The sequence below is a fragment of the Spermophilus citellus genome (assembly GCF_964194105.1).
Source record: "Spermophilus citellus genome assembly, chromosome: 5".
In the NCBI taxonomy this organism is placed as follows: domain Eukaryota; kingdom Metazoa; phylum Chordata; class Mammalia; order Rodentia; family Sciuridae; genus Spermophilus; species Spermophilus citellus.
This window is the reverse complement of record NC_138186.1, coordinates 48,230,206-48,374,384: the sequence shown is the minus strand read 5'-3', so window position 1 is coordinate 48,374,384 and position 144,179 is coordinate 48,230,206. Positions and strand designations below refer to the sequence as shown.

The 144,179-nt window shown below is 42.4% G+C and overlaps 1 protein-coding gene and 4 pseudogenes across 5 annotated transcripts; 1 reads left to right on the top strand and 4 right to left on the bottom strand.

Annotated features, from left to right (window-relative positions):
* Positions 1-14,122: 14,122 nt before the first annotated feature.
* Positions 14,123-16,361, bottom strand: LOC308648970 (protein tyrosine phosphatase type IVA 2-like). Its single transcript, XM_081294216.1, has one exon. It carries the CDS (start codon positions 15,440-15,442, stop codon positions 14,939-14,941), a length of 504 nt encoding a protein of 167 aa, XP_081150342.1. The 5' UTR covers positions 15,443-16,361; the 3' UTR covers positions 14,123-14,938.
* An 18,180-nt stretch (positions 16,362-34,541) lies between these two features.
* On the bottom strand, positions 34,542-106,164 carry LOC308649378 (MHC class I polypeptide-related sequence B-like; annotated as a pseudogene). The gene is made up of 6 exons: positions 106,095-106,164; positions 89,042-89,308; positions 88,489-88,800; positions 87,790-88,068; positions 35,785-35,919; positions 34,542-34,665 (listed from the first exon to the last, which is right to left on the bottom strand). The product of its transcript is annotated as an MHC class I polypeptide-related sequence B-like (transcript).
* On the bottom strand, positions 35,984-41,461 carry LOC308650387 (MHC class I polypeptide-related sequence B-like; annotated as a pseudogene). The gene is made up of 4 exons: positions 41,457-41,461; positions 37,246-37,559; positions 36,712-37,023; positions 35,984-36,309 (listed from the first exon to the last, which is right to left on the bottom strand). The product of its transcript is annotated as an MHC class I polypeptide-related sequence B-like (transcript).
* On the top strand, positions 44,256-45,331 carry LOC308650385 (trimeric intracellular cation channel type B-like; annotated as a pseudogene). Its single transcript has 2 exons — positions 44,256-44,264; positions 44,541-45,331. The product of its transcript is annotated as a trimeric intracellular cation channel type B-like (transcript).
* An 8,928-nt stretch (positions 106,165-115,092) lies between the features above and the next one.
* On the bottom strand, positions 115,093-135,277 carry LOC308648941 (MHC class I polypeptide-related sequence B-like; annotated as a pseudogene). The gene is made up of 6 exons (XR_014024423.1): positions 134,270-135,277; positions 119,198-119,456; positions 118,676-118,987; positions 117,987-118,265; positions 117,744-117,872; positions 115,093-115,699 (listed from the first exon to the last, which is right to left on the bottom strand). The product of XR_014024423.1 is annotated as an MHC class I polypeptide-related sequence B-like (transcript).
* Between the last annotated feature and the right edge of the window lie 8,902 nt (positions 135,278-144,179).

The window sequence follows — 144,179 nt, the reverse complement described above, 5'->3', positions numbered from 1 at the left end:
CCTGATGGACTGGAGCTGGGGTATCTGTTATAAGGGGTGCACCACTAAGGGGTGTACCCCTTACAACAGACTGCATAAGGAGAAGGAAGGGGTAGCCCTCAGTGGACAGCAGAGGACTCTGGAAAGGGCATATGAGAGAAGGGACATGGCAGGCACTCAGCGTAAACACTGAACTGAGACATATCCTGGAAATGCAGATGAGGTCGTCACATTGGCAGTGGGAGAGAATGGAGAAGTGGATTAAAGCCTTGAGCACAGGTGAGGGCATCAAGGGAGTGATGGCCACAGAAAAGAAAGGGATAGGCACTGAGCGCTGGAGCTCAGTGAGCTCCCCGAGTTTGCCATCTGATCAGACCACACGTCCAAGAAGAGTGCACGGTTCTGCTACCTCACACAGAAGGCACATGGATTGGAGAGTCCTAGGTTTCCTGTTGATCTGGACATCAACCTGAGATGCAGAGTGTGGAGTTAACCAGTAGATTCTGGGTCCATGTCAAGGTGGTACTAATGCTGCCAGTGTATAGTTCATACTTTCAAGAGCTCAAAAAATGACCAGGATTCCAGACTGTGCACCAGCTTCTCTTCAAGACTTTTTCAGTGACTTCTCTGTCTGGAGCCTACTAGTCTGGGGTATTTGGTGAGTGGACAGGACCAAGTGTATTGTACAAGCCCACCAGCCATCCTGGTGCTCAGCCAGATAGGAACCACTGAGGTCAGTGATCAGTGTCCAGAGTGGGAGGGGTCTTAAATCCACATTTAAATGAGTTTTTCTCTTGAGAAAAAAAGGGACCTATATTGTCAATGGTGAGACATGATGTTGAAAGGTCATATTGTTCTCTCTCCCACAGGTACAGCCAGGCGGAAAATGCAGAAGGGAATCATAGTTTAATAGAATGAGTATTTCTCTGCTGCTCTGAAACTGTGCCCCAGACCCATTTCTCACTTCTTGGAACAAACATTGGGATTCAAATTTTTATGACTTTACATGTAAGTTTTATGTAGAATGAGGAAATAGAGATGGCAGAGTAGAGGAAGGCTGCACTTACTCCACAGCTCAGAATTGAAGCAGCAGGAGGACTGCTTCTCACTGAGGTGGTGCCGGAGGGAATTCACTAAAGATCAATATTGAACACTAAGAGACCCAGAACTGCAGGTAATTTTAGTAGAGCACAAGAGAGAGTTCATTGGAGCCAAGGTAGTGACAGCTGTGGGCTCAGCTCACCGCAGAGGGAAGGGGAGTACAAAGAGAGAGAGAAACACAAGAGAAAAATTTGGCACAAGAACTTTGTGATCTGGGAGGCTGAGGCAAGAAGATCACAACTTTGAGGCCATTCTGAAGAACTTAGTAAGACAATGTCTCAAAAGAAAGAATAAAATGGTAAATAGGACTAGCTACTATCATATCTGACCAAGTAGACATCAAGCCAAAATTACTCAGAAGGTAAAATCTATACTGGAAAAGAGAACAATCCAAAAACAAGAGAAGTTAGAGTAAATATTTCTATCCTAAATGTCAGTTCACCTAATTACATCAAACAAGTTCTACTTGACTTAAAGCCTCAGCTAGACCCTAGTACAATAACACTAGGTGATTTCAACACTTTCACCATAGATAAGTCTTAGCAAATAAAGGAAATGACATAATTTTTTATTATAAGAAAAAGTATAGAAAAAATATAACCACACCAAGATTGAGCAATGCACTTTGGAACAATTAACTAGGGATACGAATGTCAGCAGAGAAGATTTTAAAATAATTAAACTAACTGAGAAAAGAAATACAACATGTCACAATCTCTGTGACACTAAGAAGGCAGCTATTGGAGGAAAGTTTATAGCTATGAGTATCTACATTAAAAAGATCCCAAAGAAGAAACCTCTGCATTGAAAATCATAGAACACTGAGGGAAAAAAATTGAAAAGACAGTGGAAAGGCCCTCCATGTTCATGGATTCACAAAATTAATATAGTTAAAATGGCCATATTGCCAAAAGCAATCTACTCATTCAATGCAGTCCCTGTTAAATTCAATGACATTAATCACAGAAAAAAAGTCCCAAAACTATTCTAAGAGGAAAAAAATGCAGGAAGTATCACAATATCTGTCTTCAAATTATACTCTAGCAATATAGTAACCAAAACTGCATGCTACTGAAATAAGAACAAATGCATAGATCAATGCAACAGAATAGAAGGCAGAGAGACAAATCCAGACAGATGCAATCATCTGATCCTAAGACCCAGAAATCACACCAAAATATTTGCAATAGCTAGAAGAAAACAGAGTGTCAAACTCTTCCATATAAGCATAGGGTATGACGTCCTCTATTGACTCCAAAAACTCAGGAAATAATACCAAGAATTAATAAAAATCTATGGCATCAAAGTAAGAAGGTTTTGCACAGTGAAGGTAACTATTTAGACCATGAAGAGAGAGCCTACAGAATGAGAGAAAATATTTGCCAGATACTCTTCCAACAAGATAAATATTTAAAATATAAACAGAAATTTAAAAACTCTAACACCAAAAAGCAAAAAATCCCATCAATGAATAGATAAATGAGCCAGGAATGGTGATATAAGACTGTAATCCTAGTGGCTCACAAGAATGAAGCAGGAGGATCATGAGTTCAAAGCCTGTCTCCACAACTTATCAAGGCCTTAAGTAACAGTGAGATCCTGCCTTTAAATAAAATACTTTCATAAGAGCTGTGGATGGGGCTCTGTTATTAAGTGCCCCTGGGTTTAATCCAGGTAGAAAACAAACAAACAAAAAACCCCAAACAGTAAATGATCCAAATAGATACTTCTCAAAAGAAGAAATTCAATGGCTAGCAAATATATGAAAACTGTTCAACATCTTTTGGTACAGGGATTTTCCATTTAGGGAAATGAAAATCAAAACTATACTGAAATTTCATCTTAAACCAGTAAGAATGGTAGTCATCTAGAATATAAATAATAATAATAAGTACTGATGAGGTTGTGGGGGGAAAAAGACCTTTATACAGTGTCAGTGTGACTGTAAATTAGTACAACCACTATGGAAAGTAGTAAGGTGGCTCCTCAAAACTCCAGGAATGGCATTCTAGTGTCTGATGTATTCTGCTGTCTATCCTATTCTCTACTATCCCCCCTCAATGGAAGTGTAACTGATGTGATACAGCAATCTGTATACGGGGTAAAAATGGGAGTTCATAACCCACTTGAATCAAACTGTGAAATATGATATATTAAGAACTATGTAATGTTTTGAATGACCAACAATAAAAAAAAAACTCCAGGAATGGAACCACCATGTGGCTCAGTTATGCCACTCCTATTTATCAGAAAGAAATAAAGGCAACATACTATAGTGACACATGCATATCAGTTTTTATTACAGCCCAATTCACAATAGACAAATTATGCAACCAACCTAGATGCCTGTCAGAGATGAATGGATACAGAAAATGTGGTATATGTACACAATGCAGTTTTATACAGCCACAAAGAAGAATAAAATTATGCCATTTGCAGGCAAATGAATGGAACTTGGGAAGATTATGTTAAGTGAAAATGCCATACTCAGAAAGTCAAAAGTTGAATATTTTCTTTCATATGGAGGGAAAGGGATAGGAAAGTAATGAAATTAGAATGGAGAGTAGTACAGGAAATGGACCAGTGGGAGGGTGGAGGTGAGAGAATGGGGAGTGACTAGAGAATGAATTTGACCAAATTATGTTGTGCATATGTGTGAATATTTAATAAGGAATCCCACTCTTTGTTTAATTATATTTTTTAAAATAGCATTTAAATAAAAATTTAAAAGAAACATTAAATAAATATTGCATTCAGGAAAATGCAAATTAAAACTGTATATGAAAAAAGGTAAAAAGCTGTATATGTATATTTATACAAGTGTAAATGCCTAATGGTAAAAGCTATTTTCATTTTGGGGAGGGCCACAGGGATTACTGCTCTCCAGACATGTTGCCCTTATTCCATTGGGGAATAGTGGTCCAATTTCCTCTCAGTAGTCAGAATCCATCATCTCAGCCAGCACAGCAGCTCTGTTGATTGGCTGTTGGTTTAGCCTACCTTTCACTTCAATGTGTCTTGTGGTGGCAGCATTCCTGCCTCTTGATGTTAGAATTCAAGCCAGCAAAACACCAAGTTATTGGCACAAGAAGAATAAATTTTGCCCTTGAGGCACTAGAGGGAAGATGGCATGCTGCTACTTGCATTTTCATTTGATTCCTGACCTGGGAGAAACCAGGACAATGAAATCATGGTCAATGATTTCAAGCATAGTCAGTCTCTGGAGAACCTTGTCCTTGCCCTGCAATGGTAGTGTCACTTGTTAGCATTGTAACTATCTCTTCAAAAGCCCTTCCACCATTCTACCAAGACACCTGCTTCAGGATGATGGGGAGCATTCATGAGCTCTGAACCACTGCCTCACTTCTTTGGATGTAAAATAACTTCCTTGATCAGAAGCAAAGCTGTGTGGAACATCACAATGATGCAGAATGTATTCTGAGACTCACAGACAAAACTTTGGCAACAGCATTGTGTATAGGGAAGATACCATAGAAAGTAATTGTCCATTCCAACAAGAAGAGAACCTTGCTCTGTCAGTGATGGTAGCGGTCTACTGCAATTGACGTGACCTCAGATAGCTGCTTATCACCAAAGGAAATGGTGAAGTACTGGGCAGAGTTGTCACTGCTGCTGGAAGATTGACCACAGCCAAATTGACTTTGGCAGGGGAATGTCCTTGTGGCTGTGCTCATGCCAAACCAACCATGGCACCATGACCATGTATATCAGCAGCTCATTGGGAAATAGGAGGAGTGAATGGGGAAAGAAATTGTCTGAAATCAACAAAATGATTGACCCTATCCATTTCACTGTTAAATTCTTCCTCTGCTGGATTCACCCTTTTCTGCAAAGTTCCTTGTCACTAAATTACTATAATGTTCCAAGTCCTTGACATCCTGCCAATCCATTGGTCACAAGAATTGATATACAATTCCACATTTGGAGTTTTTCCACTTGAAGAAAAGTTAGCAGCCAGGTCTACTGCTTCAACTTCTGCCCACTGGGAGGGGGCCATCCATCAGGGTCATTCAGGAATATCCCAGGAACAGGATGTAGTGTGGCAGCTGAACACTTATGCATGCTGCCTGCACACCATGAAGAACCATCTGTCAATCAGGCCCAGGATTTCTTTCTCTGTCGCCTAGTCATAAGGATATGAGACCAAAGATACAGACTGGAAGAGGAGGTAGTAGGGCAGCAATGATAGGATATTTGGGCCACCTCTTCATGTATTTGACTTCTGCCTTCAGAGCCTGCTCAGGCCTGATCTCATATACACCACTAGATTTTAACACTGAGTGCTCCTATGTACACACAGCTTTATATCTTGATGAGTCAGATAAACATAGCTTATGATGGACAGCTTAGATCATATGGCACTTGTTGTCCAAGGTTAACTGTTCAGTCTCAGTGGCAGAGACTGCTAAGATTCAGTGGAAAGCCAACATCAATTTCTCAAATGGAAAAAAGTTACCTGTGGAGACAGGCGGGCTTTGATTCAAAATCTTAAGGGGCCTGTGCATCAATTCAACTAGTAGGACAGATACAAATAACATCCCTACCTGCCATAAGCACAGCAGCCTGTATCTGTTATAGTTTTCTATTATTCTGGGCAAAACTCAAAACCAGGAGCTTTTCAAGTCACTCAGTAAATGGCCCAGAGTAGCATTGCCAAATGAGGAATGTTCTGCCTCTAAATTCCAGATGCCCACTAGGCACTGTGCTTCTTGGTTTTTATAGGAGGGGCCAGATGCAATGACTTCTCTCTCACTTTAGAAGGAATATTTTGCCTTATACATAATTTTGGACTTCTATTTTCATCAGGTAGAAGACCCCCAATTTTTTCCAAATACATTTGTCCCTTGTAAGATACAAATGTCATACTATTTCTCACTTACTAGGTCCAGTCAGCATAGTGTCATCAATATAATGGAAAATCCTGACTTGTTCTAAAACGGAGAGCAATCATTACCCTTAGGGGACAGGTGATGTAGTGTGTGCCTGTAATCCCACCAATACAGGAAGTTAAGGCACTAAGATCACAGGTTCAGGTAAGACTGGACAACAGAGCAAAACTTGATTTCAAGATAGAAAAAAAGATTCCTATGATCTAAATTATGACATGGGTTTGAGGAGTTGATATGTTCTGGAATGAGACAGTGAATATGTCCTTTTCACCAAAGTGTCTCTGAAAGCAAAGAAGAAAGCTCCTCTTCTTTCCAAATCCAAAGCCAAGGTTTTGAAGCCTAAGAAAGCAATGCTGAAAGGCATCCAGAGCCACAAAACAAAACAAATACCAAGTTAGGGGTGTGGCTCAGTGGTAGAGTACAGGCTTAGCCTATATGAGACCTGGGTTTAATCCTTGGCACCAAGAAAGAAAGATGCATCCACAATCCACCCACCAGTGGACCCCACATTGTTGCTCTAAAGGCAGATCAGATATCCTGAGAAGGGCATCACCAGGGATAGGGATGGACCTCAGAGGTAGAACATTTGCTAGTAAGTGCAAGGCCTTTGGCCCAATCCCCAGCACTGGTTAAAAAAATTCCCCCAGGGAAACAACTTCACTGTCGCGACCCCCTTGCCCGCAAGGAAGACGCAACAACAGGAATCTTCTTTCAGCCGTTTATTCAGGTCCTTGATATTTCTTCTTCTCTCTCCCGGATGCCTCTCCCAGCCTTAATAAAGCATCTCAAGCCCCAATGCAAAGCTGCCACGTGGAGCTTTCTCATAGGGTGTTAAAAAACCATGCGCCAACTCTCCCAAATAAGGAGTTGTTTGTTACAGACCACAGCGGAGCCAGCGCCATCTTGTAATGGCGACCACAGTCCGCAGAAACGGCTCACCACAGTTCCCCCTTTTGTTTTCTAAAAACAATACAGGCGAGAGTAGAGGTCCTATCCCACTGTGCAGAAGTGGCTGCATAGTATGGCTCAGCCCCAAGGAGGGCCCTTCCCCAGATCTGAGGCCATATCAGCCGACGCCTTTTTTCGTGGGACGGGGCGTGGACGCGTCTAACCCGCATGCAATAGGACATGCTCTCCTTGAGGTCCACTTCAAGGATCACTCAAGTGCAGTGCCTTGCCTCGCATCCTGTATCGTGATGATGGTGGACGAAGGGGGATGGCTGAGGCTGAACTGTGGCTGTATAGAAATACGACGACAAACAAGTTGGCAACACCCTAAAAGAAAGGCACGGGTCTTAAGGCGATAGAAAAGCACTAGTGTGGAAACCCATCTGCGTGCAATGGCAGTAAAGCCGGCAGAGTGCAAGGGCTTTCCAACACTAAGAGAATAACAAAGAAAGACATGTCGATCCCAGTGCAATGTTCATAAAACTTGGGGTGCAACGACCATGTCAAAGATTTACTGTTTAATCTGCGCAAGCCAGACTTGAGGTGAGATGCCATTTTCTAAAGCTGCAAGAGCTTGTATGATCATAGCTCTATCTGGACCAATTTCCGGCCAAATATTCGCCAATGATACGGGAGGCATTCCTGGAATCATTAAATCATGAACCGGCATCGGCATTGGCCAAGCCCGTGCCACTGCCCACCACTGCATTGGTGTCGTCCATGTCATCGGCACCAGCACCAGAGCCAGAGCACTCAGCAGAATGAAGATCCTCATCACGGGATTGCTGTGGTATTTCTTGTTGCTGGGTAGCTGGCGTCAAGACTCTTCTTGTCAGGCGTTCAGGGACCCACAATGGTTCCGTGCGATCCTGGGGAAAAACACATACAGATCCTCATGCCCATGTCAGCACGGGGTCGGGGCCGTTCCATTGGCCCGTAAGAACATCTTTCCACTTAACATAGCCAATCACAGAGGGCTGAGGGGACACATGTCTATCGGCCGCAGAGCGACCGTGAATATCCAAATTCAAAAAATTAATGGTAAAGAGAGCTAAGGACAGGCATTCTTTAGGAGTATGTTCAGCTCCTATTCCCCCCTTTTGTTTTTGTAAAGTTTCCTTTAAGGTGCGATGAGCACGCTCAACAATGCCTTGCCCTTGAGGATTGTAAGGCAAACCATGAGTAAGTTGCACTCCCATAGTAGAACAAAAAGATGTGAATTGTCTGCCAGTATAAGCAGGTCCATTATCAGTCTTAAGGGACGTAGGTGCACCCCACGCCGCCCAGGCCTCCAGGCAATGAGTAATGACATTACGTGCCTTTTCTCCTGATAAAGCAGAAGCATGAATAATTCCAGAGTACGTATCAACAGAAACATGGACATACTTGAGGTTACCAAAGTCAGGTATGTGTGTCACATCCATTTGCCAGACAACCAATGGCTTCAATCCCCGTGGGTTCACTCCATAAGTAGGGGGATGAAGAAATGTGACACAATGGGGACAGTGTAATACTATCTGCCGAGCATCTGCTCTAGAAATGGAAAAACGCCTACGGAGTGTTAAAGCATTAACATGGAAATTTTGGTGAAACAATTTAGCCTCCTCTAAGGAGGAAGCCAAACAGATCAACTGACCTCTAGTGGCTGAGTCCGCACAGGCATTACCCTGTGATAACGGACCAGGAAGAGAGGTGTGAGCCCGGATGTGCATTGGATAAAAAGGAGCAGTGCGGCTACAGATAAGCTGTTGAAGCTGATTAAAGTAAGCAGATACATTACGGGCATCACTAATAGCTCCCACAGCCTCCAGGATTTTTAATGCTTGCACCACATAGATGGAGTCCGAAATGAGATTAAAAGGAAAAGAACATTGTTTAAAAACCTCAATAACAATTTGTAGTTCTACCCATTGTGGATTTCCAGGAGCAAATTGATGCTGGACAGGGGGAGAATCATTAATTACATAAGCTCCCATTCCAGACTTGGAACCATCAGTAAAAATGTTAACAGCCCCCGGAATTGGACTAGATGAAGTTACTTTAGGGAAAATGATAGGATGTTCTTTAACAAAATGGAGTAACGGATGAGAAGGGTAATGATTATCAATATCCCCTTGAAACGAGCAGCATAGAATAGCCCAGTTATCTAGAGTAGCACTTAAAACACTAAGTTGAACTTTAGAATAGGGTATAATAAGAGAAGAAGGAAATTGTCCGAAAAATTGAATGCTTTGTTGAATCCCTTTAAGTGCTAATGCTGCAACAGCATCAGGATAATATTCTAAGGATTTTCCTGGGGATACATGTGGGTGGATCCATAGCAAAGGTCCATCTTGCCATAGTACTCCAGTAGGCTGCCGCATAGTGGCAAGCACACATAATTGGAAAGGTTTATCACTCTGGAGCCTGCATAAAGTAGCATGTTGTATAGCTTCTTCTACTGTCATAAGGGCCGCTCTAGCCTCTTTAGTGAGGCTACGAGGGGAAGTAAGATCTGGATCACCCCTAAGAGTAGCATACAAAGGCTGTAGCATAACATTAGAAATATGTAAATATCCTCGTATCCAATTAATATCTCCCAGCAGTTTTTGATAATCATTTAGAGTTTGGAGATCCTGAGTTCGTATGGTGATTTTTTGTGGTCGTAATTTGCCATACCCAATTGTTGCTCCCAAATACTTAATAGAATCCCCTGTTTGAACCTTTTCAGGTGCAATATGCAGTCCATATTGAGCTAACAACTTCACTAGGTCTTTATAGGCCTCATGAATTGTCTGCTCTAATTTAGCAGCCAATAATACATCATCCATATAATGAATGATCTTGATGGAGGAATACTTTTGTCTGAGAGGTGCGAGTGTCTTCCCCACATACATCTGACACATCGTGGGACTATTAGCCATTCCCTGCGGCAACACTACCCACTCAAACCTTTGATCTGGTTCCTCGTGGTTACACGATGGAAGGGTGAAGGCAAAACGCTGCGAGTCTTTAGGATGCAAAGGAATAGAAAAGAAACAGTCTTTAATGTCAATAACAATAATGTGCCAGCCTTGAGGAACAGAGGAGAGCAGAGGCAGCCCTCTTTGAATGGGCCCCATAAGTTGCATTTGAGCATTAACTGCTCGTAGATCATGCAGTAGGCGCCACTTCCCTGATTTTTTCTTAATGACAAATATGGGAGTATTCCATGGAGAAGTAGAAGGTTGGATGTGACCCAAGTCAAGTTGTTCTTTAACTAGAGCATGGGCTGCTGCCAATTTAACCGAGGGAAGAGGCCACTGAGGCACCCAAACAGGCTCCTCGGTGAGCCATGTTATGGGTATTTGAGCCCCAGCGGCCCCTAGGAAAAACCCAGACCAAATCTGTCAAGCTTTTCATGACCTTGTACAGGATGCTTACGTCCCTGTAAATGTTTTCCTAGTCCCAAACCTGGCCTATACCCCATACTTTGCATAATTTGTTGAGACACCGGGGAATAATCATTACTAAGAGTGAACCCCATGTCTTTCATCAGATACAGGCCATCTAGGGCCAGGAGAAGCGGACTTGAAGATGCGGCACCCATGACACAACAACAAAAGAAACACAGAAAACAAAAGACACAGACAACAAAAGAAACACAGAAAACAAAAGTGAAAGTACACATTGCAGCTGCAATAAAATATGAGGCTCTCTCTTTCTTTGTAGAGGAGCTGACCCCGCTTTGGTCACGGATCCCACTTACTGGGACTATCCCCGCTTTGGTCGCGGGTCCCACTTACCTGGGACTATCCGGTGCACCACCCCTGACGACTGAAAGTTCTGGTTCCCGGGTCTCGGCACCACTTGTCGCGACTCCCTTGCCCGCAAGGAAGACGCAACAACAGGAATCTTCTTTCAGCCGTTTATTCAGGTCCTTGATATTTCTTCTTCTCTCTCCCGGATGCCTCTCCCAGCCTTAATAAAGCATCTCAAGCCCCAATGCGAAGCTGCCACGTGGAGCTTTCTCATAGGGTGTTAAAAAACCATGCGCCAACTCTCCCAAATAAGGAGTTGTTTGTTACAGACCACAGCGGAGCCAGCGCCATCTTGTAATGGCGACCACAGTCCGCAGAAACGGCTCACCACACTTCACCACAATGTCATGAACTTCCCCTGACCACTGAGTCTGCTGTGAGAAAAACAGAAGACCACAACACAACTTGTGTTCCTTGTGATTGTCAAGGCCAACAAGTACCAGATCAGACTCTGAAGCAGCTCTATGCCACTGACACAGGTCATCCCAGAGACTCAGGAGGTTTGAGGCCAGCCTCAACAACTTAGTGAGATCCTGTGTCAAAATAAAAAATAAAGAGGACTGGACATGTAGCTCATTGGTGAACAGTCCGTGGGTTGAATATCTAGTACTCCTGCCCCATACAAAAGGTGTTTTCTAGGTTAATAGTTGCATATCAGGTACCAGGGGATGTGTTATTTTGCTCATGCAATAAAAACTTATCTGACACAGAAGTTGCAGTTGGAGGCGCCCCTGGTTAAGTTTGCAACAATCCACTGGGATTCTCAATCCCTCTCTTTCTAGCACAGGTCAAACATGTGAGTTGAATGGGTTTGGGGTAGCAATCACAACCCCTGTATCTTTTAGGTCCTTGTTGGTGACACTAATCTCTGCAGTCCATCCAGGAGTACAGTATTATGTGCCTAGATAAAGGCATTTCTAGCAGCTTCTACTTGGCCTTCCCACTACAACAGCCCCCACTCCAACATCAATATGTCAATCCAGAGACACTGCTTGTTTCTGAAAACATTTATTGCATTATGCATTTAGGAACTGTGGGAATAACCACAGAATGGGTTTGTTAAACACTCTGGTCCACTTTGAAAGGAAACTGAGCTAAAAATCCCTTGATTTCCTAACCTCTATAAATTGCTGTTTGGACTGGGGAGCCATAGTGATATTTGGTGTCTCTGGGACTTAGTGTCAATTTAGAGTCAGTGTCCAATAGGAAAAAAATATTTGAATATATCCTTTCCCCCAATGCACATTTTCCCTATTAATAGCAGATAAAGTCCTTTGATGAAGGCTGGGAATAAGATGAACTGTAGAAATTTTCAATAGTGCACTAGGATTCTTCCTCAAGGAAGCTGAACTTTCTATATTCCAGGGGTTCTGTGTCTGTAAACTGGCTCAAGTCTGGCAAATGATGGAGGGACTGTGTCTGTGTTCTTATGATTCAAGGCAGATGTGTGTTCCTTTGTCCCAGAAATGTTTAGTTTAGACACATGAAGTAAGAAGTGAGTAGGCTTTCTGTTTCACTCCTAGGAATATCAGGAGGAGTGAGCAGATGCCATCAGGGCACCAGCCACACTACTCTGTTACTGAGGCTGGTGTCCATTAAAGAAGCCACACCTACCTCAAGGCCTTTGGCTACTGAGTGTTACCACTTCTCCATCTTAGAAACCAATTATGCTCATTATATTAAAGTTTTCACATTCAGAGACTGCAGTTTGTACTCTGAACTCCTAGCCTCATGGAAGCAGAGGAGGTAACAAATTCTTCAAGATTTCTCTTATAAAGTGTCTAAAGCAGTCACATTCTGAGAACCTGTAAACAGAATGCTGGTTGCCAGGGGTCAAGGGGGTGAGACAGTTTTGTTCAAAGGACATAGAATTTCCATTTTTCTTTTTCTTTTTTTTTTAACGTGTACAATATGTTTTATTTTTCTTTAAAAGGGTTCAGGGTTTGGTTTTAAATCAGGCTGCATACCCTTCATCAGTCTGACATCTCTCTCACCATGTCAAACTGGCTTCAGCTAGCAATACTTCATTAAATCCAAAGGAAAAAAATGTTTTGATGGGAAAAAATCCAGTTCTGAGAACAATTAACATTAGTCTGTAATTTAAAATAAAATGAGGGCTAATGTTTCACTTTGTTTTATATACCCTTCTTCTCGCTTAGAACCAGGAATGTAGTTCTCCTAACTCGGGCAGGCACTGGTACTGATGGAGGCTGCATGCATGTGAATGCACATACCTATACTTCCCCCTCCCCCAAACAACATTCAGAGCATGTCAAATGGAAAAGGTTTCTGATGGCATTGATCCAAAGAGTTGAAAGTATATCTGAACTTAGAGGCTATGATATTTTGATTTGATCTCGAGTCTGTGTTAAAGGAATCTATTGTCATGTTCAGAAATAAAAAAGAATTTTGGATAGTACCATCATTTTTTTTACTTGAAAATTCTAGAAACAATGTCAAAAAGCATTATTTTGCTTTGTTTGCTGGGATGAGGGAAAGGAGAATCTACAGATTTGTATTTAGTTAAAAATCGAAAACAACTCCGGCAATAGGAAATAGGCAGTTCACATAGCCGGCCAACGTCTGAGGTATCATCAGTGAGAGACGAGGTCCTGTGCCATTCCTACTGGCCTAGCTGACACTAACAAAATGGAAAGCTTATGGCTCTGCACAGCAAACTCCAGCAAGACAAGATGACTCTAAGCCTGTATTCAGAGCCTTAGAAGCAGGGCACTATTATTTAATATTTAGGTGAAAAGAGTGCAAGAACCCCTGATGGTGCCCTTCTACTTGCTTTGTCAATACAGCCTGGTCATAACTGCCTTCTGCAAATGAGGGGAAAAACAGCTTTTCTTTCTAAATCAGCACATTGAACCCAGCAGAGATTTGCAAAAATGCTACTATACCACTTCATAAGCAACACAGTCCCTTTGCTTCTCATTGGGTTGCCTGGTATCTTCTACCCTGTTTATAGCATTGCTGGTTCTGAACCAGTGACTTTTTTTTTTAAATCTCAAAAAGAACCTAGAAAGAAAATAACAAGGCAATCAGTGGCTCAACTGAACTATACATATAGGGAATAGTTTGAAAAATGATCACCACAGGCATTTCTCAAGACCTAAATATTGTGAATTTGCTGTTGCTCCTCTGACCATTTCCGAAAATTCAGAGTACAATTAAGTCCTGAAGTAAAAGTTTTAAGCTACCAATATTCCCTGACATCATTAGACAGAAAATCAGAGTAGTGCTATGGTCCACAATTCTACTGTTTGTAGAGTGTGCTAATTCTCTGCCTGAACATATTTTTAGTAATGAACTAGAGCTGTCCTCTTCAGAAAACAAATTTCTGGGATACTCACTTAGCATCATTGGTTGGAAAAGAGAAGAATTCGACTCTCAGCTAAGTTCTTTGAGAATAAAGATTCCTCTTCAAATGCTACTTCCCCACTAATTTACCAAAACAAAAGTTTCTTGGCTACTTTGCCTAATGTTAGATCAAGGCTTTGAGGAAAAGAAATGAAGATGAACACTCCATCATCAGTAAAGACTAAAACCACCTGCATGCCTTTTTTTTTTTTTTTGGTGTTTTTTAACATTTTTTTGTTTGTTTGTTTGTTTGTTTTTCCTCTAAAAGTGCCCAGATGGGCTTAAGGCTGCCAGACTGCACGCAAATCTACAGCAATAAGGGCTTCTCCTAGTCCATCTACAATGTGTATCAGGGGAAAGGAGGGGACAAGAGAAAACAAAGAAGAGGGGGAAAATGCACCTCTTTCCTCCTCCCAAATATCCCACCACAGGGAAATCTATGTGCCAAGCATAATGAAAGATGTGCTCCCCAAACAGGTGGTTCTGCACAGGCTAATTTTCTGCTGGTTTTCCTTAAGAGACCTATTCTGAAAAAGTTAAAAAAGACAGGAGATATTAAAATAATTCGATCCTGGCAGAAATTAAAACTCCAAAACCAGGAGAAAATCATCCTTCACTGAATTAATCCCTTTTTTCTTTCTTTTTTTTTTCTTTTTTCTTTTCTTAAACATTTTATTCACGTTATAGAGGGATTTCTTATTTGTTTACTTTTTCCTAATTGTTAAGAAGAGTGGTTGAGGAGTACTGAATCCAATACTATTTCGATGACACAGGTAAATTCCAGATTCACATTTCCAGGTACCAAGAGTTCCCTCTAAATGCCACAATCACATAAGCCTTCGTTTGTATTTCTTTCTACTGAATACAGCAATGCCCATTGGTATCTCTGAAGCGTAATCGCATCTTAGGTCGATATTTCTCCAAGTAAAGCAGCTGTTTGGAATTGAATGCTCCCCTTCTTTTTTGTCTTATAAACTGAACTGCATCTTCATACTTCATTCCACATTCAATCAAAGCAAGTGCAACCAGCACAGGTGCCCTTCCCAATCCTGCAACACAATGCACTGCAACACAGCAACCTGGCTCTTCACGGAATTTGGTTTTTAACAAGTTCAGCCAATCATCTACTATCTGATTAGGGGGTGGAGCTCCATCATCAAATGGCCAATCTAGAACGTAGTTTCCTTCTTTTTCAACTGGAGCTTTATCATATGTAGCATCACAAACTCGAACCAAAGTTGTCACTCCATACTTCTTAAGTTCCTCTGTGAACTTGTTGAGAGTTGCATTGGTAGGGTTGTGAGTTATCAGAAAACGCATGTTCTCATAGGAGATCTCCACAGGGGCTGGACTGTTCATTATGGCAAATAAAAAGTGTGAGCGTGCGTGTGTGTGAGTATGATGGGGAAAATTGGGGGAAAGAAATCAATAAATCTTGAAATGTTTCACAGCAGAAAACATTAAAAAAGACCACTAAAATGCCTATCATCAATCAGTATTCTCTATTCAACTTGTTTATTCTTTATGAAGCTTTTCTCTTCAAGATAAGCAGAAGTATTTAGAATCCACACCAATCCAAATTCAATTTGGGCCTCAATGTCTGCAGATGGATTCCTTCGGAGTCCAAAAAAATCCAACTACATACAAAACATAAGCAGCCTTTACTACATTTAGGCACTAGTGAGACACATTAAAAGTGTAGGTCGTTTTTCCACTTTTGTTTACTTGATGCTTAATTTACTGGAGTCATTAAAAGAAATATACTTGCAATTAAAAAAAAAAGTCAACTATTTCTGAGGCCAGTCTCGGTGTCCAGAGTCTTCAAGGCAATGTTAATTATGGCACATAGAACCCCCAAGCTCACTTGTCAGCGAAAACGCTGTGCTGAGCCTGGCAGAAGTCTGCCCTCACGCTCAGAATCGCCATAAATGTGCAACGTATATTCCAACGAAAAACGCTGGCGAGCTGGGGACTGGGCATTGAAGTCCGGCGGCGGCGGGAGCGAGGAGGCGCCTCTCTCCTCAGTCACCTCGGCGGCGGCGGCGGCGGCGGTAGCGGTGGCGGCGGCGGCGACGACTCCCCCCCAGCCTTGGCGAGCGACACCCGGCCCGGCCCGGCCCGGCGGCGGCGGCGGCGGCGGCGGCGCGTGTCCACGAGTCCGTCTTGCTGCTGCTGCTGCGGCCGCCGCTGCGTCTCCTGCTGCCGCCGCTGCCGCGGCTGCCCTGTGGTGTTGCCTCGCGCGGTGCCCGACCGCCGCTGCCGCTCTAGTCGCTCCCTGACGGACGACGGTTACGCCGGGCCGATCGCGCCGCCGCCACCACCGCTGCGCGCGCAGCCGGCGAATTTCCATTTTTCAAGATAGAAAAGTACTAAAAATCTCTTGCACACCATGTACTTATAGTTGAACAGTATGATATTATATATTTAAATATGATTTTAATGATGAGTACAGTGGTGCCCACATGAAATTCCAGTGACTTGGGACACTATGGCAGGAGGATTGCAAATTCAAAGACCACCTCAACATCTTAAGGAGACTCTGTCTGAAAACAAAAACAAAAACAAATTCAAAATTACTACAGATATAGCTTAGTGGTAAGTTGCCCCTGAGTTGAATTCCCAGTACCCAGTATCCCCAGCAAAATCATTTGAATGGTTAATTTGAAGTATTTTTGCTACAATAAAATGTTAACCCTGTCTTATCTCTTTATTGTCGAACCAACCTACATGCCCTTCAATAGATGAATGGATATACTCTGGTTTATACACACAATGGACTATTATTCAGCATTAAAAAAGAATAAAATTAGGCCTTTGCAGATAAATGGATGAAGTTGGGGAATATCATGCTAAGTGAAATAAGCCAATACAAAAAAAACAAAGGCCAAATGTTTTCTCTTGTATGTGGACACTGATCCATAATGGGGCTGGTGAGCAGGGGAAAAATAAAGGAACTTTGGATTGGGCACAGGGGAGTGAGCGGAGGGAGGGATCATGGGACTAGGAAAGATGATGGAATGAGATGTACATCATTACCCTAGGTGCATGTATGATTGCATGAATGGTGTGATTCACATCGTGTACAGAGAAATGAAAAGTTGCGCTCCATTTGTGTATAATAAATCAAAATGCATTCAGTTGTCATGTGTAACTAATTATTACAACAAATGAAAGAAAGTTAATCCTATTACTAATTTAGTTGTTTGTGTGTGTATGTGTATGTGTGCATGTGTGTGCAGAGGTGAACTCATGCTTGCTTCTGCCGATGGCACCCTAGGATGTTCTTACTGATTGTATCCCCAGCCTATGTCACTCCAGTTTTTGAGACAGAATTGCACAAAATTTCCCAGCCTGGCCTCAAAATTGTGATCTTCCTGCCCCAGCCTCCCAAGTAGCTGGGATGGTGGTTCTGCCTCAGATACAGAAGCCCAGTCAAGATGCAAGTATGTCAGAAGGGCCCAGAACATATATTTATTTTGAAGAAATAAAAAGTAAAAATAAAATAAATTAAAATCAACAAAGTCAGAACTTCTTGAATCTTACAAATAGCAACATTACCCAAGTTAAATTAATAAGTGCTCCACAGAAAATTATCAAAAGAAAATCAAAGGAGATTATTAACTCCAAGGAATGCTATACCAGGAACGAAATGGTATACTGGAAGTGGAAACTATGGAACTTTATATATTAGAATAATTGTCATGGATACAGAAACAGAATGACTGAGCTGAACATAATTTATGTATGAAAACATTGGAAGATGGGGGAAGGGCAGGAGTGACAGAGAACAATTCCTACTGACTTCTGTGTCAGCCATGGAGCACTGCAACAGAGCCTGCAAAGGAAAAGGCCAGCAGCCTTAACAAAGGCCTTGCATTTAGAGTTACAGAGGCAAAAGTTGAGGGCTGGGTGTGCAGCTCAGTGGTAGAGCACTTGCCCAGCTTGTGTGAGCCCAGAATTCCATCTCCAGCACCAACAGAAACCACAAAGATGAAAAGTAAAACTGAAAAGAATCAGCTATAACACTCAAAGTGGTAGCACCTAAGAAAATAGAAAATCAAGAGGAGACAAAGAGGATCCTGCCTTTTCATGAAATAACTAATGTAAATATTTGACTCTTTCTGTTACAAAAAATAACTTGAATTAAAAATAGAAAGTTTATGTAAAATGAAAACTCAGTATAACAAATAATTCTTCAGGATAACCCAAATACTTAAATACTTAAATGTATAATATGCTTAAGTGAAAACATGAAAGATGATGGCAATAAATACATGTCTGGATGTATTTATTGAGTGTCTGGCTGCAGTACACACACCTGCAATCCCAGCTGCTCATGAGGCTGAGGCAGGATTGAAAGTGTGAGGCTAATCTGGGCAATTTATTGAGATCTTGATTGTCAAAAAGGGAAAAGGGCTGAGGATGTAGCTCGTGGTAGAGTGGGTTCAATCCTCAGAACAACCAAATAAAAAAAATGCATGAGTGAATTCCCTACCTAGCTTCCCTAATACCAGCAGGAGGGATCAGGACCCAAGCAAGGTCCCTCATCAGGCTTTTGCTTCCAGGTGGAACCTGTACCCACTCTTGCAGCAGACAGAGTGTGCACACCCCTGGTAAGTCTCTGGGCTAGATGCCTCTGGAGTCTCCAAGACCAGCAGTCAGGAAGGACCAAGATGCAGGGTAGAGGTCTACCTTCCCACCACTCTGCCCACTTCAGTCTGCAGATTCTGGTCACTTACTCTCATCATCTCAGTCCATAAGCACCTTCTAGTCACTATTTTCCTTAAGCACACTGACCCCTATTGCTCAGCACCAGGATACCCCCCAAAGCTCCAACCCTGTCCCATCAACCAATGTGACATTCCAGTTCTTCATCACATGAGGGCTCCAACTCTTCAGGGCAGATGTGCCTCACAGCATCACCCTGAAAGGTTGGCCCCAGCTGCAAGGTGCTGTTATGGTTCCTCATCACCATCTACTGATGATTCAGGACTTGTGAGCTCCTGAGCTATGGGAGAAGGGAAGAGTCAGTGTTCAATTCGCGGCAGAATATGACCTTTATCCCTCAGAACCCCTGTCTTCTCAATCCCTCCAAATCAGATTCAGAGTTTCTGTGAGAAGAAAATGCCCCCACTAGTTTTCCTCACCAGCTTCCTCTCCTAAATCTGCCAGCAGCCTCACCTGCCTCAGTTTCCACCATGCATCACTCAAGGGAATGAAAGACCAAAGAAGTAAACAACAAGATCCCAAAGTGAAGCCCAGTGCCTGCTCCTCTGCCCAACCATTCCTGACAGAACAGGGACCTGCCAGAGAAGGCAGTTCCTTCTGCCAATCCTGGGCACAGGGTTCACACACAGGCCTTTACCCCCTTAATATCCAGGTGTCCTCTGCTGCAGGGGCAGGTGCTCACCCAGCAGGGTCTGCTCCAGCAGCAGCTCAGCATCCTTTCCTCTCAGCCCTGAGCCAGCAGCTCCTAACTGGAAAGCCCACCAGGAAGCCCAGGGGCACCAGCAGGCCCAGCCAGGAAAAACATGCTGCCACCTGGTCTACTGCTCACCTGACCTGAAGTAGCCCACACAGAGCAGATGCAGAATCCCTGACCCCTAACACTTGCTCAGGTCCTTAATCTGTACTTTACCCTCCTAAGGCCTACTTGGCCCATCTGCCCCAGGAAATCAGCTACTCCCCAAAGGCTCCTGCTTCCTGAGACTTCCTCACCTGCTTTCCCTCAGGTGCATAGGGACTCACACGGGCCACAAGCCTGGAGGTGTAGCTCAGTGGTAGAGCACCCCTGGGCAAATCCCCAGTACTACTAAAAGAAGAAGAAGGAAAAAAAGATGAGCTGTAATTAGGTGTCAACCTTTAGAGCAGAAATTTGGAGATATGAGGCACCTGACTTTCACTCTTCCCAGCAAATGCTCCAGGGAAATTGTAGGCAACTATTTTTCCCTACAGAGAACCAGAACTAGCATTCATGTACCAGAGGCTGCAGGTGAGAGCTGCAGAGAGCACTGAACCGTCAGCCCTGGCAGGAGAGTCACCTGGACAACTCCTGCTGTGAGCAGTCTTCCTAGGCCCAAGGGGCCAACCAACGCTGAAACTAGGTTCAAGGATGAAAAACTATCCAGCACCCCCACTGCTGACCACACAGAAGGGGCAGAAACAAAAGAAATCCTCTACATGAGTAATTGTTCATTCTTCAACTTGGTTTCCTGCTGAAACACCAACTTGCTGTTTTCTCTTTTCCTGACCCCTCAAGCAACGTGACTGGTGATAGCATATGGTTTTGACCATCCCTTACTCCAAATGCACAGGGGAGTGGCCATCTTAAAAAGGAGGATGGCCCAGGATTGGCAGGGTGATAGGAGGTCACAGGGCACAGACCCAACACCCAAAACACACAGCCCTTGGGGACTGTGCCCCCTGAAGGTGGACAGGAAAACCTCAAGTGTCACAGTCAGCTTTCACTGCTCTGACAAAATACCTGAGGTAAAACATGTAGGAGGAAAGATTTACATTGGCTCAAGTTTCACCACTTTCAGCCCAGAGTCACTTGGCCCCATTGCTGTGGGCTAGTGATAGGGCAAAAAATAATGGTGGGCAGCACATGACAAGGTGCCACTCCTCACCTCATGGTGGCCTGGAGGCAGAGAAAGAGAGAGCCAGGAGCCTGGGTCAAGATGCCCCCTTCAAGGAATGCCTCTTCCAACTAGGCCCACCTGCTAAAGCTTGCACACCTTCCAGTAGGACCAACACCTGGGGCCAAGCCTGCAACTCATGAGCCTTTGGGAGATATTCCACATGGAAACTCTAACACCAGGTAGGACAAAAACAGGGACCACAGCTTCCTCACAATGGCTGGTCTCTTTTCCCAGATGTCTGAAGCATCTGCTTTTTCATTTTTCCATAACATCTGTGAAGCCACTCCTGATGGACGACCACTGTGGTGGGGCTAGTGACCTAGTGGACACACACAGGAGAGACCCCTGAGGAGAAAGGAGAGATTCAGAGAAGACAGAAGAGAACTACATATGCTGAATACCCCCGGGCAGGCTCTACATGGGCTCTCCAGGGGCAGGCACTGTTTGCACAGGCTGAATGGGTCTTTTTGTTGCTTTGCTCATGACAGGTGGAGAGACCATAAAAAGTGAGGCAGACAGGAAGGAACCAGAGACATTAGCCTTTGTGGGATTCCTCTAGAGTTTCTAAAGAACACAAATCACAGATCCTTTTACTCTGTGTCTGCCTGAGTCTGTGATAATCTAACCCACACCAATCAGCCCACCATTCCCCTGGTTAAGCCCCCAATGCCTGAGACAGAGAAGGGGACAAGGACAGAGCAGGAGTAAAACCACACTGAAGCTCACTCCTAACTCAGTGACAAGAATACAGTGCAGCTGGACCTTTGAGGATGTTCACAGCCCTGGATTCTGACAGGACTAAGGGGAGTAGCTGGAGACCTGGCTGGCCAGCCCCTCACAAATAATGGCACTTCTATCCCTGTTCCAGAAGGCTGGTCACCTCCACTGCTCTCTGTGCAGTGGGAGTCAAGAGGGACCCTACAACCCAAAAACGTGCCATCTCCATCCACTGCTCACATTTCTCACCTGAACCCTTTGCAGCAGATGTTTCCCTCCTCTTCTTGCACCAAAGAACATGAAGAAGAATAACAGCATCAACAGTAGCATTCACAGCCATAAAGGCACTCCATCAGCTGTGAAATGGAAGGGCCAATCCTGAAAGCATACATATTACCATCTGGGTTCCAGAGCCTCTAGATTTCTTCCCTCTCACCACCCTGGTCACTGACCTACCCACTGGGAACCCCTGCTGGGACACCCAGGCTCACCACAGGACACAGTGCCAGTGCTGTCTTTCCTGCTGGGTCCCACGGGGCAGCTGAATCTCTCCTCCTGTCCTTGAGGAATCCTGGTGGACATCTAGGTCTGGTAGGTCCCATTCCCATAGAGAAAGAAACTCCCAGATTGCTGTGTCTCCTGGCTCAGTGGTTCCCCATCCTGGTGTCAGGTCAGAGATAATCTTGGGATAGAAGCCAAAAGTCCAACCTGTCACATTGATGGTATTCTCCAAGGCCTCACCACAGGTCACAGTCACTGTGGGGGACACTAGAGAAGAAAAAGCAGAACCAGTCAAGCATGGGATCAAACCTCACTCCCCTCTAAAAGAGGCAGAGGGAACAGGGATGGTTCTCTCTACTCTTCTCTTTCTGGCCAAAGTCCTCATTGACACCAGGCCTGCTGCAAATCTGTTCTCAGCAGAGGGCCTCAGTTCTCTGACTAGCAGAAGGATTGGACTTTGGTTTGTTGATGTTGAGAAGGGGGTGTTACAGAGACTCCTTGTTTGTGAGGCCATAAGGGAGCTCTGCATGATAATAGGGTTGGCTGGCAGGTGGGCAGAAGAGGCCTCAACTCCTCCCTTAACCCAGTCTCCTGAGGCTCAGGGTGCTTCCTGGTTATGGCCCAGACAGTGCATATGTAGCCCTAACCTCCTTTCTTTATCCAGTGGTTTAACAGGACAGGGAACTCAGAATACATCACACCAACAGAAAACACTAGCATCCCATACTACCAAGGAGGTCCTCTAGATCAAGGCACAGAGGAATGGGAGCGATTATCTCATTGAAGGCTATTCAGGAGTTCAGATATCTCTGGAATCTTCCGCAAACTTTTCCCAGCCTGAGGGCCCAGTAAGCCTTGCTTGGACTATCATCTGATTTCCATGGCATCTTGACTTCCATAGCCAAAGTCTGAGTGGAGGAAGGGTACATCATCCAGCTTTGAGTGTCTGGGTAATAGGAGAGAAAGGGCTCCTCATCATAGAAATCCCAGAAGCCCCTGGTGCCGTTGTTCTTTTGCATCTCACAGCCCCAAGTCTCCTGGAGGGAATGAGACCCTGCCCCCACCCACCAGTCACTTCTACATCCACTGACCTCTCTGCCTCCCTGCCCACCAGGCAGAAACTCCAGCCCACAGAGGACCACAACATGGCTCTCTCTCTTCAATGTCCTTTATATTGAGCTCCACAGACCCCATTGCTTGCCCTTCTCAGACAAATGCAGTGAGAAGAGAGGTCCCTGATCTCTGCAACCAGCCTTCCTGCAGAAAGCCTCACATCATGCTTGCCTCCACTCATCCCCACCTTCTTACTGTTTCTGCAGGGCATTGATATCAGCCAGGGTCATTCTGAGGTACTTCCCACTTCCTGCCAGGACTATCTCTGCCTACAGTGCCCGAGGGTCTGCCCCGCCTCTCTCACTGTCCTAGTGCAGGAAGGGCTGATGATCCAAAAGAACCTTGGGTGCGCTAAGTAGTCTAGAGACCTCATTTTTAGGTTATAATGAAGACTGTGTGCTCCTCTGCAGGAAGATACCACAGATGACATTTCTTCCTGGAATCAAGAGCTCAGGAACGTTCACCACTTATTTTGCCTCCTAGGCCACACTGAGAGAATGAACAGGGACAAAGGCCCTTGAATATGGATTTCCAATACAAGGAAAACAGGATAGGAGGAAAGAAGACATAGGACCTGAAGAACAGAGGAAGGGAACATGGAAACAGGCTGACATGTAGTTTGGAACCAAGACAGAGGCACAGGCTCACTAAAAGTACTGGTGGAGAGTGGAAGGGGGAGCCGGGCCTGTAGCGGAGGCCTGCACAAAGGTGAGAGGCTGCAGACTGGGCTTGTCAGAGGGCCAGAGGTCAGGAGGAGTCCAGGGTAGGAGGACCCATGGCCAGAAGGTTTGGAAACACAGGCAGGTCAGGGGACAGAGAGGAAGGTGCAGCCCCTGTGCAAGCTCCTTAAAAAAAAAAAACAGGGCAAGGAGGGCATGTTAGAGGGGCAGGAGGGGCTGCAGGTCACAATCCAAAAGGAGTTTAGAGTGGGGTGGTTTTGAAGTATAGGGCTGGGTGCAAAGCAGAAGAGAGGCTATTTGTGGCCAGAGGTGGGATGATAAGTGGTCCTGTCAGTATCCCCTAAGGACAACTAGGCAGCAGTGTTCCCAGAGAGCTGCTGTATATTTTCTACACATGGTGCTGTGAAAACTGGAGATTCCCATAAAAATAAGTGAGGGTGGAGCTTTTTCTTACACATACACAAAAATGAATTCAGTGCTGGAGATAATGCTCAGTGGCAGAGCTCTTGCCTACCATGTGCATGTGCTTGATCCCAGCACCACAAAAACAAAGAGACAAAGAAGAATCCCTATGGCCCTCTATCCTAGCTGGTGACCTAATGCTGGGTCCGCAAAATCTGACTATTCCAACAACGTAAGCAAATGACAAAGAAAGCTTGCAAATACACAGAAGTACCTTTTGAATTATCTGGGGACGGCTCTATGAATTTATGGGTCCCTGGAAAGAGAGAGAGAGAGACACTGGAATTCTTTACTCTTATAAAGGGGTGGTTCCAAGGAACATTCTATTCTGAAAAGACCAAAAGGGTAGGATTACAAAGGAACAGGTGAGTGTAACTTAACCCTAGCCGGTGACACCTACACCTGTAGCCACACCTTGTTGCCTGAGCCAGGGAATGCCCAAGTTACTACAGAAGTCAATAATTGTTCAGTGCCTGGGGGCATCAGGACTTAAAGGTGTGTCCATCCAGGGCAGCTCCTGACAAATCCCTATAAATCAAAAGGGACAAAGCATTCAACCTATTTGAAGCTGAGCAAAGGATCCCTACAGACAGTTCCTGGAAGAGATATACAAATGGTGCCCTTCCTAGGAGGGGCAGCAGAATACAACAGACACTAGTATGGCAGTATGTAAAAAAGTGGATGTGTAACCGATGTGAATCTGCAATATGTATACGGGGTAAAAATGGGAGTTCATAATCTGCTTGAATCAAATGTATGAAATATGATATGTCAAGAGCTTTGTAATGTTTTGAACAACTAATAATAAAAAAGAGATATACAAATGGCCAATGAAAACAGGAAAAGAGAGTTAACATTAGTAGTCATTAGGGAAATACAAACCAAAAGCACAAGATACTACTTTGCCACATCAGGATGGCTACTGTTTTAAAAAAGCATGCAGAAATAACAAGTTTGCAAATATGCAGAGAAAATGTCTCTGGGAAAACCAAATATCCACATACAGAAGAATGAAAATGAACACTCATCTCACCTTTCATCCAAGAATCAACTCAAAATGGATTAAAGACATGAATGGAAGAACTGAAGTTGAGTGTGTTAGGGAGAATTATAGTCCCAGCTACTCTAGAGGCTGAGGCAGGAGGATCACTAGAGCCCATAAGAGTAAGACCAGTCTGAGCTTACTAGAAAAACCCTTTACAAAAAAAAAAAAAAAAGCAAGACCTAAAACTATTAAATTACAAGAAGAAAACATAGGGGAAATGCTTTCTTATTTGGTTCACACAGAGTTTTCTTAGATAAGATCCCCAAAACAAAGTCAAAATAGACTGTTGTGATAGCATTCACCTACAATACTTCTGCCTGGAAAAAAAAAAGAGACAACCCATAAATTGTGGGAAAAATTACAAATCATATGTTAGAAAAGGGCTTAATACACAAAATATATGAATAACCTTATATTTAACATGGGCAAATAAGTTGAAGAGACATTTCTCAAAATAAGACATATAAATGGCCAACAGATATGGGAATTAAAGCAAATCAAAATTAAAACCACAGGTGATATCATGTCATACCTATTACACTGGTCATTGTGAAAATATAGAGTAAGGAATATTGACAAGGATGTGGAGAAAAGGGAACATAGCTGATGCTGTAATTTAGTAGAATCATTCTGGAAAACAGTATGGAGGTTCCTCCCAAAACTAAAAATACAATTCCTATGTGATCGAGCAATCCCACTAACTCATTCACACCAAAGGAATGGGAGTCAGGAGGCTGAAGGGAGACCTGTACTGCATGTCCATGGTGGTATCAGTCCCGACAGTCAAGATACAGAAACAACCTAAGTGGCCACCAATAGATGAATGGATTTAAAATTCCCCTTTAAGACAGGGGAGGCATTAGTAAAGGACTACAAAGTTTCATTTGGGTAAGAGGAAGAGTCTGGTGTTCAGTAGCACAGCAAGGCGACCCCACTTAATGCTACAGAATATATTTCAAAATAACTAAGAAAAGATTTTAAATTTATTTGAATATTTAAACAACAAATATTTGAGGTGATGTATATGTTAATCCCCCCCAAAATTGATTATCCTAAAATGTATCCATGTACCCAAATGTGATATTGCATCCCATAAATAGATACAACTATTAAATTTTTTGATGAAAAAAACCAAACTAACAATCATTTTTTTCTTTTAATAAAAAGATTGGGTCTCTTGCAAGTTGGGGAATGGACAGTGGCAGCAGTGGATAAAGCTCCTTGTAAGCAGTGGCCCCTAAGAACAGGAAGGTAGAGGATCAAGTGTGCAGAGAGCCTAGAAATGGATCAGAGAACCTCACACAGCAGAGGAGAGCAGAGGGAGAGGGGAGGCCAACAGGGCTGGGGAACAATGAGATTGCAGGGGATCAGGCATGGAAAGATCTGGGGAGATTACAGGTATATTAGAAAATTAGTGATCATATTTGGGTGAGAGGAGTACAAGAGGGGCAGGACCCTCAGGGAAGCAGGAGCCGAAGGGACAATGTGGGTAGAAATGAGAAGTCATAAGAAGAACCTCTTGGCCCAGCTGTCTTCTGCTGCTCACCTCCCTCAGTCTCACAGTCTCCCCACAGCGACAGGAAGGGCCATGGGGGAGCTGGGATGCCCCTACCAGCTCAGGGCAGGAAGAAAGACCCCTAACTCCTGGTAATGAGGACTCCAGTGAGCTCATCAGAAAACACACCTATGACTCCGAGGAAAAGATAGGGCTTCAGGAGCTCTAACTGTCCCCAACACTGGTGGGAAATGGTTCCAAAAAAGCACCTTTGATTACAGATTCACCAGGTGGGTTAGATGCACAGGTGAGCCCAGCTGGATGAAAGCAGGAGGAAAGGATTTTCAACAGCTGGCCCCACCTACTCTTAGAAGCACACCTCAAATCACTGCCAACTAGATTGACTCCCTTTCTAAGGAGCAGTGTGGGTCTCCTCAAGTTTTAGTAGTCAGACTCCCTAAGTGGCCCTCCGTAGCTCAATTGTTTCTTCCAGGACACGCCTGAAGAAGAGCCAATACATTGTGATTTTCCCAGCACACAGTTTACAACCAAGCACAGCCTTCCTGGCAATGTCACCACTAAACATTTAAAGACCTCTTTTCAGCCACCTCTGCCTTTTAGAAGCAGCTTGCACATTCAAATCACCCAGGATCCAAACTCTCTTAGTACAGCCATTCCAATCTCCTTCTCCCTCTGGCTCTGAGAGCAAGTTAGTTCTCTGTTCTTCTGGCTACATCTAAGTACCTGAGATTTCCCAGAGCAGCTAACAAGCCCCGGGAGGACTACTCTCTCAATAGTTCTCCCTCCAGTTTACCTCTCCTACATCAAGCACAGCCCCTTTTCCAACTCCCCTTAGGACACCTGTATCTCTATCCCTCAAATCAGGCAGGTTACAAGGCCACTATAACTCCCCACCACAGCAGCCTCCCCACTTCTCTAATTTTCTTAACAACTTCATCCTTGGTCCCTTCCACTAGGCCTTTCCCCTTGACTCTTAGGACTCAGAGACTTTTTCAGTCCCATGGTTGTTACTTTGGTCTAGACGTCATCTCTCTTCATCTTAGAATACTGCAAAGGCCTATTCCTAAACACTGTGCCTGGGATATTCCCAGTTGCCACCATAATGTCCCAAGCCATCCATAGCTGCCCCATTTGCTGACTTAAACACAGGATGCCTCTATTCTCCCATCAAAGTCCACAGTTGCCACAACCTGCTGTCTAGCATCACCCCCCTCCCCCCATTTCTCTGGTGACATCTCTGCTGGGCTGAGGTCAAAGAAAACTCCTCTGGTTTCTTCTCCCTGTCTCAACAGGATGTTACTACTAAGTCTCCCTCCTGGGAATTGCTCCTGCCTCTGCCTTCCAACCATCCAAACTCTTAATATCCTCAAAATCATCCCATGAAGATAGTAGTGAAGGTGGTACAACCTCATGATTATGTTATAAACTACTGAATTGCACATAGAAGGACATTTCTGGTAAGCATGATTATTACTACTATTATCAAGATAGAATTCATATATCATGTGTGACTTATGATATATGAATTCTATCTTGATAATAGTAGTAATAATCATGCTTACCAGAAATGTTCTTCTACTGTAAACCTCCTTTGTCCCAAACATATATCCCTTGGTCTTTGGAATGTGCAGGGAATCATCCTCAAACTTGGCTGCTTAGTAGAATCACTTGGAGAGTAGTTACTATCCATGACCGGGCCACAGCCAAAACCACTTGAGTAGTAAAGCTAGGTTTGAACTAGGCCTTAGCATCCATTAAAATCCCCTAGGTGATCACAATGTTCAGGCAAGTTTAAGAAGCCCAGGTCCAGCCCATGTTTTTGATCTCCATGATGGTAATAATTGCCTACCATGGATGACATTGTCCTGTGGACCACAAACAACTCTAGGGTCAGGAACTGTATTCATTTCAACTTGTCTTCCCTAAAAATGCCATTTCACAAGTGAACAATACCCAATACAAGTGAACTATTCTCTAAGGCCTATTTTACACTTTTTCTGTGAGTGGAAATAGCATGAATCACAAAGTTTTGGGAAGTTTTTGTGTCTTTGTGTGTATTCCTGTTGTGAGACAAATCATGTGAGAGAGCCCTCACTCTATGGGGCTTCCCCAATTTCTTTTTTGCTGGCTTGACACAAGTGATTCCATACACCCTTATTTTACTTGAACTTGTTTGTTTTTGGTGAGATCATCCATTTTTTTTTTTTTTTGCTACAACAATAGTTCATTAAGTTTTATATCTGTAAAACTCTATTCTCCAATATTATATTTCTCTACCAGTGGAATCTGATGAAAGTCCCATTGTTTTTCTCAGGCTCCCAGCTACCACTATGAACTTGACAAATACTTTGAAACAGAGTATGGCCAAATATAGCGCTCACATTCCTAGGATTTCCCTCCATCTGAACTCTGGTCTCATAGAGTCTTCAGTGCCATCTTGTGTCTCCAGCACCTTCACATGGATTTTCTTACCTACTGACCAATTCATTATTGTTCCTGGGGGTAGGGAGGGATTGAAACAGGCTGGTCTGCCATCTTTGGAAGTGGATCCTGTCTAATAGACTAAGAATGTCTAAATCTTTACACTCTAGTTACCTTGAATGATTTCTGAGCTGAGAGGAGGAAACATGCATGAATTAACAAAGAGATTCAATTCAGAAAGAAAGGAAGGATCTCCCAGAAGACCAAAATTGACCACAAATGTAGGTCCTTCTCCTTACAGATGAACAAGACACAAGACTGGAAAATTTGTTTTAATTTCTAGCTTAGAACAGCTACAAGTTAATGAATTTGCTCTGTCTTGGTGTCAATGACCTAAAAATGAAACACACACACTGGCCATAGATAGTAAGTATAAACTTAGTATAAACTTAGTATAAACTTACTTTTATAAGTTGTTTGTTTGTTTATTTATTTATTTATTTATTTATTTATGGAGTTTCCTCTCAGTTTTCAAGAGGAATGCTATGTACCCTTAAGGAAGTCTTGATTTTAATTGCTACTCATTTTAGATGGAGGGAGATATTATTTCACTCTGGTGTGCATTTGTGCATATTGACATTGGTAGTGATATGAGTCGACAATGTACAACTATTCAAGTTTAAGGCACATATGCATTGCAGTGCAAATCATAGTTGTGCTTGTTCTTATTAAAGCAAGTGAACCTTATACATACATATACATAGTGATTTATGTAATGAGAATATATATATATATATATCAGTTTGTCTATATTGAAGTGTATTCTTTGTAATTTTTAGTGCTAGGAGTTTTGATAAATGCATGGAATCCTGTCTACATTACTCCATGTGTTAGTCATCTTTCCAACTTGTGAAAAAACATCTGACATAAACAACTTCATAGGTGAAAGATTTGTTTTTACTCATGGTTTTAGAAGTTTCAGACCATGGATGCTTGACTCCATCCCTGTGGGCTTGCAATGAGGCAGAACATCATGGTGGGGAGCATGTTATAGGGAAAACTGCTCACTTTACAGAAAGGGGCAGGGGAGACAGAGGAAGAGAGAGAGAGAAGAGAGAGCATGCAACAGGTGCTGGGGACAATATCTACCCTTCAATGGTTCACCCCTCCCCCCCCTCCCCGCAATGCACTTAACTACATTCTTCAACTAGGTCCTATATCCTAGAATTTCCACCACCTCCCCAAAGTGCTGTCAGTTGGCAATCAATCAAGCCTTTAACATATGAGCTTTTGGAGGATATTTAATATCCAAACCATAACAACCTAGAACTGTGTAGAACAAGTCCTTCATACTGAAATTTTCTCTTGAAACCTGTTTATCACTCTCATCCAACTGTTGATAACAACCTCAATCTGTTTTTCTTTTCCCAGAATGACATATTAAAATAGTCAGATAACATACAATTCTCAAACCTATCCTCACTTTAAGTCATCTGGGATAGCTTCAAATAGCCCCAGACCAGGATCACACATTAAACCCTTCAATCTGATTCATCAAAAGAGCAATTCAGGTACTAATCATGTCTGTGAAACTCGCCAGGGGATTTCAATGAGCAGCTAAGAGAAGAAGCAGTGGCTCAGAGCAGAGGGTTTCAGTATTAGATGTGAATCAAAACCAGCCAGGAATTGAAGCAAACTCTGGATCCCGGAAATATCCTTGTCTGCTGTGTAGAGAATTTTTTTTTTATTGGTTGTTCAAAATATTACAAAGCTCATGACATATCATCTTGTGAAAACCACCAGCAAATACCAATAAAGATGTATCACAGGTATGTAACTCAGATAAATCCTAGAGGAAGGTGTCCACAGCAGCTCAGAGATGGGAATGTGAGAGGCAAAGATTATGTAACTCCTGTCTCCTAAGAGAATACAGTCCTATGTTCGTCTTGATTAAATTTGCCTTGGCTAATATTCATGTATATTTCCATATAAGGCTTAGAATCAGCTAACCTAGTGTTTCAAAATGTCTAGTGGCTAATTGCTTGAGATTTATTAGAATTCTTGGAACCTTTTCAGAAATTAATGCCATTGTGATATTGAACCACAAGCCAGATTTTTGGCAATTCTCTTCAGTTAATTAATTGTCTTCTCTACTGAATAAGGTTGATAAAATGTTCCATTTGCTATTTGGAGGAAAATTTGCAGGTCTCATTCTAAAAGTGTGTAAAAGTGTATTTTTACTATTTCAATAATTTTTTGTTAAATTCACATTCTTTTTGCTTCTGGAATATAAAACACTGAAACAAACATATTTATCTAGCAACCACAGGAAACTGTTATTTTTTAATTTTTTTATTAGTTGTTGATGGATCTTTATTTTATTTATTTATATGTGGTGCTGAGAATCAAACCCAGTGCCTTACACATGCCAGGCAGGTGCGCTACCACCGAGCCATAGTCCCAGCCTGAAACTTATTAATTCCAAGGATTTGAAATGATTTGGGACTTTATAAATTCAACATATTATAATTTGCAATTTGTGAGAATTCTGTATCTCTCTTCAAACTCTTCTAAATTTATTTTCTCTTTTGTCTACATTGACGAGGTCTTCAATTATAATGCTTAATAAGAGTATCTGAATATAGCACCTTAATGCACATTTTTTTATTCAGATTTTCGGATCATGTATATTAAAGTAGAGCTGTAACCCACAGGAGAACTGGCTGACTGATTCTAAAGGGACAGCCTTTGGGGCCCATTTCAACACAAGGGATCCCTGGTGTCCCACATATGCCCTTTGCAGCTTTACCCTCCAGCCCTGAGAGGCTTCCAGTCACTGTCCCAGCCAGAGACACACCCAGGACAAAAGCACAGTGTACTTAACTTCTTATTCTGGATTTCTGCCTCTTTTTTATAGCAAGATTCCAGGCCTAGTAAACCTTCAATGCTTTTTCCACCTGTCTGCCCTTCAGCATATTTTTTAAGTATGTGCTTTTCCCCTCAGTTTTCCAGTTGTATTCCATGGGAGGAATGGTCCAAATTAATTGGCCATTGTGAGAAACCAATGAACAGAGTACAATTTTATATGTTAGCATCAAAAATCAAGGAAGAAAACCATAAGCACCAATAATGTCCATTTAAGCAAGTGTAACTTGGATGTAATGAAAACAAAACGCTCCATAGCATCTCTATATGCCATAATTAAAATACATATCAATAATGATGACTTAAAAATTATAATTTAGCATGTGACTATGATCCTGATTGACAAACATGGAAGTAAAGGAAACATATTTGAACACTAAATTGAAAAACACATGCACAGTAAACATTTGGAAGTTGGAACAGTGAGTGGCAGTGTGAGTTGGGCATGTGCCAAGGGTCCAGGGACAGCAGCAATGGCCTATGTTACACAAGGGCATGAAGACTGTGTGGGCATTCTGGAGAGGTGTCTCTGGCATTCTGGAGAGGCCCTTGCATATTGAAGCTTCAACACCCAAATGACGATCTTGCTAATAAAAGGAAGAAGTAATCTGATCACAGCAGGGTTTACCAGCCCCGTCATTGTACAATGTAAACCACACAAGGGAGCTCTGGATTTGTGCATGCCATTCACATGAGGAAAAGGTCTTCCTTGGAGGCTGTAGTTGAAGTTTTGTGCCTTTGCCATCTTCAAATTCTTGCTAAGCAATCCCTGAGAAAAGGAAGTTATGCATGTTCAGGACGCCCCATGAGAAATCCTCCTGGATGGCTCATCTCTGGCAGGCTATAGAGCAGCTGTCTTGCAAAGGACTAGCACCAACACCTCAGCTGTTATAAAGACACTGCGAAATTCCTCAGAATTTGAAGCCAGCACATTCATTCAACATCATCTGCAAAATGCCAGACTCTAGATATGAAAAATTGTGCTCTGTATCTGTAATAAGAATTATAATGCATTCCACTGCCATGTATTTAAAAAATAAAATCAATTAAAATATTTTTTAAAAATGCCACAGACTCTGGCTCTCTTCACTGTCTATGTTAAACATATGTTTAACTCTCTGTAAAACATGGAGACAAACATGTTATTTTTGCTGACCCTTTCACATGGTGCCTTCCCAGAACATGAACACAGACCAGATATGTTTCATATTTAAAAATATTTAAACATTTATAATGTAAAATGATACAGACAAGAGGTAAGACAGAGAGTCAGAGAGGGTTTGAAGTTCCCTCAACACTGAAGGAGAGTATTTTAGGTTTCTTGGGAGGAGGCAGAATAAGGACACTTACAAAAAATCTCATTTATTAAAATACAATTATTATATGTAATATGCTAAAATACAGTAAAATAATAAGGATACTAGTACAGAACAGGTGCATAAGTTATCAAACATAGTTTTCACATTGTAGAGATGAGGAAACCAAGGCACCAAGACATAAAGTGCTTGTCACAGTAGGGCTGCCCAGTGCAAGCTCCCCCCGAAGCCCCAGGAGCTCTCAGCAAAGGTTGACACCCCAACTCTGTGGATCCAGTGTAGTCACTTGGTGTCCTCTGCTGCTGATCTGGGTCATATAGGCTCAGGGGCTCTGGGGAAAAAGAGGAACCAGTCAGTGTTCAATTGGTCGCAGAATACTGCTGTTTACTCCCTTGGGATTTCTCTCTCCCCAGTACCTCAAAAATCAGATTTGGCCAATCTCTGAGGGAAGTAAATGCCCTGACTTTTTCTCCCTCCCATCCAATTTTTCTGCCCTCATCAGGCTCCTCTGCGTCTCCATCAGCAGTGTCACCTGTCTCTGTTTCCACCACGGAAGGGAGTGAAAGGGCTGCAGGATTCAAGGTCAAGATCTGGAAGTAAAGTCCAGTGCTCCCTCCTCCAGAGGTAAATCATTCCCTACAGAGTGGGGGCCTCCAAGAGAAGGCATCTCCTGCTCCTGCCAGGCTGGGCATGGGCCTCACACAGAGCCCTTCTCCTGCTTAGTTCACAGGCCTCCTCCCAGCAGAGGCAGGTGCTCACCCAGCAGGGCCTGCCCCACTTGCAGCTCAGCATCCCTCCCTCCCAGCCCTGAGCCAGCAGCTCCTAACTGGACAGTCCACCAGGAAGCCCAGGGGCACCAGCAGGCCTAGCTGGAAAACCATGCCTGCCACATGATCTGCTGCTCCCTTGCCTACAACAGCCCATGCAGAGGAGACTCAGAATCACTGAGCCTCTGTACCTGCCCAGGCTCTCAGTCTGCACTTTTGCTTTCCCTACCTGTGTGGTTTACCTACTGCTGGGAACCCAGCTCTTCCCCAAGGGTGTCTTTTTCCTGAGGCTTCCCTGGACTCCCTACCTCCATTCCTAGCAGGAACTTCTGCTGGCCACAATCCTCACAGTCCTCAGAGGTCTTCTTCCCAAGGAAAACTAGGGTTTCACTTAGATTCTCCAGTGTGAACTGTAGGCCCATCTTCTGTGCCTTTGCATTATTGTGGTCACAATCCAGGTCTCTCACAGGATGCACTCCTGTAGAAGGATCTCCAAGGGTGACATTTAGTGCACATTAGTACGTGAGTGCTGGAGAACTGCTTATTCACATGATACAGTTGGAACTGGGAACATCCTTACTGAGATTCAACATTCAAAGTAGAAATTTGCAAAAATAAGCAACAGGCTTTCCCAGTCTTTTCTTGGGCACTGCCCTAGTCACATTCCAGGCAACCATTTCTGACCACAAGAAAGTAGAACTAGCATTGCCCTTGTTCCCCCTCTTGGGAGGCCATAGATGGGGGCAGCAGAGACCACAGAGCTGCCTACCCTACTTGTAGAGTCACCTGAATGGGCCCCTGCTATGGGACTGTGTGCCCTAGCCTGTGGGGACCGACACCCCTAGGGGCTACACTGGAAAATTCCAGACATAAGAGAAAAACAGTGACCACAGCTGCCCTAAATTAGGTTGGTCTCTCTCCCCAGATGGCCAAGAACATAAGCCATTCTCCTGTCCATGTCATCTGCAAGGCCACTCCAGGAGGAAGAGCTGTATAATGGGGACAGGATGGTGACTGGCATGCCCAAGGTTCCCAGAGGAGACACTCAGGAGACAGCTCCTAGGAGGGTCTGCTCTACACAGGCCTCCCAGGGGCTGCATTGACAGGGCTCTGGCCCTATGCATCTTTTTCCTGGTTTGCTCCTGACAGCCAGAGAGTGGGGGAGATGAGAGGAGGGACCAGTGGCATCACCATTCATGAAATTCCTCTCCAGTTTCTAAGCACCCAAAGTTCACAACTCATTCATTCTGTGTCCCCCTGAGGACAAGATAATCTAGCCAGCACCAATCAGCCCTCCATTCCCAACACAGTCCTCTGGTCAACCCAGGAAAGCCTGAGAGACAGACGAGGACAGCAGAAGCCACAGCCCCACTGCTGCTCACTCCTCACCCTGCAGCCACAGAGGCTGCATCTGGACCTTCATAAATGTTGACAGCCCTGGCTTTTGGCAAGACTAAGGGGTGTGGCTGGAGACAGAACTCCATCCTCTGTTCCAGAAAGCTGGTCACCTCCACTGCTGTCTGTGCAGTGGGAGGCACAAGAGACTCTACATTCCAAATAGGCCCTGCAATCCCCAGCCACTGAACGCTTCTCTCACCTGAACCTTCTGAAGTAGATTTTGTCTTCCTTTTCTTGCAGGAGCAGACACAAACAATAATCATAATCACAGCAACAGCAGCAGCAGCCACACCCAGGAAGGCAGCCCATTGGCTCGGAAGCAGCAGTGCAGTCCCTGAAAGCAGGATTGTTACATCTGGGTACTGGAGCCTCAAGGCTTCTCCCTCTCACCACCCTGGTCACTGACTCACCTGGTTGGGAACCACTGCTGGGACCCCCAGGCTCACCACAGGACACAAGGCCAGTGCTGTTGTCCCACTACGTCCCACATGGCAGCTGAAACCCTGCTCCTGTCCTTGGGGAATCCTGGTAGACACCCAGGTCTGGTAGGTCCCATTCTCATAGGAAAAGATACCACCAGACTGCTGGGTGCCCTGGCTCAGTGGTTCCCCATCCTGAAGCCAGGTCACAGAGATATTCTGGGGATAGAAGCCAAAAGCCCAACATGTGACATTGATGGTATCCTCCAGCGCCTCAGCACACGTCACATTCATTGCTGGAAACACTGGAAGGAAATAAAGGCAAAAACAGTCAGGCATGTGACCAAGCCTCACTCTCCTTCTCCACTCTTCTGACTCTGGCCTAAGACCTCATTGAACTGAGGTCCACAAATCTGCTTTCAACCTGGAGCCCAAGTCCTCTGACTGGCAGGAGGATGGTCACTGGGCTTGTGGCCTCACATTCTCACTTCAACGTGTTATGTTAAATAGGGGGTGTTATAGGAATTCTGGTTTGTGAGGTGATGAGGGGTATTTTGGGGGGTCCAGGGTTGTGGGGCCAGGTGGGAGCTCTCTATGATAGCAGGCAGGCAGGGGGGTGAGGGATCACTAGTGTCTGGGCACATACACCCTCCTGTCTCTATCTAGTGTTGTGACAGGACAGGCAAACCACAACATGATAAACTCACACAAGGTCCTCTGGGCAGAGGCTCCAGGGGAGTAGGAAGAGCCCTTCCGGAAGACTAGATATCTCCTGAGCCTTCCACAAAGCTCTCCCTGCACATGGGCCCAGTAATCCTTGCTTTGTATGCCATCTGCATCCCAGGAATTCTTGACTTCCAGAGCCAAGTTCTGAGCTGAGGATGGCTCCACTGTCCAGCTGCGTGTCTCTGGATGATAGGAGAGGAAGGGCTCCCCATCATAGTAGAAATTTCAGAAGGCCCTGGTGTGGTTGTCCTTGTGAATCTTGCAGCCCCAAGTCTCCTGGAGGAAATGAGACCCTGCCCCCACCCACCAGTCACTTCTCCATCCCCTGGGCCCTCCGCCTCCCTGCCCACCAAGGGAAAAATACTAGCCCACAGGGCACCCCAACCTGGCTCTCCTCCAAGTCCACTGTGCTGATCTGTATAAACCCCATTTCTTGCCCTCCCCAGTCAATTGCAATGAGAAGACACAGGTCCTGGAGAAAGCCTCACATCACACTTGTCCCTGCCCACACTCACCTCCTTTCTGCTCTTGCCAGGCATTAATATCTGCCAGGGTTGCTTTTAGATTCTTGCTGTGCTCTGCCAACTCCTGGATCTCTGTGTCCCAGCTTTCAGTTCCCAAAGGTTTTTCTGACCATGGCCCCTGGGGCTTTGCACTCTCTTTTTTGTCACTATCGAAGTGAAGGAAGAGCTGACGGTCCCAATAACCATTGGCAAAGGACCTTGATTGCACTGATCCACCTTGGGACCTCACTGTGAGGTTATAGTGAAGACTGTGGGTCCCTGTGGAAGAGGAAGCAACAGATGACACCTCTTCCAGGAAACAAGTGCTCACCAATGCTCACCACAAAGGCTCTGCTGTCCTGAGCACCTGAGGAGGCAGCAAACACACAGACAAAGGGACAGAAGAAAGGTTCCCAATGCAATGAAGACAGGAAAGTAGAGAGGAAGGAGAGGGGAAGTGAGGAATGGACAAAGGGGAAATGGAGAGGGGCAGGCAAGTTGGCCAAGGCCCAACACATAGGCATGGGTTCTTAAGGGTACAGGTGGGTGTTCAAAGGGAGAGGTTGGCCTACAGAGGCAAGGGAGGTGTGGGAGGGGCAGAGGTGCATGGCAGGGCTTGTCAGAGGGCAGAGAGGGCACAGGAAGGGCAGAGGGTGGGTGGGCCTATGGTCACTGAAGTGAAGCCCAGGCAAGGCAGGTCCCCAGATGGTGTGTGTGTGCTGTCTATGTGCAGACTTCTCATGGATAAGGTGAGGCAAACAGAGGGTCAAAGTAAGTGTGAGGGTTATGGCCCCAAAGTGTTGAGTGGGGTTGTACCCTAAAGGGAAGTGAAGCAGTGGGCTTGGTCCAAAGTAAATGATAAGCATCTGGAAGCCTCAGGTGAGGGACTTAAATTGTCCTAGTAGCATCCCCTGGGAAAAAGCAGGTAGCAGTGTTTCCAAAGACCTGATGTAGCTTTTCTTTTTTCTTTATGTATGTATTTATTTATTTTATTTGTTCTAATTAGTTATATGTGACAGTAGAATGCATTTTGGCCCATCATATATAGATGGAGTATATATAGCTTCTCATTGCTTTGGTTGTATATGATGTAAAGTTACACTGGTCATGTAATCATATATGCACATGGGTAATAATATCCGATTCAGTCTACTATCATTCTTACTCCATACCCCCTCCTCTCCTTTCACTTCCCTCTATCTAATCCAAAGTAACTCTATTTTTCCATAGCCCCCCACAAACACATTGTATCTTTCCAATAGATGTGCTAGAAAATTTGGATTTTCACAAACAATGAAGTTGGATCCTTTAGTTACTCATGTATAAAAATTAACTCAGGTCTGGGGATGTAGCTCAATGATAGAGTTCTTGCCTAGCTTCTGCAAATGCCTGGATTCAATACTCAGAGTGTGTGCCCTCGTGTATGTGTGCACACACACACATATACACACACCACACACACAAACTCAAAGTGAAAAAAAATGCAGACTATAAAAGCAAACATTCTTAGAAGAAAACACACTGACTGGTACATATTGTGATATGTGCCTGTAATCCCAGAAACTCAGGAAACTGAGGCAGATGAGTGGAAGTTAAAAGCCAACCTGGACAACTTAGCAGGACCCTTTCTCAAAATAAAAATTTACTGGGAGTAGCTCAGTGGGGACCACATACTAGAATGTGAGAGAACCTGGATTCAACTCATAGTACAAAAATAAAACAAATAAAAAGTATATATAATATATTACAATGTATTGGCAGTAATCTTCAAAACAAAGGATTTAACCACATTTTCCATATGGTGCCAAAAGCACACAGTAGAGAAAAAAATTGATAAATTGGACTCATCAAAATTAAAAACATCTATACACCAGAGGTCACCCACAGAAATGGTGACGTGTGAAATGGGAGAAAATATCTGCAAGTCACATATCTAATAAGAGATGAACATTCAAATATATCTATATATCTTGGGCTGGGGTTAGCTCAGCTATAGAACACCTGCCTAGCATGTGCAAGGGCCTAAGATTGTCCTAGCTCCATAAAACAAGCAAACAAAAAAGAATCTCAAAAATTCTAAAATAAGAAAAATGTTGAATTTATTCAGAATTGGGCAAAGTATCACTACAGCCAGGTGTCTGATAGATATACAAATAGCCAATAAGCACACAAAGAGACACTCAATATCAGCAGTCATTAGGGAAATGAAAATAAAAGCACAGTGACATTCTACTTTGTACCCATGAGGATGACTACTGTTTAGAAAAAAGAATGCAGAATGAACAAGTTCATAACCACAGAGAAAACTGCAGCACAGTGCATTGCTTGCCTATATATACAATGGAGCAGCTGCTATGAAAATGGTATGGTGGTTCCTCCAAATATGGAAAAGATACTTTCTATATACTCCAGTAATTGTATTTCTGGACATAAACACAAAAGTTGTGAAGACAGGGAAATCCAGAGGTTTGTGTACACCCACATTCATAGCAGCATTGTTCCAAAAATCCAAAAGGTACAAGTAACCTCAGTATTTATCAACTGATGAAAACCTAATCACAATATGTCTTATATGTGAAATGAATATTATTTAGCATTGAAAAGGAAAGAAATTCTGACAATTGCTACACCATGGATGATCTTGAGGACATGAGCTAAGTGGAAAAGCCAGTCATGAAAGGACAAATTCTGTATGATTGTACTTGTATGGAATCTAGGGAGTTAAATCCATAGAGACAGAATGTAGAATGCTGGCAGAGAGACAACAGGGACTAGGGTGGGGGGATGGATGCTTAGTGTTTAATGGGTACAGAGTTTCAGTTTCCTCAAAAATGTGAACACACTTAATGGCACTGAATTGTACACTCAAAATGGTTAAAATAGGAAGCTGTACATTATGTCTATTTAACCACAATTAAACACCAAACAGAAACCAGGGCAGTGTACTACAGATTAATGCAGAATCAGAGAGAAGAAGGAAGTAGAGGCCTGGGAAGAGAGGATCAAGGCAGGTGGACAAGTTGTACCACCTGGGGGAGGCCCTTCAGAGTGGGAGGGGGTGTGATAGGAAGAGTTGATGTGAAGATAAAAGAGCCAAACAATTAAAAGAAAAAGAGAAAAGACTGAAATTAATAAAATTAGAAATAAAAAAGGAAATCACTACAGATATCCCAGAAATCCAGAGAATTATTAGGGACAGTATTGAAAACCTATATTCCAATACTTGGAAAACCTAGAAGAAATGGATATATTTCTAGATACATATGACCTTCCAAAATTAAATCAATAAGACAGAGAAAACTTATACAGACCAATAAATTGAAATGAGATAGAAGCAGTAATAAAAGCCATCTGTTATGCTTTAAATATGAAGAGTCCCAAAAGCTCATGTATGAGACAATGCAAGGATTTCTAGAGATGAAGTGATTAGAGAGGCAGTGGATTAATCCAGAGGTAACTTTAGGTGGGTAGGTTTGGCTACCTGGTTTAAGTCACTGCAGACGTGCCTTAGGGTTTATATTGTATAAATGAAGCTCTCTCTCTCTGCTTCTTGATTGCTATGTCCTAAGCTGCTATTCTACTCCATGCGATTCCACCATGATGTTCTGCCTCACTTAGGGCCCAACATAGTTAGCCATCTATGGATTGAGATCTCTAAAATCATGAGTACCAAATAAACTTTTCCTCCTCTAAAACTGTTCTTGTCAGAACTTTTGGTCACAGTAACAAAAAGGCTGACTAAAAGACCATTCAACAGAGAAAACCCCAGGAACACAATGATTCTCAGCTGAATTCTACCAGAACTTTAAAAGAGAACTCATGCCAAATCATTTAAATTATTCAAATTATTTAAAAAATCGTATGCGGAAAAAAAAACACTTCAAATTCATTCTATGAAGACAGTATCACCATCAGACCAAAGCAAGTATCACAACAGATCAATATCTCTGATGAACTTAGATTAAAAAAATTCTTAATAAAATATTAGCAAACTGTATTCAACAACATATTAAGATGATTATGCATCATGACTAAGAAGAATTTATCCCAGTGATGCAGTGATGGTTTAATGTTCACAAAACAATACATGTAATATACCACATGAATTGAATTAAGGAGAAAAAATCATACTCATTATAATAGATGCAGAGAAAGCCTTCAACAAAATTTGGCATTCATTCATGATACAGACACCAAGGAAACTAGGCATAGAAGGAACTTACCTCATCATAAAATCTATATTCAACTAAGCCAAAGCCAGCATCATAGTGAATGGGAAAAAACTAAAAGCATTTCCATGAAAATTTAGAACAAGAAAAGGATGTCTACACTCATCACTCCTATTCAATATACTACTAGAAATTCTAGACAGAGCAAATAGGCAAGAGAAGGACATCAATGGGATAAAAATAGAAAAAGAAGAAGTTGAATCATCAATGATTGCAAATTTAACAATTATATACTTAGAAGATCCAATACCCCAATAATAAATCACCTGAGAAAGAAATCAGAAAATCAACACCATTCATGATAACCTTGAAAAAGAAAATACCTTGCAGTAAATCAAATCAAGGAGGTAAAAGACCTCTACAATGTAAATCATAGAACATTGAAGAAAGAAACTGAAGAAGACACAAGATGGAGAGACCTCCCACGTTTTGAGATAAGCAGAATGAATATTGCTAAAATGAACATAAAACCAAAAGTAATACACAGATTCAATGTAATCCCCATCAAAATACCCCAATGAGATTTTTTTTCACAGAACTACATAAAATAGTTCTAAAGTGCCTTTGGAAGAATGAAAGACCCAGAAAAACCAAAGCAATTCCAACCCTAAAAATCAATGTTGGAAGGATCACAAGACCTGACTTCAAATTATACTACAGAGCAAAAGTAACAAAAAGTGCAATAGTAACAAAATTGTAACAACAGTAACAAAAAGTAATATATATATATATATATATATATATATATATATATATATATATATATATATATACATCAAGAGTATATATACTCTTTTTTTTATACTCTTGATATATACATATACAATCATATATAGAGAGAGACATATATGTATATATATAAAGAGATATATACATATATATAATTTATATATATATATATATATATATATAATGACACATAATGACACAGAGACAAACTCACACAGATTATAGTCATCTGATCCTTAATAAAGTTGCTAAAACACACATTGGAGAAAAACAGCCTTTTCAACAAATGGTGCTGCAAAACAGGCTGTTCTTATGTGAAAAAAATGAGGCATGATTTTTATTTCTCACCCTGTACAAGTCAACTCAAAATGGATTAAAGTCCTAGGAATTAGGCCAGAAATTATTCAACTCCTAGAAGAGAAAGGAGGTTCAACACTCTAACATACAGGTACAGATGATGACTTTCTCAAGAGGATCCTTAAAGCTCACAAAATGATGCCAAGAGTTAATAAATGGGATGGCATCAGATGAAAAAGATTCTTCTATATCAACAAAATAGTTCAGAGTATGAAGAGAGAATTTACAGAATGAAAGAAAATCATGGCTAGGTACTCCTCTGTCAGAGAATTAATATCCAGAATATATAAAGAATTCAAAAAACTTAATAACATAAAATAATAATCCAATTATTAAATGGGCAAATGAACTAAACTTCTCAAAAATACAAATGGCCAACAAATACATGAAAGCATTTTAGAAATTATGGAAATGCAAATCAAAACTACAATTAGATTTTGTCCCACTATAATTTGACTGACAGTCATCATGAGTACAAACCATACTAAATGCTGGACAGAATGTGGAGAAAGAACAACACTTTTATACTACTGGTGGGATTGTAAATAGTACAACCACTGTGGAAATCAATATAGAGGTTCCTCAGTAGACTAGGAATGAAATCACCACCCAGTTGTACCACTCCTCAGTATTTATTCTACAGAATTAAACTCATCATACTATAGTGATACATACATACTCATACATACATACTCATACATACATGCAGCACAATTCACAATACACAGTAGGGTACCAGCTTAGTTTTCCATCAACAGATGAATGGAAAAAGAAAATATGGTATACATAAGCAATAGAATTTGACTTAGCCATAAGGAAACATGAATTTTCCCATTTTCAGGAAAATAGATGGAACTTGACAACATTATATGAAGCGAAATAAGCCAGACTCAGAAAGTGAAGGGTAACATGTTTTCTCTTTTATGTGGAAGCAAGAGAGGAAAACTAAAGAAAGGTGGGGAGGGTCTCATGAAAACTGAAGAAAGATCAGTAGAGTAGAGGAAAGGAACCAGGGGAGGGAAGAGGAGATGGAATGGGAGAAATACTGGGGAATGACATTAGACAATGACATTGTTATATTGTGTACATGTATGAGTATGTAACAACAAATTCCACCATTATATACAACTATCATGCACAATAAGAAAATATAGAAAACAAAAAGTGGACAAAGAGCCAGGCACTGTGGCGCATGCCTGCTACTTGGGAGGCTGAGGCAGGAGCATTCCTTGAGATAAGGAGTTTAAGGCCAGCCTGGTCAACATAGCAGACCCACCTCCAATATCAAACAAAACAAAAGAACAATACACTGTGGAAAACACACAGGAAGATTACTAATCAATTTTAACAACAACAACAACAACAAAAAGGTCATTAGAGCTGAGGATGAAGCTCAGGGGTAGAGGGATTGTCTACTAGACATAAGATCCTTAGATTAATCACCAGTATTTTTATTATAAAAAAAAGGTACCCTCAAACCAGGAAATTGTGTCGTTTGTGGTGATATGGATAAACCTAGAGGAGACAATGAGAGAATAAAACAGACACACAAATGATCCCACTTATAAGTGGAGATTGGGGCAGGCAGGAGGGGTGCTGGTTAGCACAGGTATAGAGCAGATAGAAGAGGGGAGACACTGATCAAAGCACACAAAGTTTCAATTAGATAGGAGGAATAATCTCTGTGCCATACTATAGCACATCAAGATGACCACAGTAAATATTAATATAGTGTATGTTGTAAAATAGCTAAGAGGATTTTAAATGATCTGATCACAAGTAAATGAAAAATATTTGAGGTGAGGTATGAGGTTTGTGCTAATTACTCATTTGATCATTATAAAATGTATACATGTATGAAAACACTGTACTGCATAATTTAAATTTATTTAACTATGTGTTAACAAAAAGAAAATAAAACTTGAGCTCCTGTAGTTGTCCCCTCCTGCACTCCCACTTTGCCAGAGGGAACCCCTAGCAGAGGCTGCTTAGGCAGCTTTGGTAGGTTGTAACTTGGACTCTCCCTGGGAGGAGCTGATGCTGGCCTTTTCCCACATCACCATGCTCCCCTTTTTGACATCACCCACTATCTGGTATCTGTGATGGCACTGAAGCATCAGCTGGTAGGAGTGGAAGGGGCATGGAAGAATCCTGTTTCAAGCTGGTCTACTGCTATGCTCCACTGCTTTGGTGGAGGATTTTTATCATGTGTACTGCTTACAGAGCTTCCAGAGCTTCCACTGAGGTTTCTTGCAAACCACACTAATATTTTACTGGCATCTTCAATCTGCTATACAATATTTTTTTGCCCATGGGATCTAATTTCCTAGGGCTATTCATTCTTAATATGCTCAACTTCTGGCTGGGGAATGAAGGAGTGATCAGAACTTGGAAAATAGAAGGTGGAGTCACACATGCTAATAGCTATTACAAAAATGGCTGGCTAGTCATGATAGCTATTGGATGGGCCCAAGGTGCAGGTGGTATCATTATCATGAATTTTGAATAGTTGGTAAAAGGAGATTGGAAACCAGAAGATGAGGAATGACTGAAGATGTCCTATCTTTCCAAGATAATCCTGCTGGGGTCCCTTTATCTTCTTCACATTTCAGCACACCAAGTATCTGACCATATCAAAGCATAATCTTATGTTCCTTTATACCATCTTTCTTGTGGCCACAAAGATAACCATAATGGTTACAGAGACTTCTGTGACTCTTGCTCCTTTTGAGCATATATTGAGTTGGCTGCTCTTTGGCTGGCAGCAACAGTTTTCATTGTAGGGTAAGAAATGTGAAGCAAAATCATCTTCCAATGGCACTAGTTCATCAGTCCCCAAACCTATGACCAATGGTTCAGATATTGTTAAAAGGAAACATACGAAGAACACTGAGTAAATTTGCTTGGGCTCTAGAAGGCAAAAAATAAAGAACCTTTTCTACCTATCAGATTGTGAAAAATATTTCTATGTAGATGAATTGAAATAAAGACTATATATAAGGTAACAAAAGAAATTTTGTTTTAGTGTAATTATTGTTTCTTGATTGTAATTTTTGAGTATCATTTGTACATCATGGGATTTTTTCTGATATAAAGTATCTCTTGTGAATATTTGATATTTACATTGATAAAAATTATAAAAATTTAAAACTTTTTTAAAAATGAGTATTTTCATGCATTTCAAAAATCTGAATCTATTTGAGATTTAGTTCAGCAGAATTAAACTTTTATTTTACATTACCATAATAGATCCTAGATATGGAAAGTTAACTGGTTAAACAATTAAAATTTCTTCTTATTTTTGTGCACTGAGGACAGTAAACTTTTCTTTAAAAATTATATTATAAATGAATATAAATTATTAGTTTATATTTGCTATATAAACATTGTAATTTTGCCCACATTAAATGGAAAGTACCTGAAATTTAACTTAATTTTTATCTCTAATAGTATTTTTCAGTAAAAACACATTATTGTTAGAATGATTTTCAATTTGAAGTCTGTTTCATTCCTTTCAAAAACTGTTTTTATTTTTCCCTCAAAAGAAAATCAGGGGTGGGTACAATTTTTGATAAATTACTAATTCCATGTTTGGTACTTTTTGAAAGTTTGTAGTTTTTCAAAATTATAATTTGCATGTTCTCTATCCCCTTCTCTCTCCTTAAAACACATTTATTTCACCTGTAGAGAAAATTTTCACATTTCATATGTTCTTTCTGACCTTAGTTGTTCTGAAACATTGGTAGCAGTTGTCTCAGTGATTTAAAAAAATGTATAATCTCTATTTAATTTTTTTCTTCCATGTCTCCTTTCTAGTGGCTTTCTCAGTTTTCTTGTTGTTGTTGTTGTTCAAATGTTCCATGTTAGATTACAAATGGTTATGTTTAGTTTTAATCTACATGTACATGTATCATTAATTTTATTTTAAGCAAAAACTGATTAGCTTCATGTGAAAATGCTCAGCTCTGATAAGAATTGTCTGAGCACATTTGACAGTAATCCATTAAGAAACAGATTAACAGAAATCTTATGGTCGTCTTATTTGATTGAAGAATGATAACATTAAATCTAATTTCTTATTGGCAAATAAAAAACATACAAAAAAGGTACTAAATGGCGTTAGAGTTTCTTTATCTTGTGGTTTAAAAGTACACTTCCAACATTCAAACTCTGTGACATGATTTCAGATGCCAAGACTATGAGCCTACTCCCTGTATCAGGTAGAACTTTTAGATGGCTTAAGTACTCAAATCATATTCAAGCTGAAAGGGTCTCTGCTTTTAACTTTTAACAACTGTAAACACCAGCAGGTACTATACTTGCTTAAGAGAAATGATTTGTGTGTGTGTGTGTGTGTTAGAGGAGCAATTTGATACTCTTGGAATGCTAAGAAGTTTATTTGAATGTTGCAATAGCACTGAATTAAGTTCTGTATTATATTTGATATCCTTATAGTTAAAAACTTAAAAATTAACTTGTTATTAAATATTAGTCAGTTTTAAAATTTAGATTTAACTGTAATTAAAATGGTAGAATTTTTTTTTACAATTGTATTAAAAAAAGACAAATTCATTAAAATAAGTTGTTCAACCCCAAATGAGGAAGAGGAGGAGGAAGAGGAGGAGGAGGAGAAAACTTGAGAAAAACAGTCCAATTAAAAGTTTTTTGTTCTAAAAAGCAAAGGTTGGGTCCCGGAAGGAGGGGGGCAGGTTTTTACAGCAGCATTGCTCCTTGTGGTCAATGAATGACTCACAGGGAAGGAGGAAGGGCCTGCCTGGTGAGGAGAGAAGTCCAGCTCAGATATCTCTTAGAAAATGAATCAGAGAACTACTGTCTGAAGGGGAGAGCAGGGAGGGGGAGGGCAACCGGACTGGGTGACAGGTGTGAGACAGGCAGCTGAGGAGGCACGGAGAGATGTGGTGGAACAATGGAGTTCATATTAGGGTAAAGCAGGGTGCAGGAGGGAGAAAACCCCGCCTCCCCCCCCCCCCCCGCCCCAGGCTGCTGCAGGAGAGCAGGGGACCTTGAGGGTGGAGATGAGAGAAGTCACAGGAAGAATCTCTTGGCCCAGAAGTCCTCAGCTTCTAACCTCCCTCAGTCTGACTAGAGAAACCACAGTGTCCACAGCAACAGAAAGGAGAGAGGAAGACCCCTAACTCCAGATACTGAGCGCTCCTCGGGAGCACGCTGCTGACTCCAGGAAGAGGACAGGGCTTGGGGGTGGGGGGCTAGAAATTGTCTCAAAATCTATTAATTTTGATAAAGTGGTCCCCTGAAAGGCAGACCTCTAAGGGAGTTGAATCTCTCTCAAAGATCAAAGCAGGAGGCAGAGCTGGGACTCAGGGGCATCGGAAGAACCGGGCTGTTCGAAAGGAAGGGCAAGGCAGTGAGGGGAGGGAGGGAAGCAAGGTGCAGCAGGGATGCAGATGCGGGAGGAGGTGGTGGGGTATGCCCTGAAAAGAGGAGCTGAGATTTTGTGGCAAAGGAGCTGCGTCCCGCCCGCACTTCTCCCCCCAATTCCAGAGCCCGCCAAGTCGGGTAGAGGCTCCTTGGATTCGCCTGGCATCTCCCGCTTTGAAGAACCACCATGAGCCCACTCACCAACCGCGGAACCCAGAGGTGCACAAAGAGCAGTGCCGACCAGGAGCAGCAGGGCGCCCAGTCTCGTAGGGTCTGCCATTCTCCTAGGTGATCAGCAGAGAGAGGCTGCCTGATAGTTGCCAGGAAGGGAGCCACACTGGTGGCATGCACAGGGCAGGTGTCTCAATAAACACTCACTACAAGGATTGATGCCTGACAAGACCAATCAGGAGCCTAGAGGGAGGAGCTACGCTTAAATGAGAACTTCCCTTCAAGCACAAGATGAAGGCTAAACTACTCCAAAGACATGGGGAAATATCCACTATGTCACACTTGCCTTAACCTCCAAAAAAGTGCCTCTGATTTAGGATTCCCCAGGTAAGATAGAATAAGGGCAGCTAGGTGAATGCTGTAGGGTCAGATTCTGAGCAACTGCCATGGCTCAACCTTAGAAACACTGCCGCATCTCTGGGAACCTAGTGGAATCCCGCCCACAGAGAAGCATGGGTCTCCCCAAGCTCCTGTAGCACATCACCCCATGTGACCGGTTCTGGCTTGTTCCTTGCTTGGCACACTTCTGGAAGAGCCAAGCCTTTTTACTCTCCCAACACACTGCCCTCAATCAAGTACAACCTTGCTGGCAAAGGAGCTGCATCTGGCCCTGCACTTCTCCCCCCAATTCAGGAGCCCTGAATTACAAAGAGATTACAAGAGCTCTTTGCAGATTTCAGCCACCTCTGCTCTCAGAAGCACCTTTCACACAAAAATCCATCAGGCTCCAAACACCCTTAGACATTTCAGCCATTCTAATCTGCTCTTTCTCCTGCCATTGACTCCAAGATCCAGCCAGGTTTAGTTTCCTCTGCCCACATCCTGTCACTGCCCTAGCTCTCCCAGGCACTTCATGAGCCCCATCAGACTGCTCCTTATGGGCCAGTCCAACACCGACCAGTCTCACTTAGTGCATCTGCATTTCTGGGCCCATTTGGCCCTCAAATCAAACAGATCAAGAAGCCCACTCTACACTTCTCCAACCACTACAAAACCCCACCTTCTACCTACTTCTCTTAAAAGCATCCCCTTGGTAACTTCTAATTGACCCTTTCCCCTGCTTCTCTAGCTCCTGAAACCCTTTTACATCTCCACAGTCACTACCTTAGTCCAAACTTTCAACTACCTTCATCCAAGAATACTGCAAATGCTTCTCATAAATACTGTGTCTGTCTCCAATTGTCACCATAATGCCCCAAGCCATTACACAGCTGCTGCATCTGCTCATTTTAACACAGGATACCTCTACTCTCCCATTAAACCCTGCAGATGCCACAATCTGCTGTCTAGCATCACCCTTTCCCCCACATTTCTCTGGTCACATCTCTCCTAGGCTGAGGTCAAATCAAGCTGTCCTGATCTCCTTACCCTGCCTCAACAGGATGCTATTGCAAAACAGGGGACTGCTCCTGCCTTTGCCTTCTAACCATCAGACCTCTCCACATCCTTAAAATAATCGCATGAACACAGTGGTGATGGTGGCATAACTTCATGATTATACTAAAACCCACTGAGTTGCACTATTTCAAAGTCTGACTTCTGGTAAATGAATTATATCTCAGTAGTAATAGTAATAACCATGCTATGGAAACCTCCTTGTGCTGGAAGTTTGCCTTGTCCCCAACATACATCTCTAGGTCTTTCCAACATGGAGTTAGATGTTCTCTACCTTGATTGCTTAGGAGAACCACCTGCAGAGTCCTTAGCATCCATGTGCCCAGGTCACAGCCAAAACCTATTCAATAGGTAAAGCTAGGTGGGAACTAGGCTGCAGTGTCTTTTAAAGTTCCCTAGGTGTTGTGAGTATGTAGGTAAGTTTCAGAACCAGAGTTCCAGCACATGATGGTCCTAACTGTGCCTTCTCCTAAACCCTTCTTACCATCCATGATATTCCCCGGTGGAATGCAAAACCACCCCAAGATTGGAAATTGTTCATTTTCTTTGTCTCCCCTAAAAATGCCTTTATAAAAATGAGCCCTAACTATTCCCTAAGGCTGTCGACTAGACCTTTTCTGTGGGTGGAAAGCTCATTGATGGAGATGTTTTGAGCTCTTAGACTTACTTTCCTTTTTATTGACTGTGATAATAATTTTTAGCACAGGATGGATTAAAGGATTAGGGTTCAGTCTCCTTTCTGAGAGGCTATTTTCATTAATGAAGGTCACAAGGATGGTGGTGATGCAGAGTAGGAGAGGAAACACAGCTCTCTTGACAGCTGGTCCCAAGCCCTTTCCTCCTTGTCATCTTCCCTCCTTCCAGGACTTCTTAGGTGGGCAGCTCCAAATATTATTCTGATCATTCCTCCAAAAGACTTACTACATAATAGTTACATGCTAGGTTTGCTCCAGGGCATTTACATATGACTGCAAGGAAACAGGCCTGTAGGTCTTGGGCTCTGAGAGGACCTAGTCCTGGCTGCTCCTTCCTCACCAAGACTCTCAGGTAGTCTTTTGTGCAAAGCACTTCTGCACCTCCCCTTCCCCAAACCCCCTTCTTCTCTGCATCATTAAACACCCTTTCTCCCTCCACTTTCCCCTTTGCACCCCTGGACTCACAAGAATATGTGGGGCTTTCTCTGCACTAACCTTGGGCGCCACAGCTGAGTTCCTGAATAGAAACTGAAACCACCCAGCTCTGACTTACATAAGCCAGGGCTGTCTCTTGCCCAGTTTGGCAGGGTTTGAAGTTTGTGACGCCAAACTTTACTGGGATCGCTGAAAATCACATGTCATTCCCTCTTTGACCCAAGACAATAAAAACTGTTGTTTGATATAAAAGCAAATTGAAAGTGCTTATAGGTGCCTGGAGGGAGGCTGGTGGGCTGCATCTGGGTTTCAGGTTCTTGATCTGCAGGGCAGTTACTCCTGCCTGCTGTGAGAATGCAGAGCCTGAAGCTGTGGGACACCCAGGGTCCAGCATCCACTGGGATTGTGGCAGGTGGGTACAGAAAAGCTTCCTCTAACCCTTCCCCCTGGAGGGGGCGGGGACTCACCTTTGGGTTCTAAGATTAGAAGCCACTTTCTAGGGCTCAGTTCCCTGCCATGCATGGAATTCCTTCCTCAGGGCAGTACTGATTGAAACCCCCCCAGAGAAAAACAAAGATTAATTCCAAGAAAGATCCTCTCAAAGTTCAGACCCTTCAGTGAGTCTCCTAATTCGGACCCAGAGTGTGATCTCCAGGGAAGACTGAGGTGACTTTCACTGAACCCACCTGGGAACAGCGGGAACAGAGGGCTCAGACAGCACCTCAGGACTTACAACAGCCTGGAGAGGAGCCCTGCCTTGTGTCCTCCCCTTACCTTGGCCTGTCCCAGGTGGATGCAGTCCCTAGTGTTGGCCACCAGGCTTCCATAAAGATGAAATGGAAGGGAGAGTGTGGAAAAAAGAGGGCTGTGGAGAGAATGGTTGAAATACTGAAGAAAGAAGAGAGGAAGATATGGGGGGGCGGGATAAGAATTTTAAAAACTAGGATAGCAGAAAGGGGAAAAAAATGCAGAGCTTGGAATGTCTGCAAGTCTGTGGCTCTGCTGTCCACATCACCCCCTTAAGATTCCAGAGCAGGATGAGCCTTAGAGACCCCACAACCTCCACTACAGAAAGAACTACAAACTTCCTCCGTTTATCATATTTAAAATGAAAACCAGCAGGCAGTGATGGCACAAGCCTATAATACCAGTGATGTGGGAGGCTGAGGCAGGAGGATCACCAAATTCAAGGCCAGACTCAGCAACTTGAGAGGCCTTAAGCAACTTAGTAAGACACTGTCTCAAAAATAATAAAGGTCTGGGAGGTGTACTGAGTGGTAAAGTGCCTCAGGGTTAATCCCCAGTACCCAAAAGAGAAAAAAATATATTGATAGATATAGATATATATCAAGCCAAAAAGAAATGTAAGGAAGGGTAACAGAACTTTGATTATGATTCCAAGAACTTTGTAAAACATCATATTTAAAATGTATTTATTTCAGGGTTGAGTCCAGAGCTCAATGGTAGATTACCGCCATAGCCTGAACCAGGCCCTGAGTTCAATCAAATCCCCCCAAATCCAGAAAGTTTGTGTTTCAGGCATGCAGACTTTCCCTACCCTGAAGAACAAGCATAGAGGGCTGAGAATGTAACCAAGTGTAATGTGTTTGCCTAGTATGTATGAGCTCCGCCCTCCCCTGCCCAATCCCCAGCACCACAAAAACAAGTATCTCCAAAAGTTCTTTATCTTTTTAAAAACAAAGTTAAATTCTAATATGAAATCCAAATAAACATTGAGTCTCGATTTAGAATCTGATTGTACCCAAATGTAATAAATAAATAAAATATCATAAATGATTGAAAATACTAAAATATCTTGTTAAATAAATTTCTTGACACATTAAATAGCCAGACCTGGAAGCAGGTCTCACTAATACCAATGATATCACAGCAACAAAGAGTATAAAGGATGTGTTGAGCTCCCTGCTACACTGCAATGAGAGATGCAAACATCAGTGAATTTAGTGATCAAAGTAGGAGATATGGCTCCTCCTATCCTGGAAGAATATGCTGATTCTCAGATAGAAAGCAAACATGTATTTTATTATTTCTAGCTTTTATTTTTACCCTTAATCTAGGGACATCTTTTGTAAACATTTTGTCACCATTGTTCTCTTTCCCCCACCCCTAAATAAACAGATGGCTTTTCTTAAGATTGCTGTGATTTTGGACAATAAGGTGAGACACCATAACATACTCTCTCACTTTCTCTCTCTCTCTCTCTTGTTGTTGTTATGGGGGATTGAACCCAAGTGCTTAACCACTGAGCCAAATTTCCAGTCCTTTTTAAATTGTTTTTTGGGGGTGTGGTACCTGGGATTGAACTCAAGGGGCAGTAAACCCCTGAGCCACATCCCCAGTCCTATTTTCTATTTTATTTAGAGACAGGGTCTCACTGAGTTGCATAGTGCCTCACTGTTGCTGAGGTTGGCTTTCTACTCATGATCTTCCTGACCCAGTCTCCTGAGCTGCTGCAATTAGAGGTGTGTGCCACCATGCTTTTTTGTTGAATATTTTTATTTGGAGCATGGTCTTACTACATTGCTTAGGGCTTGCTAAATTGCTGAGGCTGGCTTCCAACCTGCAGTCCTCCTGCCTCAGCTTTGTGAGCTGCTGGGATTGTTCACGTGTTTGCCACCAGGCCCAGTCCACCATCTCTTTACCTCCAGAGATGTCTGGGTCTATCTCTTAAAAACATGGGTTTCTTTTATTTTCTTTTTGCAGAATAAAAATACAAATTTCAAAGAGGTACCATCCTTCTTAGACCAACTCTACTAATCCATAGTTTACATACAATAAAATGCATATTTAGAAATGTACAGCTTCTTGCGTTTGGGTATTCACACGTTTGTGTCACCACCAGTGAGTGAAGATGAAGGACATTCCCATCATCCCCCAAAGTAAATCTATGCAATAGAATTCTAGGTAGCCATTAAAATTAGGAAAATACATTTAAATGTATTGCTGTGAATAGAACTGCCCAACATATTTTGGCATTTAAATGTATTGCTGTGAATAGAACTGCCCAACATATTTTGGGATTTTTAAAAAGGTTAGGAAAATACTGGAATGCCACCACTTACATAGTATGTATTTATAATAGAGGGAAAAACTAGATGATTGCCTTGAACAGTCTGACAGTGGTTTCTCCAGGGACTGGGAAAACAGTGCCTTTCATGTTCTGTGAGTTGCTAGAATTGTATTGAAATGAAAATAAACATTGAGTCTTGATTTAGAATCTGATTGTATCCAAATATAATAAATAAATAAAATACAATAAATGGGGACTGGGGATGTGGCTCAGTGGTTTAGTATAAACTGGGATTTGTACAAGATGTCAGGGAGAATATTTTTGGTTTAAAATACAATAAACTAAGTGCCAGACTCAAGAGAATACTGTTTTTAAAAAGCAAAATATTAATTATAATCCAACACCAGAAGCTCTGTCTTAGAATAAGTCTTCATATTTTCATAGCATTGGATCTTCCCTCAATTGCTTTTGAAAATGAGACTTTTATTTATGTATTTATTTCAGTTTTATTCTTTTGAGTTTTACATGACAGTGGAATGTATTTTGACATATTATACAAACATAGCATATAACTTATCACATTCTTGTGATTATACGTGTTGTGGAGTTATACTGGTCATATATTCATATATGAACCCAGGAAATTAATGTCTGATTCATTCTGATTGATACTTTTATTTTTAAAATTTCATTTCTGTGGCATTGGGGATGAAACCCTGTGCCTCAGGCTGCTAGGAAAGTGCTTTACCCTGAGCTACACTCCAGACCCCAAAAGGATACGTTTTTAGTAGACAGACATGTAATAAATATGACTAAAAATGCAAAATAGAGTGTGAAGGTCCACATCCCACCAGCAGAGGGTGGGGGGAAAGAAAAACTGAGTGGAGGCACAAGGGACCCTGTTACATTTTACTCAAAACATGTTCAAAACCTGCATTGCCATATTGTCCACAGGTCATGGGAAAAGGCCAAGCATATCTCCTTCTTTGGGCCTCAGTTTTCCCTTGTCAATTGCCAAAGGAGCAAGTGTAAAGAATGAGATTGAATTTATGATATAAGGAGTTTCAAGACTATTTGGGCAATGCCAGGATCCTAGAGAGAACCCAGCCAACGTGGGTGATGCCTTCGGGCTTCACACAGTGGCAGTCACCAGGGAGGACAGCTGTCTTGGAATTGCCTCCCAGGTCTCAAATGGAGAGTGGATTCCACATATTGAACCTTCTGTGCTTAGCTCTAGGGGGATTGTGGTTGCAGTGGAGGGAGGAAGCTCAGGCAACAACTGGTAGAGGAAGGATTGGGGGGTGAGAGCTGAAGCCTGCGGACCCCTCCATCTTTTGCCTGTGGTTGACCTTCTGGGGAAGCAAAGAGTCCTGGGAGGGGTGATGGGTGCAGACAGGGCTTACCTGGAGATGTCTCTTGGTGTCCCCCACTGTACCTTGCTCCCTTATCCTAGGGATTACAGATTAGTGCACACTGGGAGCAGACTATGTGAAGCTGACAAATGCTGATACACCCTCAACTGAGGCATTCTCAAAACACAGACTTTTTTCTTTCTTTTCTTTTTCTTCTTTTCTTTCTTTCTTATTTTTATACTAACACTTAAACCCAGTAGTGCTGTACCACAGAGCTACACTGTCTTTTAAATTTCAATTTTGAGACAGTGTCTGACTAAGTTGCCCAGGTTGGCCTTGAACTTGCCATCCTCCTGCCTCAGCCTGCAGAGTAGCTGGGTTTACAGCTGTACACCACCATTCAGGCTCACACAGTATACACTTGAAACTTCATTTCTGTTCAGCATTATATTGTGAACATTTTCCATGTTGTTAGGAAATAACGAGTATTAAATAATAATAAGTATTAAATAATCTCCAAATTACATGAAAAAGATCAAAGTTTCCAAACTCTAAAAGAATAGTACAATGGTGACTATAGACCTAATTAGTTAAGTATTTTGTCACGTTTGTTTTGATGTAAGAAATTATAGTTGTATAAGTCTTGCTGAAACACTAGAAAAATCAATCATTGTGACATTCATTCCTAAGTAAATCTGTGCTCATCTCTTAGGAAATGACATTTTTCTTTCAATAATAATATGGTTATGACACTAAAGAAAATTACTATGAACTCCTAATATTATCCATGTCAAGGAGTATAAAATTTTCCTAATTACCTTCCACATGCCTTGCATTTGGAAGCATGATCAGAGGCCCTTGACCCTATCCGAGGATCCCATTTAAAGTTGCAACCCTGATTCCCTTGAGACCAAGATATGAGAAAAGTAGAAACATTCTCTCTACTCCTTATTTTTCAGTTTTTGGAAATACATTTTTGGAAACACCCTATTCACTAAAGTTTTTAAAGAAAAATGGTCTCTTACTTGGGAACAGTAACTCACTGCCCACCTAAAGGATATGTACACTATGACTATCAGGGCAAGGTCACAGCCTCTGCCTCCCCTGGCCTCTGTCCCCCTTAGCAGGACATAACAGGACTCTGTGTCAGGGTCTCATATGGTATACAGAAATGGCACCTCCAACAGCAGGGGTCAGCAGACCTGAGCCTGGAGGTGAGCACCCAACTCTCTTCAGTTCAGGAATGAATTATGCACAGCCTAGCCAACCTCCACCCTCAGACACTCCACCTGATGATCAGGGGGCAAGAAAGACTCCACAGTGGCGCCAAGACCCAACAACCCAAATCTTATCTTCATCCACAGAGAAAACGCCCAGACGCAGCTACTCCCACAGCTGCCCCTCTCCCAGCCCACCTCACTGTTTGTCCTGAATCCACCAGGACAAACCTCCTGTGTCCTTTCCCTGTTTGGTTAGCCATGCTAGGTCCCCTTCAATGTCCTGCACTGTCATCCTCACAAAGCTCTGCACATTCCTATTCTGTCTCCTCTCAAACCCTCTCACCAAATCCTGGAATCTTCCCATGGTACCCCCTGAAATTCTCAGCTCATGAAAAACAAACTACCAAAGTCCTCTCAAGATGTCCTTGCCTCCCAGCTCTAACAGAAACCTGGTCCCCTGGACGGCACTGTCCTCTGAAGTCCTCTCCCGGGGGGGATTCCATGGGTATCATGTACACCTGGTCCAACAGGTGGGTAGGGGTCCTTACTCCACACTGAAGTTCTGAGACCATTCTCCCCTTCCCATTATCCCCTAGCCTGTCATGAGTTGGTAGGACTCCCCTCATGGTAGACCCCCCCAGGGACCCCAAGCAATTTCACCATCTCCGCACTCCTGGCTCCTTCCTGTCCATCACCCTCTCAGAAGTGCTATCTCCTTGCTCCTCACTGATTTTGGCACAAGAAGGTGTAGGGACTGAAGAATAGTCCCTAAAGTTGCCCAGGCCCTAATCCTTGGAAGAGTGAAGAGGTTGTATCATATGGCAGAAGGGACATTACTGATGTAACTAAGGTGAACATCTGAAATTGGGGAGATTGCCCTGGGTAGCCAATCACAGTACATCATTCAAGCTGAGACCCTCCTCTGGCTGGATTCAAAGATGTGCTACAAGAGAGGCAGGTGGAGGAGATTCAGCAGAGAGGACATCAGAGGTTCTAATGGAAGAAGGATGGGACGTGCTATAGAGGGCACTTATGAGGACCTGGGAGAGGGCTCCAGGAGCTAAAAGTGGCTCCTTCATGACAGTCAGCAAGGAGATAGGGACTGAATTCTCAAAACAATCATATTGATCCTGGAAGCAAAATCCTCATCAGAGTCTCCAGTAAGGAACAAAGATCAGCTGACACCTTGACCTTAGCCCTGTGAGCCCCACAGGGGACCTGGAACCTACGTAACTGTGAAGTCATAAATGGAACTATGTAAAGCCACTTGGGTTGTGGTATTTTCTGTGGTTCTGTGACCTCTGTGAAGACAGGAAAAACTGATGTCCACCCCTCAGCCGGTGGACATGACTTAGATGCTCAAGAAGACAATGGAGGATGGAATACAGAGGCTGAAGGAAGAGGCCACAAGACACAACAGAGCATTAAATTCCAGTGTTCCAGAGGACACTTTCACCAAAACCCACAAAAATATGCTGGTGACAAGGGCCTGCTTCACTAAAAAAGTGGGTGTTTTCCATTTCAGGCTGGGATGAGGGTGGGGAAGGGGGCTCATTCACATTCATGGGGAGGGTCTGGCCCTAAAAAAACTTGAGACCAAGTGGTGGCCATTAACCAGCACTGACCAGAGGGTGTGCCCACCACAGCAACCCCAGAGCAGCAGTCAGGGGTGCTCTGATTTGTAAGGGGGTTGGGAAGGTTCAGGGAGAGTGGTGTTCATAGGGCCAAACAGACGGTGACCAACAAATGCCCTTCTCAGTATCAGCAATTAACACAAAAGTGGAGAGCAGGAGGCTGAAGGTACTTGAACCAAAAAGAAGTCTTGATTCCATTCTCAATTTCCATATCTGAGCTGATGTTCAGATTCAGAACCCAGTGACTGAAGACGAGCCCACATCCAGGGAAGAAAGAGCCTAGGACACCATGACAAGGACATGTGGCCATGATTCCCTCACTCCTTCTGCCAAGGAACCACAATTAACTCAGGAGAGTTAATGGGGAGAGGGAAACAGGCAGGAGGCTGGGGAGTGTCATGCTCTGGGATTGAGTTGGCACCAACACCTCATACCCACAGCCTCACCATCCCTCCCTCTGTGATGCAGTGTTAAGAGTCTGGACTGGATGCACATCCCATAGAATATGAAGTCAGTTCATTTCATCCCACATCCTGCTGCCTGGGATGGATGAGCAAGAGGGGAAGTGCCCTGGAGCTCTTGGTGAGGCATACACTCCTCAAAAAGTGGAAGATAAAATGTTCAGAGATTCAGGAGTGGCCCCTTCATTGTGATTTAGGGGTTTAGCTATTAAAGACAAGCAGAGATGTCCCCTCCATGGTACAGGATCAGCTGCTGCACCTGGCACCTCTCATTGCAGGGAAGGAAGCAGGTGGCCTGGGCCTCTTTGGGTTCTGACAACATCACCTTCCACACTGAGGCACAGTGTTTGTGCCACATATTTGGTGACATAATAGGCCATCTTCATGTGGGACCTGGACAGGAATGGACATTGCAACAGTTCAGGGCATGGTTCATCACCCCTCAGACTCTGCAGATAGGGGAGCGTCAGTGATGTGAGAGGTGCAGGATGGAGCTAAACCAAGCACAGGGGGAGAAATACTATCAAAGGTCCTGGGGTCTGAGGGAGGCCATACCTTCGACACCCAGAAATGTGCCCCTTTCAGTAATCAGCTTTGTTGTGTTGCTAGGCCTGGTGAAGCAGAATGTTTGATCATGGGACACTAAAGAACACTGGGATGACAAGAGCCAACTTGGACTGGGTTCTGTGAATCTCACTAGGCCACAAACTGGACAGGTCTGGGGCAGTCCATCATCACATGGAAATGGTACATCTGAGCTTGAGCCTGAATCACATGCAGAAAGCATCCACCCTGAAGTGGCTCTGAACAGCCAAGTAGACCAATGGACAGGATCCAACTGTTACAATTTGGGTCTTCAGTGTCCCAAAGGCACATGAGTTAAAGACTTCTTCCCCAGCCTATGGCACTATGGAACCTTGAGGGGTTGGGTTCTACTAAAGTAAACTAAGACATTGAGTGTGTGTCCTTGAAGGGGATGTTGGGATCTGGTTCTTTCCTGTCTCTCTTTTTGCTTTCTGGCTGCCATGATGGGTGAAGCTTTCTCTGCTAGGTGCTCCCCATGTTCATGTTCTGCCTCACAACAGGCCCCAAAGCAACATTTTGAAATAGCAGGTCCAAATAAACCCTTCCTCATTTTACAATGCTTTCCCTGGGTATTTTGCGAGAGTAACACAAAGCTGACTAACATATTTGTGTTTATTACTTGCCCCCCAGGACTTGAATGATAGGCATATGAATGGAGCAAAGGCAGAGATGCACCCTACATTTGAGCCTGGCAGAACTGATTCCTCTTACTAAGGATGATCCAGATGCTGCCACCCTCTTAATATGCAACCTCTCAGAATTAGGAGCCAATGCTGATTCTAGAGATACATTATTTCTTTATGGGATCAAGTAAACACTAAGTAATAAATTGATTTCACTGAGCCAGTTGCATCCTAGAAGGGCATGAGGTTCATCGTCCTAGAAATAGATTTCATGTGCCAGTTTTTCCTTCCATGACTCAGACCCTCAGCCAGCATGCACCACTATGAAGAGCTGTCATCATGTTACATCCTAAGGATCCAAATTGCTCTTATTTGATATCTGACCATGACAGCACTCACAGAGAACCAGTTGTGGTATGAGCCATGACTATGGGACTGACAGGTCCTGTCACAGTCTGCACCATTCAAGGACTGCCAGTCACACACAATGCTGGATGGGCCTTCTGAGGTACACCTGAGCACAAGCTTTGGGGAAGCCCTTTAAATGACAAGGTGACTACTTTTATGACACAGTGTATTGATGGAATCAGAGACCTCTCTATGGTGCTGTGCTCTCAAAAGAAAGAAACTAAGTGGCTCGATTCACCATCACTTAGATTTCCCCCCTGGGGATCTTGGACTTCCCATCTCTGCCACTCTGGGCTCTGCAAGACAAGAGGTCCTGATATCCTGAGGAGAATATTCTTACCAAGGGACACAAGGGTGCCACTGAAATGAGTCCCAGACACCTCAGGAATGTTTGGGTCACATCCCCAGGAAGTCTGCCAAGGACCCTGCTCCTCTGCTGTTGCCACAGGGGAGGTTTGAACAGTGTTATGGTTTGCATGTGAGATATTCCACAAAAGCTCATCTTTGAGACAATGCAAGAAGGCTCAGAGGTGAAATGATTGGGTCAAGACAGACTTATCCCAATTTGTGAATTAATTCTTGATAGAGATTAACTGGTGGCAATTTAAGGCAGGTAGGGTGTGGCTGGAGTAGGTGGGTCACTGAGGTGAGCCTTTGGAGTATATATTTTATATTTTATTATTGAAGAGTCTCTCTCTCTCTCTCTCTCTCTCTCTCTCTCTCTCTCTCTCTCTCTCTTATTTCTTCCTCCTCCTTTTCCTTCTTCCATCTTTCTTCTTCTTCTCCTTCTCCTTCTTCTTCTTGATTGCAATGTCCTGAGCTACTTTCCCCCACCACACCCTTCCACCCTGATATTCTTCCTCACCTCAAGTCCTGAGGAATGGTGTCAGCCTTCTATGAACTGAGACCTCTGAAACAATGAACTCAAAATAAACTTTCCTCCTGTACTTGTTCTTGTCAGGTCTTTTAGTCACAATAATGAAAAAGCTGACTAAAACAACCAGTATGACCTCCGGGATCAGCAAGGGGTAGAGGACACCCTCAACTCCTTTCTTGCCAGTGGTGATGGAATAAACCAAGGAGGAGACAAGGACACTGTCACACAGTGAGGGCAGAGAGGTGATCCATATGGGTTCCCCCTCATTCTCTTTGTCCTGTTTCAACTGGGAACTAATCCTTGTATGAATTTTGCCTGTCAAGGTTTGATTTCCAAAATCACAGACATCTCAGGAAGGTTTGGGTCACACCCCCAGGAAGTCAGCCAATAGCCCTGCTCCATGTTGAGACCTAGGGCAGCACTGGTGTAGAGGCCCTGCTTACCAGGGCTGCTGAGGCCAACGACTGGTGGTAGAGGTTGGACCTGGGGTGTCCCACAGGAGCCCATGTGTTCAAGGCGTACTCTCCAGCTTGGCACAATGGGAAGGTGGTGGAAACCTGAAGAGGTGGGGCCTAGAAGGAGGTCTTCTGGATACAGACATATCCCTGGAGGGGATCAAGGACCTGTGCCCTACTCTCTCTTCCCCCATGAGGTGAATGGGCTTCCTGAGTCATGCACACCTGCCATGATGAACTGTGCTGCCACAGGCCCAAGACAACAGGCCAATAGTCAAACTCCCCAAACTGTGAATGGAAAAAGGCCTTTCTGCTTTTAAAGTTGATTATCACAGGTATTTGTTTCAGGGGACAAAAAGGTCAGATCCAAGGCACTGAGGCAGGCCTGTTCCTGGGAGGCATGGGACTCCTCTGATGGCCATCACAGACAGGGCACTCTTGTATCCTGGTTGCACAATCCTTAGGTTGCTCCTGGGACCAATCCAACAAGCTCTTCTCCCTTTGTCCATCTCCCATACCTCAATCTGAAGGCTTTCCCAGAAATTTCTGGCTCCTTGCTCACATTCTCAGACAGGTGTTTCCCCTAATAAAATGCTAGTGAGCTCAAACCCACCTTGTATCTTTATGTCTTGGAGGACCTAACAAATCATTTCCATTTGTGTGTTATTTTTATTATTATGATCTACTTATTACTCATTCCAGCTTATGAAATCCTTCCCTTTATCCAAATTCTCCCTCCTTCCAGGACTCCATGTTGATGACCTAGTGTTATTTCTGTAATTTCATGGATATTTCTTGTTTTGCCAACTCTCTTCATATCTGTTGTTCTATATGTCTCCATCTCCTTACTCCTTGCACTGTGATAATGCCTGTTATCCTTGCTCTTTCCAATGATGCTTCTCCTGTTCTCTTCCTTATTTTTGCATTTTCTCTTTCCTTCTCCTCCTCCTCCTTCTCCTCTCTCCATTTCTCCATGCCTCCCTTCTTCCTTGTTTTCCTTTTAATGGAAGATTCCAGGTACATGACAATACCCTGTGGTTTACCAGAAGGAAGCGGATCTTGACCTATGTGCTAATAGTTTGAGGCCAGAGCAGGTGGAATAAAGGAAGGAGAGGAAGTTGCTGATGGGCATATAATGCCAGGGCAGTTCTGCATCCAAGACTGTGCTCCAGACTCCTACACCCCATTTTCTAGGTTATCTTTCAGAACTTCAGCAACATGAACTCTCATGTGTTCCTGCTAAGTGTTAAAATTAGTACAAGCACTTTGAAAATTAGCATTATCCACTGTGATTGAAGAAAAGAATATGATAGGATGGAAAGTTGTATCTCCAAGTAGCATCTTAAATTCCAGTAAAGTGACTGTTTCCTGAACAGCGGTTACTTTCTCTGATGTATTTCATGAACCTGAAGTGACTTGCCCACCATCTTCTGATCCATCCACAGAGAAATGATCCAGCCTGAACTCCTCCTATAAGGCTACGCACCTCTTTGTTTTTTTTTTAATTAGTGCATATTAATTATACAGAATAGTAAGTTTCATTGTGGCATTTTTGTACAGTTCTCACCTTTATTATGGTATTCATCAAGTTTATATTACATTGATATTACAGCTTGCAACACATTTATTACCTCCCTTACAAGACTGAAAGATTCTTGAAGGTAGTCATCCATGGATTTATTGTATATACTAAACCCCAATAGCATCTTAGAGAATGTCTTATAAATAGTAACTGCATATATACACAATAAAATTGTTTAACTGAGGATTTAAAAAATACTGGATTAAGACAATTCACAGAAGCCAAAATATGCTACCAGTCTAGGTGTCCATCAATGGATGAATGGATAAAGAAAAAGTGGTCTATGTACACAATGGAGTTTTATTCAGCCATAAAGAAAAATGAAATTATGTCATTTGTAGGGAAATGGATGGAACTTGAGAATATTAAGCAAAATAAGCCAAACTTGGAAGGCCATGAATTGTATATTTTTCTCTCATATGTGGAAGCTAGAGAGGAAAGAGGGAAAGAGAGATATGGGATAGAGTCTGATGAAAATCCAGGGGAGTTCAGCAGAGGAAAGGAAACAGGGGGAGGAAGGAGAAAGGGAAAGAGATACTGGGGAAGGACGTTGACCAAATTACATTGTTTTATTGTGTGTGTGTCTAAATATGTAACAATGAATCCCACCATTAGGTATGGTTTTAATGCACCAATAGAAACATGGAAAAATAAAACAACCAATTAAAAATAAATAAAATACATTACTCTTTAAAAAAGGAAAGTTTCTTCTCATGATCATATGCCTGGGTTGACCTTGCCTGTGTGTGCACTGATGCTTATGGCAGAGTAGAATCAAACACATGTACATCATCAGGCACATGGCACGCTGTGTATAACCATAAAATGTAAAACTTCAGCAGTAAAAATGAAGGAAGGACAGCTGGTGGCACACACCTGTAATCCCAGTGGCTCAAGAGGACTGAAAGTTGGAAGCCAGCCTGAGCAAGTAAGACCCTTTCTCAAAATATGTGTTATGCTATTTTTTATATCTGGGAAATTCAGAGGAAAAGTAAAAAAAAAAAATTCCAGCCTAGTGGAACATATGTTCTAGTGGTTAGAAGAGGATGCACTGTAACAGATTAAATAAGCACAGTGTTCATGTAGGAGGCATAAGAGTTACAAGTTTATCCAGAGGGTATGTGGTGAGGGGGCAACAGGGAAGACAAGTATTTGCCAAAGTACTCAGTGCCTTGATGAAAAGATGATCTTTGAGGTAAGATTTGAAGAAAATGAAAAATAATCTTGATGGTGTCAGTATCAAATTCTTTCTACCAAGGAGAAACTCAGTGCAAAGGCACTGGGGCAGGAGCATGTCCTTGTGTTCATGGTAAACTGAGAATTGTGGTATGCCCTGAGCAGAGTCACTGAGTAGAGGCCAATGATATGATCAGATCCTGCAGGGCTGGAAGTTTCTGGAAGTCTTTGAACCTTTTCTCTGAGTGATCCAGAGAATTAGATAGCAGTTTGACCACAGAAGGATCACAGCAGAACTTCCCCTATAAAAAGACTTGTGTTGTAAAAGACACTATGGCTTCTGTGCTGGGAAGAGAATGGCAAAGTGGGGAGCAAGATTCTTAGGATGGCCTTCCCAGCACTTCCTAATGGACTGAAGCTGGGGTATAAGAAGGAAGAGTCAGTGGTGCACCCCTTATATCAGACTGCATTATGGAGTAGCCCTCAGTGGACAGCAGATGACTCTGGAAAGGGCATGTGAGAGAAGGGACATGGCAGGCACTCAGCATAGACACTGAACTGAGATATATCCTGGAAATGCAGGTGAGGTTGTCACACTGGCAGTGGGACAGATGAGTGTCCAGAAGGGAGAAATGGATTAAAGCCTTGAGCACAGGTGAGCACACCAAGGGAGTGGTGGCCAAGTAAAGAAAGGGACAGGCACTGAGCCCTGGAGCTCAGTGAACTCCCATTGTTTGCCATCTGATCAGACCACACGTCCACAGCAGAATGCAAAATTCTGCTGCCACACCCAGGACACACATGGATCAGGGAGTCCCAGATTTCCTGTGCACATGAGTCCCCTGGACATCACCCCAACATGGAGAGTGTGGAGTTAGTAGTAGACGCCATTTCAATGTCAAGGTGGTGCTGATGCTGCCAGAGTGTAGTTCATACTTTCAGAAGCTCAGAGAATGACCAGGATTCCCAGACTGTGCATCAGATCTCCTCAAGCTTACAATAAGTGACCCCTCTGTCTTGTGCTGACTAATCTGGGAGATTTGGTCTGAGGCTAGGAGCAAGTGTTTTGTAACAAGCCCACCAGCCATCCTGGTGCTCAGCCAGATAGGGACCCCTGAGGTCAGTGATCAGTGTCCAGAGTGGGAGGGGTCTTAAATCAACATTTAAATGTGTTTTTCTCTTGAGGAGAAAAGGGATGTGTATTGTCAATGATGAGACATGATGTTGAAAGATCATGTTGTTCTCTCTCCCATGGGTACAGCCAGGTGGAAGATGCAGGTAGTGAGTCACAGCTCAACAGAAAGAACATCTCTCTGCTGCACTCTGAAACTGTGCCCAGACCCACTCCTCACTTCTAGGAGCAAACAATGCAATCCACATTTTTATGACTTACACATAATCTTATATAGAACGAGGAAACAGAGATGGCAGAGTAGAGGAAGGCTGCACTTTCCACTTGCTCCGCAGCTCAGAATTGAAGCAGCAGGACTGCTGCTTCTCACTGAGGTGGTGCCTGAGGGATAAAGATCAATATTGGACAGGAAGAGCCTCAGAAATTCTGCTATTTTGTATAGAGCCCAAGAGAAGGGATATTGGAGCCAAGGTAGAGACAGCTGTGGGGTCAACTCACCACAGAGGGGAGGAGGAATAAAAAGACAGAGAGGAACAATTTGGCACAACAACTCTGTGACTTGGGAGGCTGAGGCAGGCTGATCACAACTTTGAGGCCCTCCTGAAGAACTTAGTGAGGCCCTGTCTTAAAATAAAAATAGAACGGATTGTGGTTTTAGTTCATCAGAAGAGCACACCTGGGTTCATTCCAAAGAAAGAAAGAAATATAGGAACGAAGGAAGGAAGCAAGATGATTATAATTAGGAGGATTCAGGTCAGAGACAAGGTGGTGAGTACATCTTGCTTTCCCTTTGAGTCTGGTGGCTCACATGATAAGCTAGGAGGGTCAGGAAACTGAAAAGGTGGGTGGAAATGCATTTAGGGACTGAGCTTTGAAAGGTTATATTCGTTGGTATAAGTGTGCTGTGCCTCTCAACCAAGGTTGCTTGATTATCTGCCTTAGGAGTTGAATTCTCTGGAAGCACCTGTGATCCAGATACCCAGCAGAGATCAGATTCTGCCTGGCCCTAGGGGTGTTTGGATCTAATTTGGAAGAAAATAATTGTCAACCAAGACTACTATATCCAGCAAAATTATCTTTTAAAATCAAAGAGACATTAAAAAACCTTGCCAGATGAGCTAATAAAAATAGAATTCCCAAGCCAGATGACGTGGCGCATGCCTGTAATCCCTGTGGCTTGGGAGGCTGAGACAGAGGATTTCGAGTTCAAAGCCAGGGTCAGAAATGGTGAGGCACTAAGCTACTTAGTGAAACCCTGTCTCTAAATAAAATATAAAACAGGGCCGGGGATATGGCTCTGTGGTTGAGTGCCCTCGAGTTCAATCCCCAGTAACACCCCACCAAAAAGAAAGAAATAGAATTCACAACTAGGAAGCCAATATTACAGAACATACTTAAGGAAAAACTCCACATGAGAAATTAAGAGAAACCCCAGCAGCTGCGTGTGTGGCTCCGTGTCAAAGACTTGCCTAGCATGTGCCAAGCCTTTGGTTCAACCCAGGGGAGAGGGGGAAACAAGTAAGACTCCATGACTGGAGAGTACATTACAAGTGTTGCTAAGCAAATAAGAAACATAATCAAATTAAACATGAGAAATCAATCAACATGTCAAGAATTCATGCACATATCTCTTCTCTTTATAGGAACACTGAATGTAAGTGGTCACATCTCCAACTAAACAATGGACACCATCACAAAGTGTTGTTGTTTTTTTTAATAAGACCCACTTGTGTGGTGTTTACCAAAGACTCATCATAAAGACAAATTCTCTCACAGGGTTTTTGCTTTTTTAACTTTTGATGACCATGACTCCATGAATAAGATTGTCATTCAGAAATACCATACTGTGAATGGCCACAAGTGTGAAGTAAGAAAAGCTCTGTCAACGTAAGAGCTGGCCAAAGAAGTTGACATGATTGTAGAAAGTTTGGTGGTGGTTGTGGAGGTGGTTTCGATGTAAATGACAATTTTGGTTATGGACAAAACTTCAGTGGCTTTGGTGGCAGCCATGGTGTTGGGGATGGCTACAATAGATTTGGTAGTGACAGAAGCAATTTTGGAAGTGGTAAAGGCTACAATGATTCTGGCAATGACAACAATCAGTCATCAAATTTTGGACCCATGAAGGGTGGAAACTTTGGAGGCAGAGAAACTCTGGACCTGATGGTGGTGGAGGACAATACTCTGCCAAACCATGAAACCAAGGTGGCTCTGGCAGTTCCAGCAGCAGCAGTAGCTATGACAATGGCAGAAGGTTTTAATGTTGCCAGGAAACAAAGCTTAGCAGGAGAGGAAGTGACAGGGAAGCCACAGGTTACAACAGATTTGTGAACTCAGCCAAGCACACTGGGGCAGGGCCTCGCTGCTACAAAGAAGACATGGTTTAGACAATACTCACGTGTATGCGCAAAAAAATTCAAGTACTGTATTTGTGACTATTGGTATAACAGATTATTTTAGTTTCTGTTCTGTGGAAAGACTAAAGCAAAAAGGGTTTTAATGTAGACTTCTTTTTTTTGCTAAATGTAATAGTCTGATTATGACACTGAGTAAATAATGTTTTTTTTATATATGCTGTGTAAAGTTAGTCTACTCTGAAGCCATCTTGGTAAAATTTCTGCAAGAGTGTGAAGTTAGAAGTCATTCGGGATAATACCAGGTCCAGACAGCTTGGTGTAGTTGTTGTGACCTTTTGAAGTTCACCATTGAAAGGGTCACACAAGCACAGTCATGGAATTATTTGGTTATAAAAATGATTGTTGGAACATCCTATGAAATATCTAAGTTGAATAATGATACTGTACACTTAACAGATGGGAATGAAGCTTGCATATCATCCATTTTCATGTATAATCAACAAACAATTTAATTCTCCTGAATGGAAAAAAAGAAAGCCCTCAAATCTTTCTACCTACCCACTATGTTTAACATTATATTCAATTTCCATTTATGCATCCACAGTAAAGTGTTCTGGATAAATGAATGAATTACATGAAGTGTCCTTCATTTTGTTATTGTTGTCATTTTTTATACTAGGAATTAAACTACAAGTCCTTTTTTTTTTTTGAAACAGGGTCTTGATAAGTTGCTGAGACTGACCTTGAACTTGGATTCCATCTGCCTCAGCCTCCTGAGATGCTGGGATCAGAGGCATGCAATGCCACACTGATGTCTGTCATCTTTTATGTCAAAATTGATACATTATTAAATATTGGTATGTTATATTCTAATAAATAATTTACTGTGTTTACACAGGCTTGCCTTCCTTTTAATTATCTGTTCCCCATGTGACATAAAATTACTGTGCTAGATTTTATTTTTTTATTTTTTTTATTTTTTCCCCTTTCCCCTCACTTCCTCTTATATGTAATTTTGTATAACAATGAGCGTCTCCTTCCATTTCCATGCAATTTCCCTTCTCTCTCCCTTTCCCTCCCACCTCTCATCCCTGTTTAATGTTAATCTCCTTCTCATGCTTTTCCTCCCTGCTCTGTTCTTAGTTGCTCTCCTTATATCAAAGAAGACATTTGGCATTTGTTTTTAAGGAATGGCTAGCTTCACTTAGCATAATCTACTCTAATGCCATCAATTTCCCTGGAAATTCCATGATTTTGTCATTTTTTAGTGCAGAAAAATACTCCACTGTATATAAATGCCACATTTTTTTATCCATTCATCTATTGAAGGGCATCTAAGTTGGTTCCACAGTCTAGCTATTGTGAATTGTGCTGCTATAAACATCAATGTAGCAGTATCCCTATAGTACGCTCTTTTAAGGTCTTTAGGGAATAGTCCAAGAAGGGGAATAGCTGGGTCAAATGGTGGTTCCATTCCCAGCTTTCCAAGGAATCTCCATACTGCTTTCCAAATTGGCCACACCAATTTGCAGTCCCACCAGCAATGTACAAGTGTACCCTTTTCCCCACATCCTCGCCAGCACTTGTTGCTGTTTGACTTCAGAATGGCTGCCAATCTTACTGGAGTGAGATGGTATCTTAGGGCGGTTTTGATTTGCATTTCCCTGACTGCTAAAGATGGTGAGCATTTTTTCATGTACTTGTTGATTGATTGTATGTCCTCCTCTGTGAAGTGTTTGTTCATGTCCTTGGCCCATTTGTTGATTGGGTTATTTGTTTTCTTATTGTCTAATTTTTTGAGTTCTTTGTATACTCTGGATATTAGGGCTCTATCTGAAGTGTGAGGAGTAAAAATTTGTACCCAGGATGTAGGCTCCCTATTTACGTCTCTTATTGTTTCTCTTGCTGAGAAAAAACTTTTTAGTTTGAGTAAGTCCCATTTGTTGATTCTAGTTATTAACTCTTGTGCTATGGGTGTCCTATTGAGGAATTTGGAGCCCGACCCCACAATATGTAGATTGGAGCCAACTTTTTCTTCTATCAGACGCAGAGTCTCTGATTTGATATCAAGCTCCTTGATCCATTTTGAGTTAACTTTTGTGCATGGCGAGACAAGGGGATTCAGTTTCATTTTGTTGCATATGGATTTCCAGTTTTCCCAGCACCATTTGTTGAAGATGCTATCCTTCCTCCATTGCATGCTTTTAGCCCCTTTATCAAATATAAGATAATTGTAATTTTGTGGATTGGTCTCTGTGTCCTCGATTCTGTACCATTGGTCCACCCGCCTGTTTTGGTACCAGTACCATGCTGTTTTTGTTACTATTGCTCTGTAGTATAGTTTGAAGTCTGGTATCGCTATACCGCCTGATTCACACTTCCTGCTTCGAATTGCTTTTGCTATTCTGGGTCTTTTATTTTTCCATATTAATTTCACGATTGCTTTATCTATTTCTACAAGAAATGCCATTGGGATTTTGATTGGCATTGCATTAAACCTATAGAGAACTTTTGGTAATATCGCCATTTTGATGATGTTAGTTCTGCCTATCCATGAACAGGGTGTATTTTTCCATCTCCTAAGATCCTCTTCTATTTCTCTCTTTAGGGTTCTGTAGTTTTCGTTGTATAAATCTTTCACCTCTTTTTAGGTTGATTCCCAAGTACTTTTTTTTTTTTTGAGGATATTGTGAATGGGGTAGTTGTCCTCATTTCCATTTCAGAAGATTTGTCCCTGATATACAGGAATGCCTTTGACTTATGCATGTTGATTTTATATCCTGCCACTTTGCTGAATTCATTTATTAGCTCTAGTAGTTTCTTTGTAGACCCTTTTGGGTCTACTAGGTATAGAATCATGTCACTTGCAAATAGTGATAATTTAAGTTCTTCTTTTCCTATTTTTATGCCTTTAATTTCTTTCATCTGTCTAATTGCTCTGGCCAGTGTTTTGAGAACTATGTTGAACAGAGTGGTGAGAGAGGGCATCCCTGTCTTGTTCCAGATTTTAGAGGGAATGCCTTCAATTTTTCTCCATTCAGAATGATGCTAGCCTGAGGCTTAGCATAGATAGCTTTTACAATATTGGGGTATGTTCCTGTTATCCCTAGTTTTTCTAGTGTTTTGAACATAAAGGGATGCTGTACTTTGTCAAATGCTTTTTCTGCATCTATCGGGATGATCATATGGTTCTTATCTTTAAGTCTATTGATGTGGTGAATAACATTTATTGATTTCCGTATATTGAACCAGCCTTGCATCCCAGGGATGAATCCTACTTGATCATGATGCACGATCTTTTTGATATGTTTCTGTATCCGATTTGCCATAATTTTATTGAGGATTTTTGTATCTATGTTTATTAGAAATATTGGTCTGTAGTTTTCTTTCTTTGAAGTGTCTTTATCTGGTTTAGGAATCAGGGTGATGTTGACCTCCTTGAATGAATTTGGAAGTTCTCCCTCTTTTTTCTATTTCCTGAAATAGCTTGGAAAGTATTGGTATTAGTTCTTCTTTAAAGGTTTTGTTAAACTCTGCTGTATACCCATCCAGTCCTGGGCTTTTCTTAATTGGTAGTCTTTTGATGGCTTCTTCTATTTCTTCAATTGATATTGGTCTGTTTAGGTTGTGTATATCCTCCTGACTCAATCTGGGCAGATCATATGACTTAAGAAATTTATCGATGCCTTCACTATCTTCTATTTTGTTGGAATATAAGGATTCAAAATAATTTCTAATTATCTTCTGTATTTCTGCCGTGTCTGTTGTGATATTGCCTTTTTCATCTCATATGCTAGTAATTTGAGTTCTCTCTCTTCTCTTCGTTAGCATGGCTAAGGGTCTGTGGATCTTATTTATTTTCTCAAAGAACCAACTTTTAGTTTTGTCAATTTTTTCAATTGTTTCTTTTGTTTCAATTTCATTGATTTCAGCTCTGATTTTAATTATTTCTTGCCTTCTACTACTTTTTCTGTTGTTTTGCTCTTCTTTTTCTAGGGTTTTAAGATGAAATGTGAGATCATTTATTTGTTGGTTTTTTTCTTTTTTTAAGGAATGAACTCCAAGCAATGAATTTTCCTCTTAGAACTGCTTTCATTGTGTCCCATAGATTCCAATATGTTGTGCCTGTGTTTTCATTGATCTCTTAGAATTTTTTAATTTCCTCCTTGATGTCTTCTGTAACCCATTGATCATTCAGTAACATAATGTTCATTCTCCAAGTGATGCAGGATTTTTCCTTCCTTTTTTTATCATTGATTTCCAGTTTCATTCCATTATGATCAGATAGGATGCATGGTATTATCTCTACTCCTTTATAATTTCTAAGAGTTGCCCTGTGACATAATATATGGTCTATTTTTGAGAAGGATCCATGTGCTGCTGAGAAAAAAGTGTAACTGCTTGATGTAGGGTGGTATATTCCATATATGTTAATTAAGTCTAGGTTATTAATTGTATTATTGAGTTCTATAGTTTCTTTATTCAACTTTTGTTTGGAAGATCTGTCCAGTAGTGAGAGAGGTGTGTGTCTCCCATAATTATTGTGTTGTGGTCTATTTGACTCTTGAGCATGAGAAGAGTTTGTTTGATGAACATAGCTGCACCATTGTTTGGGGCATATATATTAATGATTGTTATGTCTTGTTGGTGTTGGTTCCCTTGAGGAGTATGTAGTGTCCTTCTTTATCCCTTTTGATTAACTTTGGCTTGAAGTCTATTTTATTTGATATGAGTATGGACACTCCTGCTTCTTTCCGAGGTCCATATTAGTGATATGATTTTTCCCAACCTTTCACCTTCAGTCTATGTATGTCTTTTCCTGTCAAATGTGTCTCCTGGAGACAGCATATTGTTTGATCTTTTTTTTTTTTTTGATCCATTCTACTATCCTGTGTCTCTTGATTGGTGAGTTTAAGCCATTAACATTTAGGGCTACTATTGAGATATGGTTTGTACTTACAGCCATATTTGTTTATTTATGTTACTTAACATGATTTGTTTTTCCTCTTTGATTATTTTTTCCCTTTACTGTACTACCTCCCACTGTTGGTTTTCATTGTTAATTTCCATTTCCTCTTCCTGTAATGTTTTGCCAAGGATGTTTTGAAGAGCTGGTTTTCTAGCTGCAAATTCTTTAACTTTTGTTTATCATGGAAGGTTTTAATTTCATCTTCCATCCTGAAGCTTAATTTCACTGGATACATGATTCTTGGTTGAAACCGATTTTCTTTCAGCATTTGAAATATGTTGTTCCAGGATCTGCTAGCTTTCAGAGTCTGTGTTGAAAGATCAGCTGTTATCCTGATTGGTTTACCCCTAAATGTAATCTGCTTCCTTTCTCTTGTAGCTTTTAAAATTCTCTCCTTATTCTGTAGTTGGGCATCTTCATTATAATGTGTCTTGGTGTGGATCTCTTATGATTTTGCACATTCGGCGTCCTATAGGCTTCTAGGATTTGGAATTCTGTTTCATTCATCAAGTCTGGGAAGTTTTCTCGTATTATTTCATTGAACAGTTGCTCATTCCTTTGATTTGGACCTCTATACCTTCCTGTATCCCAATAACTCTTAAGTTTGGTCTCTTTATGTTATCCCATATTTCTTGGATGTTCTGCTCGTGGTTTCTTAACAGTCTCGCTGAGCTGTCTATGTTCTTTTCAGGTTGAAATACTTTGTCTTCATTGTCTGATGTTCTATCTTCTAAGTGTTCTACTCTGCTGGTAGTACTCTCATTTGAGTTTTTAATTTGGTTTATTGCTTCCTGCATTTCTAGGATTTCGGTTTGTTTGTTTTTATAACCTCTATCTCCCTGTATAGTTGATCTTTTGCTTCTTGGATTTGTTTATGTAATTCATTGTCAAAGTGATCTTTCATTGTCTGATTTTGCTGTCTAATGTCTTCCTTGAGGCTCCAGATCATCTGAAGCATGTATATCCTGAATTCTTTATCTGACATTCCATTTGCTGCAGATATTACCTCTTCTAAAGTTGAGTTGACCTGCATCGCTTGTGGTCCTTTCTTTCCTTGTCTTTTCATACTGCTCACATTTGTTTCTGTTTTGTGAAAATGTTGTGTTATTGATTTTCCCCCTATATATTTATATTGCTCTTGTATAGTTGCAAAGTCTCCCTTTTGTGGAGAAAGACAATGTTAACAGTTCCCAATATCAATAGTACATCATCTAAGTACACGTTTTCCTTATTACTACATTTATAGCTAGACTCTATGTCTACAAATGTTGGTTTCAATTACCATTTACAAATATAGTCATTAGTTTCATGAAGGGCATACCATTTCTGGTAGCTTGAAGAAAACTGAATTTCAGGTGTAGGATGTTATGTTTAGGGGAAAAGGAGTGAGGGTATGGGGTTAATCTAACTTAGTAACTTTAGAAAGCTCTAACCAATAGATGGGTAATTTATAGAAGAATGTATAGATTCAAATTCCTATCTGTATTTATAAGATTACCCTACTTATAAATAGTAAAATTTAGGGGGTTGCAAGTGGGATAGAGGGAGTAAGAAGAAGAAAAACAAATGACAAGGAAAGAAAAAGAAAAAAGAGAGCGGGAAAAATAAAATAAGAGAAAAAAGAAAAGAAATAAAAAGGGATGGAGGGAGGTGGAACATATGCAATTCCTCTATATTATATTATTCTGGTGATTCAGTTGTTAAAGACCTTTTTCATGCACAATTCTTGGTTTCACATATGTTGAGGTTTCGAAGACCAGAGGGGGAAGGGTAGAGGAGACTCGATGAATGGATGAAAAGAGAGAGAGAAGAAAAAAAAAGAAAGAAAAAAATGTCTCTCAGAACTCTGTTTTCTTCCAGTAGGTGGCATTGTCTATTCCTAGCTTGAGTCTCTGGGTTCAGGGTGGTGGTGGTAGTCAGTGTGAGAGGACTTGAGCTTCCACCTGTGGCCTCTCTACTCTTATTCTCTGAGATGTAAATCAGGTGCCTGATCCCCTGTAGAACCGAGCTGGTAGCCACGCCCACCGGTTGGTGGGTTTTAAGGGTTGGTGGGATTTTCCAAGATGAGGTCCATCAGTTTTTCTCATAAGGTGTTTGATGAGGTGGGGGTGTTGGGGAAACCTTATGTTTGTCCAGAGCTCTGTCAGGTGAGCGCATGGGCAGGGGTCCTCCAGTTGGGGTGGTCTGTCTACCGTTCTGGAGGGTGGCTGTGCCCCCTCTCTGGGCCGCGTGGTCTGCCTACCATGCAGGTGGGTGGCTGGGCTCCTCCTCCACTTGGGGTGGTCTGTCTACCACACAGGCGGGCCACTGGGCCCCTTCTCTGGGTCAAGTGATCTCCTGTGCTAGATTTTTTAATTCCAGATGACATAATGATTTTTAGAGTGGCCTAGACAATTATAAGCAGTTTTCATAAAGAATTTGGTGATAGAAAACTACTTAGTTAAAAAAAAAAAAAGAAAGAAAGAAAACTACTTACTTTACAAATTTCCTAGTTACAGCAAGATTTGGGATTGGAAAAGTCAGTCAGTTCACATATAAATGAAAATTAGTTACTACACCTACAGAGAACAGTGATAGATACCTTTCTTGTGATTCAAATATTTTATTAGCTTCTGAATTTAAGAAAATCTCATCCTTGAAGAAAGCTTCAATCATCTGTGTTGACATTCTTCCCAAAAGTTTCAAGGACAAAGCTGTCATTGATAGCCATTGGGGACTAAAAAACACAGGGACAATGGACCCTTCACTCATTTTGTTTCTCTAATGCTGCCCTGTTCACATGTGACTGTCTAAAATTAATTCAACTAAAATTAAAGAAAGTGTAAGATCCAGTTCTCACTTGTACTAGCCTCATTTCAAATGCTCAGTCACAGGTGGCTCCTGACTGGTGATGAGCAGCATAGACAGAACATCTGTCGTGGCAGGAGGGACCACAGGACACAGGTATTCTAGTGAATTCTGATTCTATAGATGGGCTCCTGAGTACAATTAAGAGATGATGATAATTCCTCGTTTCAATTACTCTTCATGATCTCTTCTCTGGTTAGTCAGGCCCATATGCTTTTTGACCAAAAGATTAATTTTTCCAGTTATAAATAAATATTTAATATTACTTTTTAAACTGATTTTACCCCATAAACAAAAAGAGAATGAATTATATTTATATGTTAAAAAGTTAGAAATGCATAAACACACCAGTTTCTGTACCAATTTCCATAGCAATACAATCCATTGCTTCCCTGAGATTTACCCACCGTCTTGTTCCAGAATCATCCTCTTCAGCCTGGTCCATGAAGTTTTAATCCTATTGGTGCATCTGTAAACAACACATATTACTTAAAACTCTATACACATTTTTAATTTTTTATACAAATGTGATTATGTTATCTTTGACCTCATTTTAACTCAATGTGTGTTTGCTAAGTTTTTATAGGTATGTATTGATCTTTGCTGCATTATAGCTTTCCATTAAATAAGCAATTCACATGATAAATTTCCCCTTCTAATCTTGGTGGTCATTTGGTTTGTTTTCAGGATTGGGGAATGATAAACAAAGCTGCTGTAAGCCTCCTGGTACATGTTCGTTGCTGCACATGAGCATGTGGCTCTTAGAATGATATGTCCAGGAGTAGAACTACTGCGTGTGTGTAATATCCAACCTAATAGGTGATGCCATACTGTTGTCCAGGTGTCTGTACCCCTGTGTGCTATGGCACAGTGTAAGGAAGCTCTTGATGGTCCAACTTCTCATCCACATGGAAGCATCAGTGATTGTAATTTAGAAATTACGTTCAATTTTTCATGAGATTTATTCCTTACAACTTGACTGAGTTATAATTCACATATCATTCACACATTTAAAGTCTACACTTCAGAACATTCTTAGAGTTGTGTACCAGTCACCACATTCAATTTTAGAATATTTCCATCATCCCAAGAAGAAATCCCATGCCCATCACAGTCACCCCTTTCCCCATCCAGGACTTCACCCTGGCACTAGGCACATGCTCTTCTGCTCTCCATCTCTATAGGTTTCATTATCTGAACATTTCATGTAAATGGGATCCTACAGCATGTGGTGTTTTGTGAATGGCTTCTTTTACTTAGCCTGTTTTCAAAGTTCATCCAGGTTGTCATTGAGGTTTGGTGGGCATTTCCCTATTGACTAATGGGAAACTGATGAGGTAATGAGGCGAATTATGTTTCCATAGGTTTGTTGGAAAATAGATTTTTTTTCCTTTTAGAATTTTCCATTCATATTCTCCTGACCACACCATACTCTGTGAGCTGGGGGCTCTTCTTCTCAGTTTCATAAGGTGGTTGTAATTCCAAATGTCCCCTCACCTTCTGCCTCCCAATGGGTTTGGAAAATTGGGATCCCAAATCCATCACTCTCTGAAGCAGACTGCCTTAGACTCATTGGTTGACCACTTTTTACATATTCTATTTACCAGTCCTTGACATATTAGATGCTTGGCAAATATTTTCTCTCACTCTACCTTCTTTTTTCACTTTATTTTTATTTATTTGGTGCCGAAGATTGAACCCAGCGGTGCTCAACCACTGAGCCACATCTTTAGCCCTATTTTGTATTTTATAGAGAGAGGGGGTCTCACTGAGTTGCTTGGCACCTCGATGTTGCTGAGCCTGACTTTGCCCTCCCAATCCTCCTGCCTCAGCCTCCTGAGCCACTGAGAATATAGGTGTGCTCCACCATGCCCAGCTCACTGGTGACTTTTTAAAGTTGAAAATACTCTTTTCCAATGTTCCACAAAAAAGATTTCTGTTTTTGATTGGAATTACACTTAATAAATAGTTTTGAAGACTATTGACAATTTGACATGGACGTCGAATATTCCCTTATTAAAATATTTCAATAAAATATTACTGTTCACACTGTCTATCTTCTGGTGGCTTCATTCCAAACATCTTGAAAGCTTTACTCTAGTGATCACTCTCTCTCTCTCTCTCTCTCTCTCTCTCTCTCTCTCTCTCTCTCAATTACATTTTCAAAGTATTAATTGTGTCCTGTAGAAATACAAGCGATATTTGTCTCTAGTTCTAGTCCAATAACTGTTGTAAAATTTTGTCAGTTCATACATAGTTTATATTTTCTCTTGCTTGATTACACTTGCTAGGAAAGTGTCCATTGAGGAATGGAAAGTCTCCAAAACATCCAGAAAGCTCACATTTAATGTCTCCCTAAGGGCAAATGTTTTACTGAGATAGCAGATATGCAGGATAAGTCTTCTCTGCCCTACAGATACAGTTTCCATGTAGGTCCCTTTTGGTGTCCTGGGAACTGCCCTGTATGGACAACTGCTTGATCTGCAAAGTCAGCCTTGCTGCCTGTCCTGCAGTTAGCTTGGGCTACCCAGGAGCACTGTGATGGAAATGAGGGTGAAGGAGCATTGGTTTGTGCTCTTCCCCTGGATTCCTCTTACAGTATTGGAAAAATGGAAATGAGACATAATTGGTCTGAATTCTTTTGTATGTGTCCTCTCAGTCAGCATTTCAGATTAAATGTGTTGTTCTGAGTGCCAAGCCTTTTTTTTTTCAATCAATCAGTTTAGCTAAATTCATCTGTGCACTAGACCAGTGTTTCTCAAAGTTGTCTTCAAGTTAAGTCATCTGGAGAAATTTTAAATAGGTGTAGGCAAGGATCAAACATCAAACTCTTAAATCTGATTCACCAGAAGAGTAATTCAGGTACCAATCCTGTCTGTGAAACTCCCCAGGGGATTCTAATGAGCAGCCAAGGGAAGCAGCTGAGGCTCAGAGCAGAGGGCCTCAATAAAGGGTGTGAATCAACACCAGCTGGAAATTGCAGCAAACTCAGAGCCTGTACATTATCCCAGCCAGCTGCAGTGAACTTAGTGAAAACCACCAGCCCATATCAATGAAGATGTATCACAGATATATATGTCAGATAAATTGTACAGAAAGGTGTCCTCAGCAGCACAGAGAGATGGGAATGTTGGATGCAGATTACATACAACCTGCTCAACTCTCTCCTCACCAAATCTCCTCAGAGGGCTGGGAGATCCTCCCCAAGAAGTAGATGAGCCATTTGACACATGTAGATGTAAGAATGCTAGTGTTCTGCATAGTACTAACGTCGAGTCCCATGTCTTCTGAATTCTTACCCAGTTCCAACCAAAATCAATTTATATGTCAGATGCCATCCACTGAGTGGAAGGCTGGTACCTTTAAGAAAGATTTCTATAATGCATTCTGAGGTATATTCTTCTTACAGGATCTTTCAGAGGGACATTTAGCTGTTACCACTGTCCACTGAGGAATGGAAAATCTCCAAAAGATCTGGAAGCTCACATTTAATATTTCTCTTAGGGCAAATGTTTTTGTAACTTGAATAAAAGAGTTTTCTTATACTTAGGTCATAAAGGTGGTGTATAAGAGATGCATATAATTCCATTTTATCCATATGGATCAATTATCTTTAAACCATTTGTTCAAAATTCGTCCTTTACACATCAGTCTCTAACGTTACCAGTGTTATACATTTACACTATATGTTACTTATAGTATCAGTTTGTATGTATACATGTGTTATATGTCTCTATCTGTCTCTGTCATACACACAGTCCCAAATGCCTAATGTCTACATGTTTGGTTTGTGGCTTCCTACTCTGTTCTAAAATCTACTTGTCTAACCCTGAATCAACACCCTACTCTCTATCTACAATGACTCTAATGTAAGTTTTGATATCTACTAAGACAATAACTGTGCCCTTGTTCTTTTTGTTTAAATGTGTCTTGCCTTTTATTTATAAATATTTCCAAACAATGCATAGAATCAGTTAGCCAGTATAACAAAATGCCTAGTGGATATTTAATTGAGATTTAATTGAAAACTTGTAACATTTTAGGAACTTAATGCTTATAATATTGAATCACAAGTGAGAATCTTGGTAATTCTCTTCAGTTAATTGTTTTCTCTAATTGCTGAATAAGGTTTTTAAACTACCCCAATTGCTATATTGAGGAAAATTTATAGGTTTCATTCTAGAAGTTTGTAAAAGAGCATTTTTACTATGCCAATGACTTCTCTGTAAGTTTTCACACTCTGCTTGCTTCTAGAGTGTAAAACACCTAAGAGGGGAAATGATGTTATTAATTCCAAGAATTTGTAATGATTTGGGATTTTATAAATTCAACACATTATCATTTGCAATTTATGAGACTTCTGTATCTCAGTTCAAATCCTCCTATATTTATTTATTTTCTCCCTTGACTGCAGTGAGGAGGTCCTCAATTATAATGCTTAATAAGACTGGTAGGAAATAAGACCTTACCATACATTTGCTCTTCAGATTTCCTGAATTACCCCTGTTAAAGTAGAGCTGTAACCCACAGGAGAACTGGCTGACAGATTCTTAAGGGACAGCTTTTTGGGCCCATCCCAACACAAGGGATCCCTGGTGCCCCCTAAGTGCCCTTTGCAGCCTTTAACTCTAACTTTACCCTCCTGCCCTGAGAGGCTCCCAGGCACTGGCCCACGCAGCAGACACCTTAGGACAAAAGTGCAATGTGCTCCATTTCTAATTCTCGATTTCTGGATCCAGGCTTAGTAAACCTTTAGGGCTTTCCTAGACTGTCCACACCTTCAACCATTTCCTTCAAGTATGTGCTTTTCCCCTCAGTTTTCCAGTTGTAGTCCATGGGAAGTGTCCTTTAGAGTAATTGGCAGTTGCTGGAAACCAAAGAACAATTTTATGTGTTAGTGTCATATATCAAGGAGGAAAACTGTAGGTACCAATAAATGGCCACTTAAGCAAGTGTAACTTGGAATAAAAACAAAAGGTTCCATATCATCTCCATACGCCATAATTGAAATATGTCAATAAATAATGACTTGAATATTGCATATTTAACATAGATGATGATCCTGATAGATAAACATGGGAGTAAAGAAACATTTGAGCACAAAATTTAAAAATACATGCACAGTAAGTGTGGGAAGTTGGGGCAGTGAGTGGCAGTGTGAGGTGGGCTTTTGCCAAGGGTGCAGGTACATCAGGGGTGGCCTGTGTTACACAAGGGCATGAAGACTGGGTGGCAGTGGGGTGTCTGTAGCCTTATGAAGAGGCCCTTGCATGTTGTAGCTAGAATACCAGGATGACAATTTTGCTAAAAACAGAATTAATCTGATCACAGCAGAGCTCACCAGCCCATCACTGCACAGTGTAAACCACACAGGGAGCTCTGGATGTGCATGTTGTTTACATGAGACTCAGAAAGAAGAAAAGGTCTTCCTTCGAGGCTGTAGTTGAATTTTTGTGTCCTTGCCATCTTCAAATTCTTGCCGTACAATCTCTGAAAAAACGAAGCTGTCTGTTCAGGATGCCCCACAGGACTTCCTCCTGGCTCGCCTCATCTCTGCCAGGCTACAGAGCAGCTGGGCTTAAAGGCCTTGCCTCAGCTATTATAAAGAACACTGCCAAGTTCCTCAGAATTTGAAGCCAGTACATTCATTCAACATCATCTGCAAAATGCCACAGACTCTAGGTCTCATCATCATATATGCTAGATAAATATAGTAAATTAAAGAGTGGAACTTTTTGTTTCTTGAGGCTAAGCTGGGAATCAAAAAAGGGCCTCACATGTACTAGGAAAGTTCTCTACTACTGAGGTTGTGGCATTTTTAATTCAGGTATTTCAAGGAAATGGAGAGGTTCCCAAGAGTTTATGACATCATTATACCAAATACAGAGACATGGTGACAAGCTTTGGTTGAAGCACTTAGTACTTAGACAGTGAAATCATTACTGCACTTAAACATATACAGATAAATTCACAGGAATCAGAGGGCTTTTTATTTCTATCGTGAGAATGGTGAAGACTTTGCAATATATTATGGTAAGGATAATTTATTAATCATAAAAAATGACAATCCTTGTTTTCATGCTGGTCACATGGTTATGGTTCATTTGCTCTGCTCCCTGCTCAGTTATCTCTTTGCCTTGAGCAAACATCTCAGCTGGTCATATTTCTTCACCTGGTGGGTGAAGAACCTCGCCCCAGTCCTATAACCCAGTACAACCTGGCTGGCACTGTAATGACTTAGTCAAAAGGCCCTTCCACCATCCTTCCAAATCAACTGCATCAGGATGGTAGAGAGCATGTTTAAGATGTGTGACTTCCAGGAACATTGGAACGTTGTCTCAATTTTGGGGCTGTGAATTGAGTTCCTTGATACGTAGCAATGCTGTGTAGAACACCATGGTGGTGGAGAGGGCATTCTGTAATATGTCAATATATAATGACTTGAATATTGATGGTCATTTTGCCAAATATATTGCATATAGGAAGGGCAAATCCATACACGAACCAACTGTCTATGTTCTCATAAGAAGAAACACTGATCCTCCTAACACAGTAGATGTCCAGCATAATCCAATTGCCACCAGAGAACTAGTGATAACTGGTGTCATTTTGGGATCTCAGGATTGTCACTGCTGCTGGCAGATTGGACATAGCCACATGGTCCTTGGTGAGTGGAAGTCCTTGTTACTAAGCTCATGCATAACTTTCACCCATGGCACAATGGCCACATTTTGCACAAACCCACTGGGCAATGGCAAGAACGACTGGGGAAAGAGGCTGGCTGGTATCTGCAAAATAATTCACCCTATCCTCCTGATGATTATAGTCTTCCATGTGAATTCAGCCGTTTCCCCCAGATTCCCTTGTCCAGGAATTACTACAATGTTCCTTCCAAGCCTTTACCTATCCAACTAATCTGTTGGCTACATCTCATGGACTGATATGTATTACATATATGCTCATCAATCACTCCCTCCAAAAAGCAAACAACCAGTTTCATTGCTTCAAGTTCTGCCCACTGGAGATTTCCCTTCAGCAGTATCATTCCAGGATGTCCCAAGAAGGGACTGTAGGATGGCAGCCATCCACTTTTGCATGGTTACCTGCATATCATGCAGAAACATCTGTAAACCAGACAGATTTCACTTATGCTTTCAACTGGTCATCAGGAAATGAGTCTCAAATTTAAGGCTGGGACAAACAATAATGAAGACTGTATCTGGGGCCACTTCTACATGTAACTGACCTTGAGGACCTGCTTGGTCTGAGCACATGCACACCACTAGCATTTGATGATGGAGTGCTAGTATGAATGCATAACTTTAAGACTTGGTGGTTGAGAGAGCACACAATTCATGCTGGGAAGCTCTGATGGAGAGTACTTATCTGTGGGAGATGGAGGGCTTTGCTCCAAAGTCATCAGGAGCCTATGCTTCAATTCACCTATGGGAGCTTCCAGAGGCTCCAAATAGCAGCTGTCCATGCTACTTCCACAGCAGCCTACACTGTCACAGTCTTCCCTTGTTCTGGGCCCCACTCAGAAACATGAGCTTTTCAGGTCACTCCATAAATGGCCCAGAGTAGCACTGCCAAATGATGAATATGCTGCCTCCAAAATCTAAAGAGGCCCACTGGGCATTGTGCCTACTTATTGGTCATAGGAGGGGCCAGATGCAACACCCTCTCCTTCACTTCAGGAGGCACTCTGGACATGTCTCTCAGCATTGAGCTCTCCCAATGTCACTGAGGTAGAAGGCCCCAGGTTTTTATCAGTTGTATTATCACCTTCTAACATGAAAATCTCTGCTGAAACTTTCAATGTAGTTGTACTTCACATTCACTGGGTCCAATCCTTAGAAATAACATCATCACTGTAATGGACAAATGTGGTGTCTTCAAGGAGAGAAAGGCAATCAAGACCATTAGGATTTAAATTTTGAAACTGGCCGAGGCAGGCTGGGGTTGTGGCTCAGTGGTAGCACACTCACCTAGCACATGCAAGGCCCTGGGTTCTATCCTCAATACCACATAAAAAAATAGAAAATAAAATAAAGGTATTGTTTAAAAAAAAAAGAAGAAAAGAAAAGAAACTGGCTGAGGATTTGGTATACCCTGGAGCAAGACATGGTGTGTGTCCTTTTCACCAAGGCAGTGCTGAAAAGAAAGAAGGAAACTCCTCCCCTATCATAGCCTAAGCCAAGGCACAGACCACCAAGAAGGCTATGTGGAAAGGTGTGCGTGCACACAATCCAGAAGTTGTGTAATTTCATGTCACCATCACCATGAATGAGGACTCAGGTTCATTCCTCATACAAAAAAAAAAAAGTAGAGGAAGAATAAGATTAACCAGTCACACCTACCTTATGGAGGGGGGGAGCAAAGAACACCGTCTGACACTCAGGATGCAGCCCCCAAGTCCTGAGAAGATTGCCTCAGAGAACTTAGTTGGACCATGATGTCATCATCAAACTCCCTCTGACCACTGAGTCTGCCATGAGGAAAACTGAAAAGATCGATAACACACTTGTGCTCATTGTGGATGTCAAGGCCAAAAAGCATCATACATGTGGGCACACACTAGTAATCCCAGACACTCGGAAGGCTGAGGAAGCAAGATCACAAATTTGAGAGCAGCCAGGGCTACTTAGACCCTGTCTCAAAATAAAATAAAAAGGGCTGGGACATAGCTCAGCACTAGAGCACTTCCCAAGCATATAGATGGTCCTTGAGTTCAGTTCCAACTCCTCCAAAAATATATGTATATTTTTAAGTCCCTCCAGGTGGCATTAATCTCTGCTATCCAAAAACAAGAACCACCAACCAACCAACAGCAACAACAACAAATGGGGTGGGGGCAGAAGGACCAGATTATACAGCTCTGAAGAAGCTCTATGACATTGACCTAGACAAGGTCAATATCCTGACCAGGCCTGAGGGGGGAAAAAGTCATATGTTCAACGGGTTCATGAATATGATGCTTTAGATACTACGAATAAAATTAGGATCATCTAAACTGTAGCAACCTGACAATTCTAAATATATGTATATTTTCCACTGTAAAGAAAATTAAAACACTGATCACTTATTTCTGGTCTTCAGAGCTGGTGGACCTCTTGAACAGTAATGGAATAAAATACATGTTGCGCAGCACATCAGGTACCAGGGTGCGTGTTACTTTGCTCGAACAATAAAACTTCGTCTAATATAGCAGTTACAATTGGAGTCACCACCCAGATAAGTTTACAGCAATCACCATGGTCCTCCACTTTCTGCACAGGCCAAAGAGCTGGGCTGAATGGGGTAATTTTTAAGTCATTAATCTCTGCCATCCATCCAGGAGTGCAGTATTATTTGCCTAGGAGGAGGTAGTTCTAGTGACTTCTGCTTGGTCTCCCTATCACAAAGCACCCACAGAAACCACCCTGGAGACCATGCCTGTTGCTGAGGTGGCTTTTTCTAATTGGCAACTGTGGGAGTACCACCGGGTAGGTTTAGGAACTCCGTGTCAAACATGGAGACAAACATGTAATTTTCACAGACCCTTTCATGCTGTCCCTTCCCAGAAGATAAAGGAAAGCACAGACCAGATATATGTCATATTTAATAGCATTTAAAAATGTGGAGTGCAAACCTATCCAGATAGGAGGTAAGACAGAGTGTCACAGAGGGCTTGAAGGGCCCTCAACAGTCAAGAAAGCCAGTATTTGAAGTTTCTTGGGAGGAGACAGAATAAGGACAACTACAAATAAATCTCACTTGTTAAAATATCATAATTTATATAAATTAGATGTGAAAACATAATAAAATATTGAGGCTACCTAGTACAGTAGAACTGTACTGGGCTGTAGTAAGCCCCTCACATATGTTCCCCAGTGCCAACAGTTGGTAAACATGTGGTTCCACATGGTAGAGATGAGGTAACCAAGGCACCAAGATGGAAAGTGCTGGTCAGTGCAGGGCTGCCCCCTCTGTACTTCCTACGAAGCCTCAGGAGCTCTCAGCAGAGGCTGACACCCCAGCTGTGTGGATCCAGTGTGGTCACTTGGTGCCCTCTGCTGCTGATCCAGGACTTTTAAGCTCACGAGTTCTGGGGAAGGAGGGAAATGAGTCAGTGTTCAATTGGTCGTAGAATGTTGCTCTATGCCATTGGGATCTCTGTCTCCTCAGTTCAAATCAGATTTGGCCATTCTCTGAGGGAAGTAATGCCCTGACTTTTTCTCCCTCCATCCAATTTTCCTGCCCTCATCAGGCTCCTCTGCATCTCCATCAGCAGCGTCACCTGTCTCTGTTTCCACCACAGAAGGGAGTGAAAGGGCTGCAGGATTCCAAGTCAAGACAAGGAAATGAAGCCCAGTGCCCCCTCCTCCAGAGACAGTAGTGGCCTCCCAGAGAAAGCAGCTCCTGCTCCCACCACACTGGGCACCAGGCTCACACACAACCTTTCTCCCCCTTGGTTCCCAGGCCTCCTCCCCTGCAGAGGCAGGTGCTGACCCAACAGGGCCTGCCCCACCTGCAGCTCAGCATCCCTCTCTCCCTGAGCCAGCAGCTCCTAACTGGAAAGTCCACCAGGAAGCCCAGGGGCACCAGCACACAGACCCAGCCTGGACAAACACATGTGCCACATGATCTGCTGCTCCCCTGCCTACAACAGCCCATGCAGAGGACACTCAGGATCACTGACCCTTTGCACCTGCCCAGGCGCTCAATCTGCACTTTTGCTTCCTTCTACTGGTGTGATCTTCCTTTTTCCTGAGGCTTCCCTGGACTCAATACCTCCACTCCATCAAGGACTCACATAGGCCACAACCCTAACAGGTCACATGGGTCTTCTTCCCAAAGCAGATTAGCAGGTTTCCTGAGATCCAGCAGTGTGGATTGTTGGCCTGCCCTCTGCACCCTGGGATTGCCATGGCCATACTCCAGGTCTCCCACCTGGGGCTCTCCTATAGAGTGATCTCAAGTGTCACATTACTGCACATTACCACATGGGCACTGGAGAACTGCTATTCACATCATAGAGCTGAAACTGGGAACATCCCGAGAGTCAACATTTAAAGTAGAAATTTGCACAAATAAACAACAGGCCTTTCCCACTCTTTTCTTGGGCACAGCCCTAGTGATATTCCAAGCAAACATTTCTGACCAGAGGAAAGTAGAACTAACATTCCCCTTGCTCCCCCTGCTGGAGAGGCCACAGGTGAGAGCAGCAGAGAGTGCACAGTTGCCTGGCCTACTAGTGGAGTCACCTGGAGGGACCCTGCTGTGGGGCAGTCTGCCCTAGCCTGTGGGGACCAACACCCCTAGGGGCTACCTGGGAAAATTCCTGACATCAGAGAAAATGAATAACCACAGCTGCCCCCAAATGGACTGGTCTCTTTCTCCAGATGGTCACGGTCATCAGCTATTCTCCTGTCCATGTCAACTGCAAGGCCACTAGGAGGAAGAGCTGTGTGGTGGGGACTGGGAGGCCTGAGTGACCCAGAGGACATATTGAGGAGGCAGCTCCTGGGGGGGGGGGGGGGGCGGAGGTGCTGCACACAGAACAAAGGAGGCGCCTGTGCTGCAGAGCCACGGGCCTGCTGTATACGGGCCTCCCAGGGCCTGCACTGGTGGGACTCTGGCAATGTCAGTCTTTTTCTTGTCTGCTCGTGACACCTGGAGAGGCTGGCAGAGAGCAAGGCAGACAGGAAGGGACCAGAGATCACCTCTCATGGGATTCTTCTCCTATTTCTAAGCACCCAAAGATCATGACTCATTTATTCTGTGTCCCCAGGAGGCCATGATAATCTAGCCCACACCAATCAGCCCACCATTCCCAACACAGCCCCATGGACAAGCCAGCAGGGCCTGAGAGAGAGACAAGGACAGAGCAGGAGCCATGGCACCACAGCTGCTCACTCCTCACCCTGCAGCCAGAAGAGGCTACCGCTGGACAGTGAAGGAGTTGACAGCCCTGGCTTTGGGCAGCACTAAGGGGGGTAGCTGGAGGCATGGCTTCCATCCCCTCACAGATACACAGACCTCCATCCTCTCTTCCAAAGGCTGCTCAACTCCACGGCTCTCTGAACAGCAGGAGGCATGAGGGGCCCTACATCCCAGACAGGCCCTGCCATCTTCAGCCACTGAATGATTTTCTCACCTGAACCCTCTTCAGCTGATGTCCTCCTCTTCTTGCAGGAAGGAATACAAGAAAATAATCCCAGCAGTAACAGTGCATACCACCACAAAGGTGGCCATTGGCTCTCCAGCAGCAGTGCAGTCCCTGAAAGCAGGATTGTTGACTCTGGGTACCCCAGTCTCAAGGCTTCTCCCCTCTCACCACCCAGGGTCACTGACTCACCTGGTTGGAAACTCCGGCAGGAATGCCCAGGCTCACCACAGGACACACGGCCAGTGCTGTTGTTCACTCTGTATCCCACATAGCAGCAGAACCTCTGCTCTTGTCCTTGGGGAATCCTAATGGACACCCAGGTCTGGTAGGTCCCATTCACATAGGGAAAAACACCCCAAGACTGCTGGGTGCCCTGGCTCCGTGGTTCCCCATCCTGAAGCCAGGTCACAGAGATATTCTGGGGATAGAAGCCAAAAGCCCAACATGTCATGTTGATGGTGTCCTCCAGGGCCTCAGCACAGGTCACATTTACTGCTGGGGACACTAGAGAAGAAAGGGCAAAGTTAGTCAGGCATGTGACCAAAAGTCGCTCCCCTCTAAGGGATGGAACAGGGCTGGTCTTCTCCACTCTTCTGACTATTGTCAAAGTCCTCATTGAGCCAAGACCCTGGAAAGTCTGTTCTCAGCCTGGGGCTTGAGTCCTCTAACTAGCAGGAGCATGGGCCTCTGGCTTGTGGCCTCACATTCTCACTTCCACATATTGAAGTTGAGGAGAGGCTGGTCCTGAAGGGCATTTTGGGGAGGTCCAGGGTTGTGGAGCCAGGTTGGAGCTCTCTATATTAGCAAGCTGGCAGGCACTTAGGCAGGGGGGGCTCACTAGTGTCTGGGCACATACAACCTCTTGTCTCTGTCTAGTGGTGTAACAGGACAGGAAAACCACAACAGACACACACAAAAGCTCACACAAGTTCCCCTGGACAGAGGCTCCAGAGGAGAGGGAGGAGCCCTTCCAGGAGACTTGATATCTCCTGAGTCTTCAACAAAGCTCTCCCTGCACGTGGGCCTTGTAATCCTTGCTTTGAGTGCCATCTGCATCCCAGGAATTCTTGACTTCCATTGCCAAGATCTGAGCTGAAGATGGTTCCACTTTCCAGCTGCGTGTCTCTGGGTGGTAGGAGAGGAAGGGCTCCCCATCATAGTAGAAATCCCAGAAGCCCCTGGTGTGGTTGTCCTCTTCAATCTTGCAACCCCAAGTCTCCTGGAGGGAATGAGACCCTGCCCCCACCCACCAGTCACTTCTCCATCCCCTGGCCCTTATGCCTCCCTGCCCACCAAGTAGAAACTCCAGCCCACAGAAGACCCCCAAAGTAATTCTCAATATCCCATATGCTGAGCTGCATGGAGCCCATTTCTTGCCCTCCCCAGTCAACTGCAGTGAAAAGAGACAGGACCCTGCTCTTTGCCACCAGTCTCCCAGGAGAAAGCTCATGTCACCCTTGCTCCCACCCATACTCACCTCCTTTCTTCTCCTGCTGGGCATTGATTTCTGCCAGGGTTGCTTTTAGATTCTTGCCATGCTCTATCAACTCCCAGATCTCTGTGTCCCAGCTCTCAGTTCCCAAAGGTTTTTCTGCCCATAGATCCTGGGGCTTTGCACTTTCTTTATCATGACTATCATAGTGAAGGAAGAGCTGATGGTCCCAATAACAATCAGCAAAAAACCTTGATTGCACTGATCCACCTTGGGACCTCACTGTGAGGTTATAGTGAAGACTGTGGGTCCCTGTGGAAGAGGAAACAGCTGATGACCCTTCTACCTGTGAACAAGTGCTCACCAATGCTCACCACAAAGGCTCTGCTGTCCTGAGCACCTGAGGAGGCAGCAAACACACAGACAAAGGGACAGAAGATAGATTTCCAACGCAATGAAGACAGGAAAGTAGAGAGGAAAGAGAGGGGAAGTGAGGAACAGAGAAAGAGGAAATGGAGAGGGGCAGCATGTAGGCCAGGGCCCAAGAAAAGGCCACAGACTTGTTTAGGGTATAGGGAGTGTTTGAAATGAGAGGGGTGCTGTGACACACAACTGTAACTCCAGCGGCTTGGGAGGGTGAGGCAGGAGGATCAAAAGTTAAAAAACAGCCTCAGCAAAAGTGAGGCACTAAGCAACACAATGAAATCCTGTCTCTAATTAAAACACACAAAAAAGTCTGAGGACATGGCTCAGTGGTGGAATGCCCCTGAGTTCAATCCGTGGTAGAAAAAAGAAAAGAAAGAGAGAGAGAGAGAGAGAGAGAGAGAGAGAGAGAGAGAGAGAGAGAGAGAAAGAAGGAAGGAAGGAAGGAAGGAAGGAAGGAAGGAAGGAAGGAAGGAAGGAAAGAAAGAAAGAAAGAAAGAAAGAAAGAAAGAAAGAAAGAGAAAGAAAGAAAGAGAAAGAGAAAGAAGGAAGGAAAGAAAGAAAGAAAGAGAGAGAGAGAAAGAGAAAGAAGGAAGGAAAGAAAGAAAGAAAGAGAGAGAGAAAGAAAGAAAGAGAGAGAAAGAGAGAGAGAGAGAAAGAAAGAGAGAGAGAGAAAAAGAGAGAGAAAGAAAGAAAGAAAGAAAGAAAGAAAGAAAGAGAAAGAAAGAAAGAAAGAGAAAGAAGGAAGGAAGGAAGGAAGGAAGGAAGGAAGGAAGGAAGGAAGGAAGGAAGGAAGGAGAGAGAGAAAGAAAGAAAGAAAGAAAGAAAGAAAGAAAGAAAGAAAGAAAGAAAAGAAAAGAAAAGAAAAGAAAAGAAAAGAAAAGAAAAGAAAAGAAAAGAAAAGAAAAGAAAAGAAAAGAAAAAATAATGGAGAGGGTGGCAGGGACGGCCCAGGAGGGAAGGAGGACCCATGACCACTGGTATTCAGCCCAGGCAGGGCAGGGGCCCAGAGGGGTGTGCTGCCTCTGCACAGACTTCTCACAGATAAGGTGGGGCAGGCAGGAATGGCAGTGGGAGGGAGGGTTGTAGCCCCAAAAGTGTTGAGTGCTGTTGTACCCTAAAGGAATGTAAAGCTGTGGGCTGGGTCCTAATCAGCATCTTGCAGCTCCAGATTGAGAGATCCTGCTAGCATCTCCTGGGACTCTACAGGACTCAGTTTCCAAAGACCTGATACATCTTTTCAATAGATGGTGCTAGAAAAAATGGATTTCCAAATGCAAACAACAAAGTTGGACAATTTACTTACTCACATACAGATATTTACTCAGAACTGGGGATGTAGCTCAATGATAAAGTGCTTGTCTACAATGTGCAAGTGCCTGGGTTCAATACTTAAGAGAGTGTGTGTGTGCACACACATACACACACACAAACTCAAAACAAAAAAGTAAACTATAAAACCAAATAGTCTTAGAAGAAAACACATTGGCAGCTGGACATGGTGATGCATGCCTATAATCCTAGCCACTCAGGAAACTGAGGCAGATGAATGCTAGTTCCAGGCCAAACTGGCAACTTAGTGAGACCTTGTCTCAAAATAAGATATTGAAAAGTCCTGGGGGTACTGGCATGTGAGAGATCCTGGGTTCATCTCTCACTTTCATATATATACATACACATATATACACAAACACACACACATACATTTCATAAATATATAAATATATATATAGATATATATATATATATACATTCATATACACACACATACACACACATAATGGAAAATGTGTTTGCAATAATCTTCACAACAAAGGATTTGACCACATTTTCAATGATATGACACAAAAATCACAGACACTATAGAAAAATAATTAATAAATTGGACTCATCCAAATTAAAATCATAAAAACTTCAATATAGCAAAGGATATCCACAGAAATGATGACCTGCAGGATGGGAAAAGATATTTGCAAGTCACATATCTAATAAGAGGTGAACATTCAGAACATATGAAGAACTCCCGATCTTAGATTAGCTCAGTTGTGGGGCACTTGACTAGCCATGTGCAATGTCTGAGATTGATCCCAGCTCCACATACAAGCAAACAAAAAACAACCTCAACAACTCAACCATATAAAATCTTTCAACCTATTCAGAACTGGCAAAGGCCAGTTCCCTAAGGAGTTATACAAATAGCCAATGAGCACATGAAGAGATTCTCAACATTAGCAGTCATTAGGTAAATGAAAATAAAAGCACAATAACATTACTCTTTGGACCCATGAGGATGGCTACTGTTTAGAAAAAAAAGAATGCAGAACAAACAAGTTCCTAAGTACATAGAAAACTGCAGCACGGGTGCACTGCTTCCTATATATACAATGGAGCAGCTGTTATGAAAATTGGATGGTGGTTCCTCCAAATGCTCAAAGGATACATTCTAAATGATCCAGTAATTCTATTTCTGGATATAAACACAAAAGTAGTGAAGGCAGGTAAGTGCAGAGATATTTGTAGGTGCAAATATATAGCAGCATTGTTTCCAAAAGCCAAAAGATAGAAGTAACCCCAGTATCTATCAACTGAGGAGCATCTAATCAAAATATGGCTTTTATGCAGAATCGATATTATTCAGCACTAAAAACAAAGGACATTCTGACAATTGCTACACCATGGATGATCATGAGGACATTATGCTAAGTGAAGAAGCCAGTCATGAAAGGACAAACTCTGAATGATTGCACTTGTATGAGGCACTTAGGGAGCCAAATTCATAGAGACAGAATGTAGAATGCTGCAGAAAGAAGACAGGGACTGGGGTGGGGAGGATGGATGCTTACTGTTTAATGGGTACAAAGTTTCAGTTTCCACAAAAATGTGAACACACTAAATGCCACTGAATTGCACACTTAAAATGGTTCAAGTTTTAAACTGTACAGTATGTCTATTTTACCACAGTTAAACACCAAACAGAAATCAGGGCAGTGTACTACAGATTAATGTAGAATCAGAGAGAAGAAAGAGGTGTAGGCCTGAAAAGAGAGAATCAAGGCAGGTGGACAAGTTGCACAACCTGGGGGAGGCCTTTCAGAGTGGGAGGGGGTGGTGGGAGCTGGTCACACCCCAAAAAAGCACCAGGTTAGAAAACCATTACGGGGGAGTTGAGGGGTTGCTCAGTGGGGGAGGGCATGGTCGAGGTCCTGGGTTCAATGACCAGAACAAAGAAACCAATAACCAAATGAAAACACTCCAGGAGGAAGCTGGTGCTGGGAGAGGACAGAGTAAGGGAACAGCAGGAGCAACTGAGTAGCAAAACACAGATTTTGGATACATAGTGAAGGGAGCCAAAGTCCTCTGAAATAAAGGAACCAGAAGAAGGGGGAAGGTCAAGAGATAGGTGGACCAAGAGCCTTCTTCTGGTATGATGGGAAGGGGAGATAAGAAGGGCAAAGAGATTAGTGGTCTGGGCAAGGAATGACCTGGAGTATGCAGGGTGAACATGGCATACAGGTGACCCTAGGAGAACTTGGGTTAGGGTGAGGACAGGGGTGTTGTTTTGGATGAAGGCAGATGAGAGTGGCTGTAGTGATTGCAAAGTTCCCACCAGAGGGGGCTTGTGACAGATGGAAGTTGGTGAGGGCCCAGGGTAGCTAGGCAGGCAGTGTGTGCAGGAAAAGGTCCCACAATGGAGAGATACAGAGGGGCCAGGGAAAGAGAGTAGGGTGGAGTATGGAGGCCTTGAAAGGGTGAGGGTTTAGATGAAAGCAGGCAAAGGTCCATCAAGAAGGAGATGCCTACACTATAGGGGGAAAGAGGATGCAGGGCTGAGAAGAACAGGGAGGTCAAGGTGCCCTGCACTGTGCTTAAGGCAAATGTCAGCACCAAGATTTTCAGGGGACTCGGAGCAGTGGGGATGAAGAGAAGACCCAAGGACAGAAGGCTCCACCAGAAACTTAGGGTCATCAGGCTGGGAGTGTGTAGCTCAGTGGCAGAGCACTTGCCTGGCATGCTTGAGGTCATGGGTTTAATCCCAGCACCACAAAAATGAAAAAAAGAAAATGAAAGAGCAAAAACAGTTAGGTTTCCCAAAATTCTAATTTCATTCTACATAGAAATGGGAAATTTTTTTTCTAAAATTCACAGGGAACCATAAAAGACCCAGTTATGGTTTAGATAGGAGGTGTCTCCCAAAGCTCATATGTGAGATAATGCAAGAAAGTTAAGAGGTGAGATGATTGGGTTATGAGAGTCTTAACATAATCAGTGTATCAATTCCCAGAAGGTGTTAACAGGGTGGTAACTGAGGCAGGTAGAGTGCCACTAGTGGAGGTGGGTCATTGGGAACATTTGTCCTTGTTGGGTGGAGCTCACTCTCTCTGCTACCTGGTACCGTGTCATGAGCTGCTTTCCTTTACCTCAGTCAGCTGCCATGATATCCTGCCTTTCCTCGGGCCTGGTGGAATGGAGCCAGCGATCTATGGAGGAGACCTCTGAAACCATGAGCTCAAAATGAATCTTTCCTCTTCTAAAATTGTTCTGCAGGTCTTTTGTTCACAGCAGCAAAAAAATAGCTGACTAAAAGAGACCCCCAAAAAACAATGCAATATAGACCAAAAAGGACAATGTCAGATTTCAGCATAGATTACAAAACTTCAGTAAATAAAACAGCATGGTATCAGCATAAAAACAAATGCTATGACCAATAGAAGAGAACTCAGAAATAAACTCACACATGTATAGTGCATGGATTTTTGACAAAGGTGCCGAGTATACAAAATGGGAGATGGGTATCTCAAAAAAAAACTGTTGAGAAAATAAGATATTCACAAACATAAGAATGGGAATAGACCCTTATGCCAGCCCTTATATAAGAATAAAACTCAAAATGCATTGAAGATTTAAATGTAAGACCTGAAGCAGTGGGTGATAGAGCTGGCCCATAGTTCCAGTTACCCGAGAGATTGATGCAAGAAGAGCACATACGTTCAAGACCAACCTGAGCAGAAGAGCAACAAACCTTCCAAAAAAAATCCTACTTGAAACTATGAAATTGACAGAAGAAAACACAGGAGCAAAGTCCCTGACATGGGTCAGGACAGAACTTTCTCAGCTGCGATCCTCAAAGCACAGGCCACCAGAGCAAAAATAGAACAATTGGATAGCTTTCAACTAAAATTATTTTTCAGAGCACGGAAAACGAGGGTGAAGAGATAACTCACACATTGGGAGAGTATTTACAAATCATACTTCAGACAAGGGGTGACTATCCAAAATATACAAGGAAGTCAAACTTCCCAATAACAAACTAAATAACCCAACATAAAAATGGCCAAAGAAGAGACATTCAACATGGTGTATTAGAGGCTGTTCTGCATTTCCAGTTGCTCTGTGGTTTGGGATTCAAACAGTAGTAGTACTGCTTCTCAGGTGAGGTGGGTGAAAGAGGAAATTCACTGAAATTCAATGGACAGTCAGAGGCTCTTAGAGGCTTAGAAATTCAAGTGCATTAAACATAGTAGGAGACATACATTGAAACTAAGCTGGTTGTTGGGTGGCGCTAGTTCACCACAGAGGAGAGGGATGACAAAAACACAGAGAAAAGCACATTTGGCACAGAAAAATATGGAGATCAGAAAAGCTTATGTATTCAGCTGATCCAGAGGTTTGCAAGGTGGATGGGTATTTGAAAAGAGCTCTGTGTTTCTCAACTGGCAAGCTGACTGCTGAGGTGGCAATCATTTTGTGGAGGTCATGCTTCAGCTTGCTGCTGCCAGAGCCCAAGAGATCCTAACAATATCACCATAAGGTCCAGAAAAGCGCCTATAGTGTGGACTAGATTGCGCCTAGAACAATTAGTGAAACAAGCATAGAAAGTACTTTGCTCAGGGGGAATAAAGTCAGAGAAAGGGCAACTCACTGTCCCATTAAGTCTGATGGCTCACATGACCTCCCTGAAAAGGGTTGGGAATCTGAACAGGAGGGCATGAGCACACTCAGGGACTAACCCTGGGAAGGCCATATTTGTGGGCAGCTGAGTGTGTGACACCTGTGCACGGTTGGCTCTCCTGCCCCACAAGTAGAGGTCTTGGGAGTCTCCAGAGATCCAGACTCCCAGCAGAGATCTGCATCTTCCTGACCATAGAAGTGTGCTGATCTAATCTCTCCAGAGCAGATACCATCCAACCAAGTTCCTAAGGACTAAACAGACCCAAGCCACAGCCACCAGATCTCCCCAGTTGGAACTCTGTAGCAGCCTCACCCTGGGAGTGCATCAGTCTGGTCTGTGAGAGAAAACTCCAGTAAACAGTCCTTCCCATTCCATCGCCCCTTATACTGGGAAGAAGCTGAGAGCTATTTCAAGGAGCTTCAGTTTTAGACCACTCCTCCTGGCAATTTTGTGAGCAATAGAAAAAGAGGAAGGGGATAACAACTCCCAGAGCTTGGTCTCTCTCTTCATACAGCTGAAAAAGAAATGGAAAGTAGGACAGTTGGACAAAGGCAGTGACCATCATCCTTGTTAGCAGTTTGACTACCTCAGTAGAGAAATTTTTTCTGTTTCTTTCTTTCTTTGTTATTGGCAGAGAGTGGGGGGTACTGGGGATTGAATGCAGGGGCAGTCAACCACTGAGCCACATCCCCAACCCTATTTTGTATTTTATGTATAGACAAGGTCTCACTGTCCTGCTTAGGGCCCCACTTGCTAAGGCTGGTTTTGAACTCACAAACTTACTGCCTCAGCCTGCCAAGCCAATGGGATTACAGTTGTGCATCACACTGCCTGTCTAATTTTTCATTAAGAACTATTTTTTTGGTGGTCTTGCTGTGCTGATCATTTCATGAATGCATATAACCATTCATATTTGTTTCCTTTTGTCTCATGTTAGCATTTTTAAACAATAGTTATTTTCTCTTATCTTGTGGGGTGATAGGGTTGTTTTTTATTTAGGTATTGTTTTGTTTTTGTTTATTTATGCCTCTTGTTTCTCTTTTTCTCCTCTCTTCTCTCACTAACAGACATATTCTCCTGTTCTCTCTCTCCCTGTACTTTTTTTCCCATTTATTTTACTCATTCTTCTTTACAGCCATCACTTGCTACATCTCTTCTATATGCCCTCTGTTCACATTTTGAACATTCTAAACTTTCCATTACTATCCTATCACATTTTCTTCTCTCTTATTGAACAACATTTTCACCATTTTGTAAAATACCTAATTTATAAAACTCCTGCTCATAACATTCATGCTGTTGCAATGATTAGTTCTCTGGCTACCATAGTTGATACCTGTTGTTTATTTTAATTCTTGAACTAGTTCATGGATATGTGTGTTATTGTTGTTGGAAATTGCTGACCTAACTATTCCTGTTTTTGTGGTAATTAGTGTTGTACGTGTGTACCATGTATTGATTTTAATGCTGTATATTGTTTGTTTCAGTTGTTGAGATTTTTTGTTTCCTTTTTCTGTGAAGTTCTGGGAATCTACAGGGATACCACCATTCACAGAATAGACACTCTATTACTGAAATAAACCCATCCAAGAGACAGCATATCTTAGTGCTGGGCACACCTCTAATCCCAGCTTGGGAGACTGAGGAAGGAGGATCGTAAGTTCAAAGACAGCCTCAGCAAAAGTGAGGCACAAAGTAATTCAGTGAGACCCTGTCTCTCAATAAAATACAAAAAAGGGCTGGGGATGTGTCTCAGTGGCTGAGTGCCCCTGGGTTCAATCCCCTGGTACCAAAAAAACAAAACAAAACAAAACAAAACAAAAAACAAAAACAAGAAATAGTGTATCTTGCTACACATACAAATTAATCACACTAACTTCAGCAATATCTAGCACAAAGAAGAGAAAAGAATCCAACTAAACATCAGATGCTATATGGGAATGATTCAGGGGGCCCTTGGTTCCCACTCCTGGGCATCCACTCATACAGCAAAAAGAGAGTGAAAACAAAGTCTGTGGGTACCATCCTGCTGAGGTTTCTCAAATTAGAGTGCTCTAGGCCACTGTGGCAAGAGAAGGCTGTGCCCAAAAAAAGCCCACGCATATGAGCAAAAAAGAAATCCATCCCCAAAGATGCATAAAACCCAACAGAGGAACACAAGAACTACAAAAAAAATCAAGCTAACACAACACCTAAATTCATAATTCTCCAGAAAATGACTCTAAAGATATTTGAGTGGATGAAATATCAGAATAAGAATTTGGAAGAATGATTATTAAAATAATCAAAGAATTTCTAGACAATACACACACAAAAAAAAACGGAAGAAATTAAGGAAGTCACTGAAGAGTAGAAGAAGAAGTTCAATAAGGACTTTGAGATATTGAAAGAGAAATCTTATAAATGAAAAAAAAATAAGTCAAATACAATCTTCAGTTGAAAGTCTTTCTAGTAGAGTAGACCATGCTGGAGACAGAATCTCAGAGTTTGAGGTCAAAGTGGCAGGCATTGTACATTCAGACAATAATAATGAGAATAAGTAATGTGACCAGGATATATAAACTCTGGGACAACATTGAGAGGCAAATTTAAGAATCCTTGGAATTGAAGAGGGTTATGAGAGGTGGCCTAATGGTGTGGATAATCTCTTCAGAGAAATAACAGAAAAATTTCCAAAACATGAGAATGAGAGGACATCCAGTACAGGAAACAATGAAAACTCCAAACAGACAACATCAAAAAGGAACCTCTACAGAACACATAATAATTAAAATGCCTAACATACAGAGCAAGGATAAAATGGTAAAAGCCTCTTGGAAAAATGTCACGTCACATTTAAAGGCAAGTCTATCAGAATTACATCTGATTTCTTAACTCAAACACTAAAATCCAGGAAGGCTTTGAATGATGTGCTTCAAGCTCTGAAAGAAAATAACTGTCAGCCAAGATGGCTATATACAGCAAAGCTCTACTTCTGAATCTAAGTGGGAATAAAAATGTTCCAAGGTAAGAAAAAACAAAAATAATTCATGGGTACTCAGATGGTACTATAGAAGATGCTTAAACCAATAATTCATACAGAAGAAATATCAGCATAATATAAAAACCAACTTTAATGTTCACAAATGGATAAGTCTCATTTGAAGAGTTGTCAAGCAAATGAAAAACAGGACAAATTAAACATTAGAAATAAATCAAAATGGCAGGCGTTAACAGATATCTCTCTGTATAACATCAAATGTAAATGGTCTCACCTCACCAATTAAAAAACACAGGCTCGCAGAATAGATTAAAAAACAAGACCCAACTACGTCTTGTTGTAAGAGGATTACCACACAAACACAGCCACAGGCTGAAAGTGAAAGGATGGAAAAGGATATACCATGCCAATGGAGCCCCCACAAAAGAGCATAAGTTTATATTCTCACACTCAAAACCCAGACCTCAAGCCAAAATTAATCAGAAGAGATAAAGGTCACTTCATAGTGGTAAAGAGAGCAATTCAAAAAGAAAAAATAACGATAATAAATATATAGAATCCATAAGATGGTGCCCCTAATTATACAAAATAGTCACTACACACATGACTCAGGCCCCAATACAGTAATACTTGTTGATTTCAACACACCTCTCACCAATAGGTATGTCATCTAAACCTAAGTTTGTAAAGACTCATTGAACAACAACAACAATAACAACAATATATATATATATATATATATATATATATATATATATATATATATATATATATATAAAATCAAATGGACTTAACAGACTTCTACAGAATATTCCACCCAACAATAGTAGAATATACTTTCTTCTCAGCTGTTTATGCATCTTTCTCACAAACAGACCATATATCAGGTGACAAAGCAACCCATACCAAACTTAAAAAATTAATATAATTCCTTATATCTATTTGATTATGTTGGAATAAAATTAAAAATAAACACCAAAAACACCTTCAGAATCTATAAAAACACATGGAGATTAACCAATATATTTTTGATGATTAATGGGTGCTAGGAGAAATTTAAAAATTCTTAGTGACAAAGAAAAATAGTGATACAACATACCAGAACCTCAGCAACACTATAAACTCAGTTCTCGAGTTTATAACTATGAGTAACTATATTAGAAAATCAAAAAGATCTCAGATAAATAATTAAAGGATGCATCTCAAGATCCTTGAAAAACAAGAACAAGCCAATTCCAAAACCAGTAAAAGGGAACAAATAATTAAAATCAGAGGTGAAATTGATGAAATAGAGAATACAACAACAATAAAAAGGATCAATAACAAGAAGAGTTGGCTCTTTGAAAAGATACACAAGATTGAAAATCCCCTAGCCAAACAATCAAAACAAAAAGAGAGAATACCCAAATTAATCAAACTATAAATGAAAAAGGAGAAATCATTACAGATAACACAGAAATCCAGAGGATTATTAGGATCAGTTTTGAAAACTTATACTCCAATACATTGGAAAACAAGAAAGAAATTGATAGGTTTGGACTATTTTAGGGGGGTAGCGAGGGGGGAGGGGAAGGTATAGTTCTGGAGATTGTACCCAGGGCCTTGTGTGTAGGAGACAAGCACTCTACCAGCTGAACTATATCCCCAGCCCAAATTAGGTATACTTCTAGACACATATCACTTACCAAATTCACATCAAGAAGACAGAAAACTTACACAGACCAATTACTATCTATGAGTTAGAAGCATTAATAAAAAGCCATCAGTTATGGTTTAGATAAGAAGTGTCCCCAAAACCTTATGTGTAAGAAAATTCGGGAGTTTTTAGAGGCAAAGTGATTAGATTAGAGAAGCATGACCTAAGCAGTGGATTAATTCAGAAGAAACTGTAGCCAGACAGGGTGTGGATGGATGGTATAGGTCACTGGAGATGTATCCTTTGGTCCTATATTTTATTCCTGGTCCTCTCCTCTCCTCTCCTCTCCTCTCCTCTCCTCTCCTCTCCTCTCCTCTCCTCTCCTCTCCTCTCCTCTCCTCTCCTCTCCTCTCTCTCTCTCTCTCTCTCTCTCTCTCTCTCTCTCTCTCTCTCTCTCCCTCTCTCTCTCTCTCTCTCTCTCTCTCTCTCTCTCTCTCTCTCTCTCTCTCTCTTTCTCCTCCCTTCCTGATCTCTATGTGCTGAGCTGTTTTCCTCCTCCATTTCACCATGATGTTCTGCCTGACCTAGGACCCAGAACAATGGAGTGGGCCATGGATGGACTGAGATCTCTAAAATCATGAGTAACAAATAACATTTCCTCTTCTAAAATTGTTCTTGTCACAAGTTTTGGTTACACTAACAAAAATGCTGACTAAAACACCATCCACAGAGAAAACCCCAGGAACACAATGCTTCTCAGCTGAATTCTGCCAGAATGTTAAAGGAGAATGCACACCAATGCTCCTCAAATTATTCCAAAAATAGAGTGAGAATGAATACTTCAAATTCATTCTATGAGCCAGTATCACCATCAGACCAAAACCAATATCACTATGGATCAATATCTCTGATAAACTTAGATGCAAAAATTCTTTAAAAAATAATAGCAAATTATATTCACCAACATAATAAGATGATTGTACATCACAACAAAGATGGATTTATTGAAGTGATGCAAGATGGATTAGTATTCACAAATCAATACATGCAATATACCACATAAGTAGAACTAAGGACAAAAATCATATAATCATCTCAATAAATGCAAAGAAAGCCTTAAACAAAACTTGACACCCATTCATGATAAAGAAAATGAGGAAAGTAGGCACAAAAGGAATTGACTTCAATATTATAAAGGCTCCATACAACAAATCCAAAGCCAACATCATAGTGAATGGGGGAAAACTGAAAACATTTCCATGAAAATCTAGAACAAGTAAAGGATGTCTACACCCATCACTCTGATTCAATGTACTACTAGAAATTCTAGACAGAGCAAACAAGAAAGAGAAGAAAATCAAAGGTATAAAAATAGGAAAAGAAGAAGTCAAATTATCAATGATAATTTGTTTCAAATGAAACAATCCTATACTTAGAAGATCCAAAAAGCTCCACCAGAAGACTGCTAGAACCAATAAACAAATCCAACAAAATAGCAGGTTACAAGATCAACACACAAAAATCGAAAGCTTTCTTATACACCAATAATGGAACTCCTGAGGAAAAAAAATCAGAAAAACAATCCCATGCATTATAGCCTCAAAAAATAAAATACCTAGGAATAAATCAAACCAAGAAGGTAAAATTTGACCTCTACAATGTAAACTATAGAACAATGAAGAAAGAAATTGAAGAAGACACAAGAACATGGAGAGACATCCCATGTTCACAAGTAGGCAGAATTAATATTGCTAAAATGGTCATAAAATCAAAAGCAAGACACAGATTCAATGCAATCCTCATCAAAACACCAATGACAGTTTTTCACAGAACTAGAGAAAACAGTTCTAAAAGGCAGTCGAAAGAATAAAAAAAAAATGTTTATCTATCTATCTATCTCAATGGTACAGAATAGAAGACACAGAGACAAACCCACACAGATACAGCCATCTGATCCTTGACAAAGGTACTAAAAGATACTTTGGAGAAAAACAGCCTTTTAAACAAGTGATGCTATGCAGAGAGTTTCCTCACTGACCTGCACAGGAGCTTGGGCCCAGGGTAGGCCAGAGTCCATACTGTCATCAACACGTCACTGACCTGCGTGGGAGCCAGGGCCCCGGGTAAGCTTGGGTCCACCCCCATCCCACGACCACCTGGTAGCCCAGGTCTAACCCACTTCCATCTTGAGACACTGCAGCCATCCCCATAGCCTTCCCATGCAGTAGCCTCTACCTTGGGCCAATAGAAAGGGCACAGAAGCAGCTGCATCTTGGAGCAGTCATCCCAAAGCCTGTGTAAAGCCCACCCTTTTACCCCATCTCTGAATTTGGATCCATCTTGGGGCACCTCCACTGCTATCTTGAGTTACCTCCTGCTATTACCACCACCTGTAGTTGCAGTAGCATTCATTCTGGGATACTGGCAGGATCTGGAAGCCCAACACCAAGGTGAGATACAGATAACCTGTACAGATACTACAAGGTTATAGGGTAGTGTGGAGGCCAAACTAGCATCTAACTGCATTTGTCTCCTCTTCTGATTGGTGAGGCATCCTGGGTCACTCTGTGATCTGGTTGCCTAGGTAACCCAGACAGATTCCCCAATCTTTAGGGTCAAGCCTGTGTCTTCATGCATGGGCGTGCCTTCCTACATCCCCAGGGATCCAATTACCTCATCTGTCCTTGTAACACTGCCCCCCTTGACCTTCATTGGATGGAAATTTCTAAGAATTTAGAGCCCCCCTAATAAAATGTGCTCAGCCTCTCTCACCAGCCTCTCATGTGATTCCTCACTCTCCAGTTTGGGAAGCTTTAGGCAAAGGGTGAAGGAGCCATCACAGAGCTTGATTTAAAGGTAAATTGTGGGTCTGTGTTTTATTCTGATGCCTTGGGAATTTTCCTCGAGTAACCTTTAGTTAGTTGTCTGCTCGGTCGTAGATGGCAGGATAGAAACTGTAGTACCTCAAATCCACACTGCAAGTAAGGAAACCACATAGACATCATGAAAAAACAAGGGAGGAAAGTGCCCCAAACAAACCAGAAAACTACAAAAACAGAACCTATGGACAGTACAGTTGATGATATGTCAGAGAAGGAGTTCAGAATTTTCATAATTAAAATAACCTGTGAATTAAATAATAACCTAAATAAGCAAATACAGGCAAAAATTGATCAACCCAACAAAGACACAAGAGACAAAATACAGGTAACCATTGATGACACCAATAAACAGATAAGGGAGCAAATACAGGCATCCATTAATCCATTAATCACATCAATAAAGAGATAAGGGAGCAAATATAGGTAGCAAAAGGTTACTTCAAGAAAGAGATAGAGATTCTGAAAAAAAAAACCAACTATCAGAAGTCCTTATAATAAAGGAAACAATAAAAAATAGAAAGCATCACCAACAGACTGGATCACTTGGAAGACAGATCGTCAGCGAAGGAAGACAAAGTATACAATCTGGAAAATAAAGTTAACCACACAGTGAAGATGGTAAGGAACCATGAGCTGAACATCCAAGAATTATGGGATAGCATCAAAAGACCAAATATAAGAGTTATTGGGATAGAGGAAGGCACAGAGTTTCAAACCAAAGGAATGCACAGTCTCTTCAATGAGATAATATCAGAAAATTTCACAAACATGAAGAATGAATTTGAAAATCAAATATAAGAGGCTTACAGGACACCAAATGTTCAAAATTACAACAGATCTACACCAAGGCACATTATAATGAAAATGCCTAGCATACAGGATAAGGATAGAATCCTAAAGGCCACAAGAGAGAGGAATCAGATCAAATATAAGAGGAGACAGATTCATATCTCAGCAGATTTTTCAACCCAGACCCTCAAAGCCAGGAGATCCTGGAACAACATATACCAAGCTCTGAAGGACAATGGATGGCAATGAAGAATCTTATATGATATGTTTCTCTCTTATGTGGAAATTACAGAGGAAAACCAAAAGAAAGGGATGGAAGGTCTCATTAAAATAGAAGAGAGATGAGTAGAGTAGAGGAGCTATCAGGGTGAGGGAGGAAGAGATGGAAAGAGGAAACACTGAGTAATGATAGTAGACAATTACATGAATATGTAACAACACATTCCACCCTTATGTACACCTATCATGTGCCAAAAAAATATAGAAAACAAAAAATGGACAAAGCACCAGGCACTATGGTACATGCCTGTAATCCCTGCTACTTAAGAGGCTGAGGCAGGAGCATTCCCTCAATCAAAGAGTTTTAGGCCAGCCTGAGAAACATAGCAAACACATTTCCAAAAGTATCACATCCATTTCAAAAATTAAACTAAGCACACCCATTTCACAATACACTGTGGCAAACACACAAAGTATACTAATCAGTCTTAACAACAACAAAAATAAATTAGGGCTGAGGATGGAGCTCAGGGACATAGGGATTGCCTAGCAGACACAGACCCTGAGATTAGTACCTACTGTATTTATTTTAAAAAGGGGGGGACCCTAAAAACCAGGAAATTGTGTCATTTATGACAATATAGGTAAACCTGAGGGCATTAGTGAGAATAAAACAGACACATAAATGATCTCACTTTTATGTAGAAACTGGAGCAAGCAGAAGGAATGCTGGTTAGGACCAGTAGAGAGTAGATAGAGAGGGGAGACACTGGTCAAAAAGTACAAAATTTCAAGATGGAATGGCTCCTGTGTCATTCTATAGCACAGCAAGATAACTACATTACATAATAATATAGTGTATGCTGCAAAATAGCTAAATGGAGGATTTTGAATGATCTGATCACAAGGAAATGATAAATATTTGAGCTGATCAATATGCTAATCATTCTGATTTGATCATTATAAAATGTGTACATGTATCAAAACATCACAATTATATACAACTATGTGTTAACAAAAATAAATAAATAAAACAGTTAACAAAAATCTTTAAAAAAAAAAAAGCTAATTTTGGGCCTGGGAAGGGGCAATAGTGTTGTCTATGGCAGCATTGGGTCCAGCTCCTTGTAGGCAATGACTCAGGGAAGGAGGAAGGACCTGCAGTGAGGAGAGAGGTGAGATAGGGGCAGATTTCCCAAAAATAGATCCGAGAACTTCAAGCAGGAGGGGAGAACAGAGAGGGGGAGGGCAACAGGAAAGACAGGGTGGGGTGTGTGAGACAGCAGCTGAGGAGGTTGGAGAGAGCTGGTGTGAACACTGGAGTTCATATTAGTGTAAAGGGGCTGCAGGAGGGAAAAGACCCTCCCTTGCCCAGGCAGCAGGAGGCCAGGGGACCTTGAGGGTGGAGATGAGAGAAGTCACAGGAAGAATCTCTTGGCCCAGAAGTCCTCAGCTTCCAACCTCCCTCAGTCTGTGTGGGGCAGCAACAGAAAAGCAGTGGGAGGCTGGGAGGCCCCTATCAGCTCCTGGCAGAAAGAAAGGCAGACCCCTAACTCCAGATACTGAGCACTCCACTGAGAACACACTGCTGACTCCAGGAAGACAACGGGTGGGGCTGGGGATGTGGCTCAAGCGGTAGCGCGCTCGCCTGGCATGCGTGCGGCCCGGGTTCGATCCTCAGCACCACATACCAACAAAGATGTTGTGTCCGCCGAGAACTAAAAAATAAATATTAAAAAAAAAATTCTCTCACTTTCTCTCCTCTCTCACTCTCTCTTTAAAAAAAAAAAAAAAAAAAAAAAAAAAGACAACGGGTGGGGGAGAGGGGCTGGAAACTGTCTCCATCACTGCTAACAGGTGGCCCCCTGAAAGGCAGACCTCCAGGGGTACTTGAATATCTCTCTAAGTGCAAACTAGAAGGCAGACCCGGGCTCCAGGCATCCTAAAAACCAGAATGTTGGAAAAGAAAGAGCAAGGCCCAGAGGGGAGGGAGGGAAGCAAAGTGCAGCACCGATCCAGATGCTGGAGATGGTGGCGGGATGCGCCCTGAAAAGCGGCCTTGAAGTTTTGTGGCAAGTGGACCAGGTCCAGCCCCCCCCCCCCCCCCCCCCCCGCTGCACCACCTCCAGAGCCAGCCTGGAGGGGTAGACGCTCCCTGGAAGCTGCCGCCCACCTGGATTCGCCAGACCTTTCTGAAGACTCAAAATGAGCGCACTCACCAGCGGCGGCACCCAGAGATGCAAAAATTGCGGAGCCAGCCAGGAGCAGCACGACAGGGTTCAGACCCATAGCGCGTTTGCCTCCCTCCTAGATCTTAGGGAGTGTAGCATCTTTGGGGTTTTGCTCAATGAGCACACACCCAAGGACAGCCATCAGAAGTCTGACTCAGACTCAAGACCAATCACTAGAGAGAGCTGACTGGGAGGCGGGGACTGAAGCAGGCCAGGCTGCAAAGCATGGAAGGAACCTTTGGGTGCAGGCATGACTGCCAAATCTACTCCACCTACACAGAGAAGCAGCCTGTCCCCTCTGGGCCAGGTGTGTAGCTGAAGGCCAGGCTACACTGGGGTGACAGTGAGCCTCAGCCCTGTCAAGACAGAGCCAGGTTCTCCAGCCCAAGAAGGATCCAAAGATAATTCACAGATATGAAAAGGGAAGGCTCAAAGCATTGGGAATAGAGATTAGAAACAGACTTCAAACTATGTTCATTGTGGGTTTTTTTTTTTTGGCTTTTTGTTTGGTTTGGTTTGGTTGGTTGTTGTTGTTACTTTGTTTACTGGATCTCTTGTTCTGATTAAATAAGTATCATTTGTGAGATTAAAATTCTAAAACATTTTTTTAAATCTCTGTTGAAGATTCTGTTCACTCCAAATACACTACAGGATTATTTGGTCTGTTGTTATATAATGTTTCAATAGAGATAAGCTTAAGTACTCTGTCCTTCGTAGTAATAAATTCTTAATCTTTAAGCTTGAAACTAAAACATGAATATTTTTATTGCAGAAACTCTTGATTTTACAAAATTTCAAATTTCTCCAGTAAATATTTGAATTTCAAGTTGTTTTTTTTAGAAATAACTCTTTATATGTTTCATATTTCAGTGTATATATACAGATAATGCTGTTGGATAATTTGTATTACTCATTATCTAAATAATAGTTTGGGGATCATTTGTGATATTGAGAGCACAATAAAGTTCACAGCTTGAGGGGAAAAAAAAGACCAATAAGGAACAGAGAGGGAGGAGCTACACTTAAATGGAAATTCTCTAAAGCACAGATCAAAGGCTAAACTATCCCAAAGACACTGGGAAATATTCACTGGGTTGTACCAGCCTCAATGTCCAGAAAAGTGCCTGTGATTTAGGATTCTCCAGGTAGATTAGACACACAAATAAGCACAGCTAGGTGAATGGTGTAAGGTCAGATTCTGAGCAAATGTCGTGGCCTAACCTTAGAAGCACTCCCACTTCACTATGAACCTAGTTGAATCTCTGCCTACAGAGAAGCATGGGTCTCCCCAAGCTCCTGCAGCACCCCACCTCATATAGCTAGCTCAACCTTGTTCCTTTTATGCACACTTCCAGAAGAGTCAAGCCTTGTTACTTTTCCAGAACACTGCCCTCTATCAAGTACAGCCTTGCTGGCAATGTCGCCAATAACAAGATTACAAGAACTCTGCAGATTTCAGCCACCTCTGTTCTCAGAAGCACTTTCTGCCCTAAAATCGCTCAGGCCCTTAGATGTTTCAGCCATTCTAATCTGCTCCTTCTCCTGCCACTGACTCCAAGACACAACCAGGTCTGCTTTTCCTCTGGCCATATCCTGTAACTGCCCTAGCTCTTCCAGGGCAACTCATGAGCCCCATCAGGCTATTCCCCATGGACCATTCCAACACCAACCAGACTTCCTGGGGCATCTGCAACTCTGAGCCCATTTGACCCTCAAATCAGAAAGGTCTATAAGCCCACTCTACAACTTTTCCACCACTATAGACCTCTCCCCATGCATTTTCCTACTTCTCTTAACTGCATCATCATCCTTGATCTCTACTAATTGACCCTTTCCTCTGCCTCTCTGGCTTCTCCAATCATCTCCTGAAACTCTTTTAGAGCTTCACAGTCACTACCTTGGTCCAGACTTTCATCTACCTTCATTCTAGAATACTGTAAAGGCTTCTTCCTAAATATTGTGCCTGACCCCAGCCAACCCACAGCTGCTGCATCTGCTGATTTTAACACAGGATGCCTCTACTCTTCCATCAAAGCCCACAAGTGTCACAACTTGCTGTCTAGCATCACCCTCTCCCCCCATTTCCCTGGTGACATCTCTTCTAGGCTGAGGTTAGAGCAGGCTCCTGTAGTCTCCTCACCCTCCTCACCCTATCTCAACAGGATGCTATTGCTAAGCAATCTCCCTGGGGACTGCTCTTGCCTGGAAGTTTTTGTGAGTTCTGGGGTAGATAGGACCTCTCTATTTGGGACTGCAGCCCAACAGTCCCTACATCTCAGGGACCCTTGAAGTTCCCTCTTCATTCAGCAGTACACAGTGATCCCAGGTTTTAACATGTACTTTATTATTTGGTAGATGTTGGCTTCATATTTAAATTCTTATTCTTTGTTTGACTCTAAGTGTATATATAACCAGAAACAGTACTTGAAGCAGAAGCCAGAACCTGCCCATGCGAACTAAGGCCCCCACCCAGTGGCTTTTTATGATACATATAGGACACTGAAAGCCAACACAATCCATGGCTATAGAAACAGTCAACTGTCCATGGATGAATATGTTACTACAATGCTTTGAGAAGCAATTCAACTATATATATATATATCCTTATCATTTATCTTATTCCTATTCAACAAATTCTTGATCTTAAAACAAAAACCCAAAATATAGAAGAATCTTTAGATATTAGATGGTATAATCAGGCATTATTTACAATAAGGGGGGAAAAAGATACAAAAGAGTTCTGGGGATATAACTCTACGGTAGAGCATGTGTTTAGCATTATCCAGGTCCTGGCTTCAACCTCTACAACCACAAACAAAGCAAAACAAAACCAACAAAAAGAAAAAACAGAGATACAGAAGAGGACTGCTTATGTTCTTTAAAATAATGAAATAGTGTACAGCTGGCACAAACAGTGTTGAAGAAGTGTTTGAAGTCTCAAAGTTGCTGATCAACTATTATAAGTTTCCAAATACAAGATTTAAAATAACTCATCATGGAAGACTGTGGCTGTGTAGTTTTCTGTGCACACCCAGATAGAAATGACTGCGTAGACAGCAGGGTCTCTGGGCAGCACAGCCCCAGAGGTCCCTTCACACGCAAGCCCAACTCATCTGCCAGGTTACCCAGGATCCTCCAGTGGAAACCAAAGGTTTGTTTACACCTTTCTGTTTTGTGTATTTTAAAATATTTTCTTGTTTGATCAATTTTTATTTTCTCATAGAATAAAATACATACAATGAAACAAAGCTTTAATCAAAAATCCACCAGGAGGCCTGGGGCCGTTTCTCCCTGCTGTGTCATTGGTCTAAACAGCTTTTGACAGCCTTTGACTCTTTCTTTTTCTTTTCTTTTTTTCCCTCTATCTTTTCTTTTCATTGGACCCTGTTCCCACTATGTTGTTCACCTGTCCTCAAACTCCTAGGCTCAAGTGACTCACCTCAGCCTCCCCAGGTGCTGGGACTACAGGCCAGCACCACCGTACCTGGCTTCAGCCTGTTTTCTATTGAGGGTTTCAAGCATTTCACAGCCCTCCAAGTTGTTTACATAAACTTAAAAATTAAATTAAAACATGCAGATAAAAGTTCTCTATTCACGATTCAGTGTTAGTTTCTGCACTTGAAACCACTCCCAGCCCAGACACAGATCAGAAGCCTTTCTCCATCTTTTTCTGGACACCATCTTTCCTTCACCCAAGTAGCTGCCTTCCTCTCTTAAAATGCCATAAATTACTTTGGTCTGTTTTTAAAAATTTATGCACATGGAATCACAGAGAATCCACTCTTTTGTGTCTGGTTTGAAGTCAAATACAATAGAATGACAAATCTCAAGCAACAGGTTTTATTTGAGAATCAGCACAGAATAGAATTGACCTTTTAGACACATGCAGACAATGTTGGTGTCTTTTTTATTGGAAAATCAAAGGATACACTTGAGGAATTCGGGGGAAAGTTACATAAATCATGTGAAGGAAAGTTCCTGGGCACTTGTGGCACTATATAGGGGCTGGTAAGCTCTGATGAGCAGGTGGCTGTAGCATTGGCAGATACCAGGTAAACTTGTTACCCTAACATACCAGGCTGCTTCCTTGGATTGGATTTGCAAAAGAGAGCATCAGGCAAGTGTTCCATAAACTACTAGCTGTCTTTGTGCTACTTGCTGTGCTTGTATGTCTGAAGTCGCAAGCTGCAGATTAGAAAAATTTCTTGTGATAATCTCTGTTGTCAGACAAATCACTTGTGAGAGCCTTCATTCTGTGGGCTTCTCCAAATCCATTTGCTGGGCTTGAGATAAATGATTCCATACACCCTTATTTTGCTCAAATTTGTTTGTTTTTGGTGAGGTCATCCACTTTTTTTGCTATAACAATAGATCATTCATTTTCATTCTGTAAAACTGTATTCTCCAATGTTAAATTTCTCTACCAGTGAAATCTTCTGAAAATCCCACTCTGCTTCCCAGGCTCCCAGCTACCAGCCTGAACTTGACATATACTTTGAAGCAGAGAGTTGTCAAATGTACTGCTCACACACCTGGGGTTTTCCTCTGTCTAAACTCTGGTCTCAGGGGCTTCATTGCCTTGATCACTCTCCAGTGCCTTCACGTGGATGTTTTTACCTACTGACCAATTCACCATTGTTCCTGGGGGGATGGGTTGGTTTGAAACAGGCTGATCTGTCATCTTTGGAAGTGGAATCCTGCCAGATAGACTAAGAATTTCTGAATCTTTACACTCTAGTTATCTTGAATGATTTTTTAGTAGAGGGGAGGAAACATGCATGAATTAACACAGAGATTCAATCCAGAAAGAAAGGAAGGATCTCCCAGAAGACCAGAACTGACCACAAATGCAGCTCCTTCTTCTCACAGGTGAACAAGAAACTAGACCAGAAAATGTTTAATTACTAGGTTAGGACAGCCACAAGTTAATGAGGATTACTCTTTCTTGGTGTCAATGACCTAAAAATGAAACACATACACCCTGGCCACAGTTAAATTTGTGATATTGTTGAGAATATAAGTTTTACTTACAGAAGGTGTGTGTGTGTGTGTGTGTGTGTGTGTGTATTAAGAATTTCCTTGAGAGAGAAAGAGAGAGGAGAGAACATGCAACAGGCACTGGGGACAATATCTACCCTTCAATGATACACTCCCACACACTTACCTACTTCCTTCAACTAGGTCCCAAGTCCCAGCTCCTAGAATTTCCACCACCTCCCAAAAGTGCTGTCAGCTGGAGACCAAGCCTTTAAACACAAGAGTTTTGGGGGGGCCATTTAAGATTCAAACCATAACACCCTAATACATCCAAAATGTATTACATCTGTTATGCAAAGAACAGATCCTTCATCCTAAAATTTTCTTTTGAATCTTGTTTATCACTCTCCTATCCAACTCTTGATAACAATCTAAAGCTGTTTTCTGTTCCTGTAGATTTTCTTCTTCCAGAATGACATATGAATATAGTCAGATAACATGTGCTTCTCAAACTCATCTTCACTTTGAGTCACCTGGGATAGACTTAAATAGCCCCAGGCCAGGATCACAAATTATACCCTTCAATCTCATTCACCAGAAGAGTAATTCAAGTACCAATCCTGTCTGTGAAACTCTCCAGGGATTCCAATGAGCAGCCAATGGAAGAAGCAGTGGCTCAGAGCAGAGAGTCTCACTGTTGGGTGTGAATCAAAACCAGCTAGAAATTGGAGCAAACTTTAGAGCCAGGAAATATCCTAGTCTGCTGTGCAGATACCTCAGATAAATTGTAGAGGGAGGCATCTACAGTGGCTCAGAGAAATGGGAATGTGGTATGTAAAGATTACATATAACCTGCTCAACTCTCTCCTCACCATATCTCCTCAGAGTGCTGGGAGGACACTCTCCTCATCAAGGAGTTTATGTGCCACTTGACACATGTAGGTGTAAGAACTGCTAAGTGTTCTGGGTAATCCCATGTCTTCTGAACTCTTACCCAGTTCCAACCAAAGCCAATATATGTCAGATGCCATCCTTTGAATAGAAGGTTAGGTACCTTTAAGAAAGATCCCTATAATGTATTCCAAGGTATATTCTTCTTAATGAGATTTTGCTGAAGAACATTTAGTCATTACCATTGTCCACTAGGAATGGAAAATGTCCAAATGATCTGGAATCTCAAATTTAATATCTTTAATTTTATCCCATTTCCCTTAGAGTAAATGTTTTATTGTCACTTGGATGAAAAACATTTCCCTTTGCTAAGGTAGTGAAGGTAGTCTACCATGTTAATTAATATTTTGGAAGAGATGAGTACAATTCCATTTTTTTCCATATGGGTAAACAATTGCACTAAAATCATTTCTTCAAAATTTGTCCTTTACCCATCAATCTCTAATGTTATCAGTATTATATATCAACACTCTAGAGCCAGGAAATATCTTAGTCTGCTGTGTAGATATCTCAGATATCACTATATTACATATAGTGCCAGTTTGTATCTCTCTCTCTCTCTCTCTGATACACACTGTAGTCTCATAATATCTTCATGTGTATTGTTTGGTTTGTGTCTTTCTACTCACAAATCTATTTGTCTATCTCTGTATCAACACTCTACTCTCGGCTTATGATAACTGCAATGTAAGTCTTGATATCTACTAAGAGAATACAGTCCCTTATTCTTCTTGTTTAAAGGTGTCTTGGCTATTATTCATGTATATTTCTATATAAGGCTTAGAATCCCCTAACCAAGTGCCATACAATGCCTAGTGGATATTTGATTGAGGTTGATTAGAATTCTTGAAACATTTTTGGAAATTAATGCCATTGAAATATTGAATCACAAGCCAGAATCTTGGCAATTGTCTTCAATTAGTTAACTGTCTGCTCTAATTACTGAATAACTTTGTTAAAATACCCCATTTGCTATTTGGAGGAAAAATTATAGATTTCATTCTAGAAGTGTATAAAATGTATTCTTACTATGTCAATGATTTCTTGTTAAATTTATACTCTGTTCACTTCTGGAATATAAAACATTGAAATAGATATATATTAATCTAGCAACCATAGGAAACTATGTTATTAATTCCAAGAATTTGTAATAATTTGAGACTTTATGAATTCAACATATTATTATTTGCAAATTATGAGAGTTCAATATCTCTGTTCAAAACCTTCTATATTTATTTATTTTCTCCCTTGAAAACATTGAGGAGGTTCTCAATTATAATGCTTAACAAGAGTGCTGGGGGCTGCAGTTGTGGCTTAGTGGTGGAGCGCTTGCCCAGCACGTGTAAGGCCCTGGGTTCGATTCTTGGCACCACATATAAATAGATAGATAGATAGATAGATAGATAGATAGATAGATAGATAGATAGATAAAAATAAAGATCTTGATAACTTAAAAAAGTTAAAAGAAAAAAATTTTAAAATAAGAGTGGTGGGAAATAACACCTTAATGTACTTTTTGTTATTCAGATTCTCTGGATCACATATGTTAAAATACAACTGTAACCCATAGAAGAATTGGCTGATAGAATCTTAAAGGATAGCCTTTTGGGCCCATCCCAACACAAGGGATCCCTGTTGCCCCCTATGTCCCTTTTGCACCCTTTAACTGTAGCCTTTGCCCTCCAACCCTGAGAGGCTCCCAGGCACTGGCCCAGCCAGCAGACACCACCAGCACAAAAGCTCAGTGCGCTTAACTTCTTATTCTAGATTTCTGCCTTCTGGTTCCAGGCCTAGTACACTTTCAGTGCTTTCTTAGCCCATCTACCCCTTTAGCCATATTTTTCAGGTAGGTGCTTTTGCCCTCAGATTTTCAGTTGTATTCTGTGGGAGGGATGGTCCAAATTAATTGGCAGCTGGAAACCAAAGTACAGAGTACAATTTTATATCTTACCATCACCTATCAAGGAAGAAAACCATAAGCACCAATAATGGCCATTTAAGCAAGTATAACTGAGATATAATAAAAACAAAAAGTTCCATAGCATCTCTATATGCCATAATAAAAATGTATATCAATAAATGATGACTTGAAAATTGCACATTTAACATGTGACTATGATCCTGATTAGCAAACATGAGAGTAAAGGGAATAGATCTGAATATTAAATTGAAAAACACATGCACAGTAAGTGGTTGGAAATTGGAATAGTTGAGTGGCAGTATGAAGAGGGCTTGTGCTAAGGGTGCAGGAGCTGCAGAGGTGGCCTATGTTACACAGGGGTATGAACACTGTGTGGGCAGTAGGTGTCTCTGACATTCTGGAGAGACCCTTGCATCTTGGAGTTAGAACACCAGAATAACACACTTGCTAAAAAGGAAGGAAGTAATCTGATCACAGCAGGGCTCACTGCCTCAGTCACTGTACAATGTAAACCACACAGGAGAGCTCAGGATATGTGCATGCTGTTCACATTAGGCTATAAAAGAGGAAAAGGTCTTCCTTGGAGGCTGTAGTCGAATTTTTGTGTCCTTGCTATCTTCAAATTCTTGCTGAGCAATTTCTGAGAAAGGAAAGTTCAAGATGCCCTGTGGGACTTCCTCCCAGCTCACCTCATCTCTGCCAGGCTACAGAGCAGCTGTGCTTAAAGGTTGTGAAACATTGGCACCAATGCCCCAGATGTTGTAAAGAACACTGGAAAATTACACAGACCTTGAAGTCAGCACGCTCATGCAGCATCTGCAAAATGCCACAGACTCTGGCTCTCATCATTGTATATGTTAGATGAATACAGGTAAGTTAAATAGTGGAATTTAGGGTTTCTTGAGGCAAAGGTGTGAATCAAACACAGGCCTCACATGTGCTAGGCAAGTTCTCTACTACTGAGATCTATCACTAGCCTAATAGTGGCATTTTAATCCAGATATTTCAAGGAAATCAAACACGATTTTATGACATTAGTACACCAATACAGAGGTATAGCAACAAGTGAAGCATTCTCAGTGCTCAGATAGTGAGATCATTACTGGACTTGGATACCCAGAGATAAATTCACAGGAATCAGAGGGGTTTTATTTTTATTGTGATAATGGCAAAGTCTTTGGAAAATAATATTTTGCAATATATCATGGTAATAATAAATTTATTAATCATAAAAACTCTGATAACTCTTGTTTTCATGTCAGTCACAAATTAGAGTTGGTTTACTCTATTCCCTGCTCTGTATTCTCTTTGCTTTGAGTAAGCACCTCAGCTGGTCACAGTTCTTCACCTACTGGGTGACAAACTTGCCCCAGTCCTGTAAGTTATTACCACCTATTTGGCACTATAATGACTTAGTCAAAAGGCCCTTCCACCAGCTTACCAAGTTAACTGCTTCATCATGGTACAGAGTGCTTTTAGGGAAGGCAAATCCATTTATGGACCACCTATCTATATTGCACTAAGAAGAAAAGACCTTACATACATTCCCCAGTCCCAAGTCAATCAACGTGTTTCCACATCATTGAGAAGGAGGGAAAGTGCTGCTCAGAGCAGGGCCGCACAGGCTAAGCTCCCTGAGATGCCTTAGGAGCTCTCAGCAGAGGCTGACACCCCAGCTGTGTGGATCCAGTGTGGTCACTTGGTGGTCTTTGCAGCCCATCCAGGATTTGCAGACTCACTTGCTCTGGGGAAGAAGGAGAACCAGTCAGTGTTCAATTGGTGGCAGAACATTGCTCTTTATTCCCTTACACCTCTCTCTCCTCAGTTCCTCAAAAACCAGACTTGGCCATTCTCTGAGGGAAGTAAATATCCTGACTTTTTTTTCTCTCTCATCCCATTTTCCTGCCTTATCAGGCTCCTCTGTGTGTCTATCGGCAACATCACCAGTCTTTGTTTCCACCATGGAAGAGAGTGAAAGGGCTTCAGGATTCAGAGTCTAGATCTGGAAGTGAAGCCCAGTGCCCCCTCCTCCATAGACAGTAGGAGCCTCCCAGAGAGGGCAGCTCCTGGTTCTGCCAGGCTGAACAGGGGCTCACTCACACAGAGCCCTTCTTCCCCTTAGTTCCCAAACCTCCTCCCATGGACAGGCAGGTGGTCACCCAACAGGGCTTCCCCACTTGCAGCTCAGCATCCCTCCCTCCCAGCTGTGAGCCAGCAGCTCTTAACTAGACAGTCCACCAGGAATCCCAGGGACACCAGAAGGCCCAGCCTGGAAAAGCATGCCTGCCACATGATCTGCTGCTCCCCTGCCTACAACAGCCCATGCAGAGGAGACTCAGAATCACCTGCCCAGGCTCTCAATCTGCACTTTTGCTTCCTCCTACCTGCACGGTCTACCCACCCCTGAGAACCCAGCTCTTCCCCGTGGGTTCCTTTTTCCTAGGGCTGCCCTGAACTCCCTATGTCCATTCCTGGCATGAAATCCTGCAGGCCACAACCCTCCCAGCCCATAGGGGTCTTCTCCCCAAAGCAGATTAAAGGCCTTCCTGAGATTCTGCAGTATGGACTGCCAGCCCACACTCTGCATCCTTAAATGGCCATGGTCACAATCCAGGTCTCCCACAGGGGGCACTCCTGTAGAGGGATCTCCAAGGGTGACATTTAGTGCACATCATCACATGGGCACTGGAGAACTGCCTTTCACACCATACAGCTGAAACTTGGAATGTCCTTACTGAGATTCAACATTTAAAGGAGAAATTTGCAGAAATAAGCAACAGGACTTTCCCACTCTTCCCAGGTACTGCCCTAGTGACATTCCCCATTTCTGACCAGAGGAAAGTAGAACTAACATTCCCCTGCTGCACCTGTCAGAGAGGCCACAGGTGGGAGCAGCAGATGGCACATAGCTGCCTACCCTACTAGAGGAGTCACCTGCATGGGCCTCTGCTCTGGGGCAGTCTGCCCTATCTGTGGTGACCAACACTCCTAGGGGCTGCACTGCAAAATGGTAGATACAGGAAAAAACTGTAACTATAACTGCCCCAGAATGGGCTGGTCTCTCTCCCCAGATGGTCAAGGACATCAGCTATTCTACTGTCCATGTCATCTTCAAGGCCACTCTAGGAGGAAGACCTGTGTGGTGGTAATAGAATAGAGACTGGGAGGCTCGTGACCCTGAAGATACACTCAGGAGACAGCTTCTGAGGAAGGACTAGAGAAACTACCCACAGAGCAGAGGTGGGGTCGGGATGCAGAGCCATGGCCTGCTCTATGTGGCCTCCAGGGACTGCACTGTTGGGGTGCTGGCCCTATGGGTCTTTGATTATGTCAGCTGGAGAGACTGGGGGAGAGCAAGGCAGACAGGAAGGGACCAGAGGCATTACCTCTGTGGAATCCTCTTCAGTTTCTAAGCATCCAAAGATCACAACTCGTTGACTCTGTGTCCCCTTCAGGCCATGATAATCTAGTCCACACCAATCAGCCCACCATTCCCAACCCAAACCCCTGGTCAAGCCAGCAAAGTGTGAGAGAAAGAGACATGGACAGAGCAGGAGCCACAGCTACAGCCAGAAGAGGCCACAGCAGGACATTCAAGGATGTTACTGCCTGGCTTTTGGCAGGACTGAAGATTCTAACTGGAGACATGGCTCCCAACCCCCACAAATACACAGCCTTCCAACCCCTGTTCCTGGTCACGTCCATGGCTCTCTGTGCAGGAGAAGGCATGAGGGGCCCTACATCCCAGGCAGGCCTTCACATCTACAGCCAATGACCACTTTTCTCACCTGAAGCCTCTGCAGCTGATGGCGTCTTGCTCTTCTTGCAGCAAGAGACACAAACAGGAATCATAACCGTCATAATCAGAAGAACAGCAACAGATAGGAAGATGGGCCATTCCTTCCAAAGTCCAACACCTGAAAACAGGATTGTTCCACTCTAGGTACCAGAACTTCAAGGCTTCTCCCTTCTCACCACCCTGGTCACTGACCAACGTGGTTGGGAACCCCTGCTGGGAACCCCAAGCTTACCACAGGACACAGGGACAGTGGTGTTCTTTCCAATGTGTACCACATGGCAGCTGAACCTCTGCTCCTGTCCTTGGGGAATCCTGGTGGACAGCCAGGTCTGGTAGGTCCCATTCCCATAGGGAAAAACATCCACAGAGTCCTGGGTGTCCTGACTCATGAGTTCCCCATCTTGAAGCCAGGTCACAGAGATATTCTGGGGATAGAAGCCACAAGCCCAACATGTCACGTTGATGGTGTCCTCAGCGGTTTCACCACAGGTCACATTCACTGTTGGTGACACTGGAGAAGAAAGGGCAGAGCTACTCAGACATGGGACCAAACCTCATGTCCCTCTCAGGGAGGGAATAGGGCTGGTCTTCTCCAATCTCTGACTCTGGCCTAAGACCTCATTGACCCCAGACCTTATACAAGTCTGTTCTCAGCCTGGAGCCTGAGTCGTCTGACAGAAGGATGGGCTTCTGGCCTCACATTCTCACTCCACATGTTCATGTTGAGGAGAGGTTGTTACAGGGACTCTGGTATGTGAGGTCATCAGGGGTATTTTGGGGGACTCAGGGTTGTGGGGACAAGTGGGAGCTCTATGATAGCAGGCAGGCAGGCAGGTGGGGGCTCACTAGTGTCTGGCACATACACCCTCCCGACTCTATCTAGTGGTGTGACAGGACAGGCAAATCACAACACAAACTCACACAAGGTCCCCTGGGCAGAGGCTCCAGGGGAGAGGGAGGAGCCCTTCCAGGAGACTTGATAAGTCCGAAGTTTTCCACAAAGCCCTCCCTGCACTTGGGCCCAGATATCCTTGCTTTGAATGCCATCTGCATCCCAGGAATTCTTCACTTCCACAGCCAAGGTCTGAGATGAGGATGGCTCCACTCTCAAGCTGCGCGTCTCTGGGTGATAGGAGAGGAAGGGCTCCCCATCATAGTAGATCATCCAGAAGCTCCTGGTGTGGTTGTCCTCTTCAATCTTGCAACCCCAAATCTCCTGAAGGGAATGAGACCCTGCCCCCACGCAATAGTCACTTCTCCATCCCCTGGCCCCTCTGCCTCCCTGCCCTCCAAGTGAAAACTTCCAGCCCACAGAGGACCTCAACTTGGCTCTCCTCAGTGTCTCCTCACTGTCAATTGCGGTGAGAAGAGACAGGTCCCTGCTCTTTGCCCCCAGCCTTCCTGGAGTAAGCTCATGTCACCCTTGCTCGCACCCACACTCACCTCCTCTCTGCTCCTGCTGGGCATTGATTTCTGCCAGGGTTGCTTTTGCTTTCTTGATGTGCTCTTTCAACTCCTGGATCTCTGTGTTCCACCTCTCAGTTCCCAAGGGTTTCTGCCCATGGCCCTTGGGGTTTGGGGCTTCCTTTAGAGTCACTATCATAGTGAAGGAAGAGTTGATGGTCCCAATAACCATCAGCAGAAGATTGCACTGATCCACCTTGGGACCTCACTGTGAGGTTATAGTGAAGACTGTGGGTCCCTGTGGAAGAGGAAGCAACAGATGACACCTCTGCCTGGAAACAAGTGCTCACCAATGCTCACCACAAAGGCTCTGCTGTCCTGAGCACCTGAGGAGGCAGCAAACACACAGACAAAGGGACAGAAGAAAGATTCCCAATACAACACAGATAAGAAAGTAAAGATGAAGGAGAGGGGAAGTGAGGGATGGAGAAAGGGGAAATGGAGAGGGGCAGGCATATAAGCCAGGGGAACAGGTTGCCTAAGTATATAGGAGAGAGGTCAAGAGGAGAGGCTGGCCTGCAGGGGCAGGAGGAACAGGAGGTCCAGATGTGCACAGCAGGGAAGGCCCAGGAAGGGTGGAGGGAGGGTGGACCCATGGTCACACATGTGCAGGGGATAGGGCAGGGGCGCAGGGGGCTGAAATAGGGGTGCTGCCTCTCTGCAGACTTCTCATGGATAAGGTGGGACAGGCAGGTTGGGGAAGTGTAAGGGAGAGTTGTGGCCCCAAAAGTATTGAGCAGGGTTGTACCATAAAGGGATGTAAAGCAGTTGGTGGGTCCAAATAAAAGATCAACATCTGGAGGCCCTAGGTAGGGGAGGTAAATGGTCCTATTAGCATCTCCTGGGAAAAGGCAGCTGGCAGTGTTTTCAAAGATCTGATGTATCTTTTCAATAGATGATGCTGGAAAAATTGGATTTCCACTCACAAACAATGAAGTTGGACCCTTTACTTATTCACAGATAGAAATTAACTCTGGACTAGAAATTAACTCTCAATGAGAGAGTGCTTGCCTAACTTGTCCAAGTGCCTGGGTTCAATATGCAGATTGTATACACACACATACACACACACACACACACACACACACACACACATAAACTCAAAATGCAAACTATAAAACTTAGAAGAAAACACATTGGCAGCTACATATAGTGATATATGCCTGTAATCCCAGCTACTCAGGAAACTGAAGCAGATGAATGCAAGTTCAAGGTCAACTTGGGAAACTTAGTCAGAGACCCTATATCACAATAAAATTTTTAAAATGCCTGTCATGTAGCTCAGTGTTATATTTCTTATTAGCATGTGAGAGATTATAGGTTCAATTCATATTACTAATAATATATATATGTATATATGTATATACATATGCATACATGTATGTATATATTAGATAAACATATTTGTTAGAAAATGTATTGGCAATAATCTTCAGAAAAAGAATTACTAATTTTCAATGATATGACACCACAAGCACTTGTCAGACACTATAGAAAACAATTGATAAATTTGACCCATCAAAATAATTAACATAAAAACATCTGAACACCAAAGTATACCCACAGAAATGGTGACCTGCAGAATGGGGTAAAAATATTTGCAATACTTGAGCTGGGGTAGAAATCCTCAGCTGTAGAGCACTTGCCTAGTATGTGCAAGAGCCTGGGATTGATCCCAGTTCCAAAAACAAGCAAACAGAAAAGTATCTTGACAACTCAAAAATAATATAAAAGTTGAATCTATTCAGAATTGGGCAAAATATCTCTACAGCCAGTTCCCTGGTATATATACAAATACCTAAGAAGCACATGAACAGATACTCAACATCAGCAGTCATTAGGGAAATGAAAATAAAAGCACAATAAGACTCCATGTTGTACACATGAGGATGGCTACCATTTAGAAAAAAAGAATGTGGAATGAACAATTTCACAAATACATAGAAAATTGCAGCACAGGTGAATTGCTTACCTATGGATACAATGGTGCAGCTGCTATGAAAATAGGGGTCCCTCCAAATGCTCAAAAGATACTTTCTGTATAATCCAGTTACTGTATTTCTGGGCATAAACACAACAGTAGTGAAGGCAGGTAAATGCAGAGATGTGCACACCCACATTAATAACAGCATTGTTCCAAAAAGCCAAAAGATATAAGTAACCCAAGTACCCATCAACTGAGGAACACCTCATCAAAATGTGGCTTATATGCCAAAGGAATATTACTCTGAATTAAAAAGGAAGGGCATTCTGTTAGTTGTTACACTATGGATGATCTTGAGGTTACTATACAAAGTGTATAAAGGAAGAGGGACAAGTTGCACAACCTGGGGGAGGCCCTTCACAGTGGAAGGGCTGGAGTGGAGCAGGTCACACCCAAAAAGAGCATCAGGTTAGGAAAACATAGGGGCCGGGGGTGTTACTCAGAGGTGGAGTGCATGGTTGAGGCCAGGTTCAATGCCCAACACAAAGAAATGAACAAACAAATAAAAAACATCACAGGACGAAAGTGGTGATGGGAGAGGCCATAGTTGGGGAACACCAGGACCAACCAAGTACCAAAACACAGATTTGGACACATGGTTAAGGAAGCCAAAGCTCTCTAAGGTAAAGGAACCCCAAAAAGGAGGGAGAAGGGCAAAGAGCAGGAGGACCAAGAGCCTTTTTCTAATATGGATGGGAAGGGGAGGAGGGAAGGGCAAGAGAGATTAGTAGCCTGGTCAAGGAATGACTAGGGGTGGGGGTTGAACACAGCATAGAGGTGACCCTAGGAGAACCGGGGTTAGGGGGAAGACAGGGGTGCTGCTCTGGATGAAGGCAGATGAGAGTGGCTATAGATTGCAAAGGTCCCACCAGAGGGGGCTTGTGACAGGTGGAAGTTGGTGAGGGCTCCAGGCAGGTAGGCAGGGGTGGTGAGGAAAAGGTCCCACAGCAGAGAGGTGCAGAGGGACCAGGGAGAGACAAAGTCCAGCACCTGTAGGGTGGAGAGTAGAGGTATAAAAAGGGCAAGGGTTGGATAAAGAAGTGGGCAAGAGACCATCAGGAGGGAGATGCCCACACTGGGAGAAAGAGGGCATGATGCTGAGAACAGCAGGGAGGTCAAGGTGTCCTGCACTGTGCTCAGAGCCAATGACTGTCAGCACCAAGACTCCTGCTGGGGAGGGCTCAGAGCAGTGGGATGAAGAGAAGACCCAGGGACAGAAGGCTCCACCAGAAACAGGGTCATCAGGCTGGGAGTGGAGCTCAGTGGCAGAGCAGTTGCCTGGCATGCTTGAGGTCATGGGTTTAATCTCAGCACCACAGAAAAAGAAAAAGGGAAAGGAAAAAACAAATTTCATTCAACAAAGAAATGGGAAAAAATTTCTAGAATTCATGTGGAACCACAAAAGACCCTGCTATGGTTTAGATATGAGGTGTCCCCCAAAAACTCATGTGCGAGATAATACAAGAAAGTTTAGATGTGAAATGACTTGGTTATGAGAGTCTTAACCTAACTAGTATTAATCCCAGGTAGGAGCTACAGAGTGGTAACTGTAGGAAGGTAGGTTGTGGCTAGGTAAGGTGGCTCATTGGCAGTATGCCTTTGGGGTACATATTTTGTGTAGTTGGGTGGAGCTCACTCTCTCAGCTTCCTGGTGAAATGTCCTGAGCTGCTTTCCTCCAACTCACTCCTTTGCCATGATGTCCTGCCTTACTTAGGGCCCTAAGGAATGGAGTCAGCCATCTATGGATAGTGACCTCTGAAACTGCAAGTCTCCAAGTAAATTTTTCCTCCTCTAAAATTGTTCTGGTCAGGTATTTTGTTCACAGCAATCAAAAAGGTGACAAAAATAGACCCCCCCCCAAATCAAAACTGTATTGGTCAAAAAGGACAATGCTGGGAATATCATAAAACCAGATTTAAAAAATAGATTTTAAAACTACAATAAATAAAACATCATGGTATTGGCAAGAAAACAAACATGATGACCAATGGAAAGGAACTCAGAAATAAACCCACACATGTAGAGTGAATGCATTCTTGACAAAGGTGCCAACTGTACAGAATATGAAATTGGTATCTCAATAAAAGCTGTTGAAAAAAATAAGCTATTCACAAACATAAGAATGGAAATGGACCTTCATATAAGCCCTTATATGAGAATCAAACTCAAAGTGCATACAAGATTTAAATGTAAGTCCTGAAGCAGGGTATGGTAGAGCAGGCCTGAGTTCTAGTTACATGGTAGGTCAAGGCAGGATGAGCACATGAGTTCAAGACCATCCTGAGAAAAAGAGGAAAAACGCTTACCAAAACACACACACACACACACACACACACACACACACACACACCAACTGAAACTACAAAGCTACCAGAAGAAAACACAGGAGCAAAGTCCCTGACATTGGTCTGCATAGAACTTTCTTGGATATGATCCTCAAAGCACAGGCAACAAAAGGAAAAATATACCAATAGAAAAGCATTCAACCAAAGTGCTTCTGCCCCCAAAAGAAAATAATTAAGAAGTGAAAAGTAATTCACACACTGGAAGAAAGTATTTGCAAATCATACATCAGATAAGGGCTACTCCCCAAAATATACAAGGAACACAAAGTTCCCCATAACAAAACAATAAGCAACCCTATTTAAAAATTGCCAAAGAAGTGAGATTCAAGATGGTGGATTAGAGGATGTCTGCATTTCCACTTTCTCTGGGACTTGGGATGCAAACAGTAGGTGTACTGCTTTTCAGAGAGTTAGGTAAAAGAGGAAATTCACTGAAATTCAATATCAGACAGCCAGAGGCTATTCAAGACTCAGAAATCCTTGTGCATTGAACAAAAAGTAAAAATACATTGGAACCAAGTTGGTTGTGGCAGTGGCACTGGCTCACCACAGAGGGGAGGAAAGACACAGAATAAAACATACTTGGCACAGAAAAACGTGTAGATCAGAAAAACAGCATGTATTTAACTGTTCCACTGGCCGCACAGTGAACAGGAGTTTGAAAAGAGTTCTCTGGCAAGCAGACAGCTGAGACAGGAACCATTCTGAGGAGGCCATGCTGCGGCTTCCTGCTTCCAGAGCCCAGGAGATCCTAACAAATATCTCTATACTGTCCAGATGAGTACCCACAGTGTGGCCTGGGTTGTACCTAGAACAATGAGAGAAACAGGCACACACAACACTGTGTGTGTCGGGTGTGTGTGTGTGGGGGGGACTTCAAGTCAGAAATACTGCGAGAATTGCAACTCACTGTCCCATTCAGTCTGGTGGCTCACGTGACCTCCCTGAAGAGGGTTGGGAATCTGAAGGAGGGCATGAGCACACTCAGGGACTAAGCCTGGGAAGGCCATATTTGTGGGCAGCTGAGTGTGTGACACCTGTGTAGGGTTGGCTCTCCTGCCCCTTGAGTTCTTGGGAGGCCCCAGAGATCCAGACTCCCAGCAGAGATCTGCATATGCCTGGACATAAAGTGTGTTGATCTACTGTCTCCAGAGCAAATACCATCCAACCAAGTTCCAAAGGCTTCAAGCCACAGCCACCAGATCTCCCCAGTTGGAACTGTGTAGCAGGCTAGACCGTAGGAGTGCATCAATCTGGTCTGTGAGAGAAAACTCCTGTCATCAGTCCTTCCCATTCTATCACCCCTTACACTGGTAAGAAGCTGAGAGATATTTCAACCAGCTTCAGTTTTAGACCATTCCTGTTGGCAACTTTTGAGAGCAATAGAAAAAGAGGAAGGGGTTAACAACTCCCAGAGCTTGGTCTCCATCTCTCATATAGCCCAAAAGAGGAAAATTCTTTTACTTATCATAAAATGTTGTATCCTTTTTTGGTGTTTTTATTGTGCTGAATATTTCATTAATATATATATACCTATACATATTGGTTTACATTTTTTTTCTCATTTTTAGCATTTTTTAACACTACTTATTTTCCCTTGTCTTTGAGAACTAAAATGTTATTTTTTTATATTTTGGTTTTGTTTTATTTTAATTTGTTTATTTCCCTTGTTCTCTTTTTCTCCTTTCTTTTCCCACTAACAGCCAAATTCTCTTTCTCTCTCCCTTTACTTTTCTATTTTCTGGCATCCCTCTTTACAACCATCACTTGCTACATCTCTTATGTTTTCACTCTGTTTACATTTTGAACATTCTAAACTTTCCTTTACTATCCTATTTTCTTCTCTCTCTCTCTCTCTCGCTCTCTCTCTCTCTCTCTGGAATTGGAGCTTGAACTCAGGGGCACTCAACCACTGAGACACATCCTTAGTGCTTTTTGGGGGGATTTTATTTAGAGTCATGGTCTCTCAGGGTTGCTTAGAGCCTCACCATTGCTAAGCCTGGATTTGAACTCACCATCCTCCGGCCTCAGCCTCCCGAGCCACTGGAATTATAAGCCTGCACCACCACACCCATATTCTTCTTTCTTCCAAAAAGCATTTTCACCATCTCTTAGAATGCCTAATTAATATAACTCCTGCTCACATTATTCATGTTGTTGCAAGGATTAGTTCTGTGGCTGGTATTGTTGATACTCATTGTTTATTTACTACTGGATCTAGGTCATGGCTATTTATGTTTTTGCTATTGGCAACTGCTGACCCCACTATTCCTAATTTTGTAGTAATAATGTTGTAAATGTGCACTTTTAGTATTAGTTTTAATGCTGTGCATTATTTGTTTCAGTGGTTGAGACTTTTGTTTTCCCTTTTTCTGTGAAGTGCTGGGAATCTACATGGACACTACAGGTCACAGGGTAGACACTCTGCTGCTGAAATAAACCAGCAATGAGACTACATAACTTGCACACGCAAAAATTAACCACACAAACTTCAGCAAAACTAACCACACAAAGAATAAAAGAGAAAAAAAATACACCTAAACACCAATGCTATGTGGAAATGGCTAGGGGGGCCCTTGGGTCCCACTCCTGGACATCCACTTCTACTGCAAAAAAGAGAGAGAATGAACACAAAGGCTGTGGGTACCACTCTGCTGAGGGTTCTCAGTCAAGAGTGCTCTAGAACACTGTGGTAAGAGAAGGCTATGGCCTAAAAAGGCCCACACATAACAGCAAAAGAGAAATCTATCCTAACAGATGCATAAAACCCAACACAGGAAATCTAGAGTCATGAAAACCAAGCTAAGACAACACCTGCTAAAGTTCATAATTCACCATAAAATAACTACAGATATTCAAGTGGGTGAAATATCAGATAAAGAATTCAAAAGAATGATTACAAAAATGATGAATGAATTTCAAAACAACACAGGAAAACCACTGAATGAATTAAGAAAGTCAGTGAAGAGTATGAAAGAGAAGTTCAATAAGGAGATAGAGATATTGAAAAGGAACCAAACAGAAATCTTGGTTCACAATAAGTCAATTAAAATCTTCAATTGAAAGTCGCTTTAATAGAGTAGGTCATGCTAAAAACAGAATTTCAAAGTTTGAAGAGAAAATGGCAGGCCTTGAACATTCAGACAATATTTCAGAGACTAAGTAAGGTGGCCAGAATATATAGGAACTTTGGGACAACACTGAGAGACCAAATTTAAGAATCCTTGGTATTGAAGAGAGTTATAGGAGACAGGCTAATGGCATAGATAACCTCTTCAGGGAAATAATAAAAAAAATTTCCAAACCTTGAGAATGAGGGGCCATCCAATACAGGAGGTATTGTAATCCCAAACAGACAACATCAAAAAGGAACCTCTGCAGAACATATAATTAAAATACTTAACATACAGAGCAAGGAAAAAAATGGTAAAAGCCTTTGGGAAGAATGCCAGGTCACATTTAAAGGCAATTCAATCAAAATTACATTTGGTTTCTCAGCACAAACTCTAAAATCCAGGAGGGCTTTGAATGATGCGTTCCAAGCCCTGAAAGAAAATAACTGTCAGCCAAGATGGCTATATACAGCAAAGCTCTCCTTCAGAATCTAAGTGGAAAGGAAAACTTTTCAAAATGAGCAAAAAAAAAAAAAAATAGAATTTATGAGTCCTCTGCTGGTTATTTTTGAGCCAATAATTCACACAGAAGAAATAAAAAACAACCCCAGAGTTCAAAAATGGACAAGTGTCATTTGAAGTGTCCCTACACAAATGAGAAACAGGGCAAATTAAACATTAGAAATAAATCAAAATGGGGGCTGGGACTGTGGCTCAGCAGTAGTGCACTTGCGTGGCATGTGTGAGGCACTAAGTTCGATTCTCAGCACCACGTATAAATAAATCAAATAAAGATCTATCAACAACTAAGAATTTTTTTTAAAAAAAGAAAGAAATCAAAATGGCAGGAATTTATAGACACCTCTCTGTAATAACATCAAATGTAAATGATCTCACCTCTCCAATTAATTACATAGGCTGGCAGGATGGACTAAAAAACAAGACTCAACTGTATGTTGTTGTAAGAGGCTCATCCTCTAGATAAAGAGAACCACAGGTTGAAAGTGAAAGGATGGAAATGGACAGACCATGCAAATGAAGTCCCCCCAAATCATGAGTTTACACTCTCACACCCAACAAAGCAGACTTCAAGACAAAATTAATCACAAGAGACAAAGGTCACTTCCTAATGGTAAAGAGAACAACAAAGATAATGGTAAAGAGAACAACCCAACAAGAAGATTTAACTATAATAAACAGTTAAAACCAGGGCTGGGGTTGTGGCTCAGTGGTAGAGCAATTGCCTAGCACATGTGAGGTACTAGGTTTGATTCTCAGCACCACATATAAATAAATGAATAAAATAAACATCAACATCTAAAAAATGTTTTTAAAAAGTTAAAACCCAAAAGGTGGTGCACCTAATTATATAAAACAGTCACTACTCACATGAAAGACTCAGATAGATCCTGGTATAATAATACTGGTTGATTTTAACACATCTCTCTCATCAGTAGATGGGTCATCCAAACATAAATTTAGTAAAGAGTTTTATAATGAAAAAAATATTATAAATCAAATAGACTTAACAGATTCTAGAGACTATTTCATCCAACTGCTGCCAAGTACATTCTTCTCAGATGCCCATGGACCTTTCCCATAAACAGACCATATATTAGGCCACAAAGCAACCCAGACCAAATTTTAAAAATTGATACAATTCCTTGCATCTTATTTGATCATAATAGAATGAAATTAGAAATCAACCCCCAAAAATACCTTCAGAACCTATAAAAACATGTGGAGACTGAACAATACACTTTTGAATAATTAATGAGTAATAGAAGAAATCAAGAGAGAAACAAAAACAGTGATACAACATACCAGAACCTTGGCAACACTATGAACTAAGACACAAGTTTATAACTCTGAGTGCCTATATTAGAAAATCAGAAGATCCCCGTTAAACAAAGGAGGCATCTCAAAATCCTTGAAAAACAAGAACAAACCAATTCCAAAACCAGTAGAAGGGAGTAAATAATTAAGCTCAGAAGGGAAACTGATGAAATAGAGAATACAGAAACAATAAAAAGGATCGATGACATGAAAAGTTGATTTGTTGAAAAGATAAAGAAGATTAATAAGCCCTTAGCTGAACTACCGAGAAAAAGATAGAAGACCCAAATTAATCAAATTAGAAATGAAAAAGGATAAATCACTACAGATATTACAGAAATCCAGAGAATTATAAGGACAGTTTTGAAAACTTATACTCCAATACATTGGAAAACATAGAATAAATGGATACATTTCTAGAAACATATCACCTGCCAAAATCCAATCAAAAAGGCATAGAAAACTTATATAGACCAATAACTAGAAAGGAGATAGAAGCAGTAACAAAAAGCCTTCTGTTATTGTTTAAATACAAGATGTCCTTCAAAGCTTCGGGGGATGGGGGTGGGGGAGCATCTTTAAACCTAAGAATAATTCAAACCAAGGGGTAAAAAAAACCTCTACAATGAAGAAAGAAATTGAAGACACAGAAGATGGATGAGACCTCCCATGCTCATGGATAGGAAGAATGAATATTGCTAAAATGAACATAAAACCAAAGGCAAGACACAGACTCAATGCAATCCCCATGAAAATACCAAGGACATTTTTTTCACGGAATCAGAGAAAAGTTTTATTGTGCAGTTAGAAGATTGAAAGACCCAGAACAGCCAAAGGAATTCTGAGCCCAAAAAGCAATGCTGGAGGGATTACAACACCCGACTTCAAATTGTACTACAGAGCAATAGTGACAAAAAATGCATGGTACTTACCATAAAAACAGATACTTATACCAATGGTACACAACAGGAGACACAGAAACAAACCCACACAGATACAGTCATCTGATCCTTGAAAAAGGCGCTAAAACACACACTGGAGAAAAGACAACCCTGTAAACAAATGATGCTGAAAAACAGGCTTTGCCTATGTGGAAGATTGGGAGGTGGCGTTTATCTCTCACAGTGCACAAGTCAACTCAAAATAGATCAAAGACCAAAAATGGGAATTAGACGAGAAACTATGCAACTCCTAGAAGAAAAAGGAGGTTCAACACTTCACCCAGATTCAGGTGATGACTTTCTCAACAGGACATTCAAAGCTCAGAAAATGATGCCCAGAGTTAATAAATGGGAAGGCATCAGATGAAAAAGCGTCTGTACAACAAATAAAACAATTAAGAATGTGAAGAGGACAAAATAAACTGAAATTGGCTGCTATATTTTATATAATTGTTTCTGCAAAAGCCCATTTTTTGGATTCCAATGTTTGACATGGTTAATTCTTATTAATTTATTGGACTTCTTTATTGTTAATTATGCAAATAGATCATTTTTAATTTTCCACAAGTAAAATTTCACTATTAGTGGTTTGAAATGGATGATAAGCAAACCAATTTGATATAACATAGGAACATTTTCCATTGTATTATAACACTATACACTTTCTTGACAGTTAAATTTTTAAAAATGTTTTTATAGCATGTATTATATATGTTTATAGTATATGTAGTACATAAAAATATTGCCAAATGTAAAAAATCAAAACTACACTGAGTTTCATTTGACTCCAGTTTGAATGGTAGCCATCATGAATACAAAAAAAAAAAAAAAAAAAAGAAATACTGACAAAGATGTGGAGAAAGAACAGCAATGTTAGTTCATTTGTAAATTAGTAAAACCACTATGGAAATCAGTATGGAAGTTCCTCAGTAAACTAGGAATGGAACCACCACCCAGCTGTACCACTCCTCTATATTTGTACTACAGAATCAAAGTCGTCATACTGTCATGCAAATTCATGTTTATAGCAGCACAAATCACAGTAGTCTCAATAGGGTACCAGCCTAGATTTCCATCACTGGATGAATGGAAAAAGAAAATATGGTATATATAAATGATGAAGATTTACTTAGCCAAAGGAAGAATAAATTTTTTGCATTTTTCAGGAAAATGAATAGAATTTTGACAATATTATGTTCAGTGAGTTAAATCCAACTCAGAAGGTCAAGGGTCATATGTTTTCTCTCTATTGTAGAAGCTAGAGAAGACAAACCAAAAGAAAGCTGTGAGGGTCTCATGAAAATCAAAGGAAGCTCACTAGAGTAGAGGAAAGGAATCAGGGGAGGGAGGAGGAGATGGAAAGAGAAAATACTGGAGAATGATATTAGACAATTACATTGTTATATTGTGTACATGTATGTATATGCAAACAAACTCTACCATTAAGTACATCTATCATATCAATTTAAAAAAATAGAAAACAAAAAATGGACAAAGAGCCAGGCACTATGGTGCATGTCAGTAATCTCAGCTACTTGGGAGACTAAGGTAGGAGAATTTCTTGAGCCAAGGATTTTAATGCCAGCCTGGGAAACAGCAGCAGACCCACCTCCAAAACAAAACAAAACAAGACAAAAACAAAAGAACAATACATTAGGGAAAATACATAGGAAAAATACTAATCACTCTTAATAACAATAGCAACAACAAAAAAGTAATTAGGGCTGAGTGTGAAGCTCAGGAATAAAGGGATTGCCCAGCAGACACAAGACCCTGAGATCAATCTCCAATAAGTTTATCTTTAAAAGTCCCGAAAAAACAAGAAATTGTGTTATTTGTGACAATAAAGATGAACCTAGAGGACATTAAAAGAGAATAAAACAGACACAAAATGATATCACTTATATGTGGAGACTGGGGCAGACAAGAGGGGTGCTGGTTAGCACAGATAGAGAGTAGACAGAGGAGGGGAGACACTGATCAAGGAATACAAAGTTTCAATTAGAAAGGAGAAATAACTTCCATGCAGTTCTATAGCACATCAAGATGATTACAGTAAATAATAATGTAGTGTATGTTGCAAAATAGCTCAAAGAGAGGATTTTAAATAATCTGCCCACAAGGAAATGATAAATATTGGAGTGATGGATATGCTAATTACTGATTTGATCATTATAAAATGTGTATATGTATCAAAATTTCACATTGCATCCCATAAAAAAAAGAAAACTTGAAAAAAAAAACCCACTCCAACTAAATTTTTTTTTTTTTTTAACAGCAAAATTCAGGCCTGGGAAGGGTGGGTGGGCAGGGGGTAGTTACAGCAGCATTAGGTATAGCTACTCTAGGCAATGACTAACAGGGAAGGAGAAAGGATCTAGAGGGGAGGGTGAGAAGATGAGGAGCAGACACCTTAGAAGTAGATCAGAGAACTGCAGGCAGGAGGGGAGAGCAGGGAGGGGGAGGGCACCAGGACAGACAGGGTGGGGTGAGTGAGTCTTGCAGCTGAGGAGGTTGGAGAAATCCAGTGAGATCATAGGAGTTATAGGGTAAGGGGGAGTACAAGCAGGGAGAATACCCCCCCTCCCTCAGGCAGCAGGAGGCCAGGGGACCTTGAGGGTGGAGAAGAGAGAAGTCACTGGAACAATCTCTTGGCCCAGAAGTCCTCAGCTTCTAACCTCCCTCACTTGAGTGTTTGGAGTAGTCAGTACCCACAGCGACAGGAAAGACAGTGGGAGGCTGGGATGGCCCTAGAAGCTCCTGGCAGGAAGAAAGGAAGACCCCTAACTCCAGGTACTGAAGACTCAAGTGAGAACACGCAGCTGACTCTGGAAACTGCCTCCCCCCCCCCACACACACACACACGCCCTGCAGTGGGAAGTGCTTCCATGAAAGGCAGACCTCCAAGGGTCCTTGAATACCTCTCAAAGAGTAAAGCAGGAGGCAGACCTGGGGACTCCAAGGCATCCTAAGAACCAAGATGTTCGAAAAGGAAGCACCAGGCTCAGAGCAGAGGGAGGGAAGCGAGTTAAGGCACAGATCCACTTGCGGAAGGTGATGAGGAATGCACCCTGAAAAGCTGAGTTGAGGTTTTGTTGGAAACAGGCCGCCTCCAGCTCCGGACCCCTCCTTAACCCCCCAGAGCCCGCCAAATGGGCTCCACACTCCTTGGAAGCCGCTGGATGCCCTGGATCTCTCAAGCATTTCCCGCTCTGAAGACCCACAGTGAGCGCACTCACCAGCGGCGGTACCCAAAGATGCACAGATGGCGGCTCCAGCCAGGAGCAGCATGACAGGCTTCAGCCTCATAGCGCGCGACTTTGCCGCCCTCCCAGCTGACCTGCAGGACTAGCCTCAAAGTTCCCGGGAAGAGAGGCACAGGTGAATTACCTCGCAAGGGGTGTGGCTCAATAAGCACTCACCCAATGAGGACAGACCTCTGACTCTAACCAATCAGGAGCAGAGAGGGAGGAGCTATGCTTAAAGTGGAAATTCCCTGCAAGCACAAGGCCAAGCTAAACCTTTCCAAAGACTCTGGGAACTATCCACCAAGTCCCTATAGCCTCAAGGTCCAGAAAAGAGCCTGTGATTTAGGATTTCCCAGGTAACTTAGATGTGAAGGTAAGGGCAGCTAGGTGAATGCTTGAGGGTCAGATTCTGAGCAACTGCCTTGGCCCAACCTTAGAAACACTGCCACATCACTGGGAACCTAGTGGAATCCCACCCACAGAGAAACATGGATCTCCCCAAGTTCTTGTAACACATTACCCTATATGGTCAGCTCTAGCTTGTTCCTTCCATAGCACACTTCCTGAAGAGCCAAGCCTTGTTACTCTCCCAGTATACTGCCCTCAATCAAGTACATTCACCAATAACCAGATTACAAGAGCTATTTGTAGAATTCAGCCTCCTCTACTCCCAGAAGCCCCTTCAGCACTACATCATTCAGGCTCCAAACTCCCTAAGAGGCTTCAACCAGTCTAATCTGCTCCTTCTCCTGCCTTTGACTCCAAGAACCAACCAGGTTTCCTTTCCTCTGGCCACATCCTGTAACTTCCCTAGCTATCCCACAGCAATGCATGAGCCCCATCAGACTGCTCTCCATGGGCCAATCCAACACCAACCAGACTCCCTTTGCAAGCCCACCATAAGGCATCTGCATCTCTGGGCCCATTTGACCCTCAAATCAGACAAATCTATAAGCCCACTCTACACCTCTCCAACCATTACAGACCCACCCCCTTTCCCTACTACACTTAACTGCATCACCACCCTTGGTCACTTCTAATTGGCCCTTACCTCTGCCTGTATGGCTTCCCCAGTCAGCTTCTGAAACCCTTTTACAGCTTCACAGACACTACCTTAGTCCAGACTTTCATCTACCTTCATCCAGGAATACTGCAAATGCTTCTTCCTAAATATTGAGCCTACCTCCAGTTGTCACCATAATGCCTCAAGCCAATCCACAGCTGCTGCATCTGCTGATTTTAACACAGGATGCCTCTACTCTCCCAACAAAGCCCACAGGTGCCACAATCTGCTCTCTAGCATCACCCTCTCCCCCCATTTCCCTGGTGATATCTCCCCTAGGCTGAGGTCAAAACAGACTCCCCTGGTCTCCTTACCCTGTCTGAACAGGATGCTACTGCTAAGCAGTCTCCCTGGCAACTGCTCCTGCTTGCTTTCCAGCCATCAGACCTGACTACATCCTTAAAATAATCCCATGAAGACAGTGGTGATGGTGGTACAACCGCATGACTGTACCAAAAACCACTGAATTGCACTCTTTCAAAGTCTGACTTCTGGTACTAACAATAATAAATATGCTTACCAGACAGCTGTTTCTGCTGGAAGTTTGCCTTGTCCCCAACACACATTTCTTGGTCTTTGGAACATGGAGTCTGTTGTTCTGTACCTTGGCTGCTTAGCAGAACCACTTGGAGAGTCCTTAATATCCTTGTGCCCAGACCACGTCCAAAACATATTCAATAGGTAAAGCTAGGTGGGAAGTAGGCTGCAGTGTATTTTAAAATTCCTTTAGTGCTGTAAATATGTAGGAAAGTCTCATAACCAGGGTTCTGGCCCATGATGGTCCTAGCTGTGCCTTGCCTTGAATCCCTCTTACCATCCATGACATCCCCCTGGACTGCAGACAACTCCAGGATCAGAAACTGTTCATTTCATCTTTGTTGCCCCTAAAATGCCTTTATAAAACTGAACTCTACCTACCCTTCCTAACTATTCCCTAAGGCCCTCCTCTATACTTTTTCTGTGGGTGGAAAGGCCATTCATGGAGATGTTTTGGCAAGCTCTTAGACTTACTTTCCTTTTTATTAACAGTCAAATTTTTTGTTTTGTTTGTTTTTAAGCACAAAAGGGGTTGAAGGATTAGGGTCCAGTCTTCTTCCTGAGAGGCTATTTTCATTAGTGAAGGTCCCCAAGGTGGTGGTGATGCAGAGTGGGAGAGGGAACACAGCTCTCCTGACAGCTGGTCCCAAACCCTTTCCTCCCTGTTGTCTACCCTCCTTCCAGGACTTCTTAGGTGTGGCAGCTCCAACAATCTGTCTTATTCTGCTTATTCCCCCAAAGACTGACTGCCTTAATAATTACATGCTAGTTTTGCTCCAGGATATTTACATATGACTGCAAGGAGAGAGCCTCAGAGGAGGCCCTGCAGGTCTTTGGCTCAGGATTTGGGGCTGTGTAGGACCTAGGCCTGGCTGCCCCTTCCTCTCCAAGACTTTCAGGAAGTCTTTGAGCAAAGAGCTTCTGCACCTCCCCTGCCCCCATGCCCCCTTCTTCTCTGCCTTCACTAAACACCCTCCACTCTCCCCTTAGGGCCCCTGGACTCACAAGAATACTGCGGGCTTTCTCCGCGCTGACCTGCTGACCTTGAGCGCCACTGCTCAGTTTCTGAATAGAAACAGAAACCACCCAGCTCTGATTTACATAAGCCAGGAAGCACACTCTCTTGCCCTAATTGGGCGGCGGTTTGTGGCATGAGACTTTACTGGGATTGCAGAAGATCACAAGTCACGCCCACTTTGGCCCAAAGAAAATAAAAATTGTTGGTTGATATAAACGCAGATTGAAAGTGCTTATGGGCGCCTGGCGGGAGGCTAGCGAGCTGCATCTGCATTTGGGGTTCTCTGGCTGCCGGGCTGTGAGAATGCAGACCCCGCGGCTGGCTGACGTCCATGTAGTGAAGTGGGATGTGCAGTGGGTCACAGTCCATCCATCATCTACCCGGATTTCGCCTGTGGGTACCGATTTTAGCTTCTCCCATCTCCTCCCTCTGGGGGCCAGCCTTTGGGTTCTAGGATCAGAAAACACTTCCTAGGGCTCCTTGCCCGCCAGGATTCAAATTCCCGCCTCAACGTGGTACTGAGTCCTCCAGATTACAGGGTGGAGGGGACCAATTCCAAGAAAAATCCTCTCAACGGACCACACGGGGGCGCCGCTACGTTGCTCTTGGATCCTCCCTGAACAGCCAAGGAGAGGGCTGGGTGTCAGATGGTAATGAGGAAGTTTCTGAGCACCCTGAACTCCACAGGTGTCCAGGTCCTGAATGTTGCAGAGACTGAAGGAGAGGAGAGCTCAGGAGGCCTTGTGCCCTGCCTGAGGGAATTGCCTCCTCTCTGCCACCCCTTCCACCAGCCCATGACAACAACATCCCAGAAAGCTGAAAAGTAGAATTTTTTTCCTCTGCTCCTATGCTTTCCAGTGCTCCTTCTTTATTATACATATGTGGTTCTGAGGATCGAACCCAGTACCTCATGCATGCTAGGCGAGCACTCTTCCACTGAGCCACAACCCCAGCCTCCAGTGCTCCTTCTTAATGCAGCAAGTATGATAGTATTTGCATAACTTTTTCTCAGGTGAGATTCATGAAAAATTGATGACATGTTCATCTGTGGCAAGGTCCTGAAACCCTGGGGCCTGGGGCCTGAATAAAATTTACCAAGGGCTAGGGATATAGCTCAGTTGGTAGAGTGCTTGCTTTGCATGCACAAGGCCCTGGGTTCAATCCCCAGCACCACATACACACACACCAAAAAAAAAAAAAAAGAAGAAAGAAAAAAAAGGTGAATAAAATTTTCCCTGTACTTCCTCTGGAAATTCTTAAAGGATCTTTCAAAGTACGTTACCTAAACATCTCTGTCATTTGCAAGAACTTATCTCGAAAGCATTGCAGGTTGAATGGATGAATAAATGTCCACAGAGACTGACACACTTGTACACACGTACACACCCTCCACTATGGTTTGATATAGGCCTGCATGTCACCCACAGGTCCCTATATGAAGGCTTGATCCTCAGCACAGTGGTATTGCAGATGCTGTGAACTTTAAGGGTTGAGGCCCAGTGGAAGGCCCTTAAGGCACAGAGGTTTTGGGGGCATGGTCTCCAGTCTCTTTCTGCCTCCTAGATGGTGATGTCACACGTTAGCTCTGGCACATGCTCACACCAAGGCAGGCCACCATCCACTGTCCTACCAGAACTGAGCTGATACAGGTACAGGCTTTGGACCCTCCAAACTGTGCCTTGAATAAAACTTTTCATGTATAAATTAGTTGCCTCAGGTATTGAACTGTAGTACAATGAAGCTGACAAACACTAACACACCCTCAACTGAGGCATTCTCAAAACATGCACTTTTTTCTCCTACATCCTTTTTTTTTTTTTGTACTAACACTCAAATCAAGTGATACTGTACCACTGAGCTACATTGTCTTTTAAATTTCAATTTTGAGACAGTGTCTCACTAAGTTGCACAGGCTGGCCTTGAACTTGCCATCATCTTGTCTCTGGGTGTAGAGTAGTTGGGTTTATAGCCATGCACCACCATATGGCTCACACACATTTTGGGGGGTGAAGGGGTAACAGAGATTCAACTCAGGGACATTCAATCACTGAGCCAGACAGTGTCTCACTGAGTTGCTTTATGCCTCGCCATTGCTGAGGCTGACTTTGAGCTCAGGATCATTCTATCTCAGCCTCAGGAGCCACTAGGATTATAGGCATGTGCCACCACTCCCCGAGAAACTTAATTTTTGTCCAGCATTGTATTGTGAATATTTCCCATGTTGTTAGGAAGTATTAAATTAAATTATATCCAAATTACATGAAAAAGATCAAGATTCCAAGCTTTGAAAGAATAATACAATGGTGACCATAGGCCTAATTGGTTCAATATTTTCTTATATTTCTTTAGGATGTAAGAATAATTTCTTTCAGTTGTATAATTTCTTATGTCCCTCTCTGAGGATCCCATATAAACTTGCAGCCCCAGACCATTAGGGACCACAGCCAGGACATGAGAAAAGTAGAAATATCTCTTCCACTCCTTATTTCTCACTTTTTGGAAAATATTTTTTTTTGAAACACCCTATTCACTAAGGTTTTTAAAGCAAAATGATCTCTTACTTAGGAACAGCAACTCACTGCCCACCAAATATCCACAATAGTATGAATATGGACGCTGAGACTATCAGTCAAGGTCACAGCCTCTCTTTTCCCTGGCCCTCTGTCCCCCTCAGCAGGACAGAACAGGGCTCTGTGTCTGTGTTGCACCTCCAACAGCAGAGGTCAGCATACCTGAGCCTAGGGGTGAGCACCCAACTCTCCTCAGTTGAGGAATAAATGATGCACAGACTAGCCAATCTTCACCTCAGATGCTCCACCTAATAATCAGGGGGCAAGAAAGGTTCCAAGTGGCATTAAGACCCTACAATGCACATCTCATCTCCATCTTCAGAGAAAAGGCCCAGACCCACCTGCTCCCATACCTGGCCCTCTCCCAGCCCACCTCACATGCCATGGTATGAGCATGAATCCCCCAGGACTAACCTCATGTGTCTTTTCCCTGTTTGGCTAGCCATGGTAGGTCCCCTCCAATGTCCTGCATTGTCATCCTCCCGAGGCTCTGTACATCCCTGTCTCTTCTCATGCCCTCTCCCCAAAACTGGAATCTCCCATGGCACTTTCTGAATCTCAGCTCATGAAAAACAAACCTCCAAAGACCTCTCAAGATGTCCTCACCTCCAAGCTCTAACAGAAACTGGGTCTCCTAGAGGACACAGGCCCTCTGAAGTCCCCTCCCTTGGGGGTTTCCCTGGGGGTCAGCAGCTGGGGTGAACAAGTGCTCCACACTGAGGTTCTCAGATCATCTGCTGCCCCTTCCCAATATCTGCTAACCTGCATAAGATGGGAGCCCCCAACTCCCCTCATGGTAGGCACTCCCAGGGACCCCATCTCAGCACTCTTGGCTCCTCCCTGCCTATCACCTTCTCAGAAGTGCTGTCTCCTGCTCCTCACTGATTTCAATGCAAGAAGAAGTGGGGACTGAAAACTTTTTCCAAAGATGCCCAGGCCCTAATCCTTGGAAGAGTGAAGACTTTGTATCATATGGCAGAAAGGACATTATTGATGTAACTAAGGTGAACATCTGAAATTGGGGAGATTGTCCTGGGTAGACCAATCAAATCACAGTAAAATTCCAAGCTGAGACACTCCTCTGCCTTGAGTCTGAGAGATGCTACAGGAAAGGCACGTGGAGGAGATGCAGCAGAGAGGACATCAGAGGTTCTAGTGGAAGAAGCATGAGACGTGCTGTAGGACACATATGAGGACCTGGGAGAGGGCTCCAGGAGCTAAAAGTGGCTCTCTCATGACAGTCAGCAAGGAGATAGGGACTGAATTCTAAAACAACCATACTGATCCTTGAAGAGTTTCCTCACCAGAGCCTCTAGTAAGGAACAAAGACCAGCTGACACCTTGACCTTAGCCCTGTGAACCCCATGGGGGACTTGGAACCTATGTAACTGTGAGGTCACAAATGGAGCTACATAAAACCACTTGAGTTATGGTATTTTCTGTGGTTCTGTGACCTCTGTGAAGACAGGAAAAACTGATGTCCACCCCTCAGCAGGTGGATATGACTTAGATGCTCAAGAAGACAATGGAGGATGGAATACAGAGGCTGAGGGAAGAGGGCATGTGGAATTCAGAGATTCTGTGAGGCCACAAGACCCACCAGAGAGTTGAATTCTTATATCTCAACCTGTCCAAAAGTCAACTTGAAATGGAAATAAGGCCCAAGAATTACAACAACAACTTTGCAATTTCTAGAAGAAAACATAAGGTCAAACTCCTCCCTATAAGCAAAGAGAATGATTTTCTCTATAGGATTCCTAAAGCTCAGGAAACCACACCAAGAACTAGTACAAGGGATGGCATCAAAGTAAGAAGGTTCTGCACAGCAACAGAAATCATTAAGACCATGAAGAGAGAACCTACAGAATGAGAGAAAAATTTTACCAGATACCCTTCCAACAAGATAAGTATTCCAAATATGTAAAGAAATAAAAAGGCAGATGCCACTGCCCTGCTGGGAGGTCTCTACTCTGGGCACGCCCTCTGTTACCTTGGAGGTGAATTCCAGCACTAGCTCCATGGTCCCTGTGGCTGAACTGGAAGTCTCCTGTCAATCAACCACTGCCAGCACTGCTACCATCATTGCTGCTGCCTCTGATTCCACTGCTGCCAGCCTGAGATCTCCTGGCAGTCTTTTTTTCTGGGTTCTACTGCCACAGAAGAAACTACTGCCTTAGATGCAACTGAAGCCAACACTGCTGCTGACCCCTGGAGATGGCCTGGAGACTATGCCCCCACGCTGCAGTTGTAGCTGCCAGTGCAGCCACTGCTACTGCTGACCTGCTGCCTGCTGCCAACAACCACTGCCACTACCGCTGCTACCACAGCCTAGAGGATTGCTTTGGAGGAGACTCCAGGTTTGGTTGCACATGGCTGCACCCATGTTGGGGACACCAGCCAGGCCCGGGGGCCTGGGTGCCAGCAGGTTTACCACCACAAGAGCCTCTGTCTGGGGACTCCAGCTGGTACCTGCAGGTCCAGTGTAGGGGTGCCTGCAGGTTTGGAGGAGCCTGGAGTCTTCCTACTGAGAGTGCTGGTGGCCATTATTTTGCTGATGCTGCATCTTGGCATTACTCCTTTGCATGAGTTTATCCTAGTGGTCTCTCTGCAAATCAATAAACCAAATTATAAATTTAATAGAAATTTAATAGAGCAGCATTGAGATCTTGGGACTGCAGTATGGCCAATCCTGAAGTATCTAAAGCCCAGATTGGTGGAAGAGAGACTTGGGTTTCAAGGCCTGATCTGGGTTTGGTGATCCCAAGAGATATCAGAGACAGGGCTGAGAAACTGTTGAACACTGACAGAGACAGTTTGACTTTCCAGCAAGACTTATTTTATTTTATGTTATTTTCTGATTCACTAATCTTTCTACCATATTTGTAACAGAATGTTTTTTATGCATCAGTGTGTGGAGAACACTGATATATGATTGGGGTTTTGCATTTTTGATGTATTCTTATATATTTAATTATTTCTCTTTGTTCATATTCTTCCTCTCTCTTGCCTATTTTCTTTCCAACTTTTCTCCAACCTACAGCCAATCTCTGTCAGCTACTCTTCCACTCTTCCTGTGAAATTTTACTCTTAGCTTCTATCTTCCTCTTTCATGAATACTGCATACTACACTACCTCTTTTCTCTCATTCACCATTTAAATCATAAATCATTTTAACAATATTCTGTTATACTATAGATAGTTATTGAACTCATCATTTTGGTTCAATGTGAGAAAGAAGAAGATGCCTTAGTGGGAGTTATTAGGTTTAAGGCTATACGTTGTGTTCATTGGGTGCAAAGTGCTGGAAACCTCGGGGACACTATATAGCTACAGGATAGAATGTATCCTGCCTTAGATCCTTACTTTTAGATGGGAAAATACATGAAAAAACAAGGGGAAAAAAAAGCATCCAAAAAAACCAAGATGCCCCAACAATAGAAGCCACTGATAACACAGTAGAAGAAATGTCCAAGAAGGAGCTCCAATTGTATATAGTTAAACTGATATGTGAAGTAAAGGATAGTATAAAGAGAGAAATCAAAGAAAAATACAAGAAGTGAAAGACCAATAAAGAGGTAGAGATAATGGGAGGGGGGAAGCAGAAATCCTCAGTAAACCATATTATAAATTCAATAGAAAGAATCACCAACAGATTAGACCAGTTGGAAGACAGAACCCCAGACAATGAAGCCAAATATACATAAAGATATGGAAGTGAAGAAAGTAAATGTTCAGCAAATTATAGGACAAAATAAGATTTTGCTGTATATCAAATAGAATTTTCCTTAGAAAAATGTGGTTGGGAATGATAATCAAAAACAGACTCTGAGATGTTTGAAAATCATAATTTAAGCAAGATCAATAAAAATAAGTCTTCAATTAGGCATATTATAGATTTAAGAATACTAGGGGGCTGGGGTTGTGGCTCAGTGGTAGAACACTTGCCTAGCATGTGTGAGGCACTTGGTTTGATCCTCAGCACCACATATAAATGAGATGAATAAAATAAAGGTCCATCAATGTCTAAAAAATATTTATAAAAAGACATTTTAAGAGCACACTACAGGGATACTGCCACATCGATGTTCATAGCAGCACAATTCACAATTGCTAGACTGTGGAATCAACCCAGATGCCCTTCAATAGATGAATGGATAAAAAAAAATGTGGCATTTATACACCATGGAGTATTACGCAGCACTAAAAAATGACAAAATCACGGAATTTGCAGGGAAATGGATGGCACTAGAGCAGATTATGCTTAGTGAAGCTAGCCAATCCCTAAAAAACAAATACCACATGTCTTCTTTGATATAATGAGAGCAACTAAGAACATAACAGGGAGGAAGAGCAGGAAGAAAAGATTAACATTAAACAGAGACATGAGGTGGGAGGGAAAGGGAGAAAAAAAGGGAAATTGCATGGAAATGGAGGGAGACCCTCATTGTTATACAAAATTACATATAAGAGGTTATGAGGGGAATGGGATAACAAACATGGAGGGAAATGAATTACAGTAGATGGGGTAGAGAGAGAAGATGGGAGAGGAGGGGAGGGGGGATAGTAGAGGATAGGAAAGGTAGCAGAATACAACAGTCACTAATATGGCAGTATGTAAAAATGTGATGTGTAACCGATGTGATTCTGCAATCTGTTTTTGGGGTAAAAATGGGAGTTCACAACCCACTTGATTCTAATGTATGAAATATGATATGTCAAGAGCTTTGTAAGGTTGTGAACAACCAATAAAAAAAATAAAAATAAAAATAAATAAAAAAAGACATTTTAAAAAAGAATACTAGGAACAAGAAAATTTACAACAATTGGAAGAATAATATGTTTATAAAAACAAATCATAAATGTATTATTTATTATTCAATACCAGTAGTAGAAACCAGAATAAATTCTATTGTATCCTTAAACTGTGCCAAAGTAATCAAAGTAGAATTTGATTCCCAGCTAACCTATCATCAAGGGTGTCTGAAATACAAACATGCTTACATGAATACATAGGGCATACACTGAAAGGCTTGATTTCATAAGTAATGAGTGACTGCTAGGGTATGTTAAAACAAGGTAAAGTCCTATTTTAAAATTGATATGTGTGTGTTCAAAGAAAACTCAAAAAGATAGATCTATAATACTATAATAACATTTACACAGTAAAAGTTTAGAGGATTAAAACCTTTTAAGGTTGTTCAGCTACTGGGAAAAAAAGAGGTGCTGGATAAATTTATTCTTAACATTTTATTTCCATAATTCAGTCGTGTGAAACCACAAGAGGAAATAAAACATATCAATAAAAGGGAAGAAATGAAGTAACATTAAGGAAGGGTAGAAACATTGATCAATAGAGTAGCATGCAGGGAAGGACTAATTGAAAAAGCTAATGTATAATAAAGTCTTACCTAGGATTGTACACAGCCTCTTCAGTTACTGCCATTTGCATCATGCAGCCAGGACTTTGAACTCTCCTTCTGCCAAATGTTAACTGGGTGAATTCTCTGAATCTCAGTTTCTTCTATAAAATGAGAATACTACTACTTAACTTAAAGGGTTGTTTTCAGAACCCGCAATGAAAGTAGGGCTTTACCATAATCCCTTACTTTGCATTCTTGGCTTATAGTTTTAACACCACTTCTTTTTTTTTTCTTTTTCTTTTTTTGTAATTCTTAGTGAAACAGCATTTAACAATACCACTCAAATTTTGTGTCAAAAATACATCTGTAAACTACTAGCATATTAGAATTTTGTTATCTATGACTTCCTTTATTTTGCCAGATCCTTTCTGCCAGGATTGGCAATGCCTAGCTCATCTTGCAGATTGGCAATGCAAAATAGGCTGCATAGGATTCAGAATGAAGTGAGTGGAATAGACAAGTGATAATTTACCTTTCCTACCATGTCCTCTTATTCCCTATTTTTCTGCCTCCATTGATAGTACATATTTTGAATCTTCTGAAGTTCACATTCTCCATATATTTGATGTTTGGACAAATGGAAATAGGATGATCACTCCAAAAAGTATTTAGACTCAAACACGATTCACATTACACATTGGTAAAATAAGTTGCTTCCTCTTAAGTCTATGGATCACTATAGTTTTAATGACTTACAATTTGACATAACTCTACCAATGCCCTAAACTTTAATTTTCAATGCATTCAATGAAATAATAATGTATCTGATAAGGGGTTAAGTGCAAAAATTGTTTTCCTGATGCACATACACCTGAAATTTTATCCATCCACTTGTTTTTATATTTTCATTTCCTCCTCCATATTGCATACTTCCTGACATAAGGA

Excerpts from the sequence above, each read along its gene's own strand:
- LOC308648970 (XM_081294216.1), bottom strand. The coding sequence starts at position 15,442 with ATGAACAGTCCAGCCCCTGTGGAGATCTCCTATGAGAACATGCGTTTT.